Source organism: Phyllostomus hastatus, unplaced genomic scaffold (assembly GCF_019186645.2).
Source record: "Phyllostomus hastatus isolate PE091 unplaced genomic scaffold, TTU_PhHast_1.1 phas_scaffold_39, whole genome shotgun sequence".
NCBI classification, from domain to species: Eukaryota; Metazoa; Chordata; class Mammalia; order Chiroptera; family Phyllostomidae; genus Phyllostomus; species Phyllostomus hastatus.
The window spans coordinates 12,205,252-12,327,147 of record NW_025334028.1 but is presented as its reverse complement, the minus strand read 5'-3'; the positions used below and the strand labels follow the sequence as shown (position 1 = coordinate 12,327,147).

The following is a 121,896-nucleotide window of genomic DNA, read 5'->3' as shown; positions in this document are numbered from 1 at the left end:
CCACTTAGTCACTTTGAGATTTTCACACTGGTGGAACAGCAGCCAAAGAAATCAGTTATCACATTGTCATTGCTGTTAGGACAGGCTAGACTTCACTAGTATATAAGGGACAGAGAATTCACAGAGGTAACTTGGGGTTTCCATGTCCAGTGTTTATAGTAACCAGGAAATCCAAACAACCACAGCCTGAAAAAGGACAAGGGACTTTGAGCCCTTAGCAAAGAAAGTGTAGATTATTATACCAGGTGAGCCACATAGTACAGCTGAAGTACTGGCCAACAGGGAGGGGACTCTAGGAAGGCTGAGGAGGGGAGATGTGACATAATTATGGACTTGTAACAAGCAGTGGCAATGAGACTAGATAGTTCTACTAACCCTCCTCTATTCTGTTCTTTAGAGATCATAGCTGGCCTCCCCCAAAAGTCCAAAGAGGACTTAATGTGGAATGAGTGGATCTGAGTGGTGCAAGGGTAGATGAAGTAAATGCTTTTGGTGCTCTGTGTCTTATCTCCTCTGCACCTCTGGCTTCAATTGTAGTCGTGGTTAACACTTCCATGTGAGCTCAGATGATGTTGACAGTATCCACCTCCAGCAACAGAAATCCCATCACTTTTTTGCTGAAGGAACCTGCTCAACCTGAGGGCAAGTGAAGCCTGAAATGGCAGGTGTTAACACCCCAGGGACACCCCTCAACCACTAGGGATTGGGGCTAATGATCAAATGCCCCAGCCTTATGTTCAGACGGGATTATGGGAGGCATTTTGTAGCATTGTCACAGGTAGAACTGAGCTCTGGTTGTCATCAGGGGCAACTTTAGTAACACACCTATGTCACATTTCCTCCTTATCGCATATCGCATTTCCTCCTTTCCTAGCTCTCTGTTTCCTACTCCAACTTCCTAGTATCACCTCCGAAGTAAATTACCACAACTCAAGTCCTTGGCTTTTCTTTTAAGGGAACGCAAAATAAAACATATTCCCATTAAGACCAGAAACAAGACAAAGATGTCTACTATTACTGCTACTCTCCAAAATGATAATGTCCTTATTTAAAAATGAGCTGCTCTTCTACATAGAAAACCCAAAGAATCAATACAGAATCTAGAGCTAGTAAAGGAGTTCAACAAGTGTGGTATATAAAATTAATTTATAAAAAATCACTGCCCTGGTCAGTGTGGCTCAGCTGGTTGGAGCATCATCCTATACACCAAAATGTTGCTTGTTTGATTCCTGGTCAGGGTACATACCTATGTTGTGGGTTCACTCTCTGATTGGGGCTCATATGGGAGGTAACCAATAGATATTTTCCCTCTCACATCAATGTTTCTCTCTCTGTCTCGCTCTCCTTTCCTTTCTTTCTAAAAGTAATGAAAAAAATGTCCTCAGGTGAGAATAAAAAAAATAGTAATTTTTCTCTATATCTGCAAAAATCAACTAGAAAATAGAATGGAAGACAAGATTCTGTTCATAGTAGCAATAAAACCATATTAAAGAATATATAAGGTCTTTAAGAAATTTTAAGAAACATTTAAAAGACATGAAGGAAGTTCTGAATATTTTTTGATATTGTAAAATGTCAGTTTTCCCTAAATTAATCAATAAACTCAATGGAATGCCAATTAAATTCCACTGGAACTTTTTTCTTTACCCCTCACCTGCAAGAACCTATCAAACTTATTCTAACACATTTTATATGAATAATTAAAGGCTCACAAAAATAGCTTAGTCAATTTTACCAAAAAAAAAAAAAGGGTGGGGTTCGCCAAGAGGAGAGCACATATGAAAAATGTACCACATGCGAGGACATGTAAAGTCATAATAATATTGTTATGCAGGAACATTCAGAAATCGGTGTAACAACTAACATGTTTAAAAAACAGACACATACTAAGTTCTAGCTAAGATGGAGGTATAAGTGGATATGCTTTTCTTTCTTCCATAACCAAAAGAAGGACAACAACCAATTAGAAACAAAACAAAACAGAAATGCCAGAAAATCAAACTGTAAGGAAGTCCAACAACCAAGCAGTTAAAGAAGAAATATTCACACAGACCAGTAGGAGAAGCAGGAGGCAGGAAGCTGGAATGAAGAGGACACACAGCAAGGTGGCAGCTGGCAGACCAGGTTGGCGAGGCAGTGGCTGGCAGACTGGGCAGTCCTACATTTGCATGGGGATAAATTAGGAGGAACAACTGGGGAGCAAGACAGACTGCACAATCCAGAGTTCCAGCTCTGGGGAAATAAAGCCTCAAAGCCTCTGGCTATAAAAACCTGTGGGGGTTGTGGTGGCAGGAGAAACTGCCAGTCTCACAGGAGACTGAGGGGTCCACAGGGTCCTAGAACAGATACAAATCCACCCACTCGTGAATCAGCACCACAGCAGTATGTGGTAGGGTGCAATTCACTTGTGAGAAGTGAGTGAAAGCAGGATGGGAGCTGAGCAAGTGGCATTGTTCCCTCTTTGGCCCTTCCCCCACATACAGAGCCACAATGCAGCAACATGGGTTGCCCTGCCCTGGTGAACACCTAAGGCTCCACCCCATGCAAGATAACAGGTACACCGAGACAAAGGAATATGACCCAAATGAAAGAACAGATCAAAACTCCAGAAAAAGAACTAGTGACAAGGAGATAGTCAACCTATCAAATGCAAAGTTAAAAACACTGATAATCAAGATGCTCACAGAAATGATTGAGTATGGACACAAAATAAAGGAAAAAGTGGAAGCTATGTAAGGTGAAATAAAGCAAAATAGGGAAACAGCAGTGAAGGGAAGGAAACTGAGACTCAATGATTTGGAACAAAAGGAAGAAATAAACATTCAACTGGAACAGAATGAAGAAACAAGAATTCAAAAAAATAAATGAGAAGAAACTTAGGAAACTCTGGGACAACTTTAAACTTTCCAATACCTGAATCATAGGGATGTCACGAGAAGAGTAAGAGCAAGAAATTGAAAACTTATTTGAAAAAAGTAATGAAAGAAAACTTCCCCAGTCTGGCAAAAGAAATAGACATACAAGTCCAGGAAGCCCAGAGTCCCAAAAAGAAGGACCCAAAGAGGAACACACTGAGACACCTCATAATTAAATCACCAAAGATTAAAGATAAGGAGAGACTTTTAAAAGCTGCAAGAGAAAAGGAGAGAGTTACCTGCAAAGGTGTTCCCATAAGATTATCAGCTGATTTCTCAAAAGAGACCTTACAGACAAGAAGGGGCTGGAAAGAAGTATTCCAAGTCATGAAAGGCAAGGACCTACATCCAAGATTGCTCTATCCAGCAAAGCTTTCATTTAGAATGGAAGGGCAGATAAAGTGCTTCTCACATAAGGTCAAGTTAAAGGAGTTCATCATCACCAAGCCCTTATTATATGAAATGTTAAAGGGACTTATATAAAAAAAAAAAGAAGATCAAAACTATGAACAGTAAAATGATGACAAACTCACAGGTAATAACAACTGAACCTAACAAAGAAAAACAAAAGCAAACTAAACAAACAACTAGAACAGGAACAGAATCACAGAAATGAAGATCACATGAAGGGTTATCAGCAGGGGAGTCGAAGGGGGAGAGAGAGGGAGAAAAGGCATAGGGAATAAGTAGCATAAATGGTAGGCAGAAAATAGACAGAGGGAGGTTAAGAATAGTATAGGGAATGGAGAAGCCAAAGAACTTATATGTATGACCCATGGAAATGAACTAAGTGGGGAGGGAATGCTGGAGGGAATGGGAGTACTGGGTGGAGGGGGATGAAGGAGAGGGAAAAAATGCAACAACTGTAATAGCATAATCAATAAGATATACTTAAAAAAAACAGACACATATTTACTGAACCTGAAATATATTAGTGACACCAGAAACTAGTAAGGAAAAGACTTATTAGTGTTGATAAAACTTGTTCACTACATGGAGAAAAATACGGATGGATCTTACGCAATGTTACTGCTAAGATGTATTAAATGTGAAAGTTAAGACTGAAAGTTTAGTAAATAAAAGTTTGTGATCCTAAAAAGGTCTGTAGAACAGTCCCAAACACAGAAAAACAAAATGAATAGATTGATTGATTTTGCTGTATAAAAAAACTAAGAAACACTGACCAGCTTATCAGTGGGATGAGAGATTATCAATGGAGTCCACAACTGATACTTAAACCATAGGATGAAATTTTGCAAATCAACAAAAAGACCTTGCTTGACCCAGTGGAAAATAGGCAGTGAACAAAAACATACTTGTTTCCCATTAGATCAAAGTGTAAGGTTTTAAAGGGTTTAATAGAAAATGCAGCTCTGGCTGGTGTGGCTCAGTGGATTCAGCACCAGCCTGTGAACCAAAGGGTCGCTGGTTCAATTCCCAGTCAGGGCACATGCCTGGGTTGAGGGCCAGGTCCCCAGCAAGGGGCACATGGGAGGCAACCACACATTGATGCTTCTCTCCCTCTCTTTCTCCCTCCCTTCATCTCTCTAAAATAAATAAATAAAATCTTTAAAAAAAAAGAAAAAAAGAAAAGCACAAAAAGGGAAACCCAAATGTTGAATCTATGAGGGGATGTTTCAACTTATTAGGAATCAGATAAATGCAAAAGAAAATGAGATCTCACTTTAAAAGCATTACAATTACAAAGATTAGGGAGCTGAATAATGGCACCCAAACTAGTGAGGAAATGGATAAAAGTGGTACACTCACTCACGCAGCGGAATGACAGAGTGCTGCTGCCATTCTGGAGGGCAGACTGATAGTTCTGGGTAAAATGGAATATTTGTATGCCTGGGACTTGGCTCTCGACTCCTATGATTTAGCCACGGAGGAATCATGAAATGTCAGCAAGGGAATTATGTGCAAAGACTCTGAAGTGGAAATAGTACAGCCAATAGCTAACTATAAGAATGTAACAGTAAATCGTGGTGGCTGCACACTAGGATGTACTACACAACCATCAGAATAATTTACTAGCGATATATATTGAAAAAGTAATACATCAGTCATGTTGCTTTGGGACACAAAAAAAGAGTTTTTCAAAATTTAAGTCTTTACTACAGTGTTAGCTTCATGATAGAAGGTAAATTGCCCAACTGTCTCTACTTTTAAATAGACAATTCTTAACAACTGTTTTTGTATCAAGTTTTTTATTAGGCAGTAAAGTGCTCAGTATTACACATTAATGAAATTCTCGATTGTTAAGCGAGACCTGCATATGTAACATCTTCTTAATAATATTAACATGAGGGGGAAGATGATAGGGGAGGATGAAGGAGGGAATTCTCCATGACTAAAGAAAATGTAACTTATAATTTTACAGGTAAATTAAAAACAGTATAACAGGAAGTATCATAAAAGATTTTCTAGTGACCATAAGTGATATATGGCACATGGTCAACGCACATGGATACCACATAATAGATGCACTTCAAATTGAAGTTTGTTTGCATGTAACAACATGGTACACATACATAAATATTCAATACATACACTCACTATCCCTGGAATGCAAACTTTAGTACCTAGTAATAAAGTACGTCGTGTAGCATATTGAAATAACATAAAGACGGAGATGAAGCCACAGGAAATAACTGTTACAGAAAACCAATGTGTATCAGTCCTGAAGCAGCTAGCATAGAAAGGTTTGTTTGCTCATGTTTTCACTGAAGATTTGACTGACATATTCCACCAATTAAATGAACAACATAGGAATTAAAATACAGAATTAAAAAACAGGCCTCTCTCCTCTTGTTCTCCCAGTGAGCTATTCACCAGCACTGCATTCTCTTCTGCTTGTCCCCTGAGCTCTCACTAGGTCATCTTATTCAACACTTTGAAAAATAATATTTTTATTTTTTACTGAGAAATTGATTTCTTCCCCATAAATTTGGTGGATGCTCACCTAATGAAGAAACAAAAAAGCAAAACTGCTGCAAACTTGAATGCAGGCTGACACCTTCTGATAATGGACACACTGTCAATACCAAAACTCCTTTTCCTAAAATCAGGCTCCGTCTAGACTGCAATTCTAGGTCTGAGATGTGAGGCCAAGAGTATGAGTTCTGTATTTTTAAAATAGTATAAGACTCAAACTTTAGTTTTATAGTATTTTTATATGAATTTCAAAACTGCCTTAAATTTTTGTTTAAAATGAACACATTTACTAAAAATTTCAGTACATATTAAAAACTTTAGTAAATGTCTCTTCCTGGATTAGTTACAACGTTATATTCAGTTGCAAATAGGTTGAGCCACATGGGAAAGAGTATACAGAGTAAATTTCTTTATAAAACTAATTATTAGAAACAGTCAAACTTAGTGATAAGGCTCATTCCAACTTTCCTGTGTTAAAGTAGAGATGACATTTTAACCCATAACTGATCTTTGGTGGTTTAACGCCACTCATTTCAAATGACAGAAAAATAGTGTAAAAATTAAGTAAAACAGTTATTCCCACAGACATTAGATATGATAGAATAACAAAAAATTCCACACAATTCAACATTTATCTTAACCATTCGTACAAATCCTAGCATGATGACTACATACCCATTCTATGATTTGGAGTTCTTTTCCAGTTTGTCTTTCAGAAAAGTTTACCCCAGGAAGGTAGTTGAAATAATGGGCTCCTTTCTTTGACAACAACAATAGCAGAACACTATATATTAAGCCCGTAAGCCAAGCCTGAGTGGGAAGGAATGCCTTTACTTTCCCTTCACTCACTGGGCTAAAATGACAATACTGACTTTGTGATTGGAAATAAAACTCAGACACCTTAAAACAGTTCTCTTCTAGCTCAAAAGGCGACTTCACTGTCAACTGAGAAGACTCAGTCATGGTACCAAGTGAGCAGACCACTTCTTAGACTTTACAGAGATTTTTTTATGTACTTGATATTTACACCTAATTACTTATATGAGTAAAAAAATGTCTTTAAGTCATGGGGTAAGTTCATCTAAAATAAGTTAAAGTGCAGAAGAATTAATGATTGGTCAGAAAGACCAACATTATATGGTGGTCAGGGCATATACTCGTAAATACAACAGATCCTGGAAAAACATCATTTTATTATTAATATTAATGCTTTAGGAACATAATTCTTGCCTATGTCAACTAGCCTATGGTAAAACTGGCTTCATCATACTTCATTTTGGCAGAGTCCCAAGAACCTATCGATGACGATCAATGAGGACTTACTGTAGTGTCCTTGCAATGGCAATTCAGGTCAGCCACCTTCTCACCTATTAGAACACATTTACCAACACATCCTACCCGTGCATACTGGCACTCCCATTTCCACCTGTGCCTGCCACTCCTTCCGTAGACTGAGAGGAAGAAGGGCGGGAGCTTCTGGGGCGAGGCTGACCATTTAGTCCCACAGGGGTGCCTAAACCTTGACTTATTTGGGAAGCTGCATCATCGGATTCCCAGCGTTCCAACTCTTCACGCACTAGCCGTTCCATCTGTTCCCTGTGGATTTCACTGTCACGACCCAGTCTTTCATCCTAACAAAGGAGAAAGACACCAGGAAGTTAAGAGGTAGGCTGATGCGTATTCTTGTGTTTAGAAATTGCCTTAGGAAATTTGGTGGTCAAATAATCTGTTTATAATTAGGTAAGTCTGGAGATTTAAAACATAATAACAATTCTCAGTTACTACAGTAATTTCTTTGCTTAATTTTAGGTGAAGGCAGGGTCATCAGTGTGTGGGGTATTAAGAAAGTAACACCTCTAGATTATCATTTGATATTCATTGATCTGCAGTTATGGAGACAGAGGAACCTCTGGGATTAAAAGGGTTACAAATCATACTACCCTAATGTTTTAGACATCAGAGTGTTTCTTTGGCAGATGATCAATTACCTCGGCCACTCCATCCAGCAGTCTTCCAAGCACTTCCCTTCTCTTCAGTTTGGCCCGCTCCATGATCTCCAGCTTCACTATCACAGCATCAATCTTGGACACGATGCTGCCAATGGAGTGCTCCATACGGTCCACTCGTCTCACTAGGCTGCAGAAAACCACATTTGGGAGGGGCAAAATCACCTTGTGTTGGTGTCTTTTCAGCCCAGCTGGCTTTTCAAATGGTACTGCTAAGATCTGTTTCTTAAGCAACATGATAATCTGAAGTTAAGCAAGTAGTTGTAAACTTTAGAGATAAACTATCATACATTGCTGATGAGAGTGCTAAGTGGCACAGATTTTCTACAAGTCGACATTGCAGACAAAGTCTCAAAATTGTACGCCTACCTTTTATTCAGATATTCCTTTTTTGAAAGATTTCTAAAGAAAATAATTAAGCATATGTGTGACTTTTAGCTTATTAATAGTGGGTCATCAAAATGATTACATTAAATAATAGGAGATTATTTAAATACAGAATGTAAGGAGACCTCAGAAATTATATTGTGAATAATTATTTAATGAAATAGAGTGATTTCACAATATGTTAACTAAGTAAAGGAGATAGAAAACAGTATATTCACTTATGATCCCATTATTTTGAATAAATAAAATCTATAAATATATAAATCATTAAAAAATAAGGAGACAACTTCTGAAACAGTGGCATGAGGGCTCTGCAGGCCCTCTCCCTAGTGAAATGACTTTAACTGTTGAGTATTATTTAATTTTTTTAATTTCTGAAAATTGTATTAAGGGCATAGAGCAAATAAAGCAGCCTTTATTTATGACAATCCACTAAATTTCGGTAAGAAGAGTGAGAGTCTGTGACATTTGAAGCATCTCTGCTCCACCTCACCCACCCCCAGCTCAGTGGGACAGAAGCACCACTCTGGGTGGGTGGGTCAAAGGGCGCTGGGCTCTCCCTCCCCTGAGATCCTGGTGGAGTGCTACAGTAGCTCCCAGGGAGGAGGTGGGCTGCCAGCATTTCTCATCCCATTGCTTCCATCCCAAATCAATACATCAGAGGCTCTAATCCAGGCAAGAGTGCCTAATATGAGGCTCTTTTCCCACATTCAACTTGCAATCACAGGATGGAGTTTCCATGCCAGAAGAGGTAAGCTGAGAACTAAAGGCTGCCATCCAGCCTATCACCTTATTCAGTAGGCAGCGTGTCACTTTGAGAGGATGGGCCACTGTCCCTGGCCCTCTCCTGGAGCAGAGGCAGAGAGGTTTTCCCAGGGTCAGACCATAAAACAGAGAACTCCAAAGCTTTCCCCAAGTGAATATGGTTTATTTGGAAGAAAGTATGGGAAAATTCAAGCCCAAGAGTGCTCTTAAAAACAATACAGATGGTGGTGATAAGCAGTCAAGGAGAGGCTGGTTGCTCCATGAGATCAACAAGTTAAACTATTTAACAGCTAGTTTCCCAGAGAAAACCAGAGAAGGAGACAGCAGCTAAGAAGACAGCTAGACTGGCCTCAAAAACTACCCCACAATGGGGTCTAAAATTAATTGGATCAGTCTGTAGAGCAATTTATATCCCAAGGCATTATTGAAATCAATAGACAACTTAGCCAAAAATTAGTAGAACCCAAGAGATGAAACTGGTATCAACAGAGGCAGAGGCTCGACAGCGAGATGGGGGAAGACAATGAGACTCTTGCCAAAACCGCTGTCTTCCCGGGATGCCAGTGTGCACAGTCATGGCTGTGCCGGCTGAGAAGCAGCCTCAGAGGCTTCCCAATGCAGAGGAAATGGACTTCACTAAAAGACAAACGTGTTGACAACAGCAAAGGCATGTCCTGGGGGAAGAGAAATTAGTATCTAGAATTGCTGTAATGTTATTTAATATATTTAGTTTTTAATAAAAAAATTATGAGACAGAAAGAAACATGAAACTGTGACCATACACAGGAAAAAAAAAGCAGGCCACAGAAACTGTCTTTGTGAGGGCCCAGATGGGTTTAGTAGACAAAGAGTTCATAGTAGCTATTATAAATATACTTAAAAAGTTAAGAAAATCATTCTAAAAGAAATAAAGAACAGTACCATGTCATTGTCTTATCAAATAGAGAATATCAATAAAGCGATGAAGATTATTAAAAAGAACCAATAGAAATTCTGGAGTTGAAAAGTACAACCCATGAAATGAAAAATAATTCACTAGAGGGTCTCAATAGTAGACCTGAGCTGGCAGAAGAAAGAATCTGTGAACTCGAAGACAGATCAATAGAAACTCTGCAGTCTGAAGAACAGTGAGAAAAAATAATGAAGAAAAATAAAAAGAGAAATGTGGGATATCATTAAGTACCCCAAGATATACATAATTGGAGTCCCAGAAGGAAAGGAGAGTAAGAAAGGAGTAGTAAAATATCTGAAGATATAATGGTTGAAAACTTACTAAATTTGATGAAAATATTACAGATCCAAGGGCTTAAAAAACATCAGGTAGGACAGTTGCAAAGGGATGCACACTGACACATCGTAGTAAAAATACTGAAAGATAAAGATAAAGACAAAATCCTGAAAGCAACAAGAGAAAAATAACTTGTCCTATACAAGTGAACCTAAGTAAGATTATAGCTGCCCTCTCATCTGAAACAACAGAGACCACAAAGGAATAAAGATAAAATAAAAGTGTTCTGAGATCAAAGAAAACTGAAAGAATCCATGCTTTAGAAGTGATACTAAAGGAAGTTCTACAAGCTGAAAGCAGGTGATCCCAGAGTGCTGGAATTAAAATTCACATAAAAAATTGGTAAAGGTAATTATGTAACTAGAGAAGACACTATTAATACATATTTCTCCTTTTTTCTTTTAATGGATTTAAAAAGCAGCAGTATAAGACAAATACTATATGATCTCACCTATAAGTGGACTCTAATTAACAAAACAAACAAGCAAAATATAACAAGAGACATTGAAATTAAGAAAAAACTGACAGTAACCAGAGGGGAGGTTGGAGAGGATATTGGGGGACTGGGGGAAGGGTTGTCAGGGAACATGTATAGGATGCATGACAAAGGGGGGTAGGATCAAGGGTGCGAGGTGGGGATGGCTGGGGTGGGGGGGAGTGGTGGGAGGACAATGGAGACAACTGTACTTGAATAACAATAAAAAGTAAAAATAAAAATTTGTATACAAAAAATACAATAATTAATAATTAAGAATAAACTCTGTTTCATGTAGTCACAACTATAGACCTAAAAAAAGAGACAATATGTACATAATTGTATTGTTGGACCTATTACATATAGAAATGTCAAAAAGTATTGATAACAGGACAAAGGAGATAGGTACGAGCTAAGTTGTATAGCAATTCCTTTATACTTACACTTGAAACTCCTCATAGGAAACCCCACTGGAGATGCTTCCCCTCCTTCTGGAGCTATGACCGCTGTCTTCATCGTCATCCTCCTCAGAGTCATCCAGGCTTCGAGGGAAACTTCGGCTGCTCATGGGACGTGGTAAAGAGCTGTGATCCAAGTCCAGGTCCTCCTGAAGAAAATGGGACCATTGAGCAGGAACACCCAGGCCCCACAGAAGCTCCACTGAGGACTTGGGCCAATGAGAAATGGATGTGTGCCCCAAAGAGACCCATCCCAAGGCACATCATAATTAAAATGACAAAATTTCAAGACAAAGAGACAATCTTAAAGGCAGCAAGGGAGAAGGAAGTAACATACAAAGGAGCCCCAATAAGGCTAACAGCTGACTTCTCAATGGAAACACTTCAAGCCAGAAGAGAATGGCAAGAAATACTCCAGGTAATGAGAACCAGAGGTCTGCAACCAAGGCTACTATATCCAGCAAGGCTCTCAATCAAGATAGAAGGCCAAATAAGAAGCTTCCCAGACAAAAGAAGTCTAAAAGAATACACCTCCACCAAACCAGTTCTGCAAGAGATTCTAAAAGGACTGCTTTAAGGAGGAGAGAAGAAAGAGAGAGAGAGAGAGAGATAGAGAGAGAGAGAGAGAGAGAGAGAGAGAGAGAGAGAGAGAGAGAGAGAGAGAGAGGGGAACACACGTACATAAAAGACAATGAATAAGTACCTATCAATAATAACCTTAAACGTAAATGGATTAAATGCTCTAATCAAAAGACATAGAATAGCTGATTGGATAAGAAAAAATGACCCACATATCTGCTGTCTACAAGAGACCCACCTCAGGATAAAAGACCTACACAGGCTGAAAGTGAAGGGCTGGAAACAAATCTTCCAAGCAAATGGACAGGAAAAAAAAGCCGGGGTAGCAATACTTATATCAGACAAAATAGACTTCCAAAAAAGGTCCATAAAGAGAGACCCAGAAGGTCACTTCATAATACTCAAGGGAAGAATCCACGAAGAAGACATAAATATTGTAAATATATATGCACCCAACATAGGAGCACCGAAATACATAAAGAAAATCTTAGAGGACTTCACGAAAGATATGGACAGCAACACAATTATAGTGGGAGATTTTAACACCCCACTATCAAAAATGGACAGATCTTCTAAACAAAATATCAACAAAGATATTGTGGCATTGAACAATACCCTTGAGGAAATGGACTTTACTGATATATACAGAGCCCTCCATCCAAAAGAAGCTAAATATACATTCTTTTCAAATGTACACGGAACATTCTCAAAGATAGACCATATGATAGGACACAAAACAAGCCTCAAGAATTTCAAGAAAATTTAAATCATACCAAGCATTTTCTCAGACCACAAGGGACTGAAGCTAGAAACCAACCCGAAGGAAAAAAACCAAAAACACTCAAAATCATGGAGATTAAATAGCATGCTATTAAACAATGAATGGGTCAAGAATGATATTAGGGAAGAAATCAAAAGGTTTCTGGAAACAAATGAAAACGAACTCACAACAACCCAAAACTTATGGGACACAGCCAAGGCAGTCCTGAGAGGGAAGTTCATAGCGATATAGGCCCACCTAAAAAGGTTAGAAACATTCCAAACAAACAACCTAACCCTACGTCTACAAGAACTCGAGGAACAACAACAAAAGCAGCCAAGAGCAAGCAGAAGGAAGGAAATAACCAAGATCAGAGCAGAATTAAATGACATAGAGACTAAAAGCACAATTCTAAGGATCAATGAATCCAAGAGCTGGTTCTTTGAAAAGATAAACAAAATCGACAAGCCTTTAAGCAGACTCATCAAGAAAAAAAAGAGAAGACCCAAATAAACACAATCAGAAATGAAAGAGGAGAGATTACAACAGATACCACAGAAATACAAAGGATTGTAAGAAATTACTACAAAGAGCTGTATGCCAAGAAATTTGAAAACCTAGATGAAATGGACAACTTTCTAGAAAAATATAATCTTCCAAAACTCAATGAAAAAAGAAACAGAAAGTCTGAACAGACCAATAACAACAAAAGAAATTGAAGCAGTAATCAAAAAACTCCCAACACACAAAAGCCCGGGACCAGATGGTTTCACAGGAGAATTCTACAAAGCATTTAAGGAAGAGCTAACCCCTATCCTTCACAAACTGTTCCAAAAAATCCAAAAAGATGGGAGTCTCCCAAACTCTTTTTATGAGGCCAACACCATCCTAAATCCAAAACCAGATAAAGACACAACAAAGAAAGAAAACTTCAGGCCAATATCACTGATGAACATTGATACTAAAATCCTCAACAAAATACTGGCAAACCGCATCCAACAGTACATTAGAAAGATCATACACCATGACCAAATGGGATTCATTCCAGGGATGCAAGGATGGTTCAATATTCACAAGTCAGTAAATGTAATACATCCCATAAACAAAAGCAAAGACAAAAACCACATGATCATATCAATTGATGCAGAAAAAGCATTTGATAAGGTACAGCACCCATTCATGATAAAAACACTCGGCAAAGTGGGAATAGAGGGAGCATTCCTCAACATAATGAAGGCCATATATGAGAGACCTACAGCCAACATCATTCTCAATGGACAAAAATTAAAACCTTTTCCATTAAGATCAGGAACAAGACAAGGCTGTCCAATTTCACCACTTCTATTCAATATAGTAGTGGAAGTTTTAGCCACAGCAATCAGACAAGAAAAAGAAATAAAAGGCATCCAAATCGGAAAGGAGGAAACAAAACTGTCATTGTTTGCAGATCACATGATAGTATACATAGAAAATCCTATAGACTCTACCAAAAAACTGCTTGACCTAATAAATGATTTTGGCAAAACAGCCGGATACAAAGTTAATACCCAGAAATCAAAGGCATTTCTATACACCAACAATGAAACAGCAGAAGCAGAGATCAAGGAAAAAATCCCATTTGAAATAGCAAAAAGAAAAATAAAATACCTAGGAATAAACCTAACCAAAGAGGTAAAAGACCTGTATTCAGAAAACTACACAACACTGAAAAAAAGAAATCAAGGAAGACACAAACAAATGGAAACATATACCGTGTTCATGGATTGGAAGAATTAATATCATCAAAATGTCCATACTACCCAAAGCAATTTACACATTCAATGCAATTCCTATTAAAGTACCAATGGCATATTTCACAGACATAGAAAAAGCACTTCAAAAATTTATATGGAATTATAAACAACCCCGAATAGCTGCTGCAATTTTGAGAAAGAAGAGTAAAGTAGGAGAGATCACAATACCCGACACTAAACTATATTACAAGGCTACTGTAATTAAAACAGCCTGGTACTGGCATAAAAACAGGCACATAGACCAATGGAACAGAACAGAGAGCCCAGAAATAAGCCCAAGTCTCTATGGTCAATTCATATTTGACAAAGGAGGCAGCAACATAAAGTGGAGTAAAAATAGCCTCTTCAACAAATGGTGTTGGGAGAACTGGACAGCCACGTGCAAAAAAATGAAACTTGAGCACCAACTTACACCACATACAAAAATAAATTCAAGGCGGATAAAAGACTTAAATATAAAACATGACACCATTAAAGTCCTAGAGGAGAACGTAGGTAGGAAAATCTCAAATATTTCACGAAGAAACTTTTTTACTGACGTGTCCCCTAGAGCAAGGGACATAAAGGAAAGAATAAACAAATGAGACCTCATCAAAATTAAAAGCTTCTGCACAGCTAAAGAAAACAGTATCAAAATTAAAAGAGAACCAACTGTATGGGAAAACATATTTGCCAATGACACCTCAGACAAGGGTTTAATCTCCAAAATATATAGAGAACTTACACAACTGCACTCTAAGAAGACAAGGAATCCAATTAAAAAGTGGGCAAAGGACTTGAACAGACACTTCTCCAAGGAGGACATACAGAAAATCCAAAGACACATGAAACGATGTTCAATATCACTAGCTATCAGAGAGATGCAAATTAAAACCACAATGAGATTCCACTTCACACCAGACAGAATGGCCATCATAAACAAAGCAACAAACAACAAGTGTTGGAGAGGTTGTGGAGAAAAGGGGACCTTAGTGCACTGCTGGTGGGACTGTAGACTGGTACAACCACTATGGAAAGTAGTATGGAACTTCCTCAGAAAACTAAAAATGGATCTGCCTTTTGACCCTGCAATTCCACTGCTGGGACTCTATCCTAAGAATACTAAAACACCAATTCCAAAGAACCTATGCATCCCAATGTTCATAGCAGCACAATTTACAATAGCTAGATGCTGGAAGCAACCAAGATGCCCATCAGTAAATGAATGGATCAAAAAGCTATGGTACATTTACACAATGGAATTCTATGCAGCAGAAAGAAAGAAGGAGCTCCTACCCTTTGCAACAGTGTGGATGGAGCTGGAAAACATTATGCTAAGCGAAACAAGCCAGGCAGTGAAAGACAAATACCATATGATCTCACCTTTAACAGGAACCTAAATAACAAAACAAAGAAACAAGCAAAATATAACCAAAGACACTGAAATAGAGGACAGGCTGATGGTGACCGGAGGGGAGAGAAGAGGGAATTTGGGGGGACAGTGGGAGGGGTTCACGGGAACAAACTTAAAGGATGCATGGTCATAGACTAGGGGGAGGGTGGTAATGGGAGGGAGGTGGGGAGGGTGGGAGGGGGGATTGGATTGGGAGTAAAGGGGAGAAAACTGTATTTGAACAATGATTAAAAATAATAATAATAATAATAAAAATTTCTTGTAAAAAAAAAAAAAGAAAGAAATGGCTGTGTGCCATCTACCTCAGATTTCCCTGTGGTTAGCCCTAGACTGTGATTCCCACACTTTTTAATTTCATGGATTGGCAAATTTTCAAACCAGATTTTAATTACTAGGAAGGAGTTACTAATGTATTGTTTGGACAAGAAAAAACATTAAAAGCCCAAGGCAAAGAAAAAGTAAATGAAGAACTGTACACCTTTTCATACAAGCCAACATACTTAATAGCTACAAAGAAAGGATATAATCTCAGAATAAGAATTTTGACTAAATACAGCCTTGTGAAAATTTTACTGTCTTCTTGTTCACATTTTACTATGGTGAAGCTTTTCACCTAACGGTACTGTTCTGTGGAGCAGCATTTAGAAATTACTGTTCTATACTATCTCCTCGTAGGAAAATGACTTTTCTATATAACATGCATCTTTATTCAGTGTACCTCAACTACCATGTAAATTTATTTAACCATTTATTTTTAAAGTTAATATTAAAGTTCTTACCCATTTTCTGATGATAAAAGCCCATGTAAGTTTACTTTTAATAGTTTAATAAATATTCAAGTGGAAGGTAGCTATTTTATGTTAAATGTTAATTTCAAGAGTAACTAATTTTACATCTCCTAAGAAATCTTTTTTCCTCACTCTCAAAGACATTGTAAAATATGTAACTCTTCAGGTTTCTCTTTTCAAATTCATTACTAGAAAGCTTAGGGACAAATTTGTAGTCCAATCTTAATAGGCATAGGTGCTTTTATGCTCATTTTTAACTTCATTCATAGTCTAGTTTTATATTTTACTTCTGTTTTGTTTTGCTCTATTCTTCATTTTGATTTATGCTTATTGCGTTTTTATGTATTGTTGTGATATATATCCTTGTTGGAATAAGCAGGGAACTCATACATAAATTGATGAGAGAGAACAAGAGTGAGAAAGGAGGGAGGGAGAGAAAGAGAGGGTGAGAATGAGGGTGAGTGACTCTCAACAACCCACTATTTAGTATAGTGTCTGCAACACTGTGGGTGCCGAACTAAACCCACCCTCTCTTTTTCCAAGTCATCTCTCATCTGCTGATGTTCATGTTCAGTCAGTTCCTGGTCTCCGTCTCGGTCATATTTTGTGAATATTGCCTCGATCTCTGCATCAGTATGGCCCTTCCTGAAATTATGGAGAGGTTACAGATGAGCTGGTTCACTAACATTGTCCAACCCAAACACAGAGACATCAAAATGCAGAAGGAAAGGAGAAATTGCTGAACTGGGGACAGTCCTCCTCTTATAGTATTATTTCAGAAAGATATCCACCGCTGAAAGAAGGTATTTCTGTGAGTACTTGGGCCAGAAATACCCAAGTCACCAAGAATTTATCTTTACATAAAGAATTTTCCACGGCCTCAGAAAGTGTGATTCTCACCCTTTGAGATCTTGTCGAAGTTCATCAAAGTTTAACTTGCCTCCGCATTGTCGCAGACTCTCTGAAATATCGTCCACGGTATTTTTTTTTAGTTTTAGTTTGACCAAAGCTTTATGGTAGCCCTGTTGGAAAGAAAAGACTTGGTTTAGTGTTTTCTCCTGTTGTGTTTGTTTTGCCTTCAATTTACAGTAGAAACTACTGTAAACCCAGAACAGTGCCACCCAAGAAGTATGTGTTTAATAAATAATGCATGTATCTTCCACAAGAGTTACATACAAAGAGTCAGAGTCTTTCAGTAAATCAAGGAAAACTGAGAGCCTTTTGCTCATATGTGAGTGCACGTTTAGGTTATAGAAACACAAATCACTACATGTTTCATAGCTGTCTGCTTCAGGATATGCAGGAATGTGCAACAGTTCTTAAAAATACTGAGAAACCTGAGTCATAAATTGTTTATTTTCTATATTATCTCATGGTAATCTCCTTATACATGTTAATATATATTTCAGTACAATGGGGGGTGTGGATTTTTCATTAATAAACTATAGGCAGACCTTGTTTTGCACTGTAGTGCAGGACTGTAAAAATGACCATGGAAGCTCAAACTGTACAAGGTGATATTGATTATCAACAGGATAAACTGACTGTTCCATGACCTTTAAAACTTCTTATCAAACATTAAGAGCTCCCTTAGTGTTGGTTATAAAGTCATAGGGAAATAAAAAGATAGTAAAATGAATGTTTATTTACTATAAATTTAAAGTATTATTGTAGCAACATTGAAAATTAAAGTGTTTTATTACTTTGTAAAAAACTTATCCTTGCCCTGGCTGGGTACCTCAGCTGGTTAGAGTATCATCCCAATACACCAAGGTTGCAGGTTTGATTCCCAGTCAGGGCACATACAAGAAGCAATCAATAAATGCATAAATTAGTGGGAAAACAAATCATTCCCTTTTCTCTCTCTCTGAGTCACCCTTCCTCTCTCTCTCTCTCAAATAAATAACCTTACAAGGTGGGCATTAAAAAAAAAAACATATCCTAGCCCTGGCTGGCGTAGCTCAGTGGATTGAGCGTGGGCTGGGAACCAAAGTGTCCCAGGTTCGATTCCCAGCCAGGGTACATTCCTGGGTTGCAGGCCATAACCCCCAGCAACCGCACTTTGATGTTTCTCTCTCTCACTCTCTCTCTCTCTCCCTCTCTCTCTCTCTCCCTCCTTTCCTTCCCTAAAAATAAATAAACAAAATCTTAAAAAAAAACATATCCTAAGACCTTCTAAATTACAACATCATGCAACCGCCTCCATCCAGTGGACCCAAAAGTTGAGACTTCAATGACCTCTCCCAAAGGGGACACCCTTTCTGACTGGAAGATTCTTTTTACAGACAATATGGTGCAATTTTTTATGAGACTTTGGGGGGTGTGGCAGCTCAATAAATTATGATGGTGAATATTCTTTCAAATCAAATATGGTAAGTGGGTACCCCCCAAAACTGTTTTTACTAAATATATGGCCAGCCAGGCCAGTGGGGATGAAGATAAAGGTTGATCATTTCAAAGTCAGAGATGCTCTGAATGATACAAAAATTTTACTCTTTTGAAAGGACAAAGAAAGAAGCTAACCACCCTGAATATCTCAGAACTGAATATCTTGCATTGCATATATTAGAAGAAAAGTATGATTTCCACTGCAGCTTATTTCCATAGCAGTACTCTGCGATCCAAAAGAATTAAGTCAAAGAAGCTTAGAAGAATCTCAACTGCTCACTTTGAATAGTTCATATCACTGAAAGGAGAATGCACTAGAATTGCCTCTTCCTATCCAAATAAAACAAGTTCCTATTGTCATATGTAAAGTCTTTTGATTAGGTTAAGGGCATGTGTTATGGCTTGGCCCAACTGCTATGTGACCTTGAACATGCTTACCTTCTCCATGCCTCAGTTATTACACCATCCCTAGAATGTGGATAACAGCCATCAATTCACATAGCTGTCATTAGAAAAAATGAAATAATACATATGTATTTAGCATTGTACTGTTGGGGTTCAGAACACGGCTAACCAAGATGTGCTTCTGTGATATGCAGATTGTTTTGAGCTAAAGGCAACTTTAGCTACAGGTGGAGGAGAAACCTCTGTCCTTCCCTTAAATACCTAGAAGAACTTGAATTAGGGGCCTTGTCCACAATAAGCAATTATCAGAGATAATAGCTTTTGACCTGTCTGTAGGGCAAGGCAAACTCACCTGCTCTTCTTACCACCCTGCAATGACCCTTTGAAGCCCCCAAGGCACCTTATCTCATCCATAGCTCAGAAATGTCTTCTACACCCATGCTGCCTTTCTATCTCTATACCTCTGACCCATGTGGGTCTCTGATTCTCTCATGGATGTGGGGTTCCCATACATACGTACATATTAAATTTGGTTATTTTTTCTTGCTAATCTATCTCATGTGTATTTATTAAGCCAGCCAGAAGAACTGAGGGTAGAGGAAGTGTGTTCCTTCCTCATAGCTGGTGCTGTGAGCAGGATAAACTCACTGGCTGGAACCCTGCGCTTCCTCACGAGGCTGCTGCAGATGAGGAGATCCCGGGGTGTCTGACACAGCCCAGCAGAAAGTAAGGGATCTTATCATGTCAGCACACTCTCTGACCTCCCTCTATAGGACCTGGTAGAAGCAAAAGTGGTGAGAAACTCTTTCTCTCTTCTAAATTTAGACTGGCAGAAGAGAATATTTGTGAAAGTAGTTTTTTGGAGAAGCAATTCTTGGTTACTTGGTGAGTGCCCATGGTTTTGCTTTTCTCTGTCTGGTTTCTCTCATTTTGTTTTATTTGTCCTGAAAACTTGGTCTTATGACCAGTGAGGGTATTTTCTCTCCGGCTCCTAACATCCAGGGGGTGCACTTGCCAAGAGGCACCTTGCTCTCTGTTTGGTCAAGACAAGTTACCAAGAGTTTTCTGTGCTTGTCCTGTTCCTTGCAGACATGATCTGTTACCTCTGCCAGATGAATGATGCACATGCATCTGGTGAGCAGCCAAAGAGGCTGTGGATACAAGCTTAGGGAATCCTGACACCTTACTCTACTCAAAGGGGGAAGGCACGTGATTACCTGTGTTTTGGGACAGTTGTTTAAAGACAGTGCCTCTCCCTCTCCCCAACACCCTTCATATTTTGTAGTCTAACTTGGGCAATAAACTTTCTTGTGAGAGCTGCAACTTTTCCCACTGTCCTTTGGAAAAGCCTTTTAGGTCCACAGTATCGGTTTGAGTCACTATAGACCCCCACTGTCAAGGCCAGATGAGAGATCCTTTTAATTGGAAAAATTTCTAAATTGAAAAGAAAGAAATAATGACATTAGAGAGCTCTCATATTGCTACAACTAACCATTATGATTCTCTCAATAAAATGGAATTCTATTATATAAAAAGTAGAATATTCAAGTCAAGTCAGACTCCTTCCCATTGGCCTTCAGATGTTTTCAGATAGCATTTGTTTTTTTTTTTTAATCAGGATATTGGAAGTACAACTGTCCTGCATTTAAAAAAAATAAAAGAAAAAAAGGGCAGAATTTTCCTTAAAGACAACCAAAATTTTATGTTCTAACAGTTAGCCTTGGTAATGGTAAGGCTGGAAGCCCCAAATATGGTCACAAAGAAATGTGGGCTAAACTACAGCCAGGGTCCTGCCACAGCACTGCCAGCCTTTGGGGATATTATGATCCAAACTAACAATGGCTATTACAAAGAATGTACCGATTAGAAAGAAAAGAAGTTGGAATAAAACGATATTGCTGAGGTTAAAATGAAGGTTCTAGTACAGCACTACCAAAGGATGAATGGCCCAGAATGACCCCTTGTTGGTCACCCAAATAAAGGACCCCAAACACGACTGCTCTATTTACCCGGTGTGGAGAAATCTAAAAAACTGTAAGGAAATGATTACAATGAGAAAGCTGACCAGCAATCCCTTGGGGCAACAGTGAGGCTGGTCAAATCGAGGTAAAGATTGATAACAGGGCCAGCGTCAGGTCCTGTGGCTGACCCCTTGCTGTGGATCCAGAGCCTTTTTACTCAAGAGAGGCCAGGAAATAGAAAAGAGAAATTTCCAAGACTTCTTAATATAGGAATTCATGAACTGTGGCACCAAAACTCACTGGTGAAGCCTTGACTTGGACTAGACTTACATTAAAAGAATATGAAAATATAAGAATTGGTAAGATTATTGAAACTGGAATTTACAAGCACCTTTATGTTAAAAAAAGTTTTGTCAGCTTTCATTGATCACGCCTCTTTACTTGACTGCCTACTGGAAGTAGACAGTACTGTGTCTCACTGGGGAGCTGGGGCATCAAGGCTGTCAGCTCCTCCTGTTGGCTGTCAGAGGGACAGACTCGAGAAGGGAGTAGCCTCTGTGCCCTCTTGAGCCCATGGGACTGTTTAACACTGCCGGAAATATTTACTGCTTGTCTCAGCAAAACCTGCTAAGATATCTGAAAGGATTTAGTAACTTACTGATCAGCAATTTGGTCAACTGGGAAACTAATGTAAGAGCCTGATTTTTTTTTTTATTTGAGCTCTTTCCCTAAGGTAAAATAAAACTATATACTCAGAGGGAAAGAAGCAAATTAAGGATTACATAACTAGGTAGGTCAATTTATGATGTCACTTAATTTACAGCCCACATTTTGAGAGCAATTGTTCTTATCTCACAAATGTTTGTGAAAGCAGAAATGCAGCTTTAGAAGGAGTTCAAAGCCCAGCTATCTTTATCAGCCACAGTTTCTAAGACTGAAGAAAGAAAAAGGGAGACCAGGGTGTTTTTGAAAGCACAAACTGCTTTTGTGGCTCCAAGACTCCCTTGTGAAAAACAAACACAAAACTTAAAGACTCTCCACAAATATTAGTAAGAACAAGCTTTGACCACCTACATGGTCACTTTCACTTATTCTGCCAGAAACAGTTTGAACCCAATTGTTCTTTTACATCATCTTATGTGTCTTATGGCAATAATTTAAAAATGAAGACTAGGGAATTACTGTTCACACTCGTTTGTATGTTCGTGTGTGTTGTGTGGTATTTTCTACTTCTGGATGTAATGTTGACTTATAAAAAAGCACTTTTAAACTGGCTTAAACAATAACGGCTTATATGAGAATTCTCAAAAAACGTAACAGAATCTAACCCAAACCTTTTTAGAATCATGTGATCTGGGAAAATATTTTATATTAAAGCTGGTTTGAGTTTGGTTTGGTTAAATATGCATATCTTTAGAATAATCAGCATTAAATAATACTTTTATTCTATCTGGGTTTATTAGTCAAGTAAGTTTATGTTATGTCTGTTGTCAGCAAGAAAAGTAATTTGGTATAATAACATTTTCAAAAGTAATCTAAACTTAATTGCTAGGAATAAACAAATAAATAAATTTAAGTAAGATAAAAGTTTTCCTTTTAGGTGAACTATTTAGCAATAATGATATTGTTAAAAATGGTTTCCTAAATTTTGGTAACTTGAACCTCTAAAGTTTTGCTAGTTAAAGTAAATGATGAAGTTTTGCTAGTTAAATATTCGTGAAATGCCTAGGCCTTTCCCAAATAAAGTAAAATAAAGAAATCCATTCTGCTTATGCAAAAATGACCCCTCATTGCCAGACCTTTGCTATGCTGATGCCCTTACATGGCAATAGTCTCCTGAGTCAAAGAAATTAAGGTGGGTAAACAATGGCTGTAAACTTCTTGAAATTATGATTGACCCTATCACCCTTGAGTATCAGGCAAGGTGCAGAGAACTAATGGAAAATTTGGTGTCAAGCAGAACAAATTTAACTGCACAGGACTGAGTGAATTGATGAAAATGGTTACATTTCTATGACTTTTTTTTTGTTTGAAATTACTAATATATTTTGATCTTTTGTTTTCCAGATTTAAGGAAATTTGTTTCTCTTAAACTACCTATGACATAGCAATTTGGTAAACTGTACCTTGTAAGCAATATTGAAACACTTATCTTTTCCTTTCTACCTGATCCCTCCAAAATTTGGAAAGTCTTAAGTATTTTTATTTTCATGAAAATATGGTTATTTGCACAAGTTCAATAAAATATCTTCTCCTTATAACAGAATGCAACTGGAAACTGGCTTTATTAAGAAGTCTTTGACTGGAATGCCATATTTGAGACATGAATATGACAAGACAGCTTCAAAGAATTAAGACTGACTTATAGAAGCCAATAAAAGTACTTGGAAATATTGGCCTGGTGGCTTGCTTAACTGGTTCCCAGCAGCCTTGCCATATCAGTAAAGAATGTCACTTCTCAGCAGGTGTAGAAATCTCAGGATACTTTGGAGACCTTGTGAAGAGAGGAACTCACCCAAACCTATAGGTATTACAGGCAATGTCTGATGGCAAGTCCTTGCCTTGGCTTTCTGCCTTTGAGAGGCCTTTTTAAGATCAATCTGAAGATTCCTCATGAAAAATTCCAGCGAAGCAGATTTAAGGGTGTATATGTGTAATTTCTATCCCCTCCTTTTTGTTTAAAGATTTTATTTATTTTTAGAGAGGGGGAAGAGAGAGAGAACAAGAGGGAGAGAAACATTGACCAGCTGCTTTTCATATGTGCCTTCACATATGTGCATGGAACCTGCAACCCAAGCATGTGCCCTGACTGAAGATAGAACCTATGACCTTTCGCTTTGTGGGATGATGACCAATCAACTAAGCCACACTGGTCAGGGCTAGCAACTACTATTCTTAGTGGGCTAACACAAATAATCAGGCCAAATTTAATGAAACTAGACTAATTTTGTGAATAAATTAATTTTAATTTGGCTATCTTTAGGCAAAATGGGAATAATTTTAGAGAGAAAAAATTACACTGCAGTAAAAACTATAATATACCTTTGTGGATATTCACTTCTAGTGTTGTTCACTGACTTTTAAATTTAAAAAATTTTCTACCTCTGAACTGGACTGGATCCTGAATTTTTCTTGTTTTCTTTTTTGGCTGAGTGGCTATGAGGACTTTATGGGTATTCTTAAATATTTGGCTATAATCTTCTGAACTAACATCATTTTCTCACCCTTTGACTTGGAATTATTAAGAATTGAAACTGCCCTTTTTCCCCATTGCCAGGAAGCTCAGTTGATCGGAGCACTGTCCCATACACTGAAAGGTTTGCAGGTTCAATTACTGGTTAGGGCACATATCTAGCGTATTGGTTCAATCCCCAGCAGGGACATGTATAAGAGGCAACCGATTGATGTTTCTCTCCCACATCAATGTTTCACTCCCCATTCCTCTCTCTGAAAGCAAGAAAAACATATCCTCAGGTGAGGATTAAAAAAAACCCTGTGCTTTTCCAAGGCCATGCAAGCTAAAGTGGGACAGATAACTTGATATGGACTTCAGAGAGATCACAACAGCTCATCTATCATCAATCTCTGTGCCTGTTGCAGAAAGATCACCAGAGATGTTCAAACTGCAGATCAGGAGAATCTATGATATCGTCCCAGCCTGCCTTTACCCCATCTGAAGATGACTGGAGACAGACATCTAGAAATCTTCTTGACTGCTTACCTTCAGAGCTCAGAAACTGGGATTATCATCTTCTCCAATAATTAACCTTTTTTTTTGTTTCCATACAGACAGATGCCTCTTATTAAATACCTAGTTGCTTGTACCATAGACTTAACTTTGGGAACCCACCTGCATCACTGCCTCCTGAAATGAGACACGACTACTTAACTGAATTGAACTTGTCTTAAAACTGAGACAAGTTTAATGAGATGTAGAACAATCTACTTGCCCACCTTCTGGCATGTGAAACTTCCAGGGAAATTTCAGAGCAGGGAATTGTGGGGGTTCAGAATGAGTCACTCCAAGACGTGCCTATGTGGTATGCAGATTGTTCTGAGCAAAGGAAACTTTAATCCTAGGCATAAGAAATCTCTGCCCCTCCCTTAACCACTTAGAAGAATTTAAATTAGGGGCCTTGCCCATAATAAGCAATTATCAGTGATAATGGTTTTTGACCAATCTATAGAGCAAAGCAAACTTGTATTTACTAAGCATCAGTTCTTATCATCCTGCAGTGACCCTTTGAAGTCTCTGAGGCACCTTACCTCATTCACAGCTCAGGATGTCTTGTATACCCATGTTCCCTTTCCATCTCTGCACCTCTTGTGCATGTGGGGTCTCTGACTCTCATGTATGTGGGGTTTCCATACACATGTATGTATTAAATTTGGTTGTTTTCTCTTGCTAATCTGTCTAATGTCTATTTGGTTATTAGACCAGCCAGAAGAACCTTGACAGTAGAGGAAATTGGGTTTCTCCTCCTTAGTGTCTATTAAGAAAATACAAAAGGATTAACTATTATTATTATTGCTGTTATTAGCACACATTATTAATTCTCAATAGTGAAAAGATCCCAGTTTGTCTGATGATATGTGAGCCTTGAGGCTAAGACAATAACATGTGATGCGGTCCCAACACAGTCCCTGCTTAAATTTGCACTGGGACCAAGCCCATGATTTAGTGTAAAACCTGAAATGTGTGATCCTCTGTTCTGAACTCAAGAATGTGGTTAATGAGGCAAATTCGGAAATTACTGGATCCATTATTTCCTTGGGAGAATAAATAGTGCAATTCTTTTTCCTTAAGAAGGGTTAAACTTATCTAGAGTATTTTGAACATTGTTTGCCTTCTTCTTATAAAACTTACAATATAGCGCAAGCATCTGAGCATCTTTTTCAATCTTGGTGAGTTATCATAAGCCTTTCTCAGTATGGGTCAATTCCCAACATTTTATCCTTTGCACTTTTCATGTTGCAAAGTACTGCCAAGAGTTCCTTTAATGTGAAGTGTTTTTGTTTTGTTTTGTTTTGTTTTTGCTAATATCACTTCCTCTGAAGCATCTTCATTCTTTTGGTCACAATCACTTGCCTCACTATGTTGATAAATTTAACACACTTAATGCTATCACTAAGTTCTTTTGGCTGAGTATCTAGATCTCCCAATGGTAGCAGTGATATTCTCACAAACAGCTACTTATTCTTTCTATAAATTCAATACATTCATTTTGATTTTCACAAATAGTGGTATCATTTTTCATTTCTCTGCTATACTTTCATCTTTGCTGGCCCATTCTCTCTTCCAGTAATTATTCTTTTCTTTCTTTCTTTCTTTCTTTCTTTCTTTCTTTCTTTCTTTCTTTCTTTCTTTCTTTCTTTCTTTTTTTTTTGGTAAAATGTCACACAATTTATCACTGGAAGATAAGGAAACAACACAATTATGAGCTTCATGTGTTAAGTGAATAGCACGTCCTCAGTAACTAAGCTGAGCCTTTGCAAGAAGTGGCATTATTGGTCACTGATTCTGATGCACATCTGTAATTTGATATGTAGTGAGGTTTGCACTTTATGCTGTTACTCACAGTTAATATACTGTGATAAATGAAAATGACAGGGGACTCAAGAATTGAAAAACTTTAGTTTCAGGTAATAGCTAATAAGCAAAGGAAAAAGCTTATTATTCAGAAACTGAAGGTATGACCCACCCTGATCCCAAGACGCCACAAGCAGTTCCACCTTTGTGCCCCAGGAGGACTGTGAGCAATCAAGACGGTATCTGAGCCCTTGTGTTCCAGGGAGAGAGGAAGAACTGCAGAGGAAAGAATGCTGCAGCATTTTATCTGATTAAATTTTTCCCTGAATTCCAAACCCCTTACCTACACTTTTCTTCTCCTTATAAAAAGGGTCAGTTTAAAATGGAATGTAAAATGGTTTCTTAAGGTACATAATCTGCTGTCTTTTTTTCAGATAGCTGGCCATCTGAATAAAGTGCCCACAGATATTCAATCCCTGTCTCTGCTTATTGGTTCTGGCAGTGAAAGCCAGCACCAACGCCTGCTTTTACGGTTTTGAAAGTGAAGTTTGTACTTTATGCTATTAGTACACTGTGATAACTGAAATTTGAACTGTGTTGAGAAGCTGGTGTTATTTAACAGAAATCATGGATATTTATGCATAAGGACCAAATTGCAAAGTGAGGACTGCCTGTATACACCCTGGAGATTTGCTAGAATACAATAAACTGTTATGCAAAATTCAGGATAATGCAAATTAGGTCCCATCCAATAGACTCTGCTTTAAGAGGGAAAAGTTCTCTGTTACCACATGATTCATAGACAACATAGGTCCACGGCTTGAGTCAACAGAAAAGGAGCCACTGTATCTTAGAAATCAATGAAGTCAGGTAACAAGCTATAAACTTTAGATGTAGCTGTTTGTGGTTGCTTTAAACCAAATGAAGTCAGGTTGAGAAGAACAAAGCTGCCCAACTTTCCAGTCCTGCTCTTGTATTTAACAAGTAAGCACATCCTGAGAAGGTGGGTAGTGAAAGTTCTCATGCCCATAGGCTGTGGCCTTTCTCTGAAGACCTTTTCCTTTAACCATGTTATACCTTCTCCGGAAGGTCAAGGATACAGGGTGAACTACAAGGTATTTTATTCTGAAAGTTTAAAAAAAAAACTATAACTGATCTGGATAAAGTGGAAATGTCTTTATAATCTTCCAGTTTATTCTAAACTGAGTCTGGAAGGGAGAGCCAACTACAGGAGGTATCAAAACAAAGGGGATGGAACCAGCAGTTCAGCTCTTCGAAGAGTCTCAAGAGTTCACTGAGAATTTAATTCCAGGGTATTAAAGGTTTCCCAGAATTTAAATCCAAGCTAGCAGTGGATCCATCTCTAGCTCCAAGAACACTTAAATTATTCCTATAATACAACAATCTACTATTTATTTTAAACAATGACAATTGATTAATGTTGATTTGGATATCTGACTGAAACATGCTTATTTTATGTAGAAAATAAAACAAGTCTGAGAATTAGAGCTTGTCATACCTTTCTGATAAGATCTGAGAGTTCCATTTCAGCTTTCTGCTGAGCCAAATCAGATTTAACTTCAGAGTAAGTATCATTGATGATGGCCAAAAACATATTCTGTTTGTGAGTCAAAGGAAAGTTGAGGTTAAAGTAGCAACCTAAATACATTTGTAAGTATCAATCTAATCTTTGACACATGCCTTTTTGTTTGCCATTTGAAAAAAACAATTTGGTATCTTAAAAAGTCATGAATTAAGTTTGCTACCATATAGTTTGGGAAAATTATTTTTTCTATTAAGTCCTGCCAAAAGAAAATTTGATATTTTCTTATTTACAAAACCATATATTGATATATTTTGTAAAAAGAAACAAGAATAAAATACAACAAAGTATTAATGTATTTAACTATGAATGGAGAGATTCTTATTTTTGCTTATATATGTTCTCCACATTTTTTATTTGACATAAATTATCTGGAGTTCTAAATAGCTTTTCAAATTTCAACAGTCAACACAGACAAATGAAATTCTATGTTTATTCCAAATATTGTTCTATAATATTATTTGAGATTTATAGAAGAATTTAAAAGGCCTCTGCAAAGAGGAATTTGGTAGTTATAGTAAAAGGACAGTCAAGGAAAGCTCCGTGGAAAAGGCACAGGCTTTGGAGTTGAGCAAAGTTGGGCTTCAGTCTGCTGCCAAGGCTATATTAAATTTCAAATCTTCATTTAAAAATATATTTATTTGTCTTTGTATTTATAATATGAGGGAAATCACAGTACCTTCCCCACATATCTGTGGTAAGAATTGGTGAGATAATCTATGAAAAGTGCTTAAAGACAAGGCCTAAGGTATGGTGCTACATAATTTATTGTTACTATTCAGTAATGGTTAGTCCATTTTCCTGACTTTCCCCTTCCTTAGCATAATGGTTTATATTTTCAACACTTGTTCGCGACACATTTTCTGGAAGCACTGTGCCCAACTGATTAGGTCCTTTTTTAACATGCTCTTTGTTTTTCCTTTTTAGCACTTAACTATGATTTGTAACTATAGAGTTGTGTATCTGATTATGTCTATGTCCTCTACAAGTGTATGGAAACTTCATGAGGGTGGGGCTCGATTTTCCTTACCCCTGCATCGCCAGTGTCTAGCACATTGCAATACAGTGGCTCAGTAAATATTTATTGAATGACTGATGAATTAACAAACAAGAGCTACATTATTCTAATGAATTTTAATGGGCTACCAAATTGCCATGAACTAAGAAAGAATACTGTTTAAGATTCTGCAGCAGAAATGAGAAGAGAATGTAGAATTCACAGAAGTTTCTGGCTTAATATTCAATTCCAAGGGCAGGCAGTTGTAGTTGCAGTAATACCTCCTACATCTCCTTTACAATCCAGGCATCTAATGTTTTATGTTTGTTTCCAAATGGCTGTTACCTAATGCCTGCAAATGTATTAGTTGAAATGGATTACAGTGTGTGCTCTGAAGGGATTTCAAAAATTGGAAAGTGGCTGAGAAAGGCTCTGGAGGGTGAAGGGAGAGGAAGTTCACCCTCCTTCTTTCCATCCTGGCTCACAAGGTTCACTCAGTAGTCAGATGGACTCTGCAATCAGGTCTTTCTCCACTGATGATGGGGCTTTTGCTTCCTGCCTCAGCTGAGCCACCTCACACCAATGTGGCTTCTTGTTAAGTAGGGGCAATAAATTAACACCTGGAAGTCATCTCAGAAATTCGGCCAACACTGTACTTGGCTAGTCATTTCCTTAAAAAAAAGTTTGTATCCATAGTAGCCTCCCTTCTCTTTCTGGGGGGCTGCAGGGAGAGCAGTTCCTTCTTGTGCAGTAGCACAAAAAAATTATTTTAGTATAAAGACAAAAACTAAGAGCTTCTTTTCATGTTTGAGTGACTGATCTGATAACATGATTGAATAATTTAGATAGTGCTATCTACTGGAGAACAGGATTCAACAGGTCCACGTACGAGCACTGCCAATTGCCAGTTAGGTCCCTTCCTTGGCTGACTGACGTACAGAGAAAACTAAGGTGGCCTCAGGTCAACTCTGGGTCACTGCAGAACTCTCAGTTCCTGGTTTTTGTTTTCTTAGTAGACATTGAGGGATCCACATGCTCCAGAATTCAAAGTACTACCAACGTTAGACAGTAACACGGGCTGACTTTTCCTCTGTTTTTTTCTTTAATATATACTATGGGAAGAAGAAACTTAGGAGGCTCCAGTTTAAAAGTAATCATGATACATGTGTACAGCAAGATACAAATGAACTAGCATGACATTCCTGACTCTTCAGTTGTATCCAAACATGTTTAATTCTCACTCAGTGAATGCCATACACTTAACCACTAAATACCCAGACCAATCTGGAGATATTACACTGAAATACTGAACCTTATACAAGAATCTTTACAAATCCATTAAAAAGGGAGCTTCGTTGTTTTCTTAAGGTTATGGTTGATGTGGGAATTTTTAAGTGTTTGTGTTTAGATGAAAAAATAACCACTGCCTAGGTTAAACTAACTTAATTTAACACTTCCTTAGTGGACAAATAAATGCATAAATGTTAAGATGAAGAACAAAATGCCTTTAAAAATCTTGATTAACTTAAGGCCAAATATTAAAAATGTTAATTTGTACCAAATAAAAGGATAAAAAATACTTTTGAAAATAATTTTTAAAGCAATATTCATACATTGCTCAGACTGAGTTTTAAATTTAAAATACAAATATGCTTTGTAGGCAGTCTGTAGATATGCTAAACATGAGTAAGTGAAAACAAAATATCTTAATCCTGACAAGCAATAATTCACTCAAATACTACTCTTGCCATCCTGGGTCTAGCTTGCTCTGTCAGTTCCTCTTTTTCAAACAGAAAAGAGAAAGAGAGAAATGTAAAGTCATGCTAGCAAGCAACTGTGAAAGTGCTGATGATTGTGTTTACAAAGCGTGTAAGTATGCTCTAGTTTTAGGCAAAGCGCTATTTTAGATAACTATAAATCTGTACATGATCTATTTTTTGTACTGAATAGACATTATCTATCTATCTATTGATGGATAATGAAAGATGAAGACTTAAAACTAAATCAAGGAGAAGTAAAATAAAATGATTTCTAATACATACATTTTTCTACTTCCTAGATCTTTTAAAAATGGTATGGAATAGAGTGTAGAGAAAAGAAAAGATGGTGATTTACGAAATGTAAACCCCCTCACTCTAAATAAAAGTGTACATACCAAAAGAATGAAGAACATAAAGAACACAAATGTAGTGAAATAAATTGGTCCCAAAACTCGATTAGCTTCCTCAATCTCTGCGAAGTTGATATCTCCCAAAATGATACGGAATTGAGTGAAGCTATAAAAACAAAACAAAACAAAACACATCACCACAACACAGAAACAGAATATCCAGCACTGATGCAATGCTTCTTAAAGATGATTTCACACTTTCATACACTGTTTTCAGTGTAGATAGCTGGGAAATAACAGAAAATTTCAATCCTGGGGAAAACTCTTGCTATTTATGTGAGTATTGGGGCCTTCTGGAATAAAACAATATTCTTTCATGCTAAATATATTATTTCCACTTGGCTAAAAAGAAATACAATAATTGTTATTACTGGAAAACTTACAAAGCAAAAGGCTACAATCTTGGTCAAACATAGTAGCACAAAACCTTCACAACAGTGACCCTGGGTCTGAATTTAAAATCTTTTATAAAAAAAGATTTAAAAAATATAAAAATAAAGATTTTTGAAGGAGAGCCAAAATTGTAGGTCTCAAAGATCCAGAATTCTGACATGCAATCAAAGTGGGGCCTGGAGTTGCCGTGTGTTACCAATGCTGGGTCTTAATTAGTAAAATCATTTTTGTTTCCGACTTTTATCAAACAGCAACATTGATTAGGGATCCCCAGGTACAAAGCCCTATTAACTTCCATTATCATGATCATCTCCTTTCCTAACTAACTCCTTTCTAAATGGAATGGAAATCTGATACTGGTTACTTTTCCATTTTTTATTACATACGAGAATTTTGGAGAGACTGAAAATTCCTGTACTGGTTTGAGTTTCTCTTAGAATATTAAAAGTACTATTTTTTCTTACAAAAATAACTTGAAGTTTAAAACATATATATGGCAACAATATTGAAGAGGAATGAAAATACAGGCAAAGGTTCTCGTAAAAGCTACCATTTGCATTTGGTGCTAAGAAGACCCTGATCTTTGGAACACTGTTGGTTTACTACGGCTGATCTTCTATGCCTGATTGCTTTCTGACTGTTTTTTAAGCATCAGCATTTTAGGATGTATGGCTATCTATGCATTGGTGGTTCAATGTTTCTGGGAAAAAGAATGAACTCTTATTTTAAACAAGTACTTTAAGGGTAAATGGAGAATAAATGGTGATGGAAGGAGATTTGACTTGGGGTGGTGAACACACAATATACGGATGATGTGTTATAGAATTGTACACCTGAAACCTGTATAATTTTATTAACAATGTCACCCCAACAAATGCAATAAAAACATAAAATAAAAATAAGTAAATAGGAATAAATTTGGGATTTTGCTTGGTTAATTTTGAGATCAGTGCTTTGACAATGTGCATCATTAAATTTTACTTTTTATAATGTAATATTAAAATAAAAATATGAAGTAAAAATAAATAACTACTTTTAAACATGTGGTGGTCAAATAGCAACTGTGAAGATTTATCCTTTATCCTTGAGAAAGCAGTGACATCTCTGATTAAATTTTTCTTCTTAATTTTATATATACTTACATACACTCTTGGAAAGTACTGAAGTCATCAACCTGCGTGCCAAAGACAAGGTATGCCAACTGAGCGTATGCTAAGAAAATAATGAAAAACATAATTGCAAAGCCAAAGAGGTCTTTGGCACACCGAGACATGGTTGTGGAGAGCTGACTCATGGTCCTGTTGAAGTTAATGAATTTGAAGAGCTGTAAAGAGAGGGAAGATATCAACAGATGAATGGGCAAACGAGATGTGGTGTATACAAACTGTGGAACATTACTCAGCCTTGCAAAGGAATGAAATTTTGATACATGCTACCACATGGATAAACCCTGCAAATATTATGCTAAAAGAAAAATGAGTTGCTTTTTTTCAAATCTAACAACTTCTACTATCTTATTCTAAAAGTATTTATTGAGTGCCGACCCTGCACCAGGTGCGATTCTTAGAGCTGGGAATATAGCAGTGAACTGAACAAAGCTCCTGCCTGCATGATTTTTGCATTTACATGATGATTAAAATACAGTAAATACAGGTTTAATTATAATTAAAATAACTGTCTTTATTTTTCCCTTAAGAAAGATTAAAATAAGAAAGAGAAAAATCTCCACAAATAAAAACTAGTAAAAGAAAAAAACCTCCAGGAAACACTGCAATTATTAACTGTCTTTTATTGTGCATCCACTATGTACCAGCTACAGAGCGGGAGGGCATAAGTAGACTGCGTCAAATCTTAACAGTGACCAAAATACTGGTATTCTCTCTCAGGAGTCATCTGGAGCTTGGAGTCAGGGTTTGAACCCAGCTGTGCCTGACTGCAAAGCCACACTGAGCATTTCTGTAAGCCAGGCCCTGAAGATGGCTGCCGAGGTTGAGCAGCTCACAGCCCGGAGGGCATGACAGCCCGCAGACAGCTGCTGCCGGAAGCCTTGAGAGAAGGACACTGGGGAGATACCCAGAAGGCGAGTCACGACCCTGCCTTCAAGAATGTGATGGTTCTTCAAGTTAGGGGGGCAAGATATTTACACAAAAAGCACCTAATAAACCATCCAGCTTGAGGCACCCATTGAAAGGAAACCTATAGAATTTTACTTGAAGATCTCTTATAAACTGTTTCTGGCCACACCAAAATTTTTTTCAAGGTGTTGTAATCAAGTTATTTAATACAATCCTTACTAGTATTTCTATGAGATACTGATTGTTATTACTATCTTACGATAAAGGTGTGGTACGTTAGTGATGGTTTCTCCCGAACAAGCTCATGACTGAATACCCAGCATGAGAGACACAGGATGAGGTCCTGAGCCGAGAAATCTCAGGCATTCCAGGTACGAATTCCAATTCAGGAAAACGAGTAACTGCTGCTAAGTGGCTTTTAAAACAGTGCTGCTCAATAGAACTTTCTGTGATGATGGAACTGTTCTGTATTTCCACTAATACAAAACTACTAGCCACACACAGACACCGTGCACTTGAAATGCAGCTAGAGTGACTGAGAACTGAATGTGTAACTGCATGTAATGTTAATTAATTCAAATTTAAGTTTAGGTAGACACTTGTGGCTAGTGGCTACTGCCTGGGTGGCACAGTCATAGAACCTGACTGGTGACAGGCTGGCAGCTACCTCGGAATTACCGAAATTTTCTGCACCTCCAGAATTAAGGCTTATTGTATATGGTGAAATGCCCAAACCTTTCACATACATGGAAATGACATTATGTCTTGAGGAAAGAAGGAAATGAGTGATTAAGGAACTACTGGGAAGAGGTACCTGTCCCAACCACAATTCTAGGTAAAACTTCCCCCGGGCCTCTACCTGGGAAAGAGGCAATCTTTCTGGAGATCATTTCCCATCAGTTTCCCCTCTCCCTCCATTCCTCTTAGTTCCTTTTACTTCACCTGGTCACCTCATATCTGGGTGACCTGTCCCTGCGAGTAGCCTGGGACTCCAAGTCCAGCTGACATACTGAACAGGCCTCCTACTGCATCTTTTAAATAAAACCTGCAGGGACAGGTCTCACAACAGTGCAGGTAGCAGGGAGCATCATTCCAGTGAGAGGAATGATCAAATGAGTCCCACTAGTTTAACTTACTTCAAAATATGCAGCAGCTTTCAGCTGGCTATTTGAATTTGGGCAAAAAGTAAATTTCTCCAACATTTTGCATGATTCATGTTAACAAAAAGAAGGGAAAATGTTATGAAAAATCCAGGACATGAAATTTATTAATTACCTTAATCCAGACAAAAAACACTATGACAGCCGTTATATTGTTAAACTGTATTTGCCAGTATGCCAGATGCTCAAAGTTAGGGAAAGTATTTTGATCTTCCAGAAACTGTAATAGCACCTCCACATTTGATGTTCTGTGTATGTTAATTCCTATGGCTACCACTGATAGCTGGAAAACAAAAGATGAATGTATTATTACAGTGCTTTAGAAATATATAGCTTACCCTAAAATGAGTAGTTTATTTTTCTTCACCATTGTATTAATTCTAGGGCCCAACGTTCTGCTCACTCAATGGCATTCTAGAAGTCATTTACACAAATAGAAAGTGTGGATCACTGCCATAAGATAAGTAAAACAATGTACTGCTTGCACTTCCTCAGCTAGGAATAGAGATCCAATGAATGTATGTACATATACACACCCACATGAGAGAGAGAGAAGTCACTGTGCCCCAAACTCAAACTCAAACACGAATGACTTCTATGTTTTCTGCCACCCTCATTTAAATCACTTTCCACCCTTCTGCTTTCTTTGCCTCATAGTGCTTTCTGTTTTTATGGTCTTTTTTCGATTTCCAGTCATCCATTCTTTCCTCTGCTCAACAAATACATAGTAGATGTTTATGTCCACAGCACAGTGCTAGGGGCCAAGAGGAACAAACCAAAGTAAAATGCACAAACTGTCCTCAAGAAACATATACTCTGGTTCAAGACCAAATAAACATGATTATAAATAATACAAAAACCTGCTTAGGAACTGGCATCACACAACACAAGATGAAGGGTGCAACAAGAGATAGGAATGGGAGTGCTCATACGAGGAAAGAGTGAGCTTGGTCCTAGAGGACAGAGGGAATGATGGACAGAGCAGGCTCATGAAGCCTGCAGTGGGAACACATGGGTCAAGGGTTTTCCTCGTGCTTGCTTCTGTCCCTTAATTCATGACCAGACTTTTCACATCTGGGCTACAAAGCCATACCTTGGGCCCTGGGCCTTGCATCTCTTACCAGTGGATTAACACGTGTAGGTGGAAAGTGCTAGGGGTAACCACAACCCCCTTGCCCTCTCATGGGGTCTAAATCCACGGCAGGTGGACTGTGACAGGTGCTGTAACCTTCACTGCCCATTCGCCCTCTCTTTTCGTGGATGATGGTTAACAGCCACTTCACTGGCCTTTCTTGAGAGGTCATTTGATCAAGGTCCCAGGGGCCTATCATATCAAAGATCTCACTGGCTGCCAAGAACAGCTGGAAAAGGCAACCTCACCACCTTCCTTTTCTTCTCTAGAAATTTCCAGAGCCAATCTTGTGTTTCTGTATTGCACAAATATATTCTTTGAGCTCTCTGGAATACACTAAAAATGTTTGCTCCATAGACTTAGCTAAGAAGGATGAAGAAGAAGCTGAGGAGAAGTACTGACTCACTGAATCCAACCATAACCCTGTACCCAGCACTCACTAAGTACACTATACTCTATTCCAGTTCACTCTGCACAGGAAAATATTTATAAAAATATGGAATATCTTCCTATTGGATCATCATTTATACAATACTGGTATCATGTCAATACACTAAGTTTCCTTGAGACTTTTCCTTCCAAACAGGGAGTGGAGAAAATAGATTCTGTGAACATTTGGGTTCGTATGTCTCTCCAGAGTTTTTTGGGGATTCCTTTATAAAATATAAGTGACATCCTTGTTTATCTGTTTTTTTATTTCATTCCTATATTCCCAATGCCTAGAACAGTGCCAGGTGTGCAGTAGGTGATCAGAAATTATCTGGTGAATAAATAATTTTCACCACATGAAACCTACCCCTCAACAAAATTATTTCAATTTAGACTTCTTAATAGTCTTTCTTCTTTTCAGTAATTCTGCTAGTTTTGAAAGACAGGGATTAGAACAAATGATTAATTGAAGTAAGCCTGTAGACTTCAGAGTGTTAGAAAAAAACAAAATGAGAAGAAGTAATTTCAAAGTGATTCTAAGATATTATATTTATATTTAGGATATAATTTCCAGTTTCAGTTGGACTTTCTCAAGTCAGGTGGGCAAGCAACCTTGGGCCAGATAAAACAAAAATGCCTTGGCCTCTTTCTTGGGGTTGGAGGTCTGATGGAATGTGGGCCATTCTCTGGGGATGAGCGGAGAGCTTGCCCTCAATTCCACTGGGTCAGGAAACGTTTTGAAGAAGTGAGATTCCAATAGCAGCCCTTCCTTGTTCTTTTTAAAAGCGCACTGTTTGAACTGCTGTCTTGGCAGTGCTAAGAGTTAAGAAATAGGAACAGCAGCATGGTGAAGCCAGTTTTCAAAGGGATATTTGCAAAAATGTTGTGGCTGCTGAGTCAAAGAAACTATCCTCAGTTTGCAAGATATCATAAACTATTTTTTCCAGTGTCTCCAAAGTGGGGATGAAGCAATTCACTGGAGTGTAGGAAGAAAATATTAAAACTTCTAAGCAGGTGAAAAGAAAGTGTTAGAATCCTATTTCTATATATTTTTATCCCAATCTTTCAATTCTGTGTTGTTGCTGTTTTTTACTAATGTACCTGTTATACCAGCACACACACTCACACAAATGCACTTTATAAACAAATACAATACATTGGGGTGCATCATCAAAGTTTTCACTGACAGGTGTATAATCAAAAAAGCTGAATGCCATTGACTAGACTTTTGTTGATAATTGAAGTAATTTAGTTAAAAAGAAGACTGTTATCAATTAGCATAAAATTACATGTATCCTTTTACCATTATCCTCAATGATCTAAATATAAATATATTCATATAAATCCAATCAGTAAACTTTGCATCTTTAGAGTTCCAAACAGTAATTATTTTCTAGAATAAATGTTAATGTATATGGATTGCAGTCAGCCATCACACAGTAGAAATATTTTGAAAAATTATTTCTAGTACCATCATCTTTCTGGCCTGCTTGAATACTGCAATTTTTTTTAGATTTTATTTATTTATTTTTAGAGAGGGAAGGGAGGGAGAAAAAGAGAGAGAGAGAGAAACATCAATGTGCGATTGCTGGGGGTTATGGCCTGCAACCCAGGCATGTACTTAGACTGGAAATCAAACCTATGACATTGAATACTGCAATTTTTAAAACTCTGTTCATTATTTATTAATCCACTGAGAATTTGGGGATCAAGAGTTTACCTATAGGAACTGTGTGATGTTACAAAACCATCCTGAAAGAAGGGATGTACTTCTATCTGCATCAGGGTCTGATCAATTCCGCACCGTGTTACACAGCCCTTTTATTTTAATTTTAAGTAAAAGCTCTTTCTGAAGTACACAGGTGCATGGCTTAGGAAGCAGGGGCAGAGTGGTCAAGATGGTATTGTGAGGATTAAATGAATCTGTGTACACAAAAAGCAGTATGAACCATACTTAGCACAGACAACTTCCACAGTGTCAGCAGTAATTCTTACCCTCGCTCCTGTCAGTGTCCTTAGTGCTGCCACGCACTGTCTACACACTTCTTTTAATGTCTTATCTTTTATTCACACATAAATAACGTATTTACATTTAGTAACACAATATGTTAACACATCAGTGACATTCAATAACGTATTTTCTGTATTTCATCAACTAATTCTACTGATGTTTTGATAATGACTTGATGTAAATTCACGAACAAATTTCTGGTTGCAGGGGCAGAATAATGACCGGGAAGCAGATTACGAGAAAAGAGAATGAGAAGAGGGTAATGTGTCACTTACTGAGATTCCAGAGGGGCATCTCTGCTGTTTGACTTTTAAGCACATGACAATTAAGCATGCCATTTTGTGCATAACTGGGTAACAGGGCTCAGCAATAGATTAAGCTTTATTACTGAAGGGAGCAGAGCTTGCAAAAATACATTTCTGCCCTGAGGCTTCTGGAAGGAAGTGGTTAAGATGATGCTGAAGGGAAAGCATTCTGAACAAAGTATTAGGAGTGTGATAGGGTCAAGGGCAGGCGGGGGACCTACAGGTGTCACACTCTTGACTCTGTCCTAACTCTTACAATTTCTTTCACTTCATACGGAAACCTTGCTGGCCAGATATTTGGTACACTGCGGGCTATTTGCAGAAAATTTTAAAATACTGGGAGGTTTTCTCTGGCATCCAAAATATTTCAGGGTGTTTCTTCTTGCCATAACTTTACACATGTGTGGAAAAACATACGTTAATTTTTACTAGCAGTTGAAGAAAATTACCATTAGCAAAACACAGAATCAACAAAACAGAACATTGTTCTCTCCCCCACATCTCATATGCATGGCACCGACAAATATGAATTACTTATGGTTGCTATTAGTGTGCCTGAGAGTTTACTGCAAATAGTCTCTTTACTTCCATATTCAGAAGGGTTACTCATGAAAAATGAGAAAATAATTAGTAATATTGGAGTTGATGTAACAGAAGAGAAGTTCAAGAATCTCCTTCTGGAATATCAAGGTCCACAATGGTGTGGAGACTAAGACTTGAACATGTTTTTATAACAGAGTAGGAAATTGGGTGTTGTTCTCGAACCTACCACAACGATCACAACATCCAGACAATTCCAGAAACTCCTGAAATAGTGTAGCTTGTGAATTCGAATTTCCAATATCTCTTCCACCACATAGTAAAGGATAAAGAAACAAAAGATAATCTCACAGGCTGCCAGGAAGAAATCAAAAGTTGTGACATATCGGATCAGCTTTACAGGCTGAAATTGCCAAGATGGAACCACACCGCCTGTTGCTGGGAATTCAACCAATAACCTGCATTGTAACGAGAACAATTAAAACAGTAACAATAACAACAACATACGGATGCATCCGGGACAGGATGTCCATCTATTCTGTCCCTGCACTGTAGAGTAATAAAACTGTAATCCCATGTCACCCAAAACTAGTGGCAAAACATTTTTTGTCAGTCAGTGACTCCATGCTTGTAGAATTTTATGTAACAAAAAATATAGGATTTACCAAGACCTCTCAGACCAAAGAGGTTATTCCTCTTCAGTCTCCCCTTCACCTCTCTGGTATTTATACTTTTAAAATGCTGTATAATTTAAAATGCTGTATAATTTTTTTGTAATGTAGAAGTAAATCAACAAACAAGCCTTTCTAGGCCTTTTATTAAATGCAAGTCATTCTACTAGGCAATGAAGGACATAGAAATATATGTTATGCACTCAAAACACATATGATCTGTTGAAAATTGTGTTTTGCATATACATAGAGATAGGGACTGAGTTTCTCATTCATTCATTTGGCAACACTAGCATTGAATAATTCACACTGGGGGGTACTTTTTGCTACCCAGAGCCTTACAGTTAATAGGTGCTCAGTAAAAGTCTGACTGTCAGAAAGAGTAACATAGTCTTTTCCATTTCTACTGATGTCATTGATCTTTAGTGGTTACATAAATTGAGGACATTTCTTGCCAAATTGCCATTTTGTAGGTGTCACACTGAGAAAGTTAAGTGATTCACTTAATGGTATTATCTCTCTATCAAACTAGAAATAGGACCTCTACCTTTTGAACTGTAAGACTTCTGAAAGACCTTTGGTCTGCTATTAGGCATAACCATTTCTCCCATTACAGGATGTGTAGCCCCATCTAGAATCTGAGCATCCAGGACTCATGCACGAGTCAAGTATAGGTAGGGACTATGGCAAGTTAGAAATTGAAGTGTGGAATTTTTTCCTTCCTCTTTACTGTCAGTTCCCTGTTTTTTTCTGGACTATTTGTAACTCGGGAGAGCAACACTGAAATGCAGGGTCTCGTGACAGCCTCAGTGCAAACTCCTGAGAGAAGAAGTAGCCTCTGCCAAGTCATCTCTCTCTGGCCTATCTCACTGTGCCTCTGTGAGCTCCTTCCAGGAATTCAGACAACTGTGAAGAGAAATGAAGTGACTGCCTTGACAATATTCACTCTTAAAGTATGGGGAGGAAGTAAAAGACCTTTGAGACTGTTTATAAATAGATATTTCCTTAAAAGTCAATCACATTGCCTGTCTGTTTCTATCTTCTTCCTATCCTTGCTGGAATCATTAAAACATTCAATAATATTTGCCATAAGCTTTTCATTCATTTCTAATAATAACTTTTTCTTGTGTTAATGTGATATTACTTTCTGCAAAAGTTGTCAAATTCAAGGACTGGGAAAATCAAACTGGCCATGTTAAGCAGAGTTGAGTTTAGCCTGAAAAACGATCACAAAATAACGACATTGTGAGAATTCATCCTTCTTAACTGGTGGGTAAATATACATACAAGTGATTCATGCTGGTGACTGGGAGTTGGTGACATGTTCACCAGGATGATTAACTCGGGTGAACTTTGCTTCCCCTTGCCTGTTCTACTTTTCTTTTTTTGTCATAGCATGTTACCTTCTAATGTACAATTTAATTAATTTGTTTCTTTTGTTTATTGTTAATTGTCTATTACCTACCTTCTCCAGGTTGAATGCAAGCTCTGCAAGGGCAGGGATCTTTACCTTGCTCCCTGATGTGTCCCAAGAGCCTAGAACAGTGCCTGGCACCATATTAAATGTCAAATAAATGTTTATTGAATGAATAAATGAACAAGGGGCCCCAGACAAGCTAGTGGGATCTCTGTCAGTTTCCTCACTGTCACCTGAGTGGTTATGACGGCGATGTCACAGGAGCTGCAGAAAGAACTTTGTGCACCTTTGGTGAATCTTGAGCATGAGCACGTCCCTGGCATCCCACCTACCCCAGAGATAGCCCCTGACTTCCGTGCTCATGTTGTGTTAGCAAGGGCATCATCTGAGAGTGGGAAACTCAGGGCAATAAGTCAAGATTTGATGGCTGGGGCCTTGGTCATGGAGCATGTAGCGCCGATCAGCCTCATGATAGGTAAAAACAGATGTTAGCAAAACAGTGCTCTGGGGATGAACATGGACCAGACTTAAGGTTCTTCCCAACATATTATAGTCCAGGATCCTAACTCCCTTCCCCCTAATACCCTTATCCCGATAGCCTGCAGTTTTCACCCCTCCCTTACTGTCATCTCTGATACTTGACACTCATTCAGCCAACTGCAGGCAACAGTTTTCTCTCCTGTCTCCTGATTAGGATGTGCATACAAATACATGGAAATGGGAGAGGAGGGCTGAGTGCCCTTGGTACACACCTGATCACACAGAACAGGTTAATGTTGGCATTGTACACTGAAAAGTCAATAAATGTTGCCCTGGTTCCTCGGTCCAGCCAGACATTTTTCTTGAGGCTAGCGATCTGAGCTGCTGTTTCCTCTCTTGTTCTTGACAAATCCAGGTAATAGCCAGCTCCACTGTAAGTTGCAATCACTCCCCAGTGGCTACTCCCATTCAAGTCTTTTTCGCTTGTGTAGATCCAACTAATTAAGAAATAAAGTGAAAACAAAACAAACAGGTAAAATCAGTGGAAGACTTGTGGCAATTACAAATTTAGTTGGTTCTTGGTAAGAAAGAGTATGTGACAAAAAATATAAGTCTCATCAAGCTGGGTAATGTGCTTGACATAAAGCTTCATAAGTGTTATCTTCTTTTTTATTTATTTTCTTTTGTGTGTTTTTTCACATTTTCTCTTTTTTTTATTGTTATTCCAGTACAGTTGTCTCCACTTCCCCCCACCATTCCCCCCAACCCTAGCCATCCCCACTTCCCACCCTTGATCCTGCCCCCGTTTGGTTTTGTGTAAGTTGTTGTCTTCTTTGATTCTCATAGATTATTATTTTCATTTTAGAGACGAGGGCCCTGAGACTTAGTGAGGTCAAGTTAGTCTCAGAGCTTTCAAGGGAAGAGCCAGGAACCTCGACCAGGACCCTGTGCAGTCAGCCCTTAGTTCACATGGCTGCCTTCCCCGGATAACGATGCTCTGGGACTAGATGACCCTGGGCTCCCAAGGAAAACTTCAGCCAGAAGAGGGACAGGTTCATCAAATGCTACTCTTGGCAACTGAACTAAATAAGACTTCACACAGCATTTGGGAACTTAACCCATAGATATGTACAGAGGCTCACTTAGGAACCAGATGTCTCTTTGGCATTAATGGAGATATAAAGATGAATCAGGATCTTTTCCCTCCCAAAGTTTAACAAGTAGGGAGAGAAAAGCTGTAATTAAATCATTAAAATAAAAGGTAGGTCAACAAGAGAAGTATAAAGAAATTGTTTGGGCAGATCAGAGGAAAGCTATCTTTGCTTGGAGGTCCAGCAATGGGGTAGGTGGATCACAGGAGGTTTTGGGAAGAAGCCGTATTGGAACTGGGCTGTGAAAGGTAAGTAGGATTTGGACTTGCACAGGTGGGTGGTAAAGGTATCTGCAAGCTGGAGCCAGGCAGGGCCAGGGAAGTACAAGGCACTCAGCTAGTGGTGCTGTGTGGCTCCCATATGATGAAGAAAAGAAGGTTGAAAGGTATGCTGTGGTCAGATTGTGAAAGACACACATGCTGTCCCTGAAGGGAAGCTTTCTGAGAGGCACAGAACAGGGTTACTCCGCTGGCAGCAGGGAAGCCTGGAGTGCTGAGCAACAGAGGGCTGGTGTGCAGAAAAGAGTTAACACAGTAGGTTCGAGACGGCCTTTCCTCAGAAAAGCCCACTTGCAAGGTTGGGCCTTGGCTGGCATCTGGAATGTGACTGATAAATAGAACCCTACACTGACAGGAAACTTTCCTGGCTGGCAAGAGTGGCTCACTGTACTTAAGCTGTCTGTACAGATAAAGTGGCTTAGTTTTTCCTTCTGGGAGTCTGGGATTTTGGTACGTGCCAGGCAGAGGGTACCTAGCTGAGCATGTTAAGCCAGTTAACATGCTGGACGCTAGAAACCTAATGAACTTCTCCAGCAGATAAGATTTTACACGTGTTGTTATAAATGGTCACTGGAGTAATTAAGCCCATCCCATGTGAGGTTACTGGGAGACTTCTGGAAGCTTGCCCTTTGTTTCGTCTGGACTTTGCCCCACATGCCTCCACTTTTTGCTGCCTTTGTGTTATGATCTCACTGTAATGAACTTAGTCACAAATATGACTATATGCTGAGAGCTATGAGTCCTGGGGCTGGGACCCTGACACAGCACAGTCAGCAGTCCCTGCAATGACCAAGAGGTGATGAGGCCTGAACTTGAGCAGTGACTCAGGGTGCGGGGGGCGGGGGGGGGAGGGAAGGGCGGGCACAGGAAAGAGAAGAAGGGACAGAGAGTGCCTCCACAGCAGTGAGTGTCAACAGAACTTGGCAACTGCTTTGGAAACTGGGCCAAGGGAAAAGGGATATCTCAAGGATGCCTCTGCACTGTCATTGGGTGCGATGCCAAGATGGTGATGCCATCAACAGAAGGATAGCAAATCCAATAAGAAAGTGACAAGTCCAGTTTGGGGTATACTGAATTCTAGGAGCTGGTGGGACACACAAGTAGAACATGTCTTCTATCACTAGAATGTAAGGTCTGTGGAGACAGGACACTTGCTTCTGCTGTGTTCACTGCTGCTCCCAGGGCAGTGCTGGGGGGGAAAAAGACCTGTCCTGCAACTTGTGGGGCACTTGTTGACACTCAGTATATTTGTTGAAGAGATGATGAATATCAAATGGAGACGAGACTGGGAGCTATCTAAGTTTCAGAGGACAGAATATAAGGAAAGAAAAGGCAGAGATTTGAATATAGAACCTGGGAGTAAGACAGGGGAGGGGAGAAAAGAAGGGGTTACAGAATTAAGAGAACCTAAGTTCAGTGTCACTCACAAAAGTCAAAAAAATGAGTTACCAACACTGGCACACTCTGCAGAGAGGCTGATTGGGAGGAAGACTGAGAATTGTTCAGTGGATTTGTTAACTAGAGGGAGCTTTCAAGAGGGATCTCAAAAGCAAGGGTTTTAAGGCTTAAGGATGAAGATTTTAGAAGTAGAAGGTAAAGAAGTAGAAGGGGCAAGTGAAGGCTAGGAATAAAGGAAGGAAGGAAGGAAGGAGGGAGGGAGAGAGGGAGGAAGGAAGGAAAGAATACAAGCGAATGTCAGTGGGAGGCCAGGGCACATGGCCACGGGAGCCATAGACACTCACGCGGTTCCATTTCTCGGACCGAATGGAGCTCTGTCTTCACTACTGACAGAGTAGACGTCATAGCACTCTTTAATCTCATCTCTCAAGTCCTGGGGGATAGAACAGGATCCATTTCTGACTTTGAGTTGCCGTATCCGTGGTACCCCTAACAGGAGGTTCTCATAGTAGATGAAGCTTCGGTTGTCAGCTTCATTTCTGTTGCTGGGCTGTGTCTTCCAGTACAGCCCATCCAGTAAGGCACCTTCTGTGAACTGAAAGCACAAGAAACATTTTTGAAAAGCTCCAAGCTCAGCGGCTGCCTTGCTCCTTCCTGGAAAGTTTGCATGACCAACAGCGTAGCACTCTGTGAACATAGTAGAGTGACAAGGGTAGGTTTTGCTGTCAGAGAGACTGAAGTTGGATTTTATACCATCATTTGCTAGTTGTGAGGCCTGGAGCAGGATCCTCCATTGAGCCTGGGTTCCCGCACCTGTAATGTCCATCTTTCACATGTTTACTACAGACGATTTCAAAGGAGATGATCTGGATCTAAACAAATACGTAAATAGGGTTTTCAGGTCTCAACGAGGCTCAACCCTTTGGGATGAGCCTGCAGTTTTCATTTCACAGGATGAACAGAAACCAAGAAATCCAATCTTTTGATATTTTCAGGTTTTGTTTCCAGTTTTGCTGAAAAGAAAACACTAACGTGCTTTGAATCTTTTCAAGGTTCATGGTTTTATTCCACTGATGGTTAATGATGTAGACTGTCCAGTGAGGCAAATTCGTGAAACCATTACACTATGATTATAATTTTTCTTACAACAGCACTTTGTACTGGCTTTGGTTAGCATTTGCCTTTCATTACTACTGTTGGCCATTCTCACTAGATTCCTGTGACACTCATTTTGGTTCTAGTTAATATTTAATATTTAGACTATTTTACTGAGCAGAATTTACAAATGAGATATCTGCAAAGCACTTAAGTGTTAAAGATGTTTTAACTTAAAATAATTTAATTTTTACTGGGTTAAGACCTTTTTTGTGTCAATGCTATATTTTCAGAAAAATATAAAACAGTAGTGCTGACTGGTTTTCTGAAATTTTATGTATATTGCACAAAAGTCTTTAAATACACAAAAAGTACATTAAGTAGCATTTTTAAAAATATTTTATTTATTTTTTAGAGAGAGGGGAAGGAGGGAGAGGGACAGAAACACCAATGTGTGGTTGCCTCTCCCATACCCTGTACTGGGGACCTGGCCTGCAATCCAGGCATGTGCCCTGACTGGGAATTGAACCAGCAACCCCTTGGTTCACAGGCCAGTGCTCAATCCACTGAGGCACAGCAGCCAGGACTAGAATAGCATTTTTTTCAATATTGTTAGAACTGGAAATAATGCCTTTGCAGATAAAAAGGATAAAGTGTATTCAGATGTTTCATAAATATAGAATAAATAAACAAATAAAGTAAAATTTCCTATGTATAACTAAATTTGGGAGTTGTGGTAGAAATATTATGAATATTAATTTATTTTTAAAAATCCTAGATAGGACTTTGTGCAATATATTTTTGTAAATGCTGCAAAATATTTGTCTTTTGCAGTGTTCTGTTTGCTGCCACCACATTGATAGGATGCTGTTATTTAAAGAATTTTAATTTTTTTTTTTTGCCCTGGCTAGTGTGTCTCAGTACTGAGTGCTGGACTGTGAACCAAAGGGTCACTGGTTCAATTCCCAGTCAGGGAACATGCCTGGGTTGCAAGGCAGGTCCCCTGTAAGGGACACTCAAGAGGAAACCACACATTGATGTTTCTCTCCTTGTCTTTCTCCCTCCCTTCCCCTCTCTCTAAAAAAATAAATAAATAAAATCTTTAAAAAAAGAATTTTAATTTTTCAAAGTGTGTGTAGTATTTCAAATGAATGATAAGCAGGGAATTTTTTTTTTAAAAATACAGAACCCTCTACAAATTTGCGTGTCATCCCTGTGTAGGGGCCATGATAATTTTCTCTGCATCATTTCACAGAGCAATAGGCATACAGTGGGAGCTTACTAAGTGGAAGCTCTGATTTTTGCTTTAGGACTGAAAGTGGGGGTGCAGCAGACTGTTTACATAGACCCACAGCCAGTATCAACTTTATTATCCCTTATTAGAATAGTTAATAATGAATACTATGGTTTTAAACTTGTTTAGAAAGGAAAAGGCTATAGATTTTGACTATTAGTCTGCCACCTGGTGGATCTTTTAATTGTTTGGGCAATTTTCTTAAGGTGAACTCTCCAATGCCACCCAGCTGCTTTTAGAACTTGGCATTTATTATCAAGGAAATATGTGTATATGAGAAGTTTCCTGTTAGTTTGCCTACTGGAAAGAAATCTAGCCTTTCTCAATGTCTTATCAGATGATCAATAGAGATGAATTGATTTGCATGGTTCAAGTAGGAACATATTCAGGTTGTGCGAGTGTAGTTTTGGGTGCCAAATATTTTTAGGCTTTAGAATGAACAGCTTCCTGTGATCCAGTTTCCTTTTTCTTTAAAATAAGTAGCTCTGACACTAGGGTCTTACAAAAATTTTAGAAAGTACCTCCTCAGGAAGAAACAATCGTTTCCTTTCCAATTCCCCCTTCCCCAAATTTTGTAGATTCTGAGCCCCGTTTTCCCAGATTACTTTAACGTTTTTCCTATGGTATCATTCATTACTTATCCTCTTACTTATTCATTACTTATGCAGGAATCTGTGACACTTTGGTAAGAGGCTGGGTTGAATTTTACATTAGAGATCTTTGAAAAAATGTGCCTACCTTGTATCAAGCACTGTCATGGGGTATCTGCCATCATCAACAAAGACACACAAAAAAAAAAACAACAGGAAAAAGGCAAGACAAAAGAGCTAAGTTTTGCACTATGGGCCTTAGATCCTAAGAGATACTCAACAAATACTTACTGAATTGTGAATGACTGCATGAATTAGAAAATAGGTGAGGAAGTGTCTGTCAGACTAGAATAAAGAGCATTTTTCTCATTCCCTGACCATGTGGAATCACTGAATCAAACTGAGATTCATTTACAACATGGGGAATATTAGTACTTACCTTGTATGGTTACTACAAGGATTAAACAAGTTAAGTATGAAACACTCTACCTGAGGTGAGGCTACAGACTTGTAGTTAACTTTCTTATCTTAACCCTGCAGATGCTGCCACACTGAACTTGTGAAGCTAAATGAACAATTTTCAGTGATAACAAGGTACTTTCAAAGTCATTTGCAAATACCTTCCAGAAGTCTTCCACTGAAGAAAGAGTTTTAAAGCTAGTTTTCTCCGTTTTGGACACTGGGGTGTCTAGGAACAGTTGTGACATGATGCGAGTGTAGTAGTACACGCCGGAGCTCATCATCCCGTAGGTCACTGGAACACAGAGAGAGCCAGATAAACTCCGAGGGAACCTGCCCTCACTCCCGCATGCCTGGTGGATGGCAGCTAGCCACCTCCGGTGTCTCTCACCCTCGGCACCCTCCCTCTGTCATTTTTCTAAGCTATCTCCCTCTACTCCGTTCTACAGAAGAAATAAATTAACACTGACACATGTGAAAGAAAACTGGCTTACTACTGACTATTGACTTAAGATCAGGCACTGTCACTTGACATTTGGGAATTCTACCAGGCCTCTGTGCCTGCACTTCCCAGCACCTCCGACACCATACAGGCCCCAGCAGAGGCCACTGGAGCCCCTCGGCCTATAGCGGTGCATGTGCTGCTTCCTTCCCTACAACAACACTCAGGCTATTCCCTGTCTGTCAGTCCCCAGTCAGCTCTCCATTTTTCTTGCCCTGCTCGGGGCGGGCGGGTATCCTGAGTTGGATCTCTACAGACCACACTCACACTGGGTCCCTTGACAGCAGCGGGGGTGGGGCGGGGGGCTGAACAGGAGATGTGGGGGCATGAAGAGAGGGACACTGGGTTTGCTCCCTCCACCTCTACTCTCCATTCCCTCACCACCTGAGTGAAGTTTGGCAGGGGACTCTGTAACCCTGGCCACAGCTCTGTGGCCAGGTTTATTTTCTTGTATTTTCAATTATAAAACCCTTTATTTTCTTATATTTTCAATTCCGGTTTTGCTTTTGAAGTTCTCAACTGTATGCAATTTAATGGCTTCACTTAAAAGGCAGGTGAACCCACAATGAGATTGGTACAGAGTGCGGTGGAGGTGCAAGGGAAACCTGTCTGCCCACAGCCATGCTGGGTTCCTGCCATGCCATTCTCTCCCTTTTCCTCGAGCCTGGAGGTGGGAACCTTTCCTGAGTGTCTCATTCCCCCTTGTTGGTCTCCATAACCCCGCACACCTTTGTAAACAGTCTCTTCATTAAACTTTCTTTAATGACCACTTGATGTTTTCCATCTCTTTCCCTTCAGGATGCGGGTGGATGCAGACACATCTACTTACCATCTATCAAATTTTGTATGAAACCCTCTAAACTCAAGTTGTACCCCTGCCATGAAGACTTGCTGACTATCCCAGCCCATTCTGAATAGTCCTGGGGACAGGTAGCAAGATAACTTATAGGCTTAGTAAGTCACAGGTTAGAGTCTGAATCTTGACCACGCCTTTTACTTGCTATATGATCTGTACAAGTTACTGAAACTTTCTGAGCTTAAGTTTGCTCTTCTGTAAGTTAAGGATAATTAGCTATTCTATAGGATCTTTCTTTGGAGCTAAAAATAAAATTAGTAACTAAAAATTATCCAGTATAGAGGCATGTGATTAAATGCCCAACAATGGTGGTTCATCCTCCTTAGTCAGATTGCTATCACAGAGCTATTAAGAATGTCAGCACTTTAATGAGTACTATCTTATGCTGGGCTCTAACAGACTACAGGTATGATAGGCTACAAGTCCAAGTTGACAAAAAGCTTCCAGAGGAAACACTTTATACTTCTTTTGACCACAGTTCTCAACTTCCAGTAGGTGATTAATACTTAGCTGATTCTATAATTATCTCAGGATCATAAAATGCATTTTAAAATCTTGTTCTAAATGATTTGGTATTAAATGCTATTTAGTAAAAATCTCTCTCTCATATAATCCCCTTTCCCACATGAATATCAGAAAAAATTAAGGTTAAAAGAGAGAAGTAGAAAACAGTGATCTAAACACAAGTGTGCCTGAGCGCTTATCTCCAGCGGCTGATGGAACCGAGCACACACGCTCCCTGTGGCCTGTGTGCTGCGTCGGAGCGGAGGGACATTTCTCATTTTCTCCTTAGGCTTCCACACCTGTCAGCCTGTGACCCACTAACTAGGACAAGAATACCCCTCTTTAAGTGTTCTATGACCTGCCACCTTCCAAAAACTGCACGGGAGCAGAATGAAGGGTTAAGACATTCACTGTATTTACATTTATGGAACAAGAGGTTGGACATGAGAGATGAGTAGGGTGTGATCTCTGCTCTCCAGAAGAAGAGCTGGGGGAGTCCTGGACAGAGCACGCCTACCCCACCCCACACAGGGGTAGATGAGGCACTGTGTAGTCTACAGAGGCGTCCGGCGGGCCAGAAGTGGTCAGGAGAACAACGCTGACATGTATGAAAGGGTAGTAGTGAAGCCTCCCCAAGGCCAACTAAATAAATAAGTTTAAGGAATTTCGACAAATTATTTAAATTTTTGATTAAAAAATATGGTATAGTTATGTATGTATGTAAATTTTAGCCCATGTTTAGAAAAACATATCTCCTTTATTTTCTTATATTTTCAATTGTGGTTTTGCTTTTGAAATTCTCAGCTGTATGGAATTCAATGGCTTGACTTAAAAGGCAGGTGAACCCACAACCAGACTGGTATGGAGTGCAGTGGAGGTGCAAGAGTGCTGGCTGGGCTCCCCTGGGCTACAGCTGAAGTTCTGGAGGGACAGTTCAGCGGCCAGGTGGTTGCCCCTGAGAAAAGTGGGGTCTAAACCCAAAGATGGGCTCCCCAGACTATGGCACCAGAGCCAGAAAGGAGCCCAGATAATAGCTAGCTGTGGAAGGCAGCAGGGTTTCTATCTGTCAGGGAGAGATAATTAGAAACTCAGAGAGCCTCTTAAAGGGCCAATGCACAAAGTTTCACTTGCAGCAACTTACCTGGGGCTCTGGCAGAGGGAAGGCAGAGTAGACTAGAGACGCTTGAGGAGAATTTGGGGTTGGTGGCTCTGGGGAGAGAACTGAAGGAAAAGCCACCGGGATCCCTGTGCTGAGTCATTCCCCAAAGTGCAGAAGTCACCCTTCTCAAGCAGAGCACTCCTCTCCAAAAGGCATCAGCCTGAAGGGAAGCAGTAGTCCCACTGGCAGGAATTACTCTGCCCCATCCTGTGGAGCCTAAGCTGGGCTGCTGATTACAGCTTGAGGCTTTATCATTGATTAGTTTAACAACTACAGTGGATCTCATGCAGCTCTATGGGACTTCAGCTGACAGTCCCCAGGGCCCAGTGCCAATAACAGCAGATCTTGGTGAACAACCCCATTCGTTCTGCACACAAGGAAGCCCAGCAGAGAGAGCCACACACTGTGGATCACTGATATCTCCAAGCAGATTGACCAGAACCAGTCACAAGCAGTGTCTGACAAAGGACTACACCAGAATCTTTGCAGATCTACCTAATACATAGAGACACATACAAATACACAGCCAAAATGGGAAGACAAAGAAATAGGTCCAAAAATGAAAGAACATGGGAATTCTCCAGAAGAAGAGCTAGATAAAATGGAGGTAAGCAATTTATTAGATAGAGAGTTTAGAGCAATGATTGCAAGGATACTCAACAGCATGAAAAAAGACACAGAAACCATAAAAAAGGACCAGTCAGAAATAAAGAATGCAATATCTGAAGTAAATATCACACTGGAAAGAATAAACAGTAGGCTAAAAAAATGAGGAGAGCCTAAGAACATTTTTTCCAGTATTTCACATGATTTTATTACAAAATAAGCAACAAAACAATTTTAGAAAATTATTTATTTGCTATATACCAATTCAGAGATCACATAACATGAGAAGCATAACAGTTTCCATGCACTCAGCTCAGTGCTTACAGCGTGAGTGCATTTCACAGCTGCAACATACAGGCTCAAAACACAGAATCATGCCACACCTTCCTAAGCAATAGGGAAAGGGACCAAACAGTTCAAAGGGAGTAAGGGGAAAAGTGACCCTGATAACAAGATTTAATAAACCTGTCAATTTCTGACATGTTCAAAGCTTATACACAAAGCTGATTTGGGAAACTCCATTTCCAAAATATTTTTACCTACATATGCCTGTTTATCTGGTTCACAGTAAAAACAAACATCAAATCCCACTGCTCAACTACTGAACCTAATCTTTATTTATTGGGTCCTTTTAGCTTATGTCAGGGCAGTTATGCTCAGGAAGAGGAAAAAACCTTTTGCTTCAAGTGAACTACAAAGCTGGGCCTTAAACCTACTTTTTCTCATGGGAATCTTGCAGCATTTTGCCCAGAAACCGATGTGTAATTTCAACATTTTGACCTGAGGTCACTGTATTTAATGTATGTTCATGATGTCTCACAGTATGTGAAATGCCCACTTATGTTTACCAACCATCAACTGACTTGAGAGATCAAATCCTTAAGCTTTCCATAACAGTGGATGGTAAATAGTTGGAGCTTAAGAAACATTTTGGATAAAATGAAGCATAATAGTGCCTGCATCATGGGAATGCCAGAAGGAGAAGAGAGCAAGCAAAGGATTGAGAACGTATTTGAAGAAATAATGCCTGAAAACTTCCCTATTCTGATGAAGGAAAAAGTCACACAAGTTTAGAAAGCTCAGAGAGCCCTAAACGACATGGACCCAAATAGGTCTACAAGGAGACACATCATAATTAAAATGACAAAGAAAGAATCCTAAAAGCCACAATAGAAAAGTAGGTAGTTACATATAGGGGAGCACCAATTAGAGTGTCAACTGACTTCTCAACAAAACCTTTCAGGCCAGAAGGGAGAGGTGTGAAATATTCAAGGTGATGAAAAGCAAGGACCTACAACCACAGCTACTTTATTCACAAGGATATCATTTAAGATTCAACAAAGAAATAAGGAGCTTCCCAGACAAGAAAAAGCTAAAGGAGTTTGTTAACACCAAACCAGTACTGCAACAAATGTTAAAGGGCTTCCATTAAGAAGACGAAAACAAAGAGGAAGAAAAAAACAGAGGAAAACAGTCTAACAATAAAATAACACTACATGCATATCTATCAATAATCACCTTAAATGTAATGGCTTAAATGCTCCAACCAAAATATACGGGATACCTGAATGGATAAGAAAATAGGACCCATATACATGCTGCCTCCAAGATACTCACCTTAAATTGAAAGATGCACACAGACTAAAATAAAAGAACGGAAAAAGATATTTCATGCAAATGGAAAGGAAAAAAAAGCTAGGGTAGCACTACTTATATTTAACAAAATAGACGTTAAAACCAAGGATACAGAATGAGACAAAGAAGGTCACTACATAATGATAAAGGGAACAACCTAACAAGAGGATATAACCCTAGTAAACATTTATGCACCCAACATAAAAGCACAAAAATATGTGAAGCAAATCTTGATGGACATAAAGAGAGAGATAAATAGAAATACAGTCATAGTCAGAAATTTTAACACCCCATTGACTTCTATGGATAGATCTTCCAGATAGAAAATCAACAAGGAGATAGCAGTCTTAAATGACTCACTACATCAGACGGATTGAATTGATATCTTCACAGCATTTCATCCCAAAGCAGCAGAATATATGTACTTTTCAAGTGCACTTGGAATGTTTTGTAAAATAGACTACATGCTAAGACATAAAACAAGTCTCAATAAATTTAAGAAGACTGAAATCATATCAAGCATCTTCTTTGACCACAATGCTATAAACCTAGAATTCAATCATAAGAAGAATGCTGAAAAATACTCAAAGACATGGAAGCTAAAGAACATGTTATTAAACAATGAATGGGTCAACAATGAGATCAAAGAAGAAATTAAAAAAGACCTTGAAACAAATGAAAATAAGGACACAACAATCCCAAATCTGTGGGACACTGGGAAAGCAATCCTAAGAGGAAAATTCTTAGTATTACAGGTCTAAGTAAAAAAACAACACACACACACACAAAAAAAAAACAAGAAAAAGCTCATATAAACAATCTAACTTTATAATTAAAGGAACTTGAACAGGAACAACAAACAAAGCCAAAGTGAGTGGAAGTAATAATATTCAGAGCAGAAAGAAAAAAAAGTCTAAAAAAATACAAAAGGCCAATGAAAACAAGAGCTGGTTCTTTGAAAATATAAACAAGATTGATAAACCTTTAACCAGACTCATCAAGACAAGAAGGGAAAGGACGCAAATAAACAAAACCAGAAAAGAAAGAGGAGAAATGACAACTCATACCAAAGAAATACAAAGCATTATAAGAAAATATGAACAACGATATACGCCAACAAACTGGACAACCTGGATGAAATGCATAAATTCCTAGAAACATATCATCTTCTGAAAGTAATTCAGGAAGAATCATGGATTCTTAATAGACAGATTACATCTATTGAAATTGAAGCAGTAATCAAAAAACTACCAACAAACAAAAGCTTTGGAGTGGATGGCTTTACATTTAAATTTTACCAAATATTCCAAGAAGAACTAACACCTCTCCTTCTTAAACTATTTCATAACTCAAGGGGAAGAAAAGCTCCCAAACTCATTTTACAAGGCCATCATTATCCTAATTTGAAAACCAGATAAAGACACAATAAAAAAGTGAATTATAAGCCAATATTTCTGATGAACATAAATGCTAAAATCCTCAACCAAATATTAGCATACCAAATACAGCAATGCATCAAAAAGATCACACACCATGATCAAGTAGGATTTATTGTGGGAATGCAAGGCTGGTACAGCATTCACAAATCAGTAAGTGTGATTCATCACATAAACAAAATGAAGGATAGAAACCACATGATCACATCGACAGATGCAGAAAAAGCATTTGATAAGATCCAAAACCTATTTATGATAAAAACTCTCAGCAAAGTGGGAATAGAGGGAACACACCAAAACATAATAACGGTCATATATGACAAACCTACTTCCACCATCATACTCAACAGGCAAAAACTACAAGCATTCCCCTTAAGATCTGGAACAAGACAAGAATGTCCGTTTTCACCTTCCTTATTCAACATAGTACTGGAAGTTCTAGCCACAGGATTAGACAAGAAGAAAAAAAATAAATGGCATCCAAATTGAAGAAGAACAAGTAAAACTGTCATTATTTGCAGATGTCATGATACTGTACAAGAAGAACCCCAAACATTCTTCCAAGAAACTACTAGAACTGATTAATAAATTCAGCAAAGTACCAGAATACAAAATTAATATCCAGAGATCAGTTGCATTTTTATATGCCAAAAATGAACTGACAGGCAAATTAAGAAAACAATCCCATTCACAATTGCTACAAAAATAATAAAGTACCTAGGAATAGACCTAACAAGGATGCAAAATAACTGTACTCAGAAAATTATAAGACTGAAGAAAGAAACTGAAGAAGATACAAAAAAGTAGAAGCATACACTGTGTTCATGGATAGGAAGAATTAACATCATTAAAATGTCCACACTACCCAAAACAATCTATAGACTGAATGCAATTCCTATCAAGATTCCAATGATGTATTTCATAGAACTAGAACAAATATTTCAAAAGTTTATATGGTACCACAAAAGGCCCTCAAACAGCAATGGTGATCTTGAAAAAGAACAAAGTTGGAGGAATCATGCTACCTGATATCAAACTACTACAAGGTCACAGTAATCAAAACAGCCTAGTACTGGCATAAAAACAGACACATAGATCAATGAAACAGAATAGAAAGCCCAGAAATAAAGTCCCACCTTTATAGTCAATATTTGACAGAGGAAGCAAGCAAATACAACGGGCTAAAGGTAGTTTATTAAATAAATGGTGCTGGGAAAATTGGACAGATATATGCAGAAAAGTGAAACTAGACCACTTTCTTACATTACACAATATAATCAATTAAAAATCGATTAAAAACTTAAATATTAGATGTGAAACCATAAAAATACTACAAGAAAACATAGATAGCAAAATTTTGGACATTGTTAGTAGCAGTTTTTTATTGGCTATATCTCCCCAGGCAAGGGAAATAAAAGTATAAACAAATGGGACTGCATCAAACTAAAAAGTTTTTGTACAGCAAAGGGAATCATCAACAAAATAAAAAGACAACCCACAGAATGGCAGAACATATTTGCCAATATATCTGATAAGGAGTTAATATCCAAAGTTTATAAAGAACTTACAAAACTCAACACCAAAGAAAAACAAACAACACATTTAAAAAATGGGCAAAGCATCTGAATCGACACTTCTCCAAAGACGACATACAGATGGCCCATAGACATGTGAAAAGATGCTCAACCTTACTAATCATCAGAGAAATGCAAATTAAAACCACAATAAGATACCATCTCACATTTGTCAGAATGGCTCACCAATAAATAAACAAACAAGTGCTGGAGAGGATGTGAAGAAAGGGGAACCCTTTTGCACTATTGGTGGGGATGCAGATTGGTACAGCCACTGTGGAAAACAGTATGGAGATATCTCAAAAAACTAAAAATGGATTTGCCTTTTGACCCAGTTATCCCACTTCTGGGATCCCAAAACACTAATTAGAAGGAACATAAGCACCTTGGGTTCATTGTAGCATTATTTACAATTGCCAAGATATGAAAACAGCCCAAGTGTCCACTGATGAATGGATAAAACAACTATGGGACATTTATGCAATGGAATACTACTCAGCCATAACCAAAAAAAAAAAAGAAGAAGAAAATTTTACCCTTTTCAACAGTATGGTTGGACCTGGAGAACACTATGCTAAGTGAAATAAGCCAGTTAGTAAATGACAAATACCATTGATTTCACTCATATGTGGAATCTAATGAATAAACTGAACTAACAAGGAAAATGGGGACAGATGCATAGATGAAGAGCAGGATGACAGTGGGGTGGGGGATAGTAGGGGATGGAGGGTTTGAATAAAAAAAGACAAAGGACTCATAGACATGGACAACAGTGTGGTGATTGATGTGGTGTGGGGGCTATAAGGTGACTAGATGGTAATGGAAAAAATACAATAAAAATTAAATGAAAACACAAAGGGAGGTGACCAAGCTGCTTGGCTATATAGTGCCACCTGCTGGACATTCAGAAAAACAATGATATGTAGCTTTGAAGGGATCATTATTTGAGGATCAATCAGCAAACAATAATTCAGTTCCTTCCTTATGCCAGGCCCTGGACTGGTCTGTGGGATGTCTTTGAGTGGCATTTCCATACAATCTAGGTGTCAGCTGCATCATGAGTTCATCTAGGTTGTATGTAAAGGACCCTGTATTTGGAGTGAGAATGATTTTGATTTGAGTTTCCACTTTGCTTATCTTCAGTGTCTGCTTCTATGTTGTGGTGTCTTGGGATCTTGGACAACTACTTAATTTTCTGGACTTCAGTTTCATTATCTAGAAAATGGGAATAATAACATCTAGGGCTTTTGTGTAGTTCAACTGGAGAAATGTATGTAAAGACATTTTGCATATTATTAAATGTACTAGAAATATAAGACTGTCATATCATTTTTCCTTTCAGTCCCTGATGAAGAAAACCCTCTTGGAAGGTAGCATCCACTCTTTAAATAAACTAAATTGTGGAGGAAAAAACTATAGCATAAAATAGATAGATGAGGACTAGGAAGAAGAGAATATTTTAAAACATAAAGGACACATATATATGTATATCCTATGTGCATATATTTCTTCTGCTATTTAGTCCTTGTCTTAGTTACCAAGTTCCATTTTCCATAAAATAAACTAGGATAAAAAATATCATCACAGCATCACCAACTAATCAGCATACAAACTAACCAAAGCCATCTTAAAAACATGCTCTCATTTCAAAATAGCCAGTAGAAACTACATTATTCTGAATACTGCAAAAAATATATAAGCTCAAATACTAAAAACAAATAAAGGGATTTGTACTGAATGAACTCCAAATTCTTAGAATAAAAAGCAAGGAAAAATTTTCCATGTAACAAAAGAAAAAAAAGAAAAAGAATAGGAAAGCATAAAAAGAGGGAAACAGATGACAGAAATCTGACAATGCATGAAATGTGAAGAGGTTAAACTTACTAGATGACAAAGTGTTATTAACTGTGGATTAAAATAATAAAAATGCATCCTAGAATTTTTATGAGACACTCAAAATGAAGTGAAAAATAAAGAATGAGAAAATGTGTATTAGACATATATTAGGAATAAAATACTTTTCAAATTTGTCAAGAGGTATAATCATCTGACAAAGAAGATTATAAAGTCAATATTGAATTAAATAGACAAGTTATTTTATATTGATATGTTATACCATATACAATGATTTAACTATAATAAACTTACATATTGAATAACAACATCTAGATATATCAAGCAATAGTTTCTAATAACATAAGGAGAATTACCAAAACCACAATTGTGGCTGGAAACTTAAATTTATATTCTCTCAATATTAGAGAAAGTAAACAAAAATTATCCAGGGATATTAGGGGTTTTAATGGAAAATGTAATTTAATGTATATCCATCAAATGATATACTGTATCAAAAGGGATCATACATTCTTTTAAAAATATCCATGCAACATTTACAAAAGTTAGTAATATGCTAGGCTACCAAAGGGAACATCAGTAAATTCCTAAAGTTAAGATTCAACCAGACAGGTGTCCTTAAAGCAGGCAGGCATGTGAAGAAACAGAGACACAGGGAGAACGCCCTCTGACCACAGAGCTGGAGCGATGCGCTACAGGCCAAGGATGCGAAGGGTGCAGGCACACTCCTCCAAGCTACAGACAGACAAGGGAGCATTCCCCTGCAGGCCTCAGAGGGCATATGGCCCTGCAGGCACTTTGATTGTGGCCCTCTAGCCTCCAGAACTGTGAAAAAATACATTTCTGAGTTTTTAAAAAGATTTTATTTATTTCTTTTTAGAGAGAGGGGCAGGGAGGGAGAAAGAGAGGGAAACATCAGTGTGAGAGAGTAACATTGACTGGTTGCCTCTCATAGGCACCAAACTGGGGTCCATATCCGCAATCTAGGTATGTGCCCTGACAGGGGATTGAACCGGTGGCTTTTACTCTGTGGGATAATGGCCAACCAACTGAGCCATGCAGCTCAGGGCCATTTCTGCTGTTTTAAGCCACAAAAGTCAACAAACAAAAACATCCAAACCAAACCAAAAAGCTCTCAGAAAAACAAAAAAACAACCAGCCAATGTTTTTGAAACCACAAATACAGAATATTAATATAAAAAGAATAAGCGAACATATAGATGAAACCAAGCCATTTAGAAATTTAAAAAAATCTTCTCTTAATAACTCTTGGGCCAAAGATGAAATAAAAACTGTCAAACAGATACACATACACCAGCTATAAAGACAGTGGAGCCAAGGTATCTCGATCCCAGTATTTCAGATTCCAGGCCATCTACCAGGAAGTGACACCATCATCCTGAACAGGAAACCAAACTTCTTTCCTAGCTCTGTGTTGTACTGTACCAAATCCTCACAGGAACACCGTGGAGATAAAATTAGAACTGACATTGGAAGGGACTCTACCAATTAAAAATGTTATATATAAATGCAGAGCACTATACAAAAATCAAAGAACGATTAGACTTGAACTGTCTTAGTGGTCATACAAAGAAAAGTTCTGTTAGTGAATGAGCAGTACTAGTGAGTAAGAGAAAGAGAACTCTCGAAGTTGCCAACAGTGAGCACCCACATGTGCCGCATCTGAGATGTACCCAACAGGATCCCTTTCTCCCGGCCTGCGCTGAGGGAGACAGATGCATGAACTAGTGTGACGATCCAATGTGAAGAGCACAGAGACAGAAGTGGGCCCAGAACACAGCGCAGCTCAGAGGAGGGGCTGGCTGGTAAAGGTTGCCCCATGGATCTGGCTCTTGAGCTGATATTGAACGATGAGGAGGAATTAAACAGATCAACAGGAAAGCAACAGCTGAGGCCTTTTTCAGACCCACAGGTGGTGTGATGTGGTTAAGTACCAGATGATTGTAGGAAATGACAGCTCTGAAGAAGTAAAGGCTGTATAGTGAAATGCTAATCTATTATGCAAGGATTTTTAACTGTATCTTGAAGGTGAGGTGATTAGAGCACGTTAAATGCAAGAGTGACCAGGTTTAATCTGGTTTCAGACACAGCAGTCTGGAGCAGTGCCTGGGTGTGCCTGAAGTCTAGATATTGGGTCCCATTCAATCTGTGGTCCAATGGCACTGAAAGTCATACATCTTGTCAGTCCCCTACTTAAAACCCTGGTTTCCCCCTTACCAGTGCCTACCAAATCTGCAGGGTCTGGCCCCTGACCACCTTCCTATCCTCATCTTATGACACTCTCTTCAGCAATTGTCTTTACTTAGCTTCCAAAATGTTTTGAGCTCTTTCTTGCCCCAGATTCTTCATTCACGCAGTTCTCTCTTTACCTGACTGGCTCCACTCTTGCTTCAGGCTTCAGAGAAGCCTTCCCTGGATGGAAATCCTCTTCTCCAATTGTCTTCTTTCATATCACTTACAGCATTTAAGGATAGGGCCTAAATTTGTTTCTAATTAAATTACTGAACAGTCGAATGAACAGATAAATGAATATTCCAGGATAAGGATGATAAAGGTTTAAAATAGGAATAATAGCAATGCATGAAAGAAAAAGATCTGAGAGGCACTAAAGAGGAAGAATTAGATGGAATGATCAAATGAGAACAGTAAGGAAAGCATCTAGGATGATGCCCAGGTTTTGGGTGAGGCATTCATGGGGGTGATGTCAATCAACATTTACCCAGACAGAGAACATGAGGGAATCAAGTTTGGATGAGCCAGATGACGAGTTCAGGTTTAGGAAGATGTGATGCCTGGGAAGTATACCACTGGAGATGGCAGTAAAAGTTGGCACAAGGTGTGTAGTTCATGAGAGAGTCCAGAGGGACTTGGGAGTGAACATCATACAAATACCAGTGGAAGCAGTGGAAAGATAACTGTATAAATCTGTTTCAGGAAGAAGAACACTAAGAGACTGCAGAGAGCAAAGAGGAACACAGAAAACAGATGCCTAAGAGGGAAATTTCTAGAATGACAAATGCCATGGGACCAAATGCCAGACAAAGGCCGAAAAGAGCACATAAAATTTGGCAATTAAAAGGTCTCTCAGGCCTGGGCTGATGTGGCTCAGTGGATCCGGTGCCGGCCAGCAAACGGAAATGTCGCCAGTTCAATTCCCAATCAGGGCACGTGTCCCAGTTGGGGGCTGACAAGAGGGAACCGATGACTGTTTCTCTCCCTTCCCCTATCTCTAAAAATAGAAAAATAGAATCCAAACGAAAATATTTTTTAAAAAGGGGTCCCTCTGATATTTGATATTGCTGGCAAGATTTTAACTAGTAATTAAAAAGATAGCTTTTGAGCAATGGGAAAAGGAGTCACTAAGAGTCAGCAAGACTTTGCCAGGAGTAAACCCTGCCTGCTTATCCTCACTTCCTTTTTAACTCGGTCAGCAGCTGACAGATCACAGAAATGGTGTCATCATTCAGAGAGGCATTTGAAAAAGTCATATTATCCTGTTTCAGGATAGTAAGTCTTATTATCCTGAGCTTGATGATAATATAATTCAGTGAACTCCGCTCAAAGAGCTTTGACTAATGAACTGATGCTCTTGAACCAATCTTTTCTGATTTATTAATTTACCAGGATAAGATTGGGGAGATATCAACTGTGCTGATACCATGAAACTAATATATGAGATGAATGAATCTAGATCCAGGATAATTTCAATAAATTGGAATGATGAGAAAATCCTAATGAGATAAAATTTAACAGAGCTCAAAGGGAAGTCCTCCATTATGTTCAAGGAAAAGGTGCTCAAATACTAGCTGTAGGTCACAGTACTTTACTGTTTTGGGTGAAGAGACTAAAGAATCACACGAATCATACGAAGACTCGGGCGATGGAAGGGTGCACAGACCACAGTGTAGTGTCTGGATGAGGATGCTCATGGCCCCACTTCTCCACTCTTCCTTGTGAGACTCCTGCAACGCTTTCAAAGGGACTCTGATAAACAGAACATGTACTGGAGGGCGTTTCTATCATGGAGGTCACTCAAAAGCATGTCTCCACTCACATGATCAAAAGTTAAAGGAACTGGGAAGGTTTAACGTTGAGAAGACAGGGAGACATGAAGTCCATCTGCAAACTTCTGATGGGCTAAATTGGAGAGGAGACATGGAAGATACTGGGTATGTGTGGGCTTGGAGAATGGAACTCTCCAAGAGAGAAAGTTAGATGGGAGTAGACTTTGGCTTCATATAAGGATGAACTGTCTCACATAGCTGTAGAACAATGTAACGGACAATTTAAGGAAGTCTCTCAACCCAGAACTCTTGCTCAATCAGAAGCAGGATGACTGACCACTTGACAGGGAAGCTGCAGGGGGAATGTCAGCATTCATTCAGTAGAGGGTTGATCACATGACCTCCAAGATCCCTTTTGAACCAGAAATTCTACAATATTCTAAGAATAAAACTTTGCTATGTAAAATACGTAGCTACTGATATAAGAAAAAATGTGAGTAGTGTGAAAAAGAACAAAAAGCATAAACATTCTAAAATAAATAAGAAAAAAAATTAGGTACATGACTTAAGGTATGCTTCCCAAAACTCTAGCTATTCAGTTTATTTATCTGGCCTACTTCCAAAACTTGTCAGTGCATCTGAAAACCCTCTTCCCAGGGCCACGTATGGAAGGTTCTGATTTAGTGCATCTGGGCAAACTGTAATTTTTTTAAAAATGCTCTTAGTGATTCTGATACTCAGGCAGTTTTAGGACCACTAAAATTCTGGATTTACTTATAGGGCACTTATATTTTGCAAAAGGAATATGTATGTATGTATGTATGTATGTGTCTGTATGTATGTATTTATGTATTAAAAATGTAATAATAAGTCTAATCAACTTGCTAATATTTGGGGCTACTGTTATTTAATATTTAAGCACCATTTTTACGCAGGGAGCAAACTCATCTTTAGTATTCAAAGCTCTAACAGCTTACAATATAAAAGTTAAAAATATCACATCTCTTGCTTTATAACTTTCAATGTAATGAACAAATCATCTCTAGCTTTTTAGCATTTCTGTCAGATAAAATGTTTTAAAAAGTAAGGAGATACTCCTTTCTAAATAAATAACAAGAAATTTCAGAAAGTTAGTAGAAAAAAACTAAGAAAATGGATTTTGTTCATATACACATACTTTTTAGCTTAAATAACTTATTTTTCACCTGAAAGTCCTACTTGGATTGACAATGTCCCAGAAAAACATAAAAAGAAGACACACCCTTCTAAAGTTCATTAAGAGCTTACTAGTGTTACTAGAAACCAGTGTGGGGACATTAAATAAATCAATATTCAATTTCTTAAAATTACAAATATTGAAACTTTGATGTTCTTTACTCTTTTGTGTTCAACTTACAAATCTTGTTATTCTTTTTATAAATCTAGTAAATAAAAATTATTTTAAGGAAGCTTTTAGTCTTAGTCAATTAAATTCAAGGCGGTCATTCATTCTTATTTAATCTAATAAGAATGGCATTATTAAAGTACTGATTAAATTTTGATTCTCTCCTTTTGCAAAGAGGGAGCCTCTTTCTAAGAGTGGTGTGAATTTTTAAGAATGAACTCCTTTTCCAGAGGAGGAGAATAAGAGGTCCTGGTGGTTGAAAATCTGTCCCGTCTGTTCCCATGAAGGGTTTAGAAGGGACAGGACAGAGCTCCGGCATTCAAAGCCTTGTAAACTTAAAGGATAAATCCACTGCCTGCGACTTTTTGGACTTTGAAGCAAATGGTTTCTAAGATTTGTTTCTGTCTAAAGCTTCTCTCACTTCCCCTCCCAGAGGATGCAGGGACTTACTGAAAGAAGCGAGAAAAAAAGGAAGAAATCAGTCTGCAGTCGGTTTCCTGTAGAGTAAAAATCTGGCGATTGTTGGAAAATAAAGGCATTCATACAACACACTACATCCAAAAGAAAGGGACTCTGTATATCCATAAAAGCAATACTAGGCTGATGTTATTTGCATTTTCTGCAAGTTACATTTATAAAGTCATTTTGCTTAAAATAATTCTTATGTAGAATTTACATTAATTGATATAATAGTGACACTGTAATTATTGTTAAGAAATCAAATGCTACAATCCTTTAGTTTCTTGGTGTCTGACAGGTTGCCACACGCATCTCAGAGTGAAAATGGTCACAAGTGACAATGAACTGGCCAATCAGATAATGCTGAATTTTAATTAGCGTTTACCAAAGAGCACTTTACCAAATTCTAAATTGGAACTGAAAGCAGACAACTTCTAAATTAACCCTTGTGGTGCACATATAATTCTTTTTCATTATGATTTTGACAGGTCAAATATTTCCAAAACTTTTTTTTAGTGGAAGGAAATGCTCTACTTACAGATGCACAAGACTATGAGAAAAAGGAGGTATGTGGCCAGTTCCCGTAAAACACTCTTCAGGTACTTCTCTCGGTTAGTGTTGCTTTCCTCCATGAGTCTTGTTCCCCAGAGACCTTTAAAATAATAATAAAAGAAAACTTTATGAATGGCAAAGGAAAACATAAAGAGTATACCCTTTAAGGGAGATTCTCTGTTATTATTGTTATTGTTATTATTATTATTTTAGCATGCTCTGAGTGTAACGTGGAAATTCTTTTAGTAGGAGTCTTTAGTAAAAATTTAGAAAGGTAACAGGAAATGAGGGTAGTCTAAAAGAGAGAGATTGTGCATATACATGAGTTCCTTCTATAGGAGGGAGGACACAACCTGGTAAGTATCCTGTTACAAAACCTAGTACATGATAAAACTACATCGCAAATGGTATCTTTTAGGTCACCCCTGAGGAAAAGAAGTCCTGGTTGGAGCATCATTTTCCTATGGAAATATTTACCAAGTTTCTAACACACTGGCTGAAAATCTCTGTATCCATGTCTGTTCTTTAAGAAACTGTAGCAACTGACTACCCTAAACATGCTTAACAGGTTTTTAAAGTGCCGATTAACATACAATCTTTAAATTAAACATAATAACTTTGCCGACTTTTGTCTTTGGAGAGAGTAAAGTCAGCAACCATGTTCTATATTTTCACAGATGGAAAAAGTATTGGGCTGGTTGAGCAAAGATGACATAACCCTCCTTGAGACTGCTGGACAGAGTTACCGCAGTTTTGGACTGGCAGACAGACATGGTGGCCGTCCAAACCCCTACTAATGAACAGTGTGGTAAAGTCACAATGCTGGTTACTTGGAAGAGACTTAATGTTTTCCAAAAAAGACACACTTCTCCATCTTTTCAGTTAGATTAGGTTGCCCATTAATGGAAGCCAACCTGCTCCCTGGTTGCCTCACGCTTTTATTCCACAGACATTAACCCCTTCAATCACTGAAACTCACAGAGCAACTGAAGTCACAATCAAGCTACACAGAGAACCGGGAAAAAACGGTACATGGTCTTCCACTTCTTGAAAATGCCTTCATCACTAGTGTTCATGTATTCTTATGGCTTATAATAACAAATTAGTTCTACTCCTAAATTTGAGTCTTTCATTTCCTTTTGTTTTTTTCTTCCAAATTTCCTTTAGGAAAATCAGCATCTGGATTCAAAGACACCGTGTTACACATCGTAGGTTTCACCACACTGAAAGTGGAGCATAACTTATGACCAGGTTTGCTTCTGCCAAGATCTGGTAGTTGTCAAGGAATTACTCACTCAGAAGAAATGCAGCAAGCAGAATGTTTGTTCGCTGAAACTATCATATTAAAGAATTATTACAAATTTATATGACATGGAAAATTACAACTCAGAATAACAGAGAGGCAGCCAAATGTTAGGCTCAGTAGCCCTGGACACAACCACACCATTTCTTTGGGTACATTTCTTTTGGAGGCCAGGCCTAAAATATGCATGTAAGAAACTGTTATTCTCTTTTCCATCAGGACAGATTTTTGCCTTGCCTCACTGGGTCAGTGATTTCATTCTTTCCTGTGGTTTATAAACAATATAAACTAAGTCATGGTTCCTAATATTTACAAGTAGTACTGCTTGACCTATAAATAGAAAAACCAAACTCCTTTCAATTTGTATTCAAGCTAAACTGATAATGGTCTATGGCAATTAAATTCTAGCCCTTGAATGAGACGTTTCAAATGATAAGAAATAAATCCCTTTATTTACACTTTTATTTTACTTTTTAAAATATGTTTGAATTTTAGAGATAGAGGAAGGGAAAGAGAGAAACATCAATGTGAAAAACAATGACTGGTTGCCTCCCATACACTCCTCGACCGGAAATTGAACCCACAACCTCAGTATGTGCACTGACCAGGAATTGAACTCCGAACCTTTTGGTGTACAGGATGAAGCTCCAACCAATTGAGCCACACTGGCCAGGGCTATTTATACTTTTACATAATATACTTTCATGCATTTACTTTTCTAAATTACTCTATTTACCTCCTCAAATACTTATTGCTTTAAAAGTTTCATCTAATTTCCTTACTGGGTGTGTAGGTTGAGTCTGGGTACAGGGACCTCTTTAGAAAAGGAGTAGAAAAACTAGTTGTCCTGTTGCCACCTACTTCCCGTGTTTACAGAGCTAATAGAATAAGAATGGTTAAGGATGGAGTTCCAAATTGGCATCATTCTTCAAAATCAACTGTTGTCTTTTCCCACAATCGCCCCAGTTGTGGAGGGAGTACCTTCTGGGCACTCTATGTACTCACGTTCAGTACGTAAGGGGTCTTCAGCTGTTACAGAGAACGTGCTATTCAGGGGATACTGAGCAATATCCCGCTTCCTTCTTCTTCACCAGGGTGCTTGGTTATTGCCAGAGCCCAAAGTTGGACCATGTCATCAAGGGTGCATATTCTCTTGTGCAGTGTTACTTGTGAGTATCAATGTAGAGGAACTCGGAGATGGATAATCCAAAGCACAAAAGACGTCCCAAATAAATAAGTGACTTTGAAAAAATGCTGCCATCTTTGCAACTATTTTATCCAAATGCTTCCAAAATCTTTTTACTTTGTAATACATAAAATACCAGAGAGAATGATACAGTGAAGTCCTATGAATCTCTCACCCAGCTTCAACAACTGTGAACTCAGTGCCAACCTCAACTCACCCATTCCTCCCTCCCATTATTTTGAAACTAATCGCAGCTATCGCATCATTTATCTGTAAATATCTCAGCTCCATGGTAAAAAAAAATTCGGTGTGGATCTTTTGCCTCAGATTAACCCTGTCCTATGTGAAACACACTAAACCCTTATGTCTTTATTGATCATGACAAAGGACAATGTAGGGACTTGGAGTCAGAGCTGAGTTCAAATGAAGGCTCAGCCACGTGTGGGCTAAGACCTCCCCTAATGCCATAAGCCTCCAACTCCTCATCTGAAAATGGGAGAGGGGTGCCTCTTGGAGGGTTGCTCTGGGAATGAGAACTATGTGTAAAGCCTGGAGAGGGGCTGGAAGAGGCCTGTCTATGCTTTAGAAGTAGGTCTATCTATAAGATGTCCCACTTCTGATGCCTAGATGTCAGAATAGTGTAAAGACCCAAATTTGTATGGACTTTGAGTTCATTCTGAATAGCCCGACTAAATGCTCACTGCATTTATATCATAGGAGAATCCTGTTTCTGTGCTCAAACACATATGGGCCTTGTTTAGACAAATATAATCCTCCTTAATATTCATTTGAACTGCAGGGTCACTGTCAGAGAGAGCTGTGACTTTTTTTATTACTCTCGGTCCATTTCCTAAAGAATAGTCACTGCATGACATGGCTCCTGAATCTCGAATCCTAGTCAGCCCTCTCCCGAGGTGCAGGCAAATATATACATGCCTGTGCCCCACCAGTTCCGACCTGCACGTTCCACAGACAACGCACACTCACGTATCCCTCCTGAGATTTGTCTTTTTCTTCCTTTTTCTAGAAACCTACTTTCCCCGTTTGGGTAGTGGTGCCAAGTCAGGAATGTGGGTTTCTTCCTAAAACAGGCTCTTTTCCTAACCCTTGTAGGGAGCTGGACTGTAACTCTGGTGGCGTCTCTCTCTGTTTAATTTAAAACATCCTTTCTCCCCAGCTCACATGGCCTTGTTGCCCCTAGTGTCACCCTCTCCATCAGGCCTCTCCTCACCTATGTTCCCAGCAACCAGAGCCATCTACCTTACCCCATTCTCTGCATCCTTGCTAGAATCATCTTCAGACTGAGATGCGATCGAATCAGCCCCCTGCCTGAAGCCCCCACTGGCTTTAGCTGTCTACAAGAAAAAGTATCAAAGAGCTACAGGCTCACTTGGTCTTACTTCCACTATTTCCCCCTCATCCACCCTCACCGCATCCCAACCTCCATCCTTCAGAACACAAATCAAGTTTGGACTCCTCTGGCCTCACTTCTTTGAGTCCCTCCCATACATGAGAATCTGGCATTGTAATTATTTAATTACATCTCTGTTTTTTCTACTAAACTCAAAACTCCTTGGGAGTTGGGATATTGTATGATTCATCTCTATATCCTTAGTACTAAGCACAAAAGAGACTCTCCATAAATGTTTGTTGACTGAACAAATTTTGCTAGTAGCATAACCTTATCACAGAGTAGCAACCCTACCTCAAAAAAAATCCCCACGGCAATAAAAATACAACATCTCATTGTTCAAAATTTGTGCAAATAAAAGGCAGAAAGGAAGAAGTGACGAAATGAGCTTTGGATTAAAACGAAGGAATAGCCAAAAGGTGAAAACAGCCTAACTGTTCATCAACTGATGAATGGATAAACAGAATGTGGTACATACAATGGAATATTACTCAGACACCAAAAGGAATGAAGTTTGGATACATGCTACAACATGGATAAACTGTCAAAGCATGAACTAAGCCAGACACAAAAGGACAACTACTGTATGATACCGATAATACTTGAGGTGCCTAGAATAGGGAAATTTACAGAGACAGAAAGTAGAATAGAGATTATAAGGGCAGGGAGGAGAGGGATGAGGAGCTGGGGCTTAACGGTAGAGTTTCTGTTTGGGATGATGAAAAAGTTCTAGAAATGGGCAATGATGAGACAACAGAGTGGATGGAAAAGAGGTTTCTGTTTGTTTTAACAGCTTAGCCTACCCTGACTAATACGGCTAGTACTTGATGATTTCTCCGGACAACAAAACAAAACCATATATGTCTAAAGTAACAAACAGAAAATGACTTTAATAAGTTAGCACACAAATTCATATACAAAACATATTCAATTCCAGAAATTCAGAAAATATTAATAACTCATGTAGAGTGTCAAATTGTATCTTTGCACTAAAAAGAGTTTGTTAAGACAAAAGTAAACTTCTGTTTACTTTTTTAAAGGTGTGTTGGGGGTACCTTTAAGTTGGGGCAGTCTTTAAATTTTTCAGCCATCCTTCATTTATTTTGGTCTGGGCCTTGATCACCTTCTCCCTGGCAGCCTCCTGCCTGATCCTCTTGCCCCTCTCTGCAAGTGTTCCTACCCAGCACACTGCCTGACTCACACTCCCTTTCAGCAAGTTCTGCTCTGCTCAAAAAGTTTCAACCACTTTGGGATACTAAGAGATACATTCTTAACCCCTTGGTTAGACACAATGCTTCCCAGAGCCAGGCCTCAAACATTTCTTCTTTACTATCTTACTTCAGTTAAAAAGATAGATCTAGCCACAGTTCAAGGAGCAAAAAGGGCTATTTGTTGTCTTTCTTAGGTTCCTGTCATTAAACAACACAAGAGTATGTTGAAGCTAAAAGGGACCTGAGAGGTTCCTCTCCCATTTTATAAATGAGTGCCTGAGGCGAGGCCCAGGAAGTGTGAATGTTGTATAAAGCCACAAAGGCAGGAGACCTCCAGGGAAGTCCCTGAGCAGCCAATCTGGAGTAATCTCTCCTACCTTTGGAAGCTGGAAGCTACTTTCTGTTCTTATCCTGGAGCACTACTTACAAAATGCTTGTAAGATTTCTGTCATTGGTATCCCAAGAGGGGAAAAAAATCACAACTCATTCACCGTTATTTATTTTACTTTTCTGGGTTTGTCTAGTTAAAAGGATCATGATTTACTATTACATATTAACTTCAAAGAAACTTCTCTCTCACTTCAAGGAATATTTTTTTAAAAGCACATTTAAAACAATGCAAAATATTACACTTGACCCTTGAACAACATGGGTTTGAACAGAGCAGGTTCCCTTACACGAGGATTGTTTTCAGTTGACCCATCCAATTCAAAGCCTACTTGTTCAACTGGCTGCTCTGAGCAGGGCACTAGCTCGTGGAGGGCTGACTGTAGCCATAAGGGAAGGGCAGTACCCCCCACCTCCTGGTTGTCCAAGGGCAACTGTTTATAATCTGGGGTTTAAACCTTAAAAAGTAAGTCTTTTGGTAATCTACTCACACAGGTTATTCAAAAAGGATCTTTTGTTCCCCATCATGTTCTGAATCAAATTAACTAACATAAGCACTAATGTAAAACAAGTAGCAAAATGTCCACTTTTTAGAATTTATGATTTAATATGTAAAGTACATGGGTGAGACTTGTTATACATTTTACATGCCTCATCTCATTTAATTCTTCAAAGTCAAGAACTAAATATTATGAATTAAAAAATGCAAAAATTGGGGCTCAAAGAGGTTAAGTAATTTGCTCAAGGTCACACAGCCAATGTGCTGTAGGACGGGTCTACATGCAGCCTGACTTGGTCTTAATCACATTGCTGTAAAAACACCTGGGGTGTGTGTGTGTGTGTGTGTGTGTGTGTGTGTGTGTGTGCGCGCGCGCGCGCGCTAAATGTTCAAAACCGACAGAAAGATTAGAGAAGGGGAGGGAAATTTTCAAAAGAATTGAGAATGGAAACTCTTAAAAGTGGAGACTAAAATAATTCGGGTGGTAAAACCAAATGCAACTCTTTCTTTCCTAAGGATGTCTCTGACAAAGCTTTGCAAAATAAGATTCCCATCTGCTCTTGGAAAATCTGTATCCTCTTAACAGACACTGGCATGTTTGAAAAACCCTTCCCTGTCTTTGGGGGAGCTGGGCTCACTAAACTAACACATTTACACACAGCTGGTATCTGGTGACTTCAATGCTTTGTTGGAATTTCAAAGAACATTAGTTATTCAAAAGCATACTTATAAATTTTGAAAAACAATGTAACTTTTTTTGCAACTGTTTTAGAAAAATGCCTAGAATTAGAAATGTCCAAATAATAACTGTTTTCAAAGATATAATTTTATTCTATTCGCGGTGTTCTCAACAGCACCCTCTCCCAGAAACAACCACACACATCAAAACATCAATGACAACCCAGTGACACTGCTCCCACAATTTGGGTCACACCCTACTGTTACTCTTTCGAGAACTGGATGAGGGGCAATGAGAGATCAAGACCTGCGGAAGATCATGGGTGCTAATACAGAATTTTCGTTTTAATATAGTGAAATTAGCAAGTATACAGTGTAACCACCATTAGTTGTACTATTCATTTTCCCCTACTTAAAAAAAAAAACAAAACAACCACCCCAGATGAAGCCTTTCACTTTAATAAGACTTTCACTTATTTCCAGAAGTAAACAATATGCTAGCATTTCTTCTAGAGAAGGACGTACCCAATAAATTTGCACCGACAAGCGCGCAGCGGAATTCGGCTCTGGGTACCGGAAATAGAGCAGAATTAGCAGAGCTGGGGAATGCGCTTCCAAGGCAGGCGGGGACGCAATGGGGATGCGAGGTGGATCCCCGAAAATCAAACCGCAGCGGCGATGGCTCGGCCGGAGCCCGTGGTTCAGGTTCGAGCATCAGCCGCTGCGGATCGCGCTCTTACCTCGCAGCCCGCGAACCAGCCTCTCAGCCCAGGCCACTCGGGGCAGCTGACCGTCCAGGGGGAGGTGGCGATGCAGCGGGTCCCCACCGCCGGCCGGGCTGGGGCTCGGCGGGCTCTGGTCCTCTCGCCGGCGTCGCCTCCCGCTCGGGTGGCCGGCGCCGTGATAGCCCCCCAACCCCCGGCCCCGGGCGCCCGCGGAGCTCACAGCCGAGGAGGCGGCCGACCTCCGGCTGCCCGGGCGCCACTCCACGTCCATCTCCACCACCATTCCCCCTTCTTCCCCTTCCACCTCCTCTTCCTCCTCCTCTTCCTCGGCCTCGAAGCCCGGGTTGTCACGGCTCCACGCCTGCCGCGAGCAGGACGAGAGAGGAGGAGACGGGGAAGCGGAGGCTCCGGCCGGGGGGTCCCGCGCGGCCGCCTGCCGGATGCGCTCCATCTCGATCTCCAGGCCCCTCTGCTCGCGGAGGCCACCCGGGGCCGCACCGCCGGCCGTCGGCCGGCCTGGGCCCGCCGCTCGGGGCGCCGGCGGCTGCTTCGCGTCCCCGGGCAGCTGCGGCTGCACGCGGCTCGAGTTCACCATCGCGGTCACTGGCGCCCCGCGCGCCTTTGCCCCGAGCACCGCTCGGCGCTGCCCGCCGCAGGAGCCATGTTCTTTTCTTCCCGGGGCCCCGCCGCCTGCTGCTCCCCGCCCCCGACCTCCCCGCAGTCCCGCGTCCTTCGCCAGCCCCCTCGGCCCGCCTCCCCCTCGCCCCGCTAGGCCCAGCCGCCGGGGCGCGCTGCGGGGGGAGGCGGGAGGGAGCCGCCCCCGCCGCAGGCCAGGCGCGTCGGGCCAGCGGCGCCCGGGCCCGCGTTCCGAACGGAGCTGGAGTTCAGCGCGCGCGCCCACATTCCATTCGGGTGAAAGGGTTCGGGCGGGGACGGAGTCGCTGACCCGTCCACTCGCCCGCCGGCCCGCCTTTGGGAAAAGGGCACTTAGAGCAGTCACAGTCTGCGCGACCCCGAGATCTTGTTTGGGTCCCCGTTAACTGCCAGTCACTTCTGCCTTGATTTACCCAAGTGTGTGTGTGTGTGTGTGTGTGTGTGTGTGTGTGTGTGTGTGTGTGTGTGTGTGTGTGTAGAGAGAGAGAGAGAAAAGGAAGAGAGAGAGAGAAGGAGAGGGAGAGAGAGGAGAGGGAGAGAGAGAGAGAGAGAAGGGAATTTTGTGGGATGGTGTGAACTAGTGAAATTCACCCTCAGCTGGGGTACGAAAGCTTTTCTTCCTTTGAAAACTACCAACTACCAACGTTAACTTTCTTGGCTTCTGACGGCCCTCCTCTCCCGTCTTTTGTTGCATTTTGGGTTGTTTCTTCAGTCTTTGGTTAACCTTGTGGGACCCCGTGGATTCTGCCTTGGGACTCTCAGATCGCTGGCGTTCCCAGATTGAGCTCTTCCCCCTCCCTCTCCCCGACACCCCTGCAGGGGCCTGCGCTGGCACCTAAGTAACAGAATCTCGTATCAGGCCTCAGGTCCAGAACTTTATTATCACTCCACTGAGCACATCCAATTTTATGCTCTGCAGTTATCTGAAACTTAACTTGCCCCAAACTAGTTATACTTTCCCCTGCTCTATTAAGCCTGCTCCACTTCCTGTATCCCCAGTTGAGATCTGAGGCATTGAGGTCCTCCTCACTTTCCAAGTTACACTTCATGAGAATCTCTTCTCGTCTCATCCTACACCTCCTCTTCCCCAAATCTTATTACTTATGCCCCACAAATGTCTCTCTGGTAGGACCTCTGTTTTCTCATTCTCCTTGTTACTGATTTAGTCCAAGGCCCTTATCTCATGTCTTGTTTTGTTCCACACTGAAACAACATGTGTGTCCATTCCACCTCCATTCTCCACTTCCTGGGCTCCACTGTTTCCAGATTATATATTCCAGAACCAAAGCTGCTCATGGCACATTGACGCTTAGGCACCTCTGGGGGCTTCTGAGAGCTTACAAGATAAAATTTAACTTCCGTAGTTTGGCTTCGCAAATTTTCATAATCTGCTCCTGCACTTTTTTGCTAGTACTGCCATAACAAAGGCACAGACTGGGTGGCTTAAACAACAGAAACTAGTTTCCTCAGCCTGGAAGTTTGAGATCAAGGTGTTGGCAGGGTTGATTTCTTCTGAAGCCTCTTTCCTAGGCTTGTAGATGGCAGTTCTCTTCCGCTGTCCACACACAGTCTCTTCTCTGTGTCACTGTCTTAGTCTCCTCTTCATGTAAAGACACCAGTCATATTGGACTAGGGCCTATCCTAATGGCTTCATTTTAACCTTTTATTTATTTATTTTTAGTGAGCGGGGAATAAAGAGAGGGAGAAAAACATCGATGTGAGAGAGAAACATTGATTGGTTGCCTTCGATAAGCAGCCAGAACTGGCAACTCAGGCAGGTGCCCTGAACTGGAGTCAAACCAGCCACCTTTTGCTTTTTGAGATGAGGCCTGACCAACTGAGCCACACTGACTGGGGCCTAACTTGAATGCCTTTAAAAAACCCTGTTTCCAAATGCAGTCTCATTCTGAGGGACTTGGGGTTAGGACTTCAATATATGAACTCTTGATGGGGATACAATTCAGCCCATGACAACTTCCCATCCACTTTTCTAGCATGATATCCCACCCTATACATCCACTTGCAACATCTTTTGTTGCTTCCCTACGTGCTCATAATATGCTGCTTTTATTTAGGTAATCATGGCTACCTATCACTTGATCCTGCCATTTATCTATTTAGGTACCCACCTTTTGTTTAAGGCCGTGTTGGTGGGTTTGGAGCACAGGCATGACTCATGCTATCCATCAGTTCATTCTGAAGACCTTTCCTGGGCATATAGAGCAGAATATGAAACAGCTCCTGCCATCAAAAGGAGACTGACAAACAAACCAGAATAACTGTCCTGGTTCAGGGTTATGATGCCTGCAACCCAGAGATTTGCCGAAGTTGCTGAGGCCCTGCAAAGCACCCCTGGACTGCACAGTCAATGGACTCGGAACAGACACATGGCCAGAGGAGTGCCAGGTCTGAAATGAGAGCACAGAATCTGAGCCAAAACACTGCACTAGAGCTGGAGAATAGCTCTAGTGCAGTGTTTTAAAAACTATTAAAAGATTATCAGCATCACTTGCGGCACTTGTTAAAAATACAGATTCTGCGTCCGCACTCCAAGTTATTGATTCAGAATCTCCAGGATTTCAGGCTGAATCTTCTCTTTGGGTTCTGGGGCACCCTAAGTTTGAGAAGCACCAATATGTCCCAAATGGATGGGCTTTCATGAAACATTTACCCAGTATTCCTAGTGCTTATCATCAGTGATGCCATTACCTGGATAGATAGAAGAAACTTCAGTGGTCCTTGAGTCACACTTACTCTTTGGCTTGTGTCTACACTGTGCTAATCCAGGACCCTGGGTTCAGATCCTGCTCTACCATGTCCTAGCTGTGTGACCTTGGGAAAACCATATTTCTTCCTGTGCCTATAAAAATAGAAATAGTGTTCAGGTCAAAGGGTTGTTGTGAGGACTAAGTGAATTAATGCAGGCAAGACATGCAGAATGCTGTCTGGCACAAGGTAAATACTTAAGTGTTAGCTATTATTAGCTCTTAGATCTTAGTTATGATAAAAATTCTCATCTGTTTTGAATTGCACAATTGGAAGTCTTTGTCCCAGGCAGACTATGATCTTTTTGAGGACAGAGGCTCCATGCCCACCACACAGAGCATTCTACAACAGACATTTCTTGGGCAACTACTATACTCCAGGCACAACACTAGGAGAGAATGCAATCAAGGAAACAGGCAAAAAGCCCAGCCGGTCAGGAGCTTGCATTCCCTGAGTATTTGTGGAGGGAATGAATGAATCTAGTGAGGTGCCATAATATTGAGTCACACAACTAAAACTTTGACAGAGCCTGGGCTTCCTAATTCTTCATGTAGCACTCTTCATGCAGCTCCCATGTGCCAGCACCGTTCCTCTGGGCTCCAGCGGCCCTGGAAAGAATTTTAGCCCCTATGAAGCTATGACAGAGTTGCAGCTCAAAATGCTATTTTCAGATCTGTGGTATTTATTCCCAAATATTTTTTTTTATTTTCCATAGTTCTGTCTTTAGAAGACAGCAGATTACTGTTTAGTGTGTTGATTTCTTGTTTGTTCTTACTATTTTTTGCTAGTAGTCCAGACACCTACGGAAGAGAATCCTGAATGGGAAAACAACAATATCAAGGAATAACAGAAAATACAAATTAATTTAATTTTATCTATCTATTGGGTTCAAATTGTGCACTTTTACTACATAGTAAATAACATTATTATTTTAGTTAGAATATACTAAACGGAACAAAATACTATGTGGACAGATCCTTTGAGGGGTCATAATCTCATTGGAGAGATACACATACTTAGCCTAAATAACAATAGATAGCAGAATATAATTTAGTATCAAGTCATTAATTAAGGCTTTCAACTCTGAAGGGGATTGAGAAGACAGCCTGCTGGCGTGGGAGGAGAGAGCCCCAGGTGTGTGTTAAGAAGTACAGATTCTATTTTGTAATTAATAGTAATAGGCCTTTTTTTAAAAAAAAAATACAGTGTCAATTATTTAAAACAAAATCTGAAAGATTCTTCCCAAGACTATACCCTTTCCTGAAAAGTGTTCAGGTTGATTGAAAATGTGTCCACACATGCATAATTCAGAATTAGTTGAGTGCTTACCCAAAATTTTAATTATAAATCATTGCAAGATATGTGATTTAAAAAATTCACAGCAGTATTTGTGTAATGTAATTTGGTCCATTGTGTCCTCAACCTTACATTTCAGGACTTTCACTACTAATTTCAGTCCTTAGTCTTCATAAACCTTACACCAGCCAGCCAATATGTTTCCCGTGCAATACTACTCATTTTTTTCTGGCTTACTAGTGTTCTGTTCTGTGCTTTTACCTCGACACAGTTTTTGTCCCCCTTCAAAGCTCCCAGCTTTTGCTGAAGCAGTCCTTGAGACTGTAAATTTCTTCCCTATCCACAGAATTCCTTTCTTTAATATTCTTCTTAAAATTCTATTATCTCCTCTAAAATTTTCCCTTAATAGTTAAGCGAGATGTACAAGCATATTTTTCTTCATGTGGTTGCCACAATCACATGCCATATTACAAATTTCAATAATCTACATGGCCTGAAATACCCGGCAAGACAGATAACAGCATGGGTTCTATTTGACTTTATTTCATCTATGGGGCAGGTTCTTCTGGGGACATGAATACAAAGTTCACCTCTTAGCCTCAGTACTATTATGGACATTCAGAAAAGCTGTTTTAAAAGGCAACTTTAAAACAGTCCAATCTGATTTAATACTTAGTTTTCTTCATTCGGCCTACTTCTATATTATTAGAATTGCCTTTTCATTTCCTGTTTTGCTTTTATTTCCAGTGTAAACCAATGAAGTGACACAAGCTGAAGAACAAGTTGGTCCCGCAGATTCCACCTTCACAAGGAGTCTCTGGCAGTGTGATGTTGCCTAGCAACCCACACAAACAAACATGTTTCTTCCTCAATTATTTTCCCAGTCCTTATTTATTCAAGGAGATTGTAAAATAAATTTTTACCACTTGACATCTGAAATTGTTAGAAGAAAATTTGCTGTTTGGGGCTTTATAATAACTGCCATTCATACCAAAACTTTTACTTTATTTCTCTCCTGTTGTAATAACACGGGCTAAGATTTGTGCTTTTCTTCATGTCTGGAGTTTGGTCGGAGTGTATCTCTGCCTCTGAGAGGGTTACCGTGGCACCACTGTTGGCTGACACTGTGGTTCTGATGACCAACCTCTCTATCTCATTTTCCTTCTCTGAATAATGAGGTTAAATGTTGACCTTACTAATTCCAACATAATTTTTGTTGAAGAGATATTGAAGGGATATTAATAAATTCATCAAGCAATTATAGAGTCTCTGATAGGTGCCAAGGACCATGTTAGATTCCTAACTTCAAGGGAACCAAGGCTTACAAGTCCAGGATGCTTGGGAATATCCTTCTTTTTTAAAAAATTATATTTTATTGCTTATGCTATTACAGTTGTCCCAATTTTTTCCCCATTGCTCCCCTCCACCTGGCACGTACCACTCCCTCAGGCAACCCCTACACCATGAACAATGGTCCATGTTCATGGGTCATGCATATAATTTCTTTGGCTACTCCATTTCCTATATTGTACTTTACATGGCTATTATGTAACTACCTATTTGTACTTCTTAATCCCCTCACCTCTTCACCCATTCCTTCATACCCCCTTCCCATCTGGCAGCCATCAAAATACTCTGTTTCATGATTCTGTCTCTGTTCTTGTTTGCTTATTTTCTTTTTTAGATTCAACTGTCGATATATATTTATTCCATTTTATTGTTCATAGATTTGATCTTTTTTTTTAAATAAGTCCCTTTAACATTTCATATAAAAATGGTTTCATGACAATGAACTCCTTTACTTTATTTTTTTTATCTGGGAAGTTCTTTATTAGCCCTTCAATTCTAAATGATAGCTTTGCTGGGTAGAGCAGTCTTGGCTGTTGGTCCCTGCTTTTCACGACTTTGAATATTTCTTGCCAACCATTTCTAGCCTGCAAAGTTTCTTTTGAGAAATCAGCTGACAGTCTTATGGGAATGCCCCTGTAGGTAAGCAACTGCTTTTTTCTTGCTGCTTTTAAGATTCTCTCTTTATCTTTAACCTTTAGCATTTTAATTATGATGTGTCTTGGAGGGGGCCTCTTTGCATCCATCTTGTTTGAGACTCTCTGTGCTTCCTGAACTTGTGTGTCTATTTCCTTCTTCAAATCAGGGAAGTTTTCTTTCATTATTTTTTCAAGGAGATTTCCAATTTCTTGCTCTTTCTCTTCTCCTTCTGGCACCCCTATGATGTGAATGTTGGATCACTTGAAGTTGTCCCAGAGGCTGCTTACACTATCCTCATTTCTTTTTTGGATTATTTTTTCTTCTTCCTGGGTCGATTGGTTGTTTTTTGCTTCCTTATGTTCCAAATCATTGATTTAATTCTCAGCTTCATCCATTCTACTATTGTTTCTCTGTAAATTGTTCTTTATTTCAATTAGTGTATACTTCATTTCTGACTATCTTTTTTATGCTGTTGAGGTCATACTAACTAAGTTCCTTGAGCATTTTTATAGCTAATGTTTTGAACTCTGCATCTGATAGATTGCTTATCTCCATTTCATGTGGGTTTTTTCTGGAGTGTTGATTTGTTTTTTCATTTGGGTCATGTTTCTTTGTCTCATCATTTTTGCAGCTTCCCTGTGTTTGTTTCTATGTATTAGGTAGAGCTGCTATGAATCCCTTTCTTGGTAGTGTGGCCTAATGTAGTTGGTGTCCTGTAGGGTCCAGCAGCACAGCCACCCCTATCATCCAAGCTAGGTACTTGAGATGTGCCCTCTGGGTTAGTTGGGTACATCCTCCTCTTGTAGTTGAGCCTTGATTGTTTTGGCAGGTCAAGGGGAGGGATTTACCCAAGCCAGTCAGCTGCAAGGACTTGCTGTGACCACTGAACATCAGCTTCTACCTTCCATGGAGGATCAGCTTTGTGGTGGTGCTCTGACATGGTCTGTAGCTGTGCATTGGGTACACAGGCTCTATGGTATCCCAGGCTGTGTAGGCTAAGGTCAGCCCCAACCTGTGTTCTGCCTGGGACCACCCCACATGAGCTATAAAGCAATCTGAGATTGCTGCTACTTGTGCCGGGCTTGGAGATTCCCAGGTGATGCCAAGCTGCGAATCTAGGCTAGCTGTTGCTAGTGCCAGGCCCGGGGCCACTTAGCAAGAGGTATGTGGTCTGAGGGTCAGTGAGGCTTGTTGTTGCTTATTTGATAGGGTTTACAAAGTTGTGAAGCATGAGCCAAGACTAGTCATTCATATGGGAAACCAATTGGGTTGTCTCATAACTAGAGTGGGATGGTGTTTCTGGATTTCTCTAGGGTGGGACAAACAGTGTTAGCCAGGTTGATGGAGTCTCAGGTATGGCACCAGCCTGCTGGCTGTGTGGCTCTGTGAGAAGAGTGTTCAGAAAAGGGACAATGACCTGTGCTCACCTTGATCACAGACACTTCAATGTCTCCCTGTATGCTGCTGGTACCTTTCAAGTTGCTATCCTGGTGCTGGAGCTGATAGGGAGTGAGTCTGTATTATGTCTGTGTGTGGGTTCTTTCAGACTACTGCTTGAGACTCTAGAAGTTTCTTTCACTGACTCAATCCCTGCTGGTTTTTGCAACCAGAAGTTGTGGGGACCTATCTTCTTAGCTCTGGAACACTTGGCTGAGGGAACTTGTGTGGGGTTGGGACTCTTCAATCCTGAGGTATACCTCCCAAATTTTCATCTACCACATGTGGATGGGGGACCAGCTTGTTCCACATCTCCACCCCTCTTACCAGTGTGGAAGGATGTAGTTTCTTTAATTCTGTTGTTGTTGAACTTCCATTCAACTTGATTTCTGACTGTTCTGAGTGATGGTTGTCCTATATTTTAGTTGTAATTTTGATGTGGTTGTGCGAGGAGATGAGCCATTTCTGCCTATGCCACCATCTTGACTGGAAGTTAGGAACATTCTTATATCAGTCCAAAGCCCTTTTCTATACATCGTAAAGACTTATGAATCTTTTAAAACTTAGGTATCATCTTCTGTGAACTACCTTAGCTGTGATTCTGAACCCCAGATTGAATTTACTTGCCCCTGTACCCTATAAACTAGGGGTGTCAAACTCATTTTTACCAGGGGCCACATCAGCCTCACAGTTGCCTTCAAGGGGCTGAATATAATTTTAGGATTGTATAAATGTAACCACTCCTTAACAGTTAAGTGAGAGTTTGGCGCTGCTACCAGGTATAGGGAACTGTTTTGTGTGGCATGGAGAATGTAGCCCAGCCCCTACTTGGAAAGGCCATTGGGGAGTGAGGTTCAGCACACAGGACCCACGCCCACTGATAGGTTTTTCCATGGGGAATAAGGCCTGCATTTTACCTAGGCTGTTTTGAGGCATGCTTTTGCTAAAACTCCCTCACCCTGGATTGAGGCATCAAATGTTTACTTCATATCTTTAAAGTAACTTCCTAAAACCTACGCTAAACCTCCCAAGGACACATGTAATCAGTTCAACCACTTTTCCCTTTGCATTTGCAAATATCCTTCTTCTTTGATGTAATTAGCAACATCCTCTCCTTTGTTTTCTGTAAAAGGTAATCAGCTAAAGTGAACCTGTACATGGTAAATGATGACCATCCTCAATGTAATGTGCCCAGAAAAGCAGTAAAAGCTTGTCTAGGCAAGGGTCACTCAGAGGGTGGCCATGCCATCCCTTTTTCTCCATAGGACTTTTTTTTTTTTAAGATTTTTATTTATTTATTTTTAGAGAGAGAAGGGAGGGAGAAAGAGAGAGAGAGAAACATCAATGTGCAGTTGCTGGAGGCCATAGCCTGCAACCCAGGCATGTGCCCTGACTGGGAATCGAACCTGCGATGCTTTGGTTCGCAGCCTGTGCTCAATCCACTGAGCTACGCCAGCCAGGGCTCCATAGGATTTGTCTAGTCTGTGTGAATTTGTTTGTTACAGCCATAACACATGGACCCCGCAGGCTGGGGTCCACATCAGCTGGGTAGAAACAAGGTGCTGGGCTGGATAAAACAAGGTGGAGGGCAGGATTCAGCCCACGGGCCTTGTATTTGCCCCCTGTACTTTAAACCTTGATCACAACATTTTCCTTATCATGTTGAAAATATGTGTCAACATTGTTGTTTTATTGAGTAGAAGTTAAGATCCTAGAGAGCATAGACCTTGGCTTATTAGGTTTGTTGTTTAGTAGCTCACCAACAAAATTTTCTTGGGGAACAACTCTCTCTTATTCTGAATCCATTCTGGTATGCCTTGGATGTGGCATGCCTTGGATGTGGTATGCCTTGGATGTGATACCACCCCAGCTTCCAAGTGGTGAACATGGAACTTAGGGTTGGCCAACTGGAGTACCATGTTAAGTTGGCCTCTGTCAGTGATAGTTAAGAACAGGCATGAATCTGGTTTTGTTCAATGGAAGTCAGGACAGTACTTTTTTTTTTTCTGAGTAATTGAAAAAGGAAAGCTTCCCTACCCACTAGATCTGGAGTTGTAAGGATGTAAGTCTAGACAAGCTGGCAGCCAAAACCTAATGCTCAAGGGAAAAGTGGAGCCAATAATATATATACAAAAAAGTAGGGATGATGTGAAACTAGAAATACAGCCTAGGTGAACCAGTGGTAATGTTTGGTTGGCCAAGCTATTTAAGAATACTGTGAAATACATTGTTGTTATTTGTCATGTCCTAGTTTTGTTAGCTATAGGTATGATATTTATCATTTACATCTTTAGTCAAATTCAAAAAATGTTTGAATAATGTAGGGCTAAGAACAGAGCTTTTTGGAATACTGTGTGAAGCTTTTTCTCTTTACCAACTCAAATTTATTCACTAATATTATTTTGGTATAGTTGCTCAAAAACTTTGAATACAAAATACAACTGTACTTTCATTAGCCCAGATTTTCCAAAGTGGTATCAAAAATTTTTTAAGTGGTCTTTGATGCCAATATAAATGAGACTTACAGCATCCTCAGATCCACAAAACTTTACAGAACACCTGTTTAATGTCCATCTAGCCAATTTTAGATGTGATTAAGATGCAAAAGAAATTGTCCATGCCTGTAAGAAGCTTGTAATGAGCTTGCAAAGATAAGCTATACACAGATAAAGCAATTGCCCAATAGGATCTGTATGGCATCTGGGAAGGTTTTGCTGTTCTTTTTTAAATAACAGTCTACAGTGTAACTTCTAGAGACTCTGACTCATTGTGTTTTATGTGGGTACAAGGAGATGGAGAAAGAGCAGGTTCTGATGACATCACTAAATGAAGTTAGAGCTAACCCCTGGACTTCATTGGCCCCCAAATTTCCTTTCTAATTAATTTATTTTTGGTTAGATTTTCCATTCCTTGCAATTGAAATAGATTTGAGCAGATGTGGGTCATATAGACTTTAAAAGTTGTGTTAGTAATGTGCAGTAGGTGGTATATGAACACATAATTGAGCCACCTGGTATGAGCTAAGTGTGCTAAATAAGACATATAGGGTGTCTAGCTTAGCCTCCCTGTCTGCAAGGGTTAGGAGATTAGAGACTTTGTAGTATATTAAACCCTACCTCTCCTTTTTAATGTTATTGAATTACAACTTTGAAAACTTGATGCAAATAATACTCCAAGGGACCCTTTAAAAATGTCTTTTTAGGTGGAGAGATTGAGAATTAAAGATTTATAGTTACAAAATAATCATGTAAAGTACAGCATAGGAAATGTAATGAATAATACATGTGTATGGTGACAGGTAGATACTAGAAATATCAAGGTTTACACTTATGAAAGCATATGATTGTCTACCATTATGCTGTACACCTGACATTAATACAAAATATTGAATGTAAATTGTAATTTTAAAAAGTTTTAAGTTTTTTTATTCTCAAGTATTTTTTAATAACAGAAGTTTATAATTTTTATACAATCCAATTAATGAATTTTTTCTTTGTGGATTGTGCTTTTGATATCATATTTTACAATAGAAATCTTTGCTTCACCCAATTCTGTGAAAGTTTTCTTCATGTATTTTCTTCTAGAAGTTTCAGGTTTTACATTTGGTCATATAATCCATTTTTAGATAGTTTTGTATTTGGTGTGAGATATGGATTGAGTTTTACCTTTCATTTTCTTTCTTTCTCTCTTTCTCTCCTTCCTTCCTTCCTTTCCCTTCCTTCCTTCCTTCCTTCCTTCCTTCCTTCCTTCCTTCCTTCCTTCCTTCCTTCCTTCCTTCCTTCCTTCTTTCTTTCTTTCTTTCTTTCTTTCTTTCTTTCTTTCTTTCTTTCTTTCTTTCTTTCTTTCTTTCTTTCTTTCTTTCTTGTATATTCCATTGTTCCAGCACCTTTAGGTGAAAAGACTATCCTTCCTCTAATAAATCATCTTTGCACCATTGTTGAAACTCAACTGAACTTCTGGTCAAGATGGAGGCATAGATAAACATGTCTCACCTCTTTGTACAACTACATAAAAATTACAACTAAAATATAGAACAACCAGCACTCAGAACCATCAGAAATTGAGTTAATTGGAAGTTCAACAACTACGGAATTAAAGAAACCACATGCATCCAGACTGGTATGAGGGGTGGAGATGCTGAAGGGGCCAGTCCCACATTAATGTGTGGTGGAATGTAACTGTCCACTCACTGCACAGGCTCTGGGGTTTCCTGGGCAGTGCAGGCCAAAGTCAGCTCTCACTTGTGTTCTGTCTGGGACCACCCTGAATGATCTATAAAGCAATCTTCAGATGGCTGCTAATTGGGCTGGGCTTGGAGGTTCCTAGGTGAAGCCAAGCTGTGAATCTAGGCTGGGGGCTTCTAGTGTTAGAAGCAAAAAGCACACTTAGCAAAAAGTATGGAGGTTTGGGATTTGCTGAGGCCAGCTGTTGCTTGTTTGAGAGGATTTAAGAAGTTGTGAAGCTTGAGCCAAGACCAGCCATTCCTGTGGAAAGTTGCTGTTAATAGCTGTTACTTGAGTGGGACAGAGCCTCAGGGGATCTGATCTCTAGGGTGGAGCAAACAGTGTTAGCCAGGTTGATGGAATCTCAGACTAGGCACCCACTTGCTGGTTCCAAGGCTCTGTGTCAGAAGGGCTCAGAAAAGTGATAATGGCCTTTGTCGCCTTTCTATCTGGGAGAAAGCTGTCCCCACCCCAACCCCGACTCCACCCACCATCCTGCCTTGACACAAAATACTTCAGTTGCTCCCTATATGCCGTTGGTGTCTTTTAGGCTGCTACTGCAATACTGGAGCTCAGAAGGAGTGAATCTGAGTAAATCTGTGCATGGGTTCTTTAAGGAGAACTGCTTGAAATTCCAGAAGTATCTTCCAGTGGCTCAATCCCTGATGGATTTTGCAGCCAGAAGATATGGGGACTTATCTTCCTAGCTCTGGAACCCTTGGCTGAGGGAGCTGGTGTGGGGCTGGAACTCTTTGATCCTGAGGTATCCCTCCCAAATTTTTATCCAACACACGTTAATATCGGACTAACTTGTTCCATTTATCCGCCCCTCCTACCATTCTGGATGGATGTGGTTTCTCTAATTCTGTAGTTGTTGAATTTCCAGTCAACTCACATTCTGACAGTTCTGAGTGCTGGTTGTTCTATATTTGAGCTGTAATTTTGGTGTGGTTGTGTGAGCAGGCGAGGGTTTACCTTTGCCACTATCTTTACCAGAAGTTCCATTGTTTGTTGTGTTGGTTTTTAAAATAAAGCAAGCATTACATTTGATTCATCAATTTTTTCAGCAGCCTTTAGATCTTCTTAAAGGTAAGGATATTAGGAAATGCATACTCTCTACTAACAAACATTTTTTTAATTAATAATAACTTTTACATTGTTAAAGTCCATATACTCATTTTTCTTAATATGTATAGTATTTTGTTATATATTTAAATGTATTCAATGATTGTTATCAGTGTACTTAAAACATGTATTCACTTCCTTTGAATTCTTTGTTTTAATGCAATATTTTGAAGTAGATTTTTTATTAAAAAATTTTTTAAAGAAATACTCAGTAATACCTAATGATTCCCAGAATATGAACAAAATTGAGAATGCCTTATTTTGCCATAAACATAAAACAAATGGGCTGGGCATTTGGCTTAATCTTTTTTGGCTTATATTTTTTCTTGTTGTCAAGATTCTGGAAAATTTGTCCACCTTCCTCTGTCATTAAATGTTTCTATGGACAAAGAGAAGGTCAGAATAAACCCACCCTTTTTCTTCCAGCCTTAGAAGATGACTTGATTTTTTTTGCTCCTTGATTTTAAAAATATCTGCTTGGTGAAGTATTATTATTATTATTATCATCATTCTCTTCCTCCTCTAGGAAACAACTTTGTGTTACTCATGCTGCATAATTATTTTTCTGGGAAATATTTTGCTGCTTTAATCAGCAAATTCAACTTTTCATTTATTTTAAGAAAGTTTTAAAATAATTTTGAAACACTCTTTTATTTGTTTTTTTTTCTCTTAATCTAGTAATACCTATTATGCATATGCTGGAAATAATGTTTGAGTTCTGTATTTTCTCCTTTCTAATGATTTTTCTTTTTGCCATTTTCTATTTTTGTTTTTAATAAGACTTCTATAAATCTTGCCCTCCATGTTACTGTATCTTTTGTGTTTTTATAGTCTCAAATGTGGCTTTTTATTATCTAATTATGCATTTTAAATCCTTAATTTCTCCTGTGAATTCTGCTAACTTCCTTTTCATTTCTTTTAGTACAATATGCCCTATGCTTATATTATACTAAAAGATGATTTGTTGTTCACCTAAAATTCAAATTTAACTGGGTGTCCTGTATTTTATCTGGCAGCCCTGCTTTTTGGAAAGTTTGGACTAGTGTTATACTAGAGTAGATCAAATTCTAGATTTGTTTGTTTTACTATAATTTGATTCTGTTAAAAATTTTATTTTACAAAAAGATTTTATAGGTGAATTACATCACATTAGGAGGCATGTATCTAGCAGTCTTATTAGTGAAGTCAAGTTTCATTATTGGATGAAGACGGTGACTACAAATCTCTCTAGTTTTTAAAGCATATTTTTCTTTCAGAATTAGTAATATGTGGGGTAGTATTCTGAGGCCAGATAAACAGCCTATTCTGGCAACCTTTTGTGCAATGATTTTAACATTCGCTAATGATCATTTCCTGAATCAATATTTCATTGTGGGTTGCAAAATGATTTATAACTCTATTGTTTCTTCTACATTTATTATTGGTGGCATTCATCTGTGAAGATCTTTTATGCTCTCTTCTCTCACAGTATAACTAAATAAATACTCATGAAATTTAAAAAATTCAGTTTGTTATTATCTATTACAGCCATTATTCTTTTCATTCTCCAGTTATTCCAGTTTTGGCTAATGGAAGTCCCCTTCAAGTCTGCTCTTTCCTCCCTTGGTTTGACCCCATTTTGTTTTGAGTGCTTCCTTGCATTCTTTCATTAAACAGCTTTCCAGCCTCAATTTTTTTCTCAATTTTGTTCAAGAACAGGAATCAGCCTTTTCCCCAGAGACATGGCAGCTATCAGTTTACTGCTGTCCTGCTCAGAATCTGTTGTGTCTGCCCTGCTTTGTGATGTACTGGAGGTGGATGCTGAAAACATGCTTGCTTTGCCAGGTGGCACCAGCAAGCTTTGACAGTAGAGGGCACTAGAGGAACACTGCAGGAAACAGGCTTCTCTGGTCATGGTGTGTCCTCTCTTCTTGCTCCTCCTATGGGGCAGCTGCCCCTGATGAGCATGCAGAACACTCAGTGGTGCTCACTCTCCAGCTAGTTTTGCTGGCACCTTGGCCATCATAGCTGCCGGTTTCCTGCTTGCCAGCCCCTGTCTACTGGTACTGCTGTGGGAAGTGACCTGTTTGCCAACTTCAACCCCGCAGCTATGAACCAGCTGCCACTCAGGATAACAGAACAACCATCTCTGCCATCCTCTGTCCTGCACCTACTCCCTCCCTAATGCAGTTTGAGTCTTAGCTTTGGAGAGAGGACCCTTCTTTCCAAATTGTTTTGTATTCGGGTACTCTCAGTCCAACAATATTTTTAAGGTTCCCTCTTATCTCTTCTGGTTAACTCCCTGTTTGTCAATAATTTTTCATGTTAAATTTTCCCTGTTCAGATTACTGGTGTATGTCCCTTCTTTTAACTGGAGCCTGATGAGAAAGCACAGGGCGAGGTCTCTGAATGCCACCATCATTCAAACATACAAGTTCTGGATTAATTTGGTCATGCCTTTGGATTTGAGCGTTGTGCCGAGCTGCTTGCCAATGGGAAATGGGATGCTTGTATTCTCTGGCACACAGGGACAACACAATGAAGCTATTACCTGTGGTTGGTTGTGACAAGGTGCCAACTGAGGCAAGTACATGAGGAACCCAAGGGGCTGCTGCTCTTGACTAATGATGACTATAAGGATGGTGATGTCTTAGTCTGTTCGGGCTACTATAACAAAATTACCAAAAGGCTGGGTGCCTTTTAAATAAGAAACATTTATTTCTCATAGTTCTGGAGGCTGGGAAGTCCAAGATCAAGGCTTCAGTAGAGTAGGTGTCTGGTGAAGGCTTGCTCTTTGGGTCATAGATGACCATCTTCTTACTGTGTGTTCTCACGGTGGAAAGGGCTAGGAAGCGCTAGGGGGCTCTTTTATAAGACACTAATCCTATTTATGAGGACTCCACCACCCTGACCTAAGCACTTCCTAAAGCCCCTACCTCCAAATACCCTGACACTGGGAATTAGGTTTTAACATGCAAATTTTAGTCTAAAGCAGGTGATGTGGGGTTGAGTCTCCTCATAGAAAGCTTCCCCATACCTATGTTAACTCCTTCATGAATTTGCTTAATATTTTTATAGTATTTTTTAAATTTACGTTTCTGGTTTATTTGGAGATTGCTTTGATGTATGGTGTGGTCTCTGAATCCAGTTTTGTCTTTTCCTGAGTATATCCAATCACTCAACATCATTTACTTAAAAGTTCATCTTCTCCCAGGTGATCTTAAGTGCCATGTAACTATTCCCATATGTCCCTGGGTCTATTTCTGGACCTATATTCTCTTTCACTTTCTCTGTTCATTTGCTAGTACCACAGCATATTTTTTTCATATAGTCTTTATAGTCTGATTTAATATTTATTAGGGCTAGTCCTCCCTTATTGCTTGTATTTTTCAAAATTTTCCTACATATTATTGTATGTTTATATTCCATATGAACTAGTTCATAGCTTTAGGTAAAATTTTAATTTTAATTGGAATTACATTACATTTATATGTTACTTGGGGAGAATCGCCATCTCTATGGCGTTGAGTTATCCTGTATGAGAAAAGCACAGGGGTGTTTTACAGACTTTCTAGTACAGTTTTGGCATATTTTCTATTAAGTATTTTATCTTTTAAATGACATTATAGCCTTTAAATAATTGCTGTTTGTATTTTTTGTAGATATGTCTTTAAGTTACTTTTATATACTGCTACCCTATATAACTTGTTAGTTGTTATTTTTAGTAGTAATTCTGTTTTCTTGGTGTAGTATTATATAATCTACATAAAGATATAATTGAATTCATTCTCAATTCTTATACATCTAAATGGTTACGATTCTTAGCTTATATCTCCACTACTGTGCTACATGGAAGTGGACATAGAGGACATACTTGCTTTGTCCTTGAGTTTAATGGGAATTACTTCAAGTTTTTTCATTAAGTATGATACTGGCTTTTGAGCTGAGATATAAAATAGATCATCATGTTAAGGAAGCATCCCTTAATTTTTATTTCATTTTAATGAACTTAAGAAAGATCGTTGAAATTTTTCCAAGGCTGTGTTATGTTTTAGTACTTGCTCACAGTTTTTCTTCTTCCTCTATCATGATTTCTGGAGGGTGGGGGTGGGAGGGGAGTATACTTTGCCTGCACGTTGATATTGGACTTGACCATATGACTAGTTTTGAACAATGGAAATTGATCAAAAGTGGCAGTGTGTCCATTCTTAGCCCAAAGCCTTACATTTCTGCTCATCCATCTTGTGTATCTGCATCTAACATAAGGAAGACATGCCCTGGGTAGTTGCTCATTCCAGACAGAGAGACATATGGAGCAGCTCTGAACTCATCCTGCAGCCTGAAGCACAACCTCCCCTGCTAACCCACAGACTGGTGAGTGAGAAAAAGAAAAATATTTAATGTTGTAATCCTCTGAGGTATAAGGAGGTTTTGTTACTCATTATTTTCACAGCAATAACTGACTAATACAAAGTCCTTTTAAATCATCTATAGATCTAATCACAGGACGTCTTTCTCCTTAATCTAACTTGATGGTGAACTTAATGGTATTAAGGCACTATTGTCCAAGAATATCTCTACCCTTTTGATTATTATGCATTCTTTAAACTTGATTTTAGATTCTGTTTGCTGGCATTTTACTCAGGATTTTAAAATGTATTATTTCTTATTGTTGTTCATTTACAGTTGTCCTGCCTTTTTCCCCATTGCTCTATCCTACCCTGTCCCCACTCCAACAGTCAATCCCTCCCTCTCATTGTCCATGCCCATGAGTCCTCTATTCATGTTCCTTTTCTTGCTCCTTCCCCTTCTTTCTCCCATATCCCTTGTCCCCTCCCCTCCAGTCACTGTCAGTTTGTTCTTTATTTCCATGTTTCCGGTTCTATTTTGCTAATTTGTTGGTTTTGTTGACTAGGTTCCACTTATAGGTGCAATCATATGGCATTTGTATTTCACCATCTGGCCTATATCACTTAGCATAATGCTATCCATTTCCATCCATGCTGGTGTGAAGGGTAGGAGTTCCTTCATTCTTTCTGCTGCATAGTATTCCATTGTATAAATGTACCACAGTTTTTTGATCCACTCATTTACTGATGGGCACTGAGTTTGTTCCAGCACTTGGCTGTTGTAAATAATGCTGCTATGAACATTGGGGTAGATAGGTTCTTTTGAATTGGTGGTTCAGAGTTCTTAGGGTATAATCCCAGCAGTGGAATTGTGGGGTCAAAAGGCAGTCTCATCTTTAGTTTTTTAAGGAAATCTCATACTGTCTTTCACAGTGACTGCACCAGTCTACATTCCCAACAGTACACTAGGGTCTCCTTTTCTCCACGACCTCACCAGCACTTGTTTGTTGATTTGTTTATAATGGCCATTCTGACCAGTGTGAATTGGTATCTCACTGTGGTTTTAGTTTGCATCTCTCTGATGGCTAGTAATGCTGAGCATTTTCCCATGTGTCTATGGGTCCTCTGTATATCTTCCTTGGAGAAGTATCTGTTCAGGTCCTTTGCCCATTTTTAAATTGGATTGTTTGTCTTCCTGGTGTGGAGTCATGTGAGTTCTTTATATATTTTGCAGATCAAACCCTTGTCCATAGTATCATTGGCAAATATGTTTTCCCATACAGTTAGTTCTCCTTCCATTTTGTTGATGTTTTATTTAGCTGTGCAGAAGCTTTTTAGTTTGATGTAGTCCCATTTGTTTATTCTTTCCTTTATATCCCTTGCTCTAGGGGACATATCAGTGAAAATATTGCTGTGTGAGATATCTGAAATTTTCCTGCCTTTTTTCCTCTACTTTTATGGTGTCACAACTTATACTAAAGTCTTTTATCCATGTTGAGTTTATTTTGGTGTATGATGCAATGTGATGGTGTAGTTTCCTTTCCTTTCCTTTCCTTTCCTTTCCTTCCCTTCCCTTCCCTTCCCTTCCCTTCCCTTCCCTTCCCTTCCCTTCCCTTCCCTTCCCTTCCCTTCCCTTCCCTTCCCTTCCCTTCCCTTCCCTTCCCTTCCCTTCCCTTCCCTTCCCTTCCCTTCCCTTTCCTTTCCTTTCCTTTCTTTTCTTTTCTTCTTTTTTGCATGTGGCTGTCCAGATCTCCCAACACCATTTATTGAAGAGGCTATTTTTATTTCATTTTATGTTCCTGTCCCCTTTTGTCAAATATATTAACTGACTATATTAACATGGGTTTATCTCTGGGCTCTCTATTAAGTTCCATTGACCTAGGTGTCTGTTCTTATGCCAGTACCAGACTCTTCTGATTATAGTAGCCTTGTAATATAGTTTGATATCAAGTATTGTGGTCACTCCTACTTTGTTCTTCTTTCTCAAAATTGCTGCAGCTATTTGGATCATTTATGGTTCCATATAAATTGTTGAAATATTTGTTCTATATCTGTGAAATATGTCATTGGTATTTTAATACAGATTGCGTTGAATCTGTAGATTGCTTTGGGTGGTATGGACATTTTTAAAAATATTTTATTTATTTATTTTTTTAGAGAGGGAAGGGAGGGAGAAAGAGAGAGAAAGAGAGAGAAACATCAATGTGCGGTTGCTGGGGGTCATGGCTTAATCCAGGCATGTGCCCTGGCTGGGAATCGAACCTGCGACACTTTGGTTCACAGCCCGTGCTCAATCCACTGAGCTACGCCAGCCAGGGTCTGGACATTTTTTTAAAATTTTTTTCTCCTTTTTAAAGATTTTTTATTTTATTTATTTTTAGAGAGGGAAGGGAGGAAGAGAGAGAGAAACATCAATGTGTGGTTGCTGGGGGGTCATGGCCTGCAATCCAGGCATGTAACCTGACTAAGGATTGAACCTGCGACACTTTGGTTCACAGCCCATGCTCAATCCACTGAGCTACGCCAGCCAGGGCTTAGGTCTGGACATTTTAATGATGTTAATTTTTCCAGTTCACGACCACAGTATATGCTTCCATTTATTTGTGTCTTCCTTAATTTCTTTTTTCAGTGTTTTGTAGTTTCCTGAGTACAAGTCTTTTACCTTCTTGACTAAGTTTATCCCTAAATATTTCATTTTTCATGCTGCTATAGTAAATAGAATTTCCCCCCTAATTTCTGTTTCTGATATTTCATTCTTGGTGTATAAAAATACCTTCAATTTCTGAATGTTGACTCTTTATCCCACCACTTTGTCAAAATCAATTATTAGGATAAGTAGTTTTTTGGTGGAGTCTATAGGTTTTTCTATGTATACTATCATGTCATCTGAAAACAGTGACAGCTTTACTTTCTCCTTTCCAATTTGGATACCTTTTATTTAATTTTCTTGTCTGATCATTGTAGCCAGAACTTCCAGTACTATGTCAAATAGAAGTGGTGAAAGTGCACACCCTTGTCTTGTGCCTCATCTTAGGGGGAAAACTTTTAGGTTTTGCCTGTTTAGTATGATGTTGACTGTAGGTTTCTCTTATGTGGCCTTTATTATGTTGAGGTACGCTCCAACTATTCCCATTTCGCTGAGTGTTTTTTACCATAAATGGGTGCTGTACTTTATCAAATGCTTTTTCAACATCTATTGATACAATCATGTGGTTTTTGTCTTTCATCTTGTTTACATGATTTATTACACTTACTGATTTGCATATATTGTATCCTTGCATCTCTGGGATAAATCCCACTTGATTGTGGTATATGATCTTTATACTGTATAGCTGGATCTGATTTACCAATGTTTTTTGGAGGATTTTAGCATTTATGTTCATCATTGATACTGGCTGGTGATATCCTTTCTTTGTTGTGTCTTCATCTGGTTTTGGAATTAGGATAATATGGGCCTCATAAAAAGAGTTTGGGAGTCTTTCCTCTTCTTGAATTTTTTAAAATAGCTTGAGGAGAATTGGAATAAGGTCTTTCTAACTGTTTTGTAGAATTCTCCTGTGAATCCATCCAGCTCAGGGCTTTTGTGTGCTGGGAGTTTGTTGCTTACTGACTCAATTTCATTAGCTGATATTAATCTGTTCAGGCTGTCTGCTTCTTCTATGCAGGGTTTTTTTTTTTTTATTGGTAGTTATGAGTGAGAATTCATGATAGTTTTTTTTTGTCTGTGCTTGCAATATTTACTATATTTGAATGTCAAAGTTATAGTGTTTCATGAAGATCATTTGACAGTTTTCTTTCTGTACTACACTTTCAAAGGCATTGAAATTATCTTCTCTTTGGAAATTTGATAGAATTCCCCTATAAAATCATTTGGTTCTAGTTTTTATAGTTAGTTCTTTGATCATATTTTTATCTTCCATGTAGCAAGACTGATTTTGGTAAAGTGTGCTTTCCTAGAAAATAGCCCAATTAATTTGGATTTTCCATTAATTTTTGTATTGGGTTGTGCAAAGTAGTCTCTTTCAATTTTGAAATTTTTTCTGTTTAATTGGTTATCTCTTTGCTTTCATTTCTTGTTTATGTTTTCTTCTTTTTTCCCTTTATTGGGTTAACTAGTGGCTTATTTATTTTGTTGATTTTTCTTTTTTACAAAAAACCCAGCTCTTTCATTTGTTGGTTTCTACTATTTTTTTTCTGTTCTCCATCTCATTCTTTTTGCTTTCAACATTAAATTTCCTTCCTTATACTTTTGTTTTACTTTGTTGGTATTTTCTATATTTTAAGATGGTTACTTAATTTATTGGTTTTAATTCTTTTATTTGTTTTGTTGCTGCAGGAATTAAGGCTATGGATTTTCTGTGATCACTGTATTGATTTTATGTTTTCATTATGATTCATTTTTAAATTACACAATTAAAAATTTCACCTTTTGCCCAAAGAATTGTTTAATAGAAAAATTTAGAAGTTCCAAATGGAATTTCTGGTTTTAGAAAGAGCAAAGGGACAAGAGAAGGAAATAAAGATGCCTGTTCCACTTCAGGTTTCCAAAATTTTTCATTATAAATATAATTTAAAAATGTGATTATTAACTGGACCTGCATTATATCTTTTCCAACAGAAGGGACTATTTATTTTCTCCAAGTTATCAGAATATCTATTGAGCCTACCCAAGTTTTTAATCAAGGACACAAAATCAAAAATTAATTTTCTGAGCAAATTAATGGAAAGTGATGAGAAACAATAAAATTCATTTGTGACTGCATCTAAGCTTTCATTAGCATTTTTAAATTTTATTTCAAAATATTTTTATTTATTATTGATTTGAGAGAGAGAAAGAAAAGGAGAGAGAGAGAGAGATTGACAAACATCAATTTGTTGTTCTACTTGTTTATGCTTTCATTGACTGATTCTTATATGTGCCCTGATTGGAGATCGAACCACAACCTTGGCATGTATTGGGAGGATGCTATAACCAACTGAGCAACCCGGTTAGAGCAGGTGTTGCTTCTTATATATCAACTTTGTACAAATCACATAAAGGTGCTCTCATTGGATGGAGGCAGCCTACGGAGCCATGCATGGTTAGAGCACTTATGGCTGAATATTCACTCTTGCTTGACTCCTGTTTCCTTGGCTAGGAATTTAGCTCAGCCAGAACCTGTACAGCTGATGCAGCAGTTCCTGGATTGCTTGCTACTAAGTCTAGCACATGCATTAAAATGGTTATACCTGTTAATTGATGGGCAACTGTGGGAAACCAAATATGAAAAACAATTGACACCATCAAACTCTCATTACATTTAAGATAAAAGATTTATTCACACAAACAAAAATAATCACAAGGAAATGTACACTAATTTGAAAAACAAAAGATTATAGTGACAAAATTTTATATTCTCTCATAATTGTGCAAAACTATTTTGTTTGCTTCTACATAAGTTTTTATTCATGAAAGAATAGCAAACATTAAAATACAGTGTTAGTTTGCATTTCTTATGTGGAAAGAACATAGATTTAACCCTTAAGCTTTTAGTTTACAAAGTTATTATGAAGCCACACATTAACTATTGGTCAAAAACATTATCTATTTTCAGATCCACATACATATCCATTCACCAACTAAGCTGAAAAATAAGCATTTCATATTCTTTCCCATCCTGCAATAATGTGTTTTGTTCGTTTTTAACTAAAAGCAAGAAATTGTATTTTTTTAATTGACTTCAGATGATGCACTTTCTATTTCATGAGAAATGCGAAATTTTAGGTGTTTATCTTGCTCCTCACTCTTAGGGTCTAAGGCTAGCTTGTCTTCATGGCTCTGAAATTCTTGGCTGTGAAATTCATGGCTGGCTTTGGAATTTTCCTGACTATCTCTCACGTCAGAATGCTCATTGCTCTCAGCAGTCACTGTCAGCTTATATTCTTTGGAATACTTGCGGCTATCAGCTTCTACACTGTGGTCACCCAGCAGGCTTGATTCCTGGCTGTCCTTCCCATGGCTGTCCCAATCAGAAGTCACCTGCAGGCCCTGGGCAACAAGGATGGCTTTGTGTGCATCATCCATGTCATCACTTTCCATATGTGACGTAAGGTCCTCCTCTGTAGCATCAGGGTACTGAATCACAGCACAAATGGAAGAAGAATTAAATGACAGTCAGAAATAGGAACATTGTAACTCTCTTTTGTTCTGGAACTTTTAGTTCAATTTGTACTGAAAACTGTCTAAATTTGGCTAAGGTGAAAAATAATACTAGCATGTTACTTTGTATTTTATCGAGCCCTTTCATATGTCATCTCCTTTAGTGTAATAGGTATGTCAATTACGTATGTGCTGAAACCTATGAGGAAAGTCTCATTATCTCTGTTTTACATAAAAGAAAAGTGAATTGAAGGCTAAAAATTAAGTGAATGGCAAATGGCCAGGCTATGTATCAGATCCAGATCCTTTGACTATAAAGTCAGTGTAATTTGTAACTCTACCATTCCTAGTCGGTATTTAACTTCAAAATATGACCATTGTATTGTGAAGCTAATTGCTCTTTTCCAGTCTCCTTTTAATTAAAAAAAAGTGAATAGAATAAATGCTTAATAGTCAGGATTTGGAAAAAACAGCATTGTAATTGAGATATAAAATTAGAAAGAAATTATGTGGTCTTAAATAAAAAAATAAGAGAAAAAGTTTTTTAATTCAATGGTCATAAAGTAATAACAATAACTGCTGAATGAATGAATGAATGAATTAGTAAGTGAATATGTAGACTCTGGTTCCTAGAATTCGGCTCTAATCATAACCATCTGATGTATCTGTTAAAGGATTTACCTGGACTAAAGATCTTTGGAACTTAGATTTTGACCTCAGTCCATAAGCCACACTATCACCTCGTCCATCATATGTGTCTCTTGTGGGCAGAGCTGGAGTGACAACAGGGGTTCCGGGAAAGTCAGTGGGAAAATCAGTGACCAGTTCATCAGATTCATCAGAGTGGTGAGACTCATCAGAATTGTCAGAGTCATCAGTATGGTCAGCGTCTTCTGAGTCATCTGAGTCGATTGAGTCCTGGCTATCCACATGGTCTTCATCATCATCATCCACATCATCTGTGTGGTCATGGCTTTCATTGGACTTACTTGGGAGGGTCTAAAAATCAAGATGGCCAGACAAATTAGCGTAAGTGTTTTTATATTCCCTTAATCTTTACAGTTCTTTAGTCTTTTACTATCTTTCTTTAGTTTTAGGATCTTTGCACCCATAACAATGCACTCAATAGCTTTTAAGAGCCAAAGTGAGCATCTTCCAATTTCTCTTTTAACACAAGGATAAATGGGCATAACTGAGGTATTTTTGTTGCTTTCCCATAAAAAGTTATCTTCCTAGAAAATTTTAAGTCAAATATGTAAGTAAAATATTTATATTGGTAACTCTGTTTTTTCTTATCCACGTTAGACATTATTTAATATGCCAAATTCAATAATGCAACAAATAACAGATACAAAATTGTAAGATTACTTTTTGTATTAGAAATGAGAATTCACAGGAGCTCAGAGCACCTAAATAATAACATACACACCAAAATCTAAAACCACCTCCCTATTAGCATGGATAATTAAAAGGTGAGTCTGGCCCTGGCTGGTGTGGCTCAGTAGATTGAGTGCCGGCCTGCAAACCAAAGGGTCGCTGGTTCGATTCCCAACACATGCCTGGGTTGCGGGCCAGGTCCCCAGTAGGGGGTGCACAAGAGGCAACCACACTTTGATGCTTCTTTCTCTTTCCCTTCCCCTCTCTCTAAAAATAAATAAATAAAATCTTTAAAAAAAGGGAACTCTGTTATGCATGTATATAAAGTGCAGCTCAGATCTCTCAATTGAATTTACCAGCTAATGTCTATTAACCTTCCAATTAGCAAATATACTGGTTCACTTATCTAATTTTTCTTGTGAGAGATTTTAGGATAGTCAGACAGAATCTTAAGGAAAACAAATTAAACTTATTTCTTTGCTTAGCAAATATATTTATAGTCCTAATAAGAAGTCCTAATTAACAACAGCCTTAGTAATAGTTATGAAATAAACCATTATGTTAGGAATAGAAATATTCCTAGAGGCAAAATCTTGGGTTTGATAGGTATTAATTAGATATTTCTCAGACATTAGATAATACATCCATAAAATACCTTAAATCAATTGTTAAGAGGCTTTAGTATTTCAAATAACACACATTAGTAAACATTTCCTGCCACACTAAACTTATCTGAAGGAATCTGGTATTTCTGGCATTTGATTAATACATGATGTTTGTTTTCTGAGCAAGTTTTAGATCATCAATTTACAGAAAAATCTGTTAATGGAATTTTATCAGAATTGAGCCCAAGTAATGTCGTTAGGAGAAAGAGTGGCTTCTTAGTCTCTCCAAGGCATGTAGGCCTCTGACCTAAAGTGAGAACTCACCTCTTGTTTGAAGTCATTAGTTTCTTCGGAGGAGACAGTATTCTGAAGAAGGAAAGGCACATGTCAATGTATATCATGCATGGTTCACCTTTCTATTCAAAAGTTAGCCTTTTCAATTCAAATCAGGTCTTATTTTTCAGCCTTGTTGGTGAATGACTTTTGAAGGGGAGAAAGTCAACATGGCAGATCAATTGGTGTCCAAAGCTCCCATTTACCAACAGGCATGAAGGATCTACTTAATCAGCTCAAACAGCCTGGTTGATGTCTATTTTTATTTTTTGTTGTTGTTCTTTAATTTCAAGAAATATAATTTCTAAAATTAAAATAAAATATACCTGTGGCGCTAGGAGATTCTGCTTCTGAGATGGGTCAGGCTTTAGCCAAGTGGCTATAGCATCTGGATATTTGTAAAGCTACAAAAAAATGCATGTTTGTCATTATTTTTAAAAAGAAACATAGAGATCTCTAAATGATAAACTGGGGGGAAAAACTATACTTCACCGATACTGATGGATAAGCACAATATGCATGTATATTATTAAAACAGAGCCTTAGATACACCTCTTCCAACTTATTTTTTTCTTGAAGATTCATTTAATAAACTCTTACATAGCACTTACTGTGAGCCAGCACTCTTATAACTGATTTAAATGTGCCCATTCATTTAATCCTTCCAACCTCAGATGAGATAGATGTCATTATTGTTCCCAATTTTGTAGGTCAGGAGAAACTAAGCCACAGTGATATTAAGAGCCAGGGTTCAAATGCAGACAAACTGGCTCTTCATACTAATTTGAACACTGTGCTTTCCTATTCCAGTGGAAATTTCCTCTCAGATAAATCACAACTAAAGTAGAGGTGCCCTTAATTAGCTTTGATCTTCAGTGTTCCCTCTACTATGTGGCTATTTAAATTTAATTAAAATAAAATAAAATAAATTTAGTTTCTCAGTTGCACTAGCTACATTTTGAATGTTTAATAGCTTCATGAATCTAGAGACTATGTAGTGGATGTCGCAGAAATAAAATATTAACATCATCTCACCAAAGTTCTATTGCTCTGTGTACCAAAGACATGAATGGAATGTGGCCAATCACTTCACATCCCTGTCATTGAGAACGGGAACCCTGAGAGCTCCATAGAATTCTCTCTGCAGCCTCCAAGGTGGTTGGGGGTTGGGAGGAGAAGAGTAGGGAGGAAACCAGTCACACTATACGTTTCCCCATGGCTGGTTATAACCAGAGCAGCTTCAGATTGGGCTTCTCTGAAAGTTTTTGCTGAAAGAAGGGGTTCTTTGCCTTAAAAAGGTACAAAAAACTACTGACTTAGATGAATTCAAAGTTTCCCTCTTTTTTTCCTTAAAATATATAAATATTACATAGAAATATGTTACAATTTATATTTGATATAGATTTACATTTCCTATATACATGTAATACAGGTTTAGGGAGAATGTATTTATAGATTAAATTTATAATTTAAAGAAGTAATATGAAGAAAATAAAGTTAAGCAAAATAAACAGACTAAAATCCACCCAGTAATCATCACACTCACAGATAACCAGTGCTCACCTTCAGAGGTGTTGTCTTATAGCCTTCCCATATTTCCTACTAGCTCTAAATAAATATCTAGGGTTCTAGAAGGTTGAGCCCTTCAATTATCTCCTAAATATCATTTAATAACTTATACTGCCATGGCTTCATGTGCCATACTTTTTAAGTTAAAACGACATTCATTCTTGCTTCAAATAGTGTGACCTCTATCTTCTCTGAAAGTTTTAATTTTTCTGGCTCATTGCTGTAATTCAATACTTGTGTTCTTAAATCAATTGTAAAACAGACACACCTGCACATACCTACTTGCTCACCTAACCACATGCTACCACACTTCTCTCAGAATTTTCATTAAGCAATCTAATTACAGTGACTCTAGGCAACTTTATATTGGCCTTTATTCTGTTTGTCTGAATTGACCTCTGTGTCAATTTTCGGTCCAGGCTTCTCAGGACAATGCCCGTTTGTTGTTTGGCGGGCACATTGCCACCTATTGTGGAGGGGCAGAACCATCTATGATTAGAAGAGTTTGATTTGGTCTTATGTTTGGTTAGAGAAATGTGATCTAAAGTTAGCTGACAAGCACAATAGATACAAGCAGCATAAATAGACTATCTTTTTAATAATGGTCTTCTTAGAAAATATTTAGGAGATATTGTGAACACTGCAGTCATATAAACTTGTCCAATATGTGAAGCCCATTTTAAACTTAGCCTTCCACTAAGGAAAGCAAAAGATAGAATTTTCTACTTTCTAGAACAGTATGTTGACTTGTGGAAAGAAAAAGTCACAAAACTTCATAGAACTCATTTTCATAAATGATAATGGCATAAAACATTATTTTAGTATATAAAATATCTAGTTTGGTGTTTGGGCGTATATTTATTAAAAATTATACTGTGCTTGATCCTGGCCTAGATTGAAAGCAGGCTGTCAATAATTACTTATAAATTAACAAGCTTGACTATGAAAATAAGTAAAATTGCAACAGATACATTTGTAGTGCTTCTTGAAGCACTTGCATAAACAATTTAACTATATGATAAACATAAAAGATGCTTACCTGCTTTTCCTCAGAGCTGCCAGAATCTGCATGTTTAACCTTTGAAACAGAAAAGATGGAGAAAGATTACAATGTGAATGTGTTCCCAGCACACAGGAGCACACAATTCACTAATTTTGAGGAACGGTCTGTAAGATTCAGCTGTACTCACTGGAAGGGCGTAGGCAATGCCTAAGAGGCAGAAGCAAATCACTGCAATTCTCATGGTAATGATTTTTCCTGCAAAATATTTTGTAATGAATATTAGATCTCTTCACAGGTTAAAACAGTGATACCTCACTATCTATCATGTTACAAAATAATCACAAGTAAAATTTATTTTCTGCAGAATATTTTCTACTTCCTAGAGAAAAAAGTTTTTAACATTATTCTTCATCTTTTACTATTAGGCAAGGGAGAGAGAAATTTCACAAGTCTATATTTATTCAACTTTTAAATTTAGAGCTCTAGAGATTGCCCTCTTATTACCTGATATTGTCAGCTATCTAAACCTAAACACAGACCAACACTAATTTAATTAAAATAATAAGATAGTGTGGGAATATTTACTTTTCAGAAAAGAAAAACACAAAGAGAAAATAAAACTATGAAAGAAATTTGCTTTCTCCATATTTTCAGCATGCATTTCAAATATGATTTTTAACTGAAATTATTAAAAAGGTGCCACATAGGTGATGTGAAGCTATTTCTAAAGTTAAGTTATTCTGGAAATTTGAAACAAAAAAGGAAACATTGGAAATAGGCAACAGCTTTTTTATTTTCAATAATAAGTCTACATAGTGTCATACAGTTTTTTGGTGAAAACTTTATCAGCTAAAGACGGAAGTAAAAATATATTTCAGAAAAAAGTTTTTTCCTTGAAAATTGTATAAGTCAAATAATTAAAAATAGCATTATAATTAGCCTACATTAACACTGAAGGTCCTTTTCCTTCTAAATGCCTCCACAATCATCTATCCATTCATAATGATATGGGTAAAATCACCTGAAAGGGTCATAGAATTTTACTTGTTTTTTTCTAATTGGGAGAAGTAGTTTCATTCCTTTTGAGGACTGAGTGGAAAGATTTTTAGGTTTTATATTGACTGACTTTCAAAATAGCTGGTCACCTTTCCTACAGGACATCAGCAATGTATCTGGCATACTTATTCAAAAGACTAGAAAAATTTAAATCTGATTACCAGCATTACAGTTAAACTCTTCTTACAGCTTGACCTTCCCCATGAACTGACACTGAATGCCCAGGACAGCAGCAGTACAGAAAACTGCAGGCTTACCTCCGTCTGCAGTTGGCTGAGAAGACTGCCACTGCCCTGAGAAGAGAGTCCAGTCCCAGATGGTGCTGCAGTCCTGTCTCCTCTTCTTGCTGCTGACAGCTAGACCTCCCAGAATTTAAATGCTGCTGCAGACACCCCCCACCCCCAACACAGGGAGGCGGAGAGATGTGTCATGAGGTTTTTTTTGCCACTGTCCAACCCACTTGCTCCCACACTTCCCTCTCTGGTTTTGTGGTTAACACACACACACACTCTGGAGTTAAAACATTACTTATCTACAATATCATTAACTGGCATTTTCATTTATGGGAATGGCATTCAGCATTATTAAAGGGCACCTTGGAGTCCCATTAAAAAGGAGGAAATGACTAGTTCTTACAAGGACTTTATAACTTCTGAATTAGCAGAAAATATACGAATATAAATCAGTCCTAAATAAAATGAAATAGAATGGGTTTTTGTTTCTTTCAGTCTGAAAATGGATTAAGGCAATATATGCAACTAAACTTCCCTTGCAATTATACTTATTTAAGAGCTACAAGGGTATTGTTCAGGTGTATGAAGAGCTCAGAGCTCTGTCCTTTAGTACTGAAGCTTGGTTTTGTGATTTCAAGTATTCAGCAGCTTGTCATTTAGACAAATGGCATTAATAATATTAAAATCCATGTTCATGCCCATTAAGTTGGAATTATGATGACCTTTCAAGGACATGGATTTTTGTCACACTGTTTGAACTCTTCGGAGGTGATTAATCTGATAACTTGCTGTACAAAATAGAAGAATGGCAATTTACTTTAGGTGCTACAGAAGTCCAGCGGTTCCTAACTGAGAGCAGTGTGATTTCTTGACAGTGCTGCTGCGGGAGCCGGAGTGTCTTTGAGTCCCACTTTGCCACTAAATAGCTGTGTGACCTTAGTCGACCTATACCTGTTTCCTCATCTGTCACATGCACATACTATTACCTAGCTCATTGGGTTTTTGAGAGGCTAAAATGATTTAGTATGTAGAAAACAAAAATGCTTGGCTCATATTATATGCATATTTTAAACACTGTGTTAACTATCACTGAAATTTAGGAGGAGCAAGTCCTCGTGATTTTCGACGTCTTTAGATGAAATGGATTATTGGAATGAGACTAGATGTAAGGTCTTTCTGTTGTGTGCATCAGTAGTATACTTTACACACCTCTAAAGAGAAGGATGAGGTTTCTGAATTATCTTTTTCTAGTTTTTCCCTCAAAATATATAAAGTCAATGAGTTAATAAGAAAATATAAAATATACATTTAAAGATTTTTGTGGGTATTTAAAAGGTATTTGAATGAAAGAAAATCACAGATGAAGTTTGAATATTGGAAGAGAAATTAGGGCTAGCAGAGCTTTCATTCCATTTAAAGTGTTTAATATTGTCTCGAGATTTTGTACTTAATTTCTTTATGTAGTGTTCTCAGTTTTGAAATGAAGATAGCACTATTTATTTACCTCATTGCCATTTTAAGATTGATATATGAAGTGAGATTAAAGATAAACATCCATTTATTATTAGCTTTATTTAAGGTATCAGCTTCTATCAAACATTTCTTTTAATATAAATATGGGTTAAATAATTTGTTACAGTGATAGCAGTATAACTCATCTGTAGGTTGTATGGACACTTGGTGTGTATGTGCATGGGGGATATGGCTCTCAAATTGGATACATTTCAAATGAGTGGATATTACTGATTTGTGGGTTCTAAGCACACATTTTAATAACTCAGATGGTATCTATCTCTATAAAATATGACATACAGTTTATAAAATTGCAAAATAGACTTTTTATTTCTGCTTTTAAAAACTGTTTTTTCCCTCCTCTTTAAACACGTTACCCACATAAGTTTGTCATCCTGCTGGTTTAGTAGGGGGAAGTTCACAAACTCTAAAAACAACAAGATTTCCACAGTATTCACAGTGGTTTACTCTGTGCCCTCGGAAATGATTTAATATGAACGTTGAGAGTTATAGGAATAGATTTCACTGGAGCCCAGCCATCCTGAGATGAACATATGACCCACCCCAGGACTCTTCCGGTCTGTGTCTCCAAAGCGCCACACGGTGGCAGCGTTTCTGAAAAGGATTTCAGACCACAATCTGGTTCTGTCAGTTTCTTATGCTGGCAGGATAGAACATTCATGCTTAATGACAGAACTCTAAAACAGTTGAGGGAACTTCCATTTCTTGGAATGCCAGGTGAGCAAATACTTCCCAACAATGACCCGCTTACTCAGTAAGAGGGAACACAGAGGCCAAGAGAACCAAAGCATTCTTGTTCTGTGGTTGTCATCATTCAGCCATCCCAGGTGGACGCTTTGTCTCCTCCCCACTTCCCACACACTGAAAAGGTTTCAGATCCTGAGGTCTCACTCAGTAAAGGACAGTGAATTCATGGTTAGAGAATGCAGCTGGGATGCTTCTGAAATGAGAAGATGAAGTGATTTAGAATGGAGGCAGTTCTGTAAATTACGAAATGGAGAGTGTGCCATTCTGACTTTGAAGAGGCTCGTGCTTCTTTTTTTTTAATAAAACATGCTGCTGACACATTTTTTTTTCTGAGTAAGATATTCCAACTGTCAGAATTAACATTTAAAATTATTTAAACCAGAGAAGCTTAATCTGTAACATTTCCACACTATTTCCATTCTTGATTAGACTAACGCTTGGTTGTTAGAATTAGAAGGTCAAAATGACCAAATGCGCTGTAAATCTTGTATGTGGAAAGGGAAAAGTTTGCCTGTTAAATTGGAATAAAGAGTGGCTTGTGATAATGAAATATAGACACTATAAGTGGACTTACAGAAACATTTAAGAACATTATATTTTTTCAAGAATTACATGAAAATTCCCGTATAACAGAAAAATGTAAGTGTCCAAATGTCACTGTTTTTGTGGACTTTATTACCAGCTTCTAGTTTACTTAGATATTTATATTTATATTCTACTTAGAAAAGTATAATAGACTATTTCAACTCTTTCGGCTCTGTAAATAATTACTTTTTCTCTTGAATTAAGGTTCAGGTAAAAATTTGATATTTTGATACCAACACCAACCTGTCACAGACAAGTTGGAGATTATAGCTAATTAGAAGCCTACCAGAGTATTCATCGTTTGTGGTGTCATTTATTAGAGGGAGGGAGACAAGGGTGAAATATGAGAGAATGCTATTTTTAAGTTCATACATGAAATTAGAACACTTTAGAAACATAAAAAAGAAACACCATACAACTTTTTATTCCATTGCTTAATAACTTAGTCAACAAAATTTAGCTCCTAAAAAAGTGGTCTTACTGTCGGTAAATATTAGTTTCACTTAAACAAAAAATCACCTAAGACCCATAGAATTGTTATAGAGTAAATAAGTATTTATTAAATTGTTAATGATTGACCATTTAATTCTCTATCCATAGCAATGAATTCTGAGCATATAGATCTTGCTTATCAATACAATGCACAGGCACCATGCTTGAACCCCTATATCACACATTGATATGATAGTGAATATTTGCCAGTACTTCTGAAATATAACAGCATTTCTTTATTAAAGTATTATCACTAACTCTGATGACATTAACACTTTTTAAATGATAGATTCTTTAACATGGACTTAAATAATGTTTTTCTGAAGATGACATCATTTTTGCCCTCATGGAGCCCATTTCTTCACAAAAATTAACTAAGAAATTTGGAACTTGTGTAGCCAATGAGGTTAAGGGGCATGGTTAAATAGTAAACTCAGTGGAGCTGTGGACAGAGAAAGCATACAGTAGGGACCCTATGTCTACATTAGAGTTGAAGGGGTGGGTATTTGGGATTGGACCCAAATAGGAAGTCTCTCTTCCCATCAAAACATAGTAACATAGAACTCTCTTCCTGAGAGTTCTCTCTACCTTTTGCAACACGGGCAACAATCTAGGAGCCTGAAACCAGAGAGCACCAAAGGGAGGGAGTTGGAAAACTGCAGAGATCTACAAATAGAGATTATCAGCTGCAGGCCCATTTTAGTATAAAAAACACATTTGCTGCACTAGTCAACCAGAGACAGGCACTTTGAAGAATGTGCTTGAGGGGAGGAAAGCATTCTTTTAAGTCAGTTTATTTGAATTCTTATTTAAAATCTGATGTTTGAGTAATTTTTGGCAGAGAATCGATTATAAGGTTGACATGAAAAGTGACCATGTCAGTGCAGAACAGAAGAAAGAAAACAAAACCCAACAACACAAGCAGCAGCTGGGAGGGTGTGAAGTCTTGTTCCCAGCACATGTCTTCAGTTTAGCTCCAATGAACACACATTTTGTAGCCACATTTGGCTAAGGGTTATTATTTTTGCCAATTTCGGTTAAGGAATACCTCCTGTTAATGCCCCTATTCCGTGGTAAAACATTTATGTTAAACACTTAATGTTTATGTTAAACATTAAAAAATATTATTTAAAATAGTAATTAAAGTTTGAGTTCTTTAATATTTGAATTCCTCAATAGAGTGTAAGTTCTAATATATGCTTACCCCTTAGCAGTTTATGTGCCAACAAATCTTTGCATGTAAATATATAGTAATGAAAATACTTCACATAAATATACGCATATGCAGTAAAGAAAAAATATAATTTTATAATGTATAAAATTATCTAAAAATGTATGTTTTTTATTAAGTCATTTTGATTATTCTTTTCTGTTCTTTTCATAAAGCCCCAAATTGAACTTCTCTTCTAGGCCCTATTAGAAGTTGCTCTCAGGCAGAATGGATTACATGTGAGAACTTGGGGCAATATTCCTATGTGCCAAGGTGAAAGCTAGTTTTTACAGAACACGAGGACTTTTGAGATCTGGCTTTCTTCAGCTCTCCAGCCTTGTCTTTCACCAACTCCCCTCCTGCATGTACTCTGTGAAACAAGTACACAGCCACTCGGAGCTTCCCGATACGCCAGGTAATTTCAAGTCTCCAAGCCTTTGCTCACATTCCACATCTACAATATCCATCCGTCCCCATCCACACCTACCTGTGAAATATTTTTATATCTTTCCAGACATTGCATCAAGGCATCCCTGATGAAGCCTTTTTTGAAAAAAAAACTGAATAGAAATAATGACTCCCAACCTTTGTGCGGGTAAGGTACCCTGCCCACAATCTAGCACAGCACCTATGATACTTTATTGCCCTTACATGCTTGCCTCCGAATACTAACAAGTAAACTCCCAGCAGGCAGGCGCTATGTCTTACGTATGTTTTCATCAACAGTTTCCTACTGGGCGCTCAGTACAGGTTTGGGAACAAGTGAATGGAGGAGCACTACTTTAATATGCTTAATCCTATGGCGCTGCATGTGATGCCCGCATTTACAGTAGTCCCCCTTATCTGCCATTTCGCTTCCTTGCAGTTTCGGTTACCTGCGGTCAACCATGGTTCAAAGATGTTAAATGCAAATTCCGAAAACAAATAATTTGTTAGTTTTAAAACATGCTCCATTCTGAGTAGTCTGATGAAATCTTGCGAGTCCCACACCATCCCATCCAGGACATGACTCGTCCCTTTGTCGAACGTTTCAATCAATGTCTCCTTGCGCTGCATGCTCCTTGCCTGTAAGTCGTTTAGCAGCCCTGTGGGTTATCAGATCTGCTGAAGTACTGGACTGCTTGTGTTCGCATAACCCTCGTTTGACTCAATAATGACCCAGTAGCCTACAGTAATGATACTGGCAATTTGGGTATGCCAAAGAGAAGCCATAAAGTGCTTCCTTTACATGACAAGGTGGGTGCAGTACAATGAAATATTTTGAGAGAGAGAAAGCACATTTACATACTTTTATTACAATACATTGTTATAATTGTTCTATTTTATTATTAGATACTGTTCATCTCTTACTGTACCTAATTTATAAATTAAATTTATACTTTATCATAAGTATGTGTGTATGGATAGAACAGTATATGTAGGGTTCAGTACTATCTGTGGTTTCAAGAATGCATTGGGGGGTCTTAGATGTATCCTCTGTGGAGAAGGGGGCACTACTGTGCTATCAGCTCAGGGAGCTGGTGCAATTGTTCTCAGGCATTCTGAGAACAATTTACATACTCATTTTTAAAAGCTGTTGCAGAGTCTGAAGAGCCAGGGTCTTTTCCTCTTACCTATGGGTTCTGGCAAGCCCTCCTACTTGTCTGGTTTCTCGATAGAGTTAATCTAGATTATTTTTTACATCAGTTTCAACTCTAAAATTCTCTGGCTTTCTAAAAATCCATGAGGAATAAAATGTCGACATTACAACAGGAAGAGCAAGCAGGTTGTAGGAATAAAGACGGCACCGAGAAACAGATTAAAAACCAGAAATAGATTTTGGCACAGAATCTGCAGTAGACAGTCAAGTCAAGTGAAAGTTGAGTCTTTAAGATGTTTTTAAGTAAACTTTCATGTGTTTTGGTGTATTTAAATCAGATAAAAATTATGAAGGTTATTATAATAGTATTAGTAAAAATAAAATCTTTTTTTAAAGGAGGGAAATCACTCCCAACTTATGATTATAATCACTCCCAAACCATGATGTTCTGAGAACTTTTAATATGTACCTCTCCAAATATGGGTTTTCTAGAGGTGTTTTCTCAGTATGGGTCACATGAATTTCTTTCAGATTCTGTTACACCAAGAGTGGGAGATTGAGGAGAAAGAGACTGAAGAGGTTGTCTTTTTTCTTTCCTGGAAAATGTCACCTGTGGTTTTAGGAGACAATTTCATTGCCAAACAGATCAGGAGTATCAGCTTTCTGCCTAATCTGAAGATGTTTTTAGATTTTTCATTCTTGTTCTCACATCCTCTTTGTTTCCAAGCACCTATAAATATGACTGGTCTAGACAACGTATTAATTTCACTTTATGTGTGATGAAGTTGTTCAAGAGTTATTTAGAATCAAAGTTTATGACTAAATTCTGTCTTCTTTTTACACATTTTATGCTTAACAAATTTCTGCTGCATTTTTTTCTTAAGAAATACTTTCTTGTAAGTACTATGCCTTCAGCATATACCTTTTCATAGCAGAAAAGAGTAAGCCCAGAACTTCTGCTTTTGCTTATTAAAAGAAGAGTAATAGCAATAAAATGGTAATTATATGTTTTCATGGAACAGCTACTAGATTTAAGTATGCATTATGCTTACTATTCCTAACAACTTCATGAACTAAGTGTTATCATCTCAATTTTTCAGATGATTATAATAGAAGTTGTTTACTGTGCAGTCACTTCTATATATATAATCCAATTCACTTCTTGCAAAAATCTTTGAGCATATATTTACAGGGGCAGTAGAGGCCCAAGAGAGGGAGTGGCTTGTTCTCCCCGAATGGATAGGAAAAGCTTCCGAGAGCATGCTGCAGCGCATGCAGGAGAGGAGCTGATGTTAGAGACTAACTACCAAGGTGTGAATTACAATTATAAGCATCCAACTCTGACCAAACTTTGCTGAAAAAAAGCAAACAAACAAGTAAGCTTACAACAAAAGCAACCAGTTACAATAATATTGATAGGAAATCAGGTAAAGAGAGTGAGTAATTTTGTTTTTAAGAGGTTCAAATCTAATAAAAATGCAAAGTTTTATTTTTCCACATATTCTATCCAGGTAATGTTATGCTATGGTTATGAGTTGTACAGTGTCAGAAAACGTTAATATATTTCTGCTAATCTCACACTGCTATGAATCACCAATTCAAAAAGCATGATTATGAATTGTGGGTTAATATCATTAGCTTCATATTTTTATATACCTAAAATATTCATCGTCTTAATTAGCTAAACTTCAAGTAAACTGCTTATCATATTTTAACAGGTATGACATAGTTAAACAAAGGTACATCTCCTACCTAGTTAGCCTTATGTCTTACTACATTTGATTTTCTTATGGCATCAACCATAATAATTGTGGCAGGTATTGCTGGCTGTACACCAAAGATTCATCTTCTTCAGAGTAATTTCTGGGAAGCAGCTGCCCAGCTAAAAATACATTTCCTTGGCCTCTCTTGTACCTGGGTATGACGTGCGACTAGTTCTTATGAATAGAATGTGAACTAAAGTGAAGTGTTTCATTTTCAGGCCGAAGTGCCTAAAACCTAAGTGTACCGCCTCTATGTTCTTTTCACTTACACTGTGGCTAAATGGAGAGGACTGGGACACATTTTTCGAGAGCAGATACCCAATGAGGAGGTGTCTGCTGACAAGGAACCCTGGTGTTGGATTTTATATGAACCAAAAGGTTGCTCTATTGCCTTAAGTCCTTGATATCTGTGTCACCTTAATGCAACTCCTTACACACAATAATGCTCAATCCATAGTTTCTGAACATTGGTATCTATGTTCCAGATCACTAGATTCATGAGACTGGACTTACATTATGGTCTCATAAGTTTATATATATAATTTTTGTCTATATAGAGAATTTTATGTTCATTTTTGCTTTCTTATTCCTAAAACCCTGAACTAGTCCCTGTGAAATAACTATTGAGTTAAAATTGAAGTTGATTATTTTATACAATAAGTATGTGACTTATTTAACCCAAAAGAAGGTGGACTATCATCTCATTTTATTCCAAAAGGGGTATTTTAGGTAGTAGGTATTTTAGGTAGTAGGTTTCTTTTGGTCCTCTGATTTTTGTTTTTTGCCACTTTTACCAGAAAAGAATTAGCTTTGGTACAAGTTTTAGTGGGTAGTTGGTGTCCAGTGTAGGAAACCAGGGAAGCTAATTTTATCTTGACTATACCACACACCCTATTAAATCTTGTTAAGTTAGTTTGCTTCTGAGAAGAGAGAGACTATAGCTATCTCCCAATAGATAATCAACCCATCTTGAAAGTTCTGGTTATTCACACAACATCATTTATTTTTTCTGTGTAAGTAGGCCACTGGTCTTTTAGGGCACCTTTTGTTTTTTAGCCTGTTCACTAGGAACTAGGTGGGGATGAAGTTAACATCAACATATCTAGTCATACTAGGCTGGGCCAAAGTAGGTTTACAATTATTAGTAAGAAAAACACAGAGCTTATTGTATTATTATTTATTAATTATTATATTATTTTCCATACATACAACTATAAACTGACTTTAGCCCAGCCCTACATTCTTTGAAGGTTTTGGATGACTTCTGTTCCTTGTAAGAATGTGTTTATAGATTAATTATAGTCTTAGTTGCCTTTTACCAGATCAAATATTGTGTGGGTGGCATATTCTAGGAAATCTTGAAGAATTTTGAAATAGTCCACCATGGTTCCTAATATGGAAATGACCATAATTAGAGGAAGCAGTAGGTTAGGTCAGAAACTGTTTATGTTTGGGAGCTGGTGTTTTGACCCTTTCCTGTATATTTCATTGATATTCCCCAGCCTGTAGTGGTCTTTGGTCTGTGGGTCATAGCGTGGCCAGGGGCTAGCCAGAGTTCTCAGTGAAAGCAGTAAGAGAGGTCATGTGTGGCATATCAGCAGAGCTGGTACACCCACTTGTCTGGGTTGGGGCGGAAGTGGAGGCCGCGTCAGGAAAGTGGTCTTTTCCTGAGTTTAGACAGTGCCAAAGCATTGCAGACAGGGGTTTCACTTTATTTTTGTTTATGTGGGGTTGGTTCCCACACAAGTAAACTTGTGGTGTCTTAACCTCTAGTAAGATTTCAAATATACATCTGGTTTCATCTAACTTGGTGTCTTAGGAATCCAGTTTGTATCTTAGAAATGATGGTATTTTGAATTTAGAAGGATAAAGGTGATACACTTTCAGTTAAATCTCATAATTTTTGACTAGTGATTAATGACAAACACTTCATTTCTCCTTATTAAGAACAAGAATAAGAATTCTACACACAGGAAGTTTATTTTCCAAAAAGTTGTTTACTTTAATAATATTTTTGTAAAATTGGGCAACTTATCTTCTACCCTGGGTTTCAACCAACTGGGCAGGAGAACAAGGACCAGGAAATAAAATCTGTTAAACTTTTATCCAACTGTGCTGGGTATGTGCAAACACATGAGTATCTAAGCATAGATTTTCTCACACACAGGATTTGAGATTTTTTTTTAAATCATGAAACATAAAAGTATAAATAAATTGAGATATTGGGGAAAGAACACTAATAAATCAATATAATTTATGTGTGAGTTAAGTCTAGCACAAAAATATAAAATGTCTCATTCTAAACATTGGCTTATAAATATTAATTTAATTGCTTTGAAATAACAATTAATATCAAGTGCTTAAGACACTAATTTCAGTCAATATAGTTAAAAAGTATGGATTGTATGTACCTGTTTGGCTATTACAGATAATATTTCCCAATCTAGTACTGTTACTTTACTCTAGAATCTCCCAAGAAGCTGGAAGATGGATGGTAAGAATGCAGGGCTTTGAGAAAGTAGGGATAATTCTTGACTTATGGCTCCCTTTCCATGTTAAGACAACTCAGGTTTTAGATGGGCAGAAAACCACAAGAATAGAGATCAGAGAATAGGTTTGGGTTCATTTCTAGCTACATCAAGTCATTTTTGAGATGTGATGAACTGTCTATGTGTGTTGTCAGGTGCATGGACCTGGCTTTGAACCTTGTAATAATACAATTCTGTTTTGTTTTCACTCAACCTGATAATGCTGTCTTTACAATCAGCATAGGAGCTGAATCAATGATATTGAGGATAAATGTTTAATGATTCTCAGATCTCCTTCTGGTCATATGCAATAGCTCATTAAATACAACCTCGTAAATGCAGTTGGAATTTCTGCCATGTGTTCCTCTGACACTTATCTGTCACTTTTTCTGCCTTTTCCATATAGTTTCTTATGAGATAATTCTGTAATCATCTCTATTATTCTCACATTCCACTAACTCAAAGATCTTAGTATCATTTGTAAATTTTAGAATTTTAGTATGAATAATGATATGAATATATTTAGTTTATTTATTGTCTGTTAAATATTTAAAATGCTTTCAGAATGGTGATCTAATTTGATGTTTGCAACAGGGTTTGCCTCTGGGAAAGGGATCTGATTGACTAGGAAGCAAGAATAGAAAGGAGACTTTAATTTTCACATAAATAAACTTTATAGCTTTTAAATTTTGTATCATGAGTGCATTAGTTATTTATTACTGAGTAGCAAAATTACCACAAATGTAGCAGGTCAAAACAATACACATTTATTCCCTCAGAGTGTTTGTGGGTCAGGAATCCAGGCATGGCTTAGCTGGGTCCCTTGCACCAGGATCTTCGCAAATCTGTGAGATGTTGGTCAAGGCTGGAGTCTTACATGAAGGTTTGATTGTGAGAGGATATGATTCCAAGCTTGTATGGTTGTTGGCAGGATTCAGTTTCTTGAGGACTTCTGGACTTAGAGCTTCAGTTCCTAGTTGTTTTTTGGCTGGAGGCCTCCCTACTTCCTCTCCAACATGACAGCTTGCTTCATCCAAGCACACAAACTGAGAGGGCTGTTGAAGGGGTGTGCTAACAAAATTGAAGTAAACTATTTCTGTAACCTGATCATGGAAGAGATATCCCATCACTTTTGCCCTATTCTGATTTTTAGAACAAGTCATTAGGCCATCCCATACCCAAGGGAAGGGCTTACAGAAGGGCCCGAACACCAGTAGTTGGAGATCGTAGGAAGGACATTTTAGAGTTTGCCTGCACAACGTGTGTATATTATTCATTTAGAAATAAAGGTGTTTTGAGACATCTAAACTTTTAAATGAAAATAAAAGTGTCAGTGTAATTTGTGAAATAGGATACCATTTTTGTAAATGAAAAATAACGTGTATGCTCGTATATACATATATGATATAAATGCATACAAAATGATGGGAATGGGATAAGCAAAACGGTTAATGTTTTCATCCATCAGGCTGTTCCTCTGACACTTACCTGTCACTTTTTCAGTGTTATAATAATATATAATAATAATACCATAAACTGTTATAATACTGTTATAATAATACCATAAACTGGATGTTTTATGAATAATTTATTTCTCATAGTTCTGGAGGCTAGAAAGTCCAAGATCATAGCACTGGCAGATTTGATGTCTGGTGAGGTCCTTATTCCTTGTTCCTAGATGGTCAGCTTACTGTTTTATCACAGGACAAAGTGATGAGGGGCTCTCTGGGGTCTTTTCCATAAAGGCACTAATCCCATTCGTGAGACTTCCACCCTTATGACCTAACACCTTCCAAAGGCCTCACCTCCTAATACCATCACATTGAGGATTAGGTTTTAACATATTAATTTTGAGGGGACACAAACATTCAGACTAGAGCAGTTAGCAGTAAAGAAATTAGGATTGTTTTATAAAGTTGTAGAGGATAAATGGCTTTTTAATGGCATTTGGTCACTTAATTGGAGGATCAGGACTCAAAACACAGTTCTGAACATCAAATATTATTTTCCTGTTTACTTTATTGGATTATTTGTTTCTAAACTAAAATTTAAAATAACTATTCATAAAAATGATAGATATTAGTTATGCTGCTGATGCCTGGCTTACTTCTCTATTTGGCCATCTCTACCCAGTATGTCTGGTAATTAAGTCATTTTTAAAACCATGATAAAATAGAAATTTGTATTGAATCCTATGGGAGGGTTGCCTAATTTAGCAAATAAAACTATAGCATGCACAGTTAAATCTGAATTTCAGATACATAATAATGTTTTAGTATAAATATGTCTCATATATAATACATTTATACATACAATATTTGAGACATCCTTATATGACAAAATTGTTCATTGTTTGTCTGACACTCACATTTAACCAGGTGCTCTGTATTCTATCTGGAATGCTATCCTATAGGAAAATTTTAAAAACAGCAGCATAGGTTTGTGAGCAGAAGGATTGCATACTAAAATGGAATTTAAAACAGATCAGTCCGTCCTTCATTTGCATCTATGATACTTCAAGATCCTCATTCTTCTTATTCAACAAATACTGATGAATGCCTGCGAGGTGTGAGGCACCTCACCAGCTGCTGCAGATACAAAATCAAATAAGCTTCTATCTTCGCCCTGAAAAGCTGAAAGCCTTTTTTTGCTGGTACTTATAGGACTTTTTGGACAGTGACTATAGGTAAGATGTATAAAATCTGGTAAAAAAAAGATTAAATTGTTGTGAACACCTCTTAGGTCTCAACCTTTAGTGTTTTTATTTTTTGGTGTGGTTTAAAAATTATAACCTATAATAAATGCTTAAGGTAAGAATATTGTTGAAAATTGAGAAATTAAAGAAAATAGTTTTAAAGAGTTTGAGTATGTCATTGTTTTATGAGTCCTCATTACCTTTTCTATTCTTCTAAAGTAGTCATTGAAATATTTCTGTAGAAATATAAAGCTGCAGTCTAATTTTGCAGAATGTGATTAACCAGTATGTTTGTTAAATTTGACTTTATGACTATTTTCCAGGAAAATAGAAAAGCAAAACTCAATAAGGAAATAGTATGTAACTGAATTTCAATAAATGTCCCAGAGATGAAGCTTTGTGCCAAGGTCCTTTGTATATTGATGTAGCAGATTTGTTTTTTGCAGTTTGAAACACATTTTTCTTTGAAGCTTATCCTGATGATGTAACATAATTAGATGACTGACCAGTTAATGCATGAGTTTTTAAAAAATATTATATGTCATGATATCTAATTTAAAATAATTTTTTATTGTTGTTCAATTACAGTTGTCCCAATTTTCCCCCAATACCCTCCCCCACCCTACCCACCTCCCACATTCAGTCCTCCCCACCCCAGTTGTCTATGTCCATGAGTCCTTTATACATGTTCCTTTATTTGACCCTTCCCCTTCTTTCCCCCGTTATCACCCTCCCCTTTCTCCTGCAGTCACTGTCAGTTTGTTCTTTATTTCCATGTCTCTGGTTCTGTTTAGCTTGCTTGTTTGTTTTATTGATTAGGTTCCACTTACAGGTGAGATCATATGGCATTTGTCTTTCACTGCCTGGCTTATTTCACTTAGCCTAATGCTCTCCAGTTCCATCTAAGCTGCCATGAGGGTTAAGAGCTCTTTATTCTTTTCTGCTACATAGTATTCCATTGTGTAAATGTACCACAGTTTTATGATTCACTGATTTACTGATGGGCACTTAGGTTGCTTCCAGCACTAGGCTAATGTGAATTGTGCTGCTATGAACATTGGGGTGCATATCTTCTTTTGAATTGGTGTTTCAGGATTCTTAGGATATAATCCCAGTAGTGGAACTGCCAGATCAAACAGCAACTCCATTTTTAGTTTTTTGAGGAATTTCCATGTTTTCCACAGTGGCTGTAGCAGCCTGCATTCTCACCAACAATGTACTAGGGTTCCCTTTTCTCCACAACCTCTTCGGCACTTGTTTGTTAATTTGTTTATGATGGCCATTCTGACTGGTGTGAAGTGGTATCTGATTGTGGTTTTAATTTGTATCTCTCTGATGGCTAGTGTTGCTAAGCATCCTTTCATCTGTCTTTGGGCCCTCTGCATGTCCTCCTTGGAGAAGTGTGTGTTCAGGTCCTTTGCCCATTTTTAGATTGGATTGTTTGTCTTCCTGGTATGGAGTCGTGTGAGTTCTTTACATATTTTGGAGATCAAAACTTTTGTTCAAGGTATCATTGGCAAATATGTTTTCCCATATGGTTGGTTCTCTTTTCATTTTGCTGATGTTTCCTTTGATATGCAGTAGCTTTTTAGTTTGATGTAGTGCCATTTGTTTATTCTTTCCTTTATATCCCTTGCTTTAAGGGACATATCGGTGAAAATATTGCCATGTGGAATACCTGAAATTTTCCTTCCTATGTTCTCCTCTAGGACTTTTATGGTGTCACAACTTATACTTAATTCTTTTATGCATCTTGAGTTTGTTTTGGTGTATGGTGTAAGTTGGTGCTTGAGTTTCATTTTTTTTTTTTTTTTTGCATGTAGCTGCCCAGATCTCCCAACACCATTTCTTGAAGAGGCTATTTTTACTCCATTTTATCCTCCTGCCCTCTTTGTCAAATATTAATTGACCATAGAGACATGGGTTTATTTCTGGGCTCTCTATTCTTTTCCATTGCTCTATGTGTCTGTTCTTTTTTTTTTAAAGATTTATATTTATTTATTTTTAGAGAGAAGGAAGGGAAGGAGAAAGAGAGGGAGAGAAACATCAATGTGTGGTTGCCTCTCATGCCCCCAACTGGGGTCCTGACCCACAACCAAGGCATGTACCCTGACTGGGAATTGAACCAGTGACCCTTTGGTTCTCAGGCCCATGCTCAATGCACTGAGTTACAAGAGCCAGGGCTATGTGTCTGTTCTTATGGCAGTACCAGACTGTTTGATTACAGTGGCCTTGTAACATACTTTGATATCATGTATGTGATCCTCCTACTTTGTTCTTCTTTCTTGAAATTGCTGAGGCTATTTGGGGTCATTTATGGTCCTATATAAATTTTTGAAATGTTTGTTCTGTACCTGTGAACTAAGTCATTGGTATTTTACCAAGGATTGTATTAAATCTATAGATTGTTTTGTGTAGTATGTATATTTTGATGATATTAATTCTTCCAATGCATGAACATGATATATGCTTCATTTATTTGTCTCTTCCTTAATTTCTTTCTTCAGTGTTGTGTAGTTTTCTGAGTACAGGTCTTTTACCTCATTGGTAAGGTTTATCCCTAGGTACTTTATTTTTCTTGTTCCTATAGAAAATGGGATTTTTTTCTGATTTCTCTTTCTGATATTTAATTGTTGATGTCTAAAAATGCTTTCTTTCTGAATAATGACTTTGTATTGTGCTGTTTGCCAAATTCACTTACTAGATTGAGTAGGTTTTGGTGGAATCTATACAATTTACTATGTAACTATATTGTTATTTGAAAACAGTACAGATTTACTTCCTCCTTTCCAATTTGAATGCCTTTTATTTCCTTTTCTTGTCTGATTGCTGTGGCTAGAACTTCCAATACTATGTTGAATAGAAGTGGTAAAAGCAGACACACTTATCTTGTTCCTGATCTTAGTGGGAAAGCTTTTAGGTTTTGCCCATTAAATATGATGTTGGTTGTAGGTTTCTCATATGTGGTCTTTATTAGGTTAAGGTATGCTCCCTCTACTCCCACTTTGCTGAGAGTTTTCTTCTTCTTTTTAAAAATATATTTTATTGATTATGCTATTACAGTTGTCCCATTTCCCCTTTCACTCCCCTCTGCTCTGAACACCCCCTCGCACCCACATTCCCCCAGTTTAGTTCATGTCCATGGGTCATACATATAAGTTCTTTGGCTTCTACATTTCCTATACTATTATTACTCTCCCCTTTTCTATTTTCTACCTACCATCTATTTATTCTCTGCCTTATTCTCTACTTATTCTCTGCCTCTACTTATTCTACCTTTTCCCCCTCTCTCCTCCTCCCACTCCCCTGTTGCTAACCCTCCATGTGATCTCCATTTCTGTGGTTCTGTTCCTGTTCTAGCTGTTTGCTTAGTTTCTTTTTGTTTTAGTTTTAAGTGTGGTTGTTAGTAATTGTGAGTTTGCTGTCATTTTACTATACATGTTTTTTTATCTTCTTTTTCTTAGATAAGTCCCTTTAACATCTCGTATAATAAGGGCTTGGTGATGATGAACTTGGCCTTATCTGTGAAGCACTTTATCTGCCCTTCCATGCTAAATGAAAGCTTTGCTGGATAGAGCAATCTTGGATGTAGGTCCTTGCCTTTCATGACTTGGAATACTTCTTTCCAGCCCTTTCTTGCCTACAAGGTCTCTATTGAGAAATCAGCTGACAGTCTAATGGGAACTCCTTTGTAGGTGACTGTCTCCTTATCTCTAGCTGCTTCTAGGATTCTCTCCTTCATTTTCACCTTGGCTAATGTAATTATGATGTGCCTTGGTGTGTTCCTCCTTGGGTTCAACTTCTTTGGGATTCTCTGAGCTTCCTGGACTTCCTGGAAGTCTATTGCCTTTGCCAGGTTGGGGAAGTTCTCCTTTATCATTTGTTCAAATAACTTTTTTCAACTTATTGCTCTTCCTCTTCCCCTTCTGGTACCCCTATAATTCAGATGTTGTAACATTTAAACATGTCCTGGAGGTTCCTAAGCCTCTCCTCAATTTTTTTGAGTTCTTGTTTCTTCATTGTTTTCTGTTTTGTTGTTTCGTTCTTCCTTCTGGTCCACTCCATTGATTTGAGTTTCAGTTTCCTTCCCATCACTACTGGTTCCCTGTACATTTTCCTTCATTTCACTTAGCGTAGCCTTCATTTTTTCATCTAATTTGCAACCAAAATCAACCAATTCTGTGAGCATCCTGATCACCACTGCTTTGAACTGTGCATCTGATGGGCTGGCTATCTCTTAGTCACTTAAAAGTTGTGATTGTGGGGCTTTTAATTCTGTTTGAGCCACCGTTTTTTGTTTTTCCCCTTTGGTCTGGTCGTGCCTGTTATGTATGAGAGGCAGAGCCTTTGGTGTTCACCAGGGCAGGGCACCCCAGTCACTGGGTTGTGATTCTGTATGTTGAGGTGGGGTCTGAGAGGGAACAATGGCGCTTGCTCAGCTCTCCGTCGGACCTCAGTCCCTTCCGCCACTTCCCCTGAGCAAACTGGGCCTCTCTGGTGCCAATTCCCATGTGGGTGGTCTTGTGTATGCTGTGGGACTGTCCAAGGACCTCTTTTGTGAGGCTGGGAGTTTCTCCCTGGGCCTCAACCCCCACAGGTGTTTTCAATCAGTGCCCCAAGGCTGTATTTCCCTGCGTTGTGATCCTGGGTTGTGCAAAGTGCCTTGCTTCACAATCGCAGCCTCGCTGGGTCTGCCGTTTGCCACCCCTCGGCTGGGGTCTGCCAGCTGCTGCTTGCGTGCTCAGGGTCCACCCACTGTGGTCTTGTACACCCCGGATGCCTTATGCACTCAGTCCTAACATTCTCTGCTCTCCACTCCGAGACCTGCATCCAGCTGCCTGACTCCACCCCTCCTACTGGTCTGGATGAACATGTCTATTTTAACTCCTTGGTTGTCCAACTTTCATACAGTTTAATTTTCTGTCAGCTCTGGCTGTTATTCTGTTTCTAAATTGTTGTTGTCCCTATCTTGGTTGTGTGAGGAGGCACAGTGTGTCTACCTGTGCCTCCATCTTGGCCGGAAGTCGAGAGTTTTTATCATAGATGGGTTCTGTACCTTATCAAATGCTTTTTCCATATCTATTGATATGATCATGTGATTTTTGTCTTTGCTTTTGTTTATGTTTTGTATTACATTTATTGATTTTCGAACATTGTACCATCCTTACATCCTTGTGATGAATCCCACTTGATCATAGTGTATGATCTTTTTAACATAATGTTGGATGTGGTTTGCCAATATTTTATTGAGGATTTTAGCATCTTATTGGCCTGAAGTTTTCTTTGTTTGTTTTGTCTTTCTCTGATTTGGGATTAGGATGATGCTGGCTCCATAAAAATAGTTTGGGAGTCTTCCCTCTTCTTGGATTTTTTTGGAATAGTTTGAGGATAGGGGTTTGCTCTTCCTTAAATGTTTTTAAAAATTCTCCTGTGAAACCATCTGGTCCAGGGCTTTTGTGTGCTGGGAGTTTTTTGATTACTCCCTCAGTTTCACTGGCTGTTATTTGTCTATTCAGGCCTTCTGATTCTTCTTGATTCTGTTTTGGAAGATTATATTTTTCTAGAAATTTATCCATTTCACCCAGATTTTCAAATTTCTTGACATATAGTTTCTTGTAGTAATTTCTTACAATCCTCTGTATTTCTGTTGTGTTAGTTATAATTTCTCCTCTTTCACTTCTGATTTTATTTATTCCGGTCCTCTCTCTCTTTTTTCTTGATGAGTCTGGTTAGAAGCTTGTTGATTTATTTTATCTTTTCAGAGAACTAACTCCTGGATTTATTGATCCTTTGAATTGTTCTTCTAGTCTCTGTGCCATTTAATTCTGCTCTGATCTTGATTATTTCTTTCCTTTTACTTGTTGTGACCTTTACTTGTTGTTCCTCCAGTTCTTGTATATGTAAGGTTAGGTTGTTTATTTGAAATGTTTCTATCCTTTTTAGGTAGGTCTGTATTGTTATGAACTTCCCTACCAGGACTGCCTTCACTGGTGTCCTATTGATTTGGACTGTAATGTGTTCATTTTCATTTGTTTTGGGGAACTTTTTGATTTTTCCTGGACCTTATTATTAATCCACTTATTGTTTAATAGCATGCTATTCAATCTCCATGAGTTTGAATGTTTTTGAATTTTTTCCTTGAGGTTGGTTTCTAGTTTCAAGCCCTTGTGGTTTAAGAAAATGATTACTATGATTTCAATTATCTTGAATTT

General features: G+C 38.4%; 2 protein-coding genes and 1 non-coding gene across 3 annotated transcripts; all 3 read right to left on the bottom strand.

Moving 5' to 3' along the window:
• Positions 1 to 5,108: 5,108 nt before the first annotated feature.
• On the bottom strand, positions 5,109 to 73,147 carry PKD2 (polycystin 2, transient receptor potential cation channel). The gene is made up of 15 exons (XM_045820154.1): positions 72,438 to 73,147; positions 65,009 to 65,122; positions 48,638 to 48,771; positions 45,383 to 45,633; positions 42,484 to 42,708; positions 39,873 to 40,101; positions 35,342 to 35,509; positions 33,134 to 33,315; positions 31,584 to 31,704; positions 28,348 to 28,446; positions 17,445 to 17,566; positions 17,072 to 17,189; positions 11,217 to 11,380; positions 7,841 to 7,988; positions 5,109 to 7,483 (listed from the first exon to the last, which is right to left on the bottom strand). Exons 1-15 carry the CDS (start codon positions 73,015 to 73,017, stop codon positions 7,247 to 7,249), a joined length of 2,892 nt encoding a protein of 963 aa, XP_045676110.1. The 5' UTR covers positions 73,018 to 73,147; the 3' UTR covers positions 5,109 to 7,246.
• Positions 47,310 to 47,415, bottom strand: LOC123807010. Its single transcript, XR_006783580.1, has one exon. It is a non-coding gene; the product is annotated as a U6 spliceosomal RNA (small nuclear RNA).
• A 22,384-nt stretch (positions 73,148 to 95,531) lies between the features above and the next one.
• SPP1 (secreted phosphoprotein 1) lies at positions 95,532 to 102,783 on the bottom strand. The gene is made up of 7 exons (XM_045820251.1): positions 102,577 to 102,783; positions 101,451 to 101,518; positions 101,300 to 101,338; positions 99,018 to 99,095; positions 98,683 to 98,724; positions 97,058 to 97,375; positions 95,532 to 96,352 (listed from the first exon to the last, which is right to left on the bottom strand). The coding sequence occupies exons 2-7, from the start codon at positions 101,502 to 101,504 to the stop codon at positions 95,948 to 95,950; spliced, it is 936 nt and encodes a 311-aa protein (XP_045676207.1). The 5' UTR covers positions 101,505 to 101,518; positions 102,577 to 102,783; the 3' UTR covers positions 95,532 to 95,947.
• Positions 102,784 to 121,896: the final 19,113 nt, after the last annotated feature.

Excerpts from the sequence above, each read along its gene's own strand:
- PKD2 (XM_045820154.1), bottom strand. The coding sequence starts at position 73,017 with ATGGTGAACTCGAGCCGCGTGCAGCCGCAGCTGCCCGGGGACGCGAAG. Across the intron at positions 48,772-65,008 it reads TCTCATAGTCTTGTGCATCT|TGACCTACGGGATGATGAGC; the intron begins GTAAGTAGAGCA and ends TCTGTGTTCCAG. Across the intron at positions 28,447-31,583 it reads TTATGTTCTTCATTCTTTTG|AATATGTTTTTGGCCATCAT; the intron begins GTATGTACACTT and ends ACTCACAAACAG.
- SPP1 (XM_045820251.1), bottom strand. The coding sequence starts at position 101,504 with ATGAGAATTGCAGTGATTTGCTTCTGCCTCTTAGGCATTGCCTACGCC. Across the intron at positions 101,339-101,450 it reads GCATTGCCTACGCCCTTCCA|GTTAAACATGCAGATTCTGG; the intron begins GTGAGTACAGCT and ends TCTGTTTCAAAG. Across the intron at positions 99,096-101,299 it reads GCAGCTCTGAGGAAAAGCAG|CTTTACAAATATCCAGATGC; the intron begins GTAAGCATCTTT and ends ATTTTTTTGTAG.